At 39.7% G+C, this 144179-nt stretch overlaps 1 protein-coding gene across 1 annotated transcript; it reads right to left on the bottom strand.

Annotated features, from left to right (window-relative positions):
- Nucleotides 1-18898: 18898 nt before the first annotated feature.
- On the bottom strand, nt 18899-90866 carry Znf292 (zinc finger protein 292). The gene is made up of 8 exons (XM_042679509.1): nt 90672-90866; nt 57465-57619; nt 57203-57281; nt 53488-53623; nt 39114-39316; nt 32700-32836; nt 29694-29835; nt 18899-27688 (listed from the first exon to the last, which is right to left on the bottom strand). Exons 1-8 carry the CDS (start codon nt 90837-90839, stop codon nt 20576-20578), a joined length of 8133 nt encoding a protein of 2710 aa, XP_042535443.1. The 5' UTR covers nt 90840-90866; the 3' UTR covers nt 18899-20575.
- Between the last annotated feature and the right edge of the window lie 53313 nt (nt 90867-144179).

Here is a 144179-nt window from a genome sequence, read left to right on the forward strand (position 1 = left end):
ACAGTACATTTGCAGAAAAATACATCGTCCAAGATCTTGCCTTCCTCATCTCTCATCTATCTATTATCTCCATCTAAGAGTCATGATTTTGTTGAGGATGACAATTTATCTAGCTTAAATAAAAGTAGATTTTCAAATATTCTTTGTGTGCAGATGGCTATCTTCTTACCAAAGGGAGAGACTTGGGGGGGTGGGGCTGGAGAAAAGGTTGCACTGGGGAAAAGTTACTTAGAGCATAAAGCTGGCCTACTTACTTGTGTCTTGTTACCCCCTTCATCCTTACATGCCTAGAACGTCATAACTAATAGAGTTATGGACTTCTGTAGTGAATACTTTTCAGGAGATGACTTTGAGGACAGAAGACCCTGTGAAGGAGCAGAAAGATGGGCTCTTGGGACACTGCTGCCATTACTGAATTGCCTACTAACAGGAACTGCCTCTCTTATCTGCTTCTGTGCTGGCCAAAAGCTAATTCATACCTAGGATAAATCATCGTTTGCTAATCTGTTTTTATTAGGGCCCAACCAATTCTTAAATACATTCACATTAGTGGCTAGCATAGAGACATAGAAGGCACACATTTCTACTGGACACAAAAAAATGGCTAGTGTGTGGAATGGCAAAACTGAAAAGTGTTAATCATTTCAGTAGGGTAGAATTTTATTCAGAATAGGTGATGTGATAGGGACAAGTCATTGCATAAATCTTCTGAACAGCACTGATTTTATTTTGCAGCAAAGGTCCTTGGAATTCTAACTGCATACTACCTTAAGATGAGCAAGGTATGAGACTATAAAAATTGTTAACTTAAACCTCTATTAGCAGAATATAGGAAATGACACTTCCAGTACTCAAAGGGGAAACAGTTCATTTTGTATTCCAACTTTGCACTGGCTGAGGACCAGAATCAATGGCAGCAAACCAAAGAGAAAAAGGCCTAATATAGGAAAATGCTATTAGTTTGAGCTTCCTCGATGAAATGATCATTTTATAAAACAGTAAGAACTCAAGACACTGGAAGAGATGTTAAAGAATGCCTCTGAATTTTATGGAGGTGCAACTGGATTTTCTCCAAATTTTCTTTAGCTATGATTCTAGTTCTTAGAATGTGGATTGGGCAAATGGCAAAATGAGACTTTGTATTGGCTCTCTCCCTACATAAACTGAGTACACAGAAATAACTGTGCAGCCGAATTATAAAGAACAAATTTTCATGGACAACAAGCTATTTCTTTATAATAAACTATTTAGGCAGGTTGCATAAAATAGAAAATTAATTTTCTTTACAATTTTGAAATTATAATGACATGCAAAAAGTACTTACTAAATACGTTGTATAATTTCATTCTTCTTTCCTGCACCTTGAAAAAAGTTCTCTTGCAAGCCTTGGACCAAATATTTCTGTCAGAGAACAAAATGTAATATAAAATGGGGATACAAAATAGTACCTGGCAGGGCTATTGCACCAATGAGATGACCCATGAAGGCCACTGGCATATGGTAGCTATTCAAAAACTGTGCCAGGTGCTGCAACGAACCACACATGGTTTTATTTTTTTTTTTTTTTTTTTTTTTTTTTTTTATTTATTTATTTATTTATTTATTATTTTTTTTTTTTTTATTGTAAAGCTACTATACAGAGGGTCACAGTTACATGAGTGAGGTTATGAGTACACTTCCTCTTGAACATTGTTACCCCCTCCATTGTTTTCCCCCTACCATCCCCTCCCTCCCTCCCTTCCCCGAGGTTCTTTTTTTTTTTTTTTTTTTTTTTTTTTGATTGTGATTAAATGATTACATAATTTCAAAGTCACAAGTTCATTCTAACTTCCCTGGAGCAAATTGTCTACCACAGTCTGTAATATATAACAGTGTTCACATGTTATATACCATATTTGTGATCAGCAGCATGAGGATATTTAGTAGTGGTTCAACCAGATGAGCGGGAGTTCTTTGTTTCTTAAGTCCTGTTAGTTTTGTCGTATCACTAACCTTTTGGATTTAGCATCCACTTATGAGGGAGACCATGTACCGTTTGTCTCTTCGTTCTTGGCTTACCTCGCTCAACATGATTCCTTCTAGCTCCATCCATTTCCCTGCAAATGCCATTATTTTGTCATTTCTAATGGCTGCATAATATTCCATTGTGTATAGATACCACAATTTTTGGATCCATTCATCTGTGGTGGGGCACCTAGGTTGTTTCCATATCCTAGCTATTGCGAACAGTGCTGCAATAAACATGGAGGTGCACGTGTCCTTGTATATTGGTTCCTGTTGTTCAGGGTAGATGCCTAGAAGTGGTATGACTGGGTCGTAAGGGAGGTCAATCTTTAGCTTTCTAAGGACCCTCCAGACTGCTTTCCAAAGTGGTTGTATAAGTGTACATTCCCACCAGCAGTGTAATAGGGTTCCTCTTTCTCCACATCCCCTCCAGCATTTGTCGTTGGCTGATTTGTGGATGTGGGACATTCTGACTGGGGTAAGGTGGTATCTCAGGGTTGTCTTTATTTGCATTTCCTTCACCACCAGGGATGATGAACATTTCCTCATGTGTTTCTTTGCCATTTTTATTTCTTCATTTGAGAAGTCCCTCTTTAGTTCTCTTGCCCATTTAGTAATTGGTTTGTTAGGTTTGGGAGGGATTAGTTTCTTGAGTTCCCTGTATATACAGGATGTTAACCCCTTGTCTGATATATTGCTGGTAAATATTTTTTCCCAATTAGTTGGTTGTCTTTCTAGCTTAGTTGCGATAGATTTAGCTGTGCAGAAGCTTTTTATTTTAAGGTAGTCCCATTTGTCGAGTCTCTCTCCAACTTGTTGTGACCCTGGGACTCTGTTCAGGAAGTTCCTTCCTGTGCCTATTAGTTCAAGTGTCTCTCCTACTCTGTCCTGCAGTAGTTTCAGAGATTCAGGTTTAATGTTAAGGTCTTTAATCCATTTTGAGTTGATGTTGGTGCATGGTGATAGGCTGGGGTCCACTTTTAGTTTTCTGCATGTGGCTGCCCAGTTTTCCCAGCACCAGCGGTTGAAAAGGCTGTGTTTCTTCCATTGTATGTCTTTGGCTCCTTTGTCGAATATCAGCTGGCTGTAGGCCTGTGGATTTATATCTGGATCTTCTATTCTGTTCCATTGGTCTTCGGGTCTGTTTTTGTGCCAGTACCATGCTGTCTTTGTGATTATAGCTCTGTAGTAGAGTTTGAAGTTCGGCATGGATAGCCCTCCCATATTGTCTTTATCCCCTAGAATTGTTTTGGCTATTCTAGGTCTTTTGTTGTTCCATATAAATTTTTGGACTGTTTTCTGTATTTCAGTGATGTACGTCATTGGGATTTTAATAGGAATTGCATTGAATTTGTATATTAATTTTGGAAGTATCACCATCTTTACTATATTAAGTCGGCCTATCCAGGAGCATGGGAGGTCTTTCCATTTCCTAGTGTCTTCTGCAATTTCTTTCTTTAACTTTTTATAGTTCTCATTAAATAGTTCTTTTACATCTTTGGTTAGGTTAATTCCTAAATATTTTATTTTTTGGGAGGTTATTGTGAATGGGGTTGCTCCCTTTATTTCCCTCTCTTCCTGTGCGTTATCAGTGTATAGGAAGGCAACTGATTTTTGTGGGTTTATTTTGTATCCTGCTATTTTGCCGAAGTGACTTATGATTTCTAAAAGTTTGGGGATGGAGTTTTTGGGATCGTGGAGGTATAGTATCATGTCGTCTGCAAAAAGGGATAGTTTCACTTCTTCTTTCCCTATGCGGATCCCTTTAATGTCTTTTTCTTGCCTTATTGCCCTGGCTAAGGGTTCTAGGACTATGTTGAAGAGGAGTGGAGACAGTGGACATCCTTGCCTTGTTCCTGTTTTTAGGAGGATTGGTTGTAGCTTTTCCCCATTAAGTATAATATTGGCTATTGGTCTGTCATAAATGGCTTTTATTGTTTTTAGAAATGTTCCTTCTATTCCTATTTTCTCCAGAGCTTTTAGCATGAATGAATGTTGAATTTTATCAAAGGCCTTTTCTGCATCTGTGGCGATAATCATGTGATTCTTGACCTTGGCTCTGTTGATATGCTGGATTACATTTATTGACTTACGTATGTTAAACCATCCCTGTGTCTCTGGGATGAAGCCTACCTGATCATAGTGTATTATTTTTTTTTATGTGTTTCTGGATTCTGTTAGCTAGAATCTTGTTAAGGATCTTTGCATCTGTGTTCATCAAGGAGATTGGCCTGTAATTCTCCTTTTTGGTTGGGTCTTTGCCTGGTTTGGGGATGAGTGTGATATTGGCTTCGTAGAATGAGTTTGGGATAGCTCCCTCCTTCTCTGTTTCTCTGAAGAGCTTGAGGAGTATGGGTATTAGTTCTTCTTTAAAGGTCTTATAGAATTCTGCTGTGAATCCATCTGGTCCTGGGCTTTTTTTTGTTGGAAGACTTTTGATAGCTTCCTGTATCTCATTATAGGATATTGGCTTATTTAATTGGTTAACTTCTTCTTTGCTCAGTTTGGGTAACTTGTATTTCTCTAAAAATGCATCCATTTCCGCCAGATTTTCTTCCTTTAGAGAGTATAGCTTTTGAAAGTAGTCTGTTAGAATTGTTTGGATATCTTGGGTACGTGTTGTGATGTTTCCCGTGGCATCCCTAATCCTACTAATATGGGTTTCCTCTCTTCTTTTTTTAATTAATCTTGCCAACGGGCCATCAATTTTGTTTATTTTTTCAAAGAACCAGCTTTTTGTTTGGTTTATTTTGGTTATGGTTTTCTGATTTTCTAATTGGTTAATCTCTGCTCTCAATTTGGTTATCTGGCTTCGTCTAGTAGCTTTAGGTCCCATTTTTTCTTGTTTTTCTAGCTGTTTTAGTTGCAACATGAGATTATTTACTTGGTCTGTCTCCATTCTCTTGATGTGGGCACTGAGGGCAATAAATTTGCCCCTCAGGACTGCTTTTGCTGTGTCCCACAAGTTTCTTTGTGAGGTGTTTTCATTTTCATTGAGTTCTAGGAAATGCTTTATTTCTTCTCTGATCTCTTCTGTTACCCAGGCCTTGTTAAGGAGTGTGCTGTTCAATTTCCATGTATTAGAGAAATTTCTGCGGTATGCTTTGTTATTGAGAGCTAGCTTGATTCCACTGTGGTCAGATAGGATACAGGGGATTATGTCGATCCCTTTGTATTTGCTTAAGTTCCTTGAATGAACTATGATATGGTCTATTTTGGAGAAAGTTCCATGAGCTGCTGAGAAGAATGTGTACTGTGTTGTTTTAGGGTGAAATACTCGGTAGATGTCAGTTAATTCCGCTTGAAGTATGGCCTCACTTAATTCGGTAGCTTCTTTGCCAATCCTCTGGTTGGTAGACCTGTCCTTTGGTGAGAGTGGCGTGTTAAAGTCTCCTAGTATTATCGTATTGGGATCTATTTTATTCTGTAAGTTTGAGAGCATTTGTTTAACATATCTGGGTGCACCGATATTTGGGGCATATAAGTTGATGATGGTTATATCCTCCTCTTGGATTGTTCCCTTTATTAATATGTAATGTCCGTCCTTGTCTTTCTGTACTGATTTTAATGAAAAGTTTATTTTGTCAGATATCAGGATAGCTACACCTGCTTTCTTATTGGGGGAATTTGATTGGTAGATCCTTTTCCACCCCTTCACTCTGAGTTTGTTTGTATGTTTGGCTGAGAGGTGGGTCTCCTGAAGGCAACAGATGGATGGGTCTTGTTTTCTGATCCAGTCCTCAGTTCGTTTTCTTTTAATTGGCGAATTCAGCCCATTTATATTAAGAGAAAGTATAGAGAGATGCATTGTTGTCCCTGCCATTCCGTTTTCCTAAGTTTTTCTTCTTTCCTTTCCTCCTGTGCTTGCTCAGTTAGACTTTGAGTAATGCCTGTTTGGGGCAGGTCCCAGTTCCTGGTTGCTTTCTTCAGGTTGTGTCCCCCCTCTTAGAATTCTTTGTAATGCTGGCTTAATGTTTATGTATTCATTTAGTTTTTCTTTGCTATTAAAAGTTTTCAGTTCTCCATCGAATGTGAATGCTAGCTTTGCCGGGTATATCAGTCTGGGTTGGCAGTTATTGGCTCTCAGGGCTCGTATGGTGCTTTCCCAGGCTTTTCTTGCATTCATTGTTTGTGTGGAGAGATCTGCAGTGATTCTAATTTTTTTCCCGTTGTAGTATAGCTCCTTCTTCATTTTTGCTGCATGCAGGATTGTTTCCTTATTATTCAGATCCATCATTGTTACTATTATGTGCCTAGAAGTGTTTCTCCTGGGATCTTGCTTGTTGGGTGTTCGATAAGCTTTTGTGATGTAGTTAAGATGGTCGTTTTTGAGGTGGGGAAAATTTTCATTGACTATCTTGTTAAATAGGTGTTGCATTCCCTTGCTCTGGAATTCCTCACCTTCGTCCACTCCGATTATGCGAAGGTTAAATTTTTTAGCATTATCTGCTTGCTCTTGAATTTCCCTTTGGTTTAATTTGAGTGATTTTTCCATATCTGTCACTTTTTGGTCCAGTTGGTGTATTCTGTCTTCTGTATCTGACACTCTACCTTCCATTTCATTCACTCTGTTGACCGTGGCTTCTATTGTGGTTTGCATGATGGAAATGGATCCCTTTATGGATTCAATGTTGGTTCTCAGAGTACTGATCTCACCTCTCAATGAGGTGATATCAGTATGCATTACCTCTAATTTGGCGTTTATCTCACTTCTTACTGAGGTTTGTGCAGCTTCTATTTTTGCATCCAATTTTTGTTTGATATCCTGTATATCTTTTGATAGTTCATCCTTGTGCTCTTTCAATTTCTGATCCATTTCTCGCTTTATTTCTTGAGTCATTGCCTCCAGCAACCCTTGGATGTAGTTTTTGTCTTCCATTCCTGCTTTGCTCCCACTGGGGCTCTCCCCTGCGTGGCTGCTGGCTTTTGAGGTGAGCTTGCTGTCCTGGGTAGTGGTAAACCTTGTGATTTTTCTCTGTGATTTTCGCATGGGGGTTCAGGAGACTGCTCTTCAATCTTGTTTTGGTGTGTCTGTCTTTGCTTGGTTGCTGATTCTCTATTGGTAGAGAGAGTCTGTGTCTGATCTGGATTCTGTTGGGAGCCTATTTCCAGCTGCTATTCACTTAGGATTCTCAGCTCTCTGCTGTAGCAATTCCCGCCTTTGGAAGGGTTGAGCAGCCTAGACTGCTTGTGTTTGCTCCTGCGGGTGCTCTTGGGAAGATCAGATGCTCTGGATGCCCTCTCCCAAATACTGGAGTCTGCTATGGGCTCCTGATGTGTTTTTGTTTGTTTTGGGCTGGTTGTGGGCTTGAACTCTAGGTTTGGGTGCTGTCCCTCAGCTCTTCAGCTCAGGGCTGGCACCCTACCATTTGAGCCACAGCCCCACTTCTGACCCTTTTTGCTTTGTTCAGGCGCCGGTCCCCTGGCCTGGTTCCGGCCCCAGCCTGGAGCGCGCTCGTTAGGCCTGTGCTAATGTGTATACCACCTTGGTTATGCAGCCTGGAGGACACAGTTCAAATTTCTTCTACTGTTGGTAGTCTTGACCCAGGGGCACTGTTCCTGGCTTGAGCATTTAAGCTCCCTTCCCGGGGCGCTCTTGCTCTGGCCTGGCCAGCAGAGTGTGCTCCACCGGCTGGTGGGGCTCTCGAACAGTTCCCAGTTTTAGTGGGTCCTGTGGTCCGGGTGTTGGGGTAGGGAGTCTAGGTCAGGGTCTGGGGATTCCCTCCAGCTCTGGTCTCCCTTGATGGATTCCCTGTCCCCTGATGGGTACTCACCCTGTAGGTCGTCAGTTGTTGTTGCAGTCCGTCAGTTGTTGTTGCAGTCCGAGTTCAGTTGGGGTGGTTGCGGGCTGGGTTGGGCGGCCCCCCGCCGGGTCGTTGCGATCGCGACAGGTCCCTTTGTGGCGCTGCTGGTGCCGGGCGGCTTTGGCGGGATGGAGCCTCTCCGCTCCGGTGGAGAGTGATGGGTGGGGTGGGATCCTCCTGGAGACTCCCGGCTGGTAGGTTTCTCTGTTCCTGGCGATCCGCTGTTCTGCAATCCGGTACCTGGTGATCTGCAAGCAGCCCCCTGTGTCTCTGTGGCTCCGGCAGCCCCCGCCGGGCCGGCTGGCCGGCGGCTTGGCGCACTGCCGCGCGGCCAGTAAAGGTTGGGGGAGGGGTCTTCGCTCTTCTCTGTTCTGAAATTCTTCTTTTCCTCTCTTTCTTTTTTTGTTATTTTCCACCTCTGGTTTTTCTCTGAGTGTTCGTCTTTTTGTTGTTGTCGGTCTCTTGGGGAGATTAAAGGTTGGAACTCGAACTCTCTTTTTGGTTGGAGAGAGCTGTGGCGTTTCCCTACTGCCCCGTCGCCATCTTGAGAGCTCCCCCCCACACATGGTTTTATCACTTATATTTGCTTACATATATCCTTTTCTTTTTATTGTAGTACTGGGGCTTGAACTCAGAGCCTGCCACTTGCTAGGCAAATGCTTTACCATTTGAGCTATGGCTCCAGCCCTCTGAATTGCCAGCATCTCAAATGCAAGAGATAATGATGCTCTCCATCATTTTTACTTTCAAGGTTTAATCCACAGCAGTTTGGTATCAATGAACATATTTTAAAAGCTTACAGTGTAACTATGCTATAAAAAGTTAAATTAGTATATTAACAATCTGAATCAAACTCCTGCAGCAGAAAACAATCAAGTGATTTGCCTGATGTTTCATGAAGTGACACAGCAGGTATCCAGTTTAAAAAAATCCAAATCTGGTGTTGGAGAAATTTATTGGAATTGTTTCAAAGAGCTTTGCAATATTGGCACCTCCATGTGACACTCAGCTCCCAATTGTATTATCACTTCTTTATTTTATTAAAAAGCTAAACACATACAATCAATATTGTCTCCAGTCTGTTCCCATATTCATTCTAAAGTAATGGCAATTGTCCTAATTTTTAAAAACTGTGCTTGTGTAACTGTTTAACTTACAATAATTATCCCAAATTGTATATACATTTCTAATGTTAGTCTGCCATCTTGTGGCCTTACACTCCTGTGCAACTTACTACCCAGCCACTGTAAGGGGTCAGGCTTGTTACATATGCATGTAAGTTAAGTACAACTTCTTTCAGAGAGTAACTTCATTCCAGCAAAAGCTAGAAAATTGTAATGGAGGAAGACATGCTGGGAGCTACAAGGAAAGCAAATCACCTAATTACAAAAAATATGCTGTGACAGGTACTAAAAACACCAGAATATTTATTGAATAAATATGAATACACATCTACTAAAAATGACTGTACAGATAGGCTTGCTGGACCATGGCAGCAGGAGGACCCTGCATTCAAAGCCAGCCTGAGATACACTGCAAACCAGTCAAAAATTATAATAAAAGTATAATCTAAAAATGTAGCATTTTTAATTAGGCCAATCTGAACATGACCTCTTATAAAGGTGGAAAAGATAAGATTTGAATGTAGATTTTGCCAAAGGTAACAGGATTATAAAACCTGTTTGATTTGTTGAAGCAGAGAGTATGTGTACATATATGTATATAATACTGGCTACCATGTTACTTTTCCTTCAAATAATGTTCAACAAGTATATCTAAGTCTCTTAAGGGAGATGTGTCAGGCAGTGCCTATGAATAAAAACTGTTACCACCTATGCTAACTCCTCACATTGGTAATTAAATGAGTTGATGTGTAAGAAGTCGGAATAGGATGTGGCACCTAGCTGCTTATTATCATCTGCTGTTCCTACTATCTAGAGCCAGTTCCCAAGCTACTTGAAATCTTTTGAGTTGAATTCTCTTAACTGTGGCAGTGCTAAGTTCTGGGTCGGAAAAGACTTGAATTTTGCTAAGCATGTTTGTCTTTTGCTTCCATCTAGTACTTCTGAGAAAAACGAGTTTAGTAAAAAAGGAGAGGGGCAGGGGATGGGGGGAGATGTAGGTATTCATAGGGACTCTGGTTTCTAGGCTATGGTTTTGTGTTTGAGCAGTGCATGGGTAGCAAACACAGGGTTTTGCAAATTCTAGGCAAGTATTTGATCACTTAGCTATTTCTCTAGCCCCTAGTGAATTTCAAATTTTCTTTTGTCAAAGGTATCATCTCTGAGAGGTGGAGGTTGAGAAAATCCAGCCATACCTAAAGCTCAAAATCTTAACACAATCATTTCATCATGTGGTAAAGGAGCATATCACTTCCACAGAACCAACTGGGGTGTCCTGGTCTTTCATTTTTGGCAGAGCAGCTGCCCAGTCTACTACTTGTTCATTTACTTTGTGTGGGAGGTGATGTGTAGTTACAAATTTGTTAAAGTCGGGAGCTGTTGGCTCATGCCTATAATCCTAGTTATTCAGAAGGCTGAAATCTGAGGATCACATGGTTCAAAGCCAGCCCACACAGCAAAGTTTTGAGAGTATTGTTGTTGTTGTTGTTGGTCGTGGGGGCTTGAAATCTGGGCCTGAGCACTGTCCCTCAGCTCTTCAGCTCAAGGCTAGAGCTCTACCACTTGAGCCACAGTGCCACTTCTGGCTTTTTCTGTTTTTGTGGTGCTGAGGAATTGAACCCAAGGCCTCATGCACACAAGGCAAGCACTATACCACTGAGCCACCTTCCCAGCCCCTTGTAAGAATCTTTATCTCCAATAATCAGGAAAAAGCCAGAAGTGGAGCTATGGGTCAAGTGTACTGAGTGCTAGTCTTGAGCAAAAAACTCAGGGACAGTGCATAGGCTCTGAGTTCAAGCCCCAGAACTTGCACACCACATCACACCCACACTGTTGGAAAAACAGACCTGGTTTTTTTTTTTTTTTTTCATTTTACACTGGTGGTAAGCAGATGAAAACTTTGAACTTTTACATTTAAGAAATCAATTTTACTTTACTCAATAGAGAGCAGGTTGCACTCTATTCATATCATTATGTGATCCTGACACTTTCCACCAACATAATACCACTGGGAAATGGAAACTACATCACCAAGCAACACAGTAGAAAGCAGTCTTAGCCAGGCATAGGAGATCTGCTTTGTAGGGTACGGTTAAATTTCTCTATGCCACTGTTTTCATAAAGTCAGAATGCTAATTTTCCTATTCTTCCCACAGATGGGGCTTTCATGAGAAGCATGGCGTAAGTAAATACTTAGCTGCCACAATGCCATTTGAAAAAAATCTACTTTGCAAAAATGTATTTGCAAAAATATTCTGTACTATGGCAGTAGACACAGTTGTGTCTAAGTAGGTTTAGTACATACCTTGTTTTCCCAGTAAAAGTGAGCTAAGAACTCTTCCAAGGAGTTAAATTCATTGTTTTTAAAGATGACTGTATTTTATGTAACAAGTTTACCAGATCCTGAGGACTGGAGGTAGCTATCTAGGACTATCAAGAATGACTTGTTTGGACATTTGGATTGCATGATTACAAGAGTATTTGCATACCCACCATCCCAATCTTAAGAATTCAAGTGTTGCTACCTTAATGCCTCTGTATAAAAGGGGCCAATTTGGCTCAGCAAGAAATGGGCACTCTCCTTAAGAGGATGCCTCACAGACAGCTTTCTAATGAAAAATATCCTGGCACAATCTGTTCCTGTGCAGTTTGTACCTATTGTGTGTCCTGAAAAGCACAGGGGCTTCTTGAATATCTCATGCTATAAAGGGATTTTGGCACACAAGGCTCATTATAATCATTCACTGTTCTTAAACCCAACCTTGCTACTCTTGGCAGAGGGTATAACAGTACTTAAATTTAAGAGCTGTGTACAAGCAACCTGCAAATTGAAAATTAATTTCCACCCTGCTATTTGGGGGAACAAAAATCACTCAGCTCCTCAATTAAGGCAAATGAAACCTCTTGCTGTACAACTTACAATCCTCTCTATATATATCAACTACAACTAGGAGCTGGGAAGAACCCACTCACTGCACATTGGCTCTTTCCCATTTGTCTTAGCTTCTCTGATTCAGGAATGAAGGTGCAGCACAGCTTATCTAGTATTTTATATTTAGAAACTTTTCCAAACTTATTAAAAGAAAAAAAACAATGGTAGTAAATCTGTGAACCATAGGCAATTTCCTGCCATTTCTTCTTTGGAAATGTGACATTTGATTCTCAAGCATATGCTGGATGTGTACCAGGTACCCAATTGTTCTAAGCAGGTAATAAGTTGAAACCCTTGGGGCTGGGAAGGTGGCTCAGTGGTAGAGCACTTGCCTTGCATGCCTGAGGCCCTGGGTTCGATTCCTCAGCACCACATAAGCAAAAAGAAAAAAGTCACAAGTGGCGCTGTGGCTCAAGTGGTGGAGCACTAGCCTTGAGCTGAAGAGCTGAGGGACAGCGCCCAGGCCCAGAGTTCAGGCCCCACGACCGGATCCCACCCCCCACCCCCCCACAAAGAAGTTAAAACCCTGAGACTTTCTGAGATGTTCATCTTCAGGTGTTCCCTTGCCTGTGGTTTGTCTTTGGATCAGCATTAGTTGCCTGAACAGCTACTATGGCTTCATTAATTTTTGTCTGTAGCTCCCTAAAGCTCTTTTACATGCAGCAATAGCAGAATTTGAGCAGCTCCATTAAGAACTACACCTCTTATAGCCAGGTGCTAGTGGCTCACGCCTGTAATCCTAGCTATTCAGAAGCCTGAGATCTGAGGATGGCAGTTCAAAGCCTGCTGGAGCAGGAAAGTCTGTGAGGCTCTTATCGCCAATAAATCACTAGAAAACCGGAAGTGGTGCTGTGGTCAAGCGGTAGAGTGCTCACCTTGAGCTGAAGAGTGACAGTGCCCAGGCCCAAAGTTCAAGCCCCACGACTGACAAAAAGAAAAAAAACAACTGCACCTCTTGTGTCAAAACCAAGAATGTATGTCTAAAGCAACAGGCAAGCCCTGTTTTTGTTTGGTTCACTTTAGGCAAATGAGAACTCTCTTATACCTTACCAGGTAATAAGTGCAGTAGCCCCTCTGCTCCTCCCCATTCCCTAACTTACCTTATGGGTGCAGACTGGGTTCCAGAAGTTCTTTTTAACCCTTTGGTGTATTAACCAAATGACAAAAATGCACATAAAAATAAAGAGCCCATGCCAGACTCTGGTGGCTCATGCCTGTAATTCCATCTCCTAGGAACTTGAGATCTGAGGTTTAGCTTGAAGCCAGTCCAACTAGGAAAAATGTGTGGGATTCTTCATCTCCAATTAATTAACAAAAAGCCAGAAGTGGAGCATTACAAGTGGTACAACACTAGCCTTGAGCAAAAAAAAAAAAAACTTAAGTCAGCACCCAGGATCTGAGTTAAAAACCCCAGAACACATGCGCACACACACAAAGATAGCCCTTAAGAGAATATTGCAGTGTACATCAGTTCCTAATAGTTTCCTTATCCATAGAACATTTTTCAATTTTTTTTACTTCTAGCTAAAAACACCCTTCTATTACTTAAAACTTCCACTACAAATATTCTATTTGCCTCCCTTCTGTTCATAATGCTCTTCCTAGAAAGGATAATGGAACTTCTTGTATTTTTGCTTCAAAAAGTTATACACTACAATGTCCCCATCTTTGGGGGGGGGGGGGGAGCAGTTGTGGGCCTAACTCTGGGCCTGGGCACTGTCCGTACCTCAGCTCTTCAGCTCAAGGCTAGCACTCTACCACTTGAGCAACAGTGCCACTTCCGGCTTTTTTCTGCTTATGTGGTGCTGAGGAATCTAACCCAGGGCCTCACGCATGCAAGTGCTCTACCACTGAGCCACCTTCCCAGCCCCATGTCCCCATCTTTTTGAAATGAGATCTGAGGCCCAGCCTTGCCTCAAACTCATGATAGCTGGGTTTACACATCTGGCCACTACAACTCAACTGAACTTGGATCTCCCTGGATGGCTAGGTCAAGAGAACATTCTTCCAAACTCTTTAAATGTACCAAATACTCTGGAAGCACTTTGTTATAATCTGGGACTTCAATACATGGTCCAATCTTCTCACACTAGTTCCAAGTACATTTTCTTGTAGAGCTCATCAAATAAATACTCAAAATTCCTTCCTCTCCATTCTAATTTAGTAGCCTAACTCTATGGCTACTTCCAGACTAACAATTTCATTACTCTTAAAATCTTGTCTCTGTCCCAGTCTAAAGAGTGGAGTGGAAGGGATATGAAGTCTTAATAGGGTGGAAGAAAGGATATCATCTCTTCTTAAGTCCTCTTGGCTTTATTTTCTGTCTATTCAGTCCGAGTTCACTGATGTATTACTTCTACCAGAACTGAAAAAAAAATCCCCCCCCCCTCCCACATAACAAAAAACCCTGAAGACCACTATTAGGAAAACCATATAACCTCAATGCCACTCCATTTTGCCTTCAAAGCTAGAAGCTGCATACATTACCCAATCAGTTGTTTTTGTATGTTACCTATACTTGGCTCCTCACATTCACCTCAAACTTTCACCATTCTAATCTTCACTTCCTACTTTTCCAAGTCTAGCTGTTGAGTAGTTTTCTTCTTTTTTTCCTTTCTTTCTGACAAGGAGCTCAATAGTTTTTATTTACCTGATAGTCTAAACTATCAACTTCACTTCTGGGTCCAGGTTCCATCTTCTATACAACTTCTACCTTCTGAGGCAGAAATATGTTCAAATATTAGTATCTGCTAAAACTTTTCTGAAGATCAGACCACCAGGAGTTAATCTGACTAGTGCTTTATTAGTACTGACCTCCCAATGGCCTTGAAATGATCACCCACCTTCATCTTAATCTGTCAGTTTCAGTAATACTTGTACTTCACCCCCTTCTGATTCTAGCCTGACCTCCTTCCTCAGTATTAACTTGTCTTCATCCTTTTCTGCTTCTTTCTCAACTCCAACAAAGGTTACCAAGTACCAACCATGACCCTGACTCTGGGCAGAATGTCCAGAACTTAGAAGACAGGGTGCTTGCTTTCAAGATTTTTAAATTCCAGAGCTGCTTCAGACACTTGTTAGAACTTAACTCTACACCAATCTGCAGTTGGAGATTTAAACTTTATACCATTTCCTCAAAATCAGCACTTTTTGTACTGGCCTGGAGTTTTTTCATTTCTCTCCTTTGATGATTTTCATATTACTATTATTTCTCATATTTTGGAGGGGATGGGGAAGATTAGGAGTATGTGGCCCAGTTTGGCCCTTGTGAGCGCTGATACTAGAGGTGTGTGACACACCTAATGTCTCATATTTTAGGGAAGAGAAGTAGTTCCTTTCCCTCACCAGACGATAGGGGTATCACAGGTTCATTATATATAAAAAATGTATATAAATATTACAAACATAAATTTATATAAAATATATAATTCTAATAACCCACAAAATGCTTATACTAGGATAATAGCTCTATAACCCAACTGAGTCAGAATCTGATATTTTAAGCACTGAATATTCTCTACTGCACATTACTTTAACCATAGTTAAAAAGAACAAATATTCTATTAAAATGCAATGTGACTATGAGATTTACAGCTCCCTTCAAAAGAAAAAAAAATCAACTTAGCTGTTTGATGGGGGAATATACCAGAATACACAATACAGGGAGTCTGCAAGGGAAGGGGTGACATTGAGAAAAAGGTACTCTTTACCTGATTTACATAACTGTAACCCCTTTGTACATTACCTTCATAATAAATCTTTTTCCCCCCCTCCATCAGTCATGGGGCTTGAACTTTGGGCCTGGGCACTGTACCTGAGCTCTTCAGCTCAAGGATAACACTCTACCACTTGAGCCAAAGCACCACTTCTGGCTTTCTGTTTATGTGGTACTGAGGAATCGAACCCAGGGCCTCATGCATGCAAGGCAAGCACTTTGCCTCTGAGCAACCTCCCTAGCCCCATAATAAAAATTTTTAAAGGCAATACAGTGTGGCTCTGGCAGTCTAAGCAAGAAACAATTGTGATTTAGTTATGGCATGGACAGCAACCATGACTGAATATAGGGAAGTGATGGATCGGTTATTAGGATAACATCAATGAATCTTCAAGCAGACTTCACTTTCCAAAATATGCAATCCTGGTAGAGGGATAGAGGATGGTGGAGATGGAAAAATTAGATTTGGATATAATAAGACAATTCAGTTACTTGTACATATCATTAGAATAATTAGAATAATGGGCAAGTTTGGTATTAGAAGTACACTGATAATATAAATACACTAAACACTACAGAACAGACCAAATCATCCAAAATAGAGAGCTCTAATGACTGAAGGTCAGGTTCTGGGAGATGAACTAGGGGTGAAGTCAGAGATAAAGCAATCAAGAAAGAATGAACAAACAAAGGGTCAAGAAAAACATGAAGAATATTTCAAGCAGAGCCATTAACCCCCTACTGAATGCTTCTGTCAAAGGAAATAAAGGCTCAAAAACCACCAGTAGATATGATAGCATAAGAGGCTGGTTATCCTGGTTTTTAGGAGGGATATAGATTGGAGGTCAAAAGCTGAAATAGGTAATGCTCAACTTTAAATTTTCATCAGGAAAAGTATGTCATTTTCGCTTGTGGAAGCAAGTTAAAGGTACTTGCTAGCCTGTTTTGGGGAACATTTATTTTTATCATGCTGGTCCTGGGGCTTGAACTCAGGGCTTAGGTGCTGTCTCTCAGCTTTTGCTCAAAGCTAGCACTCTACTACTTGTGCCCCAGGCCCACTTATGGCTTTTTCTGAGGACTTCCTTGCCTGGGCTGGCTTTGAATCACAATCCTCAGATCTCAGCCTCCTGAATAGCTAGAATTACAGCCATGAGTCATCAGTGCCTGGTGGTAATATTTAAAGTTTTGAGATGATCAAGTTCTTGGAATAATTTTCTTCCATTCAATGGCTCAAGTAGACAAAAGGTTTTTGGATTCTTCCAGGAAATTATGACCGGGGTGGGGTGGGGACATTTTTAGAGTTTATGCAAAGTAAGGTATAGAATAATGGAATTAAGTCTCTAAGCTCAACAATCTGAGGACAAGAGATGATGAATAGTTAGCAAATGGTAGTGTGATCATGCAGAAATGTTTTTCAGTGGATATAGTTTGAGCAGGAGACTAGTAGTATCACTTACTTTATCAAAAGGTATTGACAGAAGGCAAAGTGAGTGAACAAGTAACAAATATACAAGCATAAAAGATTGCAAGACTAGCTAAAAGCCAAGCTGGAGGCATGTCTTAAGTGGTAGAGCACTGGTCATGAGCAAGCAAGCCTAGCACAGTGTTCAGGACACAGAGTTCAAACCTGGGGGTGGGGGTAATTGACAGTAGGAAGATACAAGATACAAGATCTAGAGAGGTTGGCAGAAGCTTTGAGGAACAAGGAAGGAAACTGGATGTTTTTTGTTGCACCAGTCCTTGGGCTTGAACTTACAAATATGAACCACGGGTGCCTGGCAGGAGACTGAATTTTAAAGCACATTTGGCTATTATTGAATATATTCAATAACAAGTGTTATTGAATATAGGTTATTCAAGTCATTAACAACCAATACAGTAGAAGAACCAACTGGAATGGATAGAGAGAGCAATAATAATCACCCTTTATAAATAGCTAACACACCTGACTTGGTACACAACTAAATGACAAGTCATTTTAGATGAATCAGCATTTCTTAGTTTGTTCCCTAGAGTACTAATCCAGTAGGATATAATTATTAACTTCAAAAGAGAACAAATGTACTCAGTCAATTTAGTGTAGAAAATTTCCACTGAAACAGCTGAGACAGAAGTTTTCAATCTTCAATATGCTAATGGACATTAGATTCTTTAAGAGGAAGCTATTACAACTTTTATCATAACTCAATTCCATGACTGATATAAAAAATTCTAAGGCTGCTTCAGAGTGCATTGCCTTCTGGCACCTCCCATAAACATGAACTTTGTTTTCCAACTCCATTAACACTTTTTAATTCTGCTTCCATCAGTTTTTTTTTTTTTTGCAAGTTTTTCATGTTTCTTTGCTAATTTCATTTATCCAATTTTCATCCTTCAAACAATGCCAATTAACTCTCTAAAATTAGAGTTAAATTACTGGATAAATTACTCAACCTAAATGCATTCAATGTCACCTTTTCTTATTTAAAATCTGTATCCATCTAGCCTTTTAAAGTAATTAAACTTTACTGAATTTAACACTGACAAAAACTTTAAAAATTAACATAAGATAATGATGTAACTAGCACAATTCTGAACTGTAATGTTAACGTTCTCTGGTTTAAGAGGGAAAAAATTTTAGTGACAAAATTTAGGCTGTGGGAAGATATTCCAAAGACGATAGACTAAGGAAAAGTATACCATGAAAAACATAATTTAGGATGGTTTAATACTTAGGCATTACATTCCATATCAAATTTAATCAACCTGCTATCCTATAAACTCATTATTTTATACCATGATTTTTCTATTCCATGCTTAAAAAAAAAAAAAAGCCCACTTTTCCATAATTACTTTGAGGATACTGTACCCAAACCAAAAAACCAGCACTCAATGTGGGCAAACTCTCTAAAATATAAGAGGAGGAGATTTACAGAAATGTCTAGGGGTCAATTTTCTTCAACCAACAAGGAAAGAAAGGCCCCAACACATTGGTATTTTCACTTACCAGTGGCTCATGATTACAACGATCGGAAGTGCTTGCTGTTTTTTGTGAACTGCCTACCTTTAAAAGCTAGGTCAATTCCTATGAAAACATTCAACTGTTAAAAAAAGACTAAAATTTTGTTACTGTTTAGAAAACGCAAGTATTAATCACCCATTAAAAAATCTTTTTTATTTTAGTAACAGTGGGCCTACCAAAGGAATCTTCATGTGTCAAGTAGTATCCGTATTGAAAATAAACTCTAAGGAGGTAAAACCAACTATTCAACATAACCCATGATGCCTTAAAAATAAAATTATAATACTAAAACTTAAAAACAATTTTCCAAAAGAAAATAGCTCACACCTTGACCATGCTTATTTATTCAGAGTACCAGCAATTTCAGTTAAGTGCTTCATTTGTTCTGCAAATCTGATGCTTCACAGGGAATATACATATTTTTGTACCACAATATCATTAATATCTCAGGCTAATAATATTGTGAATGTGTTTCATAACGCAATGTAAAACAGCAATGCTTCTCTTTGTGGTAAACAAAAAGTAAATATTCAAAGGATGTCTTCTTTTGTTTCCAGTATTAATTTTAGTTGGATATTAGGTGATGGTAATCAATTTTTCTAAAATAACTTCTACTTTTGGCCATAAATCCACAATATAAATATGGTGAATAAAACTAAGCTAGAAGAGCTATATAGTGAATAATCAAAATAATCAATTACAACTAATACTGTTCTTGAAGACTGATCTAATGAAAAATGTATCATTAGATATGCTGAGAAAATACAGACAAATCTGTACAATCTAACATCTATAAACAGTAAAATCAAAACATCCAACTTCCTTATAGAAAGTGTTTCATCAATGTAACTATAAATGTTAAGAATTCTTGCATTTTATAAACACAAGATGGGCTCACTTCGATGATACCAATTTCAAGATTTATAAAAATGTTTAAAAAATTCTTTCCACAAAAGTTTATACAGTTTAAAGCTATACACCAATCTATGAATCTCAGAAAATGGAGGGGGCAAAAACCTTAATAGTTCACGTGTATAAAACAAAAATGAAATGTGATCTTATTTAAGGCAATACTGGGCTACTTCACAAATCACCATCTCAAATATTTACACTGCTCCACATACTAGTTTCTATCACATTCACAAAGGGTTTTTGTTGTTATTGTTAAAATACCAACATTTAAAATCTTCAATGTAGTAAATTCTTTATTCACATTTCTATTAGATTTCATGGACTCATAATAGCTATATCCAATTAGAAGCAATGGGAGAAAAAAAAAAGAAATCTGTAGCTACAGAAAACTAATTATTAGAGTCTGCTTAATTTCACATGCCACCCAAAAATCCTGGATGGCAAATTTACAAAACAGAGCAAAGTGTTGATATAATGTGCCTACTTTGTGAAACAACCTTAAGATCATCTCGAAGATATATTTTTCATGTAAAAAAAAAAAAATCAATGAACTATGGCAGTTTCTATTTTTAGTTCAAAAAAGTTCTTAATTTAAAACAATAAAAGTTTTAAAAACTTGATCACTTAGTTAAAAATTAAAATTGCAAATATAAATGTCTCATTTAATAGTTTAGACTTACAGACTGCTGGTGGCAGCAAATGATTTACAATAATAAATATATACAAAAAAAGATATCTACAAATAAAGAGTATTGTTATACATGAGCAGTGACATGGTGAAACATACCAATCACAGAGAATTCTGGCTAGTTCATCATGAAAAGGGGCACGGATAGAAATCTGAGGTTTAACTCAAATATTTACAATGACTGAAGCATTAATTCTGTTCCTCAAGTCCCATAGGGATAAAAAAAAAGTTCTACATGACAAAGGTCATGGTTTTTTTTTTTTCTTTTTCTTTGGGAAAGGGGCAGGTAAATTTGTATCAACAAAAAAATAAACAAAAACTTTCACAATTTCAGCATGCTTGATGGCTTCCTATTTAAAATAAAACTATAAAATGATATATTTATAGTACATTAGTTATCAGTACTGCCCTCTGCCTGTGGCTTTACCTACACAGATTTCTTTCATGACAGACATATCTAAGTCATTTGAATGAACTTCAAGTTTTTGCAGACTGACAGTAGGTTTCATTTCCTGAAGTTGCTTTAGGACAAGCTCAGTGTAATCTTTTAGAGTCTTGTCTAAAACAATCTTTACATTATCACTGCACTGAAGCTGTGAGGGATTGGCAAACTGTACAAAGATTTCACTTTCTTTACAAGAACACACATGATTTCCACTAGTCACAGCAGTCTTATCAGTGTTTTTCCTTGAATTTGAATGAGAGGTTCTTTTATTTCCACTATTTGGATGGTCTTTGTCAGCATTTTTCTTCTGCTTCACTGCAGACTCTTCAAGAAACTTCAGAAATGATACTTCAAATCCCATTGGTTTAAATGAGCTCCAGTCAAAAGATGCAGGATGCTCCTCAGTGGTCTGAATCCCAACAGCAGTTTCTTCCTCTTTATGCGTGCTACCTAACTCAACTGCTAATTCTGGTTCAGTTTTCTCAATCTTCCTCTTTTTATTTTGTGAAACATTTTTTTCTTTATTAACTCTTTTCAAATGACCTGCTTTTTGTCTTTCTGACTGGCAGGGATTATTTTCCTGAAAATCATGATTTATACTTGAAGAGGTATTAGCTTGTGTCTCCACACTTGTGCTATCTTCATTAATTAATTTTGTAATAAATAACTCTGTCAGCTCATCCATTTCATCTTTTTCATTTTTTTCAAATTCCTTCTGTGGTACAGTAGTTTTTGAGCTATCGCTGGTCTCTGATACACATGTGTCAGACTCTTTCACATCATTCTTATTACCCTCTTGCTCAGAAGTCTCTTTCACTTGTGAGTTGTCACACTTTTTGAAAACAATAAGAAGATTGCGATGTTGTGACGTAAATGCTTTAGATAATTTATGGCATTTGTAATGTCTAATTATATTGCTTTCACTTGTAACAACTGAAGTACATCCCTTTATCATACATGGATACTGGGTTACGAATCTGCTTGTACACTCAGACAAGGCATCATTTCGAGCCTTTATAGAATATACATGCTTTCCACGTTTCAGAGAATAAGGCTTATTTTCTTCAATCTGTACAATCTTTGCATTTTTGTTTTCTAAATTAATTTTTTTCTTTCTCTTGGTCTTAGGCATTTTGATTCCTTCCTTTCCTGATCTGTTATGTTTTGTTCCCCGATATTTAGACTTTGATTTTTCTTGGTTTGCCTTGCTTGACATATTTTCCTGACCAGTTGTTAATTTTCTTGGCCGAATCAAATGAGCTTTATGTTTGTCATTATGCTTATTAAAAATGTGTCGGAGTAGATTAGATCGCGTTGCATATATCCTGTCACAGCCTTCACAGTCACACTTGTATATGCCATCATCTTCTGTTTTACTTGTCCTTGATCCAATTCCATGGTCTGCCTCAAGATGAATCACATAGTTCAAATAGGTTGTAAATGAAGACTTACATTCTAACTGGTCACATGGAAATTTGCCAACATCCACAGAAGCGGTCATACTTTCAATTTCCTCAGGAGTCATTTCGTGAAGTTTCATATAGTGCTGTATCAGGCCAGTGATTGCTTGGAAAATTCGAGAACAGTCACTAACCTGACACCGAAATTCTTTCATGATTTTAGTTTCAGTTTCTTCACTTTCTTTACAAGCTTCACTTTCCTCTTCAACTTCTACAGAAAATGCAGGAAGATCAGATTTGTGTACAGCCTGGTAATGAAGAATCAAGTTTTGCTGTATTGTAAAGGCAGCGAAGCATCCCTGATGAACACAACGGTAGGGTCTGTATGGACTATATCTGGTTGGAAGTTCAAGAGACTGGGATGTTGGCTTCTTGCGTTTTCTCTCTTCCCTTTCTTTTCTATGCCTCCTAATTTTCCGGATTTTGGTTTGTATGTTTGTGAGAGAATTTGGGTTAAATGGTTCAGACATAACTGTAACTAATTGTGAAGAAACTTCTGTTTTGTCAGGACTTTTTTTTTCTGTAAGTTGTTTGTCTGGGACCAATGCAACATTGAGGGCATTTTCTGTCTCTGATCCCAATTCTAAAGCAGGCTGGAATTCCTTTTTAGTGTCCTCTGTTATAGTTGGCTGTTTATTTACTTGTGTAATTCGTGAGGCTGACAAATTTTCATTCTGAGATTTTCTTCCATAAGGCCTTTTTATTTTTAACTTCACCATTTCTTCTGTCGTGAAATGATGTACCAACTGACAGTGTGCTCGGAGATTAGAATTTCTTGTAAATGTTTTTGTACATGTAGGTACTACACATTTAAATGGAGCAAATTTCAACTGATTCTTCTTAATTTCAAGAATCATCTCTGGAGTGTATTGATGGATTTTACCATAGTGCTTAAATAATGCATCTTTTGTCATAGCACTGTAGTTACAGCCTTGGTTTTGACACACAAAAGGTTTATTAGCCCTGTCACTAAACTGAATGTGTATCACTTCAGAAACTGGCTGAACAACTGCCACATTTGGAATTGGTTTAGTAGGAGGAGTCAGTGTTACTGATGTATTTACTAGTATACACTGGGTTGCTGGAGTGGATAGGTCATTTTCTAATTTTAATTTCTGTAAGCCTTCTAAAATTTCCTGCATCTGATCCTCCTTATGCAATACTTCAGATTGTGGAATGTTACTTTTTGTTGGCATGATACTTATGAAAGAAGAAAACTGAGAAGACTCAGGTAATTTGTTATTTTGTACAGGGTTTACTGAAGGAAGTTGGATGCTGTAATTCACTTGAGCATTCTGTGTTGGTTCACCAGCACCTTGAGATCCATTTTTTACCTCAAGTATTTGAGAATTCATAGCAGTTTTAATAATTTCAAGAGTCTTTTCAAAGTTCTGTATAACATTATCTTCAGAAATCTGCAAATCAGAATTCACTGCTGTGCATGAATTCAAAGCCATCATTTGAGAATCACCATTTTCAGTTTTTAATGTCAAAGGGGCTAATGCTGTATGAGTCTCAAGATTTGTTTTGAAATTCTCTTTTACATCAGTCACAAATTGATTGTCAACATTATTTAATTTGTGTGTTATATTTTCCACCAAGCCCTGAGGTTCACAGTTTGAAATTACATTTGAATGAAGGTTAGTAGTAGGGATCTCAGTGCTCTTTGCCATAAGTCCCATTGTTGTTAATTCACTTGGTACCAAGCTTTGGGAAGCATTAGGAGCAATTAGTGGAGGAGTAGCTTTCTTTCTTCTCTTAGATGCACTGTTTCCTTTTTTATTTAAATGACTGCATCTTGCATTTTGAGGACCACTTATAACTGAAACACGTGAACTGTTACTATTAAAGTTTTGTGATGGCACAGTAGAATTAGTGAATGAACTAGAACACAAGCCATTTTCAGCGGTCTTTAGCAGTAAGTCATTTGTAGGAAAAACAGGCAAACTGCTACCTTCCTCGATAGTGGGTGCTTTGGAGTTTGGTGTCCTATTCTGGTTGGTGAGCAAAGTGTTTGGGTGGCATACAGTCGGCAACAAGGTTGGTCCAGCTGGATTTGGCATCACTGTGGCATTTACTTGTGCTGCATCTGAGACACAACTTGTTCCAACAACCTGAGAAAGCATCTCAGCACTCTCAAATGTACTGGGAATGCCAGCAGTTTCCAAAGCCTGCTTAATAATTTCACTTCCTTCTTGACTAACATTAGTATTAAAGTTACTCACACCAGATCGAGGAAATGTATTTGGTAAAAAGGTTGATGAGCGACTTTCAGCAGCAAGTAGCTGCAGAAATGATGGATCTTTAAAACATGCTTCAGGACTGAAGGTAGATTGTTGAGGCTGCTGCAAATTTACTGCACTTGTGGAGAGAATCATGCTGGCAAGAAGAGAAGGCTGTCCATTGTTCTGCAGAAGTTCTTGAGCAATTTCTGCTCCATCCAGTGGTTTACAGTAAGATCTCTTAGATAAGTGTCCACCCAGTGACCTAGGGTTAGTAAAAGCTCTGTAACACCTACTACAGATAAATTTCCCATCTCTGATAATTGCAGGCCATTTAGCCCTTTTGTTGTGCTTGGGTTTTCTTTCCTTTCCATTAGGGCCCCGCCCCCGATCTTGTTTTACTTTCTCAGGTGCAGACTGTTGAGCACTGGTATTACTGAAGTCATTTGTAACAGGAAAAACTGTATTTTCACCACTGCTCCCCTTTAGAAAGGAGGAATTTGTGTTTCCTTCAATCTGTGAAGAATAATGATTTGTATTATTTTCCACTTGGGAAAATACAGAGTTAGTTCCACTATCTGCTGGTGAAGGGAAGAGAGATATTGAGCTACTTTCTGCAGGTAAAGGAAGGAAAGGATCTGAGCCACTGTCAATATTCAATGGCAAAACGGTTTTGGTTAGATCTTCCATTTGTGCTGGCAAGGTAGTATTAGACAAATTTTCCATTTGAGAACATAACACACTACCTTGTTCATTTTTATCCTGAGAAGAAATATTTGGATTCATGACACTTTCCACTGAGGGCAATAATGGAGTTGACACGTTTGCTAAATGAGCTGGAAAAATGGAAGGCGAGACATGCTGGGTGGAACAGGTAGGATTCCCATTGACTTTGGTCTGTGATGTGAAAAATGCATTATTAGAGCTGCTCACCTGTGATGGCAGAAAATAAACAAACTTTCCGTTATTTGGTGTATTTAAGTTGTTGGACTTTTGACCTTTTTTACTTTTGCGCTGCATCTTAAATGCAGCATACTGGTCAGGGTGTGCTGTTTTCATGTGTTTCCCAATACTCTGTGAAGAGTTATAGGTTCGAGTACATCCCTCCACCTGGCAGCTGAATTTCTGAACTGGAGCTTTTGGAGGCACTGATGGAGTTCCTATTGGATTTAGGTTGGACTGGGATGGAACAAATGTGATACTTTCTAATGTCTTAAGAGGTAAATTATAAAGACTGGATGATGTTTTCACATTATCTCCACATTCAAACTTGGAAGGTGGCAAACTGTTTTGAAATCCGGCTTGGTTTTGCACAGAAAAGGTCATCAGACTGTTTACTTGTCTTTCTAAGTTTTCAGGGTTAAGGTCACCTATTTTAAGGGTTTCTGAATTTATTAAAGAATTCTGAGCAATCTGGGTTTCGTTAAAACAATTCTGTTCTTTTCTCTCTTGGAAACCTGGATGACACAGATCATTACAAGTATCTTTAGCTGGTGTACATAAATTCGTGACCAGCAGCTCACCACTGCCTTCCACAGTTGAGTTTTCTTGCTTTCCAAAGTTATCCTCTATTCCTTGATTAAGCGACACCTTGATGGACACAGCTACTTCACTAGCCTGAAGCAGAGGAGTAGCAGTAGGGTTTTCCAAATTATTTGACAATTGTCCATTAGCTTGCCTGAGTTCAGAGGCAGAGATGTGGTCTTTTTTGACAGCTGACTCTGCTTTGCTTTTATCCCAAACATTACTTGTATCTATCGGTAAACTGTTCTCAATGTTATTTTCTGAAGGAAGCATTGATTTTTCTTTCTCACTATTATCGTCTGTGCTCTGATTTACTCTGGAAAGCTGAATGGATTCTCCTGATGAACTAAGTTGATCTTCAGGAGGTAGCACTTTTTCAGGAGTATTATGATCATCCAGGTGCTTTTCTAATTCACTCTGAGAACGATACACTTTACCACAACCTGTGAACTTACAAGTGTAGGTATTATAATGCTGTGCTTCATGATCATACAATAAATAAGCTTCTGAAAAAATTCTGCCACATTTAGGAAACATGCACTTTGCTCTAAAGACTTGATGCTCCTTCCGGTGGGTTAAAAGTTCTGCATAACTATTAAAACCAGCCTTACATTTCATCTGTATACAGATGTATGGTTTACTACCACAGTGCATTTGTAAATGATCATTGAGATGAGTAACGCTCACAAAGTGTCGTCTACAGTACTGGCAAATTACTTTTTTGCTTTGCATTTCAAGAAAGCGCTTGGCATCTTCATTATCTTTATGCCCCTTTACATGCGCAATTAAATTTTTAAAGTACTTAAAGCCTTTTTTGCAAAAAGTTACAGGGCAATTAAATTCATTAACAGGTACTGGCTTCTGGACTGGGATTACTTCTGGCTCATAAGATTTATCTTTGTCATCATTTTCATCATCTGAACCATCATTGTCATTAAATACTATAAAATCTGTTGAATAGAGACTATTCTTTTTTATAGGCCGCTGTTCTTGCTTAGCAACAGTATTAGTCTTCTGGTTCTCATGGGTGGTTGTGATTTTAGGAGGCCTTCCCAATCTTCTTAATGGCTTCATAGCCGCTAGTCTCTCTTTACTAGATTGTTTAACATGCAATGTGACATGAGGGACAAAAGTTTCTTTAGAATTAAAATTCTTTGCACAGATGGGGCAACTGTAAATTCCATCTTTGTAATGTTTCTGAGCATGACGTACTATGCGATGTCCAAGGAATTCTTTGTCACATAGCACACAATACTGCATGTAGGCCTGCCAATTCCTAAACCTAGCAGATATAAATCCTCTCTCTCTTAATTGTTTTATCTCCTTCTTTTTCTGCTTGTCTTCACCAATGTCTTTAAGAAGCCCAGAATTAGCACCAACTCCACCAGAAAGTCCATTCACAGAAGTTCCTTTACTTTCTTCCTGGTAGTCTACTACTTTCTCATAAACTTCGCTATCATTTAATTCATCAATTGAAGACACAATGGATGCTTCCTCTCCCATTAGTGCAAGACACTGTCGTTTTAAGGTTTTCCAATCCCAGAATTCTGGGTCAAAGGGCCATTGAGTTTTCAAAACAAGTAAGAGCTCACAGCGCAGAGAATTTGGTATAGGAAGATTCTCTTCATCATACTTCTGGTCTGGCTGGTTATACAACATTTCCACAGCATAATATGCATCTACTGTGGGCTCAATCAAAAATTCGCTCAGTTGACAAGCACGTTTAACTTCCAAATCATCAGGTAACAAACAGGAAATGGTCTTGCAAATTGATATTTTCACTTCCGTATTTTCTGTAGATTCCAAGCGAAGAGCTTTTACACATAATTCTATACAGGTAGCAAGACCAGCCCCTTCAGTCTGTGAAAAAACAAACAGGAAATGTTAATCTAGAATCAACAGATCAGATTTATTTTTTAATTTGGTATTTAAGATCAAGGTGTTCTTTCCCAAATCTTACCACAGGAATATATGAAAAGACACTCTTTTCTAAAGCACTGAAGCATATTTTGGTGTGTGGTTTGTGTAAAATAAAATGCATAGTACAGCAGACACAAATATAAGTACTAGAAGCTAAGAAAAGATCTAGGTATGAAAAATTCCTTTTAAGTCAAAATAGCACTTAAAACATTGCTGGCTTATAATGAGATCAAATGTATATATTACCAGATAAGAGTTTAATAGAATGTCTCACACATAACCAAATGATCAATAAAAGTCATCTTTAGCATTAAGTTCACTTCCTTGCAATCCTTCCAAAATGTAAGAAAATTGAGAGCCCTCAGGTTCCCCAACTTGTTAGTAATGGAAGAATTTCAAGTGTAGCAAAGTAAATTATTTATTATTTGTGTGTGTGTGTGAAGAAGGGGGGCACAATGTTAAAGCACCTACTTTATGGCTAAGCCTGCTTAAGAATGAAGAAAGCAGGTTTTTTTTTTTTTAAACTGACATTTGGGGCAAAAATGTTAGTGATACGTTTCTCAAAGATTAACAACTTTTTGGTTGTTCATATGTTCATGCCTGGAATCCCAACTAAATGGGAGGCAGAGATAGGAAGATGATTGCAGTGTAGCCCAAGCCTGGCCCCAGGGAAAAGCAAGAGCCTACCTGAAAAATAGCTAAAGCAAAAAGGGCTGATAGGCTATGGGCATGGCTCAAGAAGCTGGACATCTGCCTAGTAAGCCTTGACTTTTAGAAGGGGCGGGGGAAAGGATGGATAATTATGACCTAGTTATTATTATTATTGTTATTATTATTATGGATCTCCACATAGCTATCTCCTATCCCTATCTTAATATTAAAACCTGAGCTACTTAGTTACTGTCCTAATCCCCACCAGGCTAGGCAAGACTGAGAACCTATTACTTTAAGCTTTCTGCTCTATATTTTAGATTCATCTTTACCAAGGAAAACCTGCAGATTTCCCTAATAGTCCTGTAATCTCAGCTGCAAAAATAAGACATTTGTTTTATTTCACAAGTATCTGTGGCTATTTGATAATGCAGATTTTTGTTTTCCTTTGTTTTTCTATGCCAATCCTGAAGCTTGAACTCAGGGCCTACACAGTTCCTGAGCTTTTTTGCTCAAGACTAGCACTCTACCTCTTGAGCTACAGGTCCTCTTCTGGCTTTTCTTTTTCTGGTAGTTAATTGGAGAAAAGAGTCTCACAAACTTTCCTGCCCACACTGGCTTTGAACCAGGATCCTCAGATCTTGGCCTCTTGAATAGCTAGAATTACTGGTATGAGCCACCAGTACCTGACAAATACAGGGAGTTTTAGACTACATAATCTGCCATGCTACTGGAAATGAAACTTACTTTTTATAGTTCTCTTTATTCTTTGTAAATTTCTTTTTCTTTTTCTTTGGTCGGTCATGGGGCTTGAACTCTGGGCCTGAGCGCTGTCCCTCAGCTCTTCAGCTCAAGGCGAGCGCTCTACCACTTGAGCTACAGTGCCACTTCCGGTTTTCTAGTGGTTCATTGGAGATAGGAGTCTCACGGTCTTTCCTGCCCGGGCTGGCTTTGAACTGCGATTCTCAGATCTCAGCTTCCTGAGTAGCTAGGATTACAGGCGTGAGCCACCGGTGCCCGGAATACTTTGTAAATTTCTTAATAGTCAAATTCCCATAGTAATAACAAAACTGAAGAATGAAAATTCGTATTATTTTGTGTACTACTTTCCTAGAAGGTAAAAGCAAGCCCTTCCTTTTCAATTCTGAATCAAATATATCACAGGATTAAAAAAAAAAACAACAACCATTGTCTTAAGCAATTAAAAAAAATCACTTGAAATAGTTCTGAAATAATAGAATTTAAAATCTTTTGTTAATTTTAAATTAAGAAAAGATATCATATTTATTCTTACCTCTGAATTAATAACTTTAATCAGGAAGAAAATGTGATATACAGTCTTTGTTAACAAAGAAAGTTGACGACACCTCTCTAGGTATACTTGTATTGATGGTTCTACCCTTTGTTGTAATTTACTCCAAAAAAGAGTGAGTTCCCTTTAAAAAAAAAAAAAAGGTTAAGAGAGAAGTCAGAATTTAATCATAGACTGTATGCCAGTCTTTTCATTGTATTTGAAAACTGGTTTTAATTCAAATGATACATGTGGAATGCAAGACAACAGATTCTGATCTTCTAAAGAACAAATACTTTATTGATCAGTATTTTTTCAATCCTAGAGTAGCACTTACCTTTTATTAAAAAAGCATTTAACACTTGCACAAGCTATAGAATAGTTTACTTTGAGCTGTGAGTGTGTGTGTGTGTGCAAGTGTACATAAATATCTTAAAGTGAAAAAATTATTTTTAAAAAGCATTTTTCTGGGGTTAGGGGTGGTACAGCATTGAGTAGTGTGTTTGGGACTCTGGCTTCAATCCCACCATCATATAGACACAAAATTAAAAAAATCATTTGTCTTTTAAATTAAAATCAACCAATAAGGTTATTTTTGATGCATACAGGAATCATAGTTGACACAGAACATAGAGGAGACTAATTTGTTACAATAGTACAAGAACATATATATATATATATATTTATATATATATATATTTTTTTGCCAATCCTGGAGCTTGAACTCAGGGCTTGGGCACTGTCCCTGAGCTTTTTCTTTCTTTCTTTTTTTTTTTTTTTTGCTCAAGGCTAGCACTCTACCACTTCCGGCTTTTTCTTTTTATGTAGTACTGAGGAATCAAACCCAAGGCTTCATGCATGCTAGGCAGGCACTCTACCACTAAGCCACATTCTCAGACACAAGAATACTTTTTAAAAGTGGGGGACAGTATTGGGGCTTTACCTAATCTTGCACTTGCTAGGCAGGTGCCTCCAGCTCTTTTTCTGCTCTTGTTACTTCTGAGGTAAGAGACTCATTGCCATGCATGTGACTGGACTATGATCCTCCTAGTTTCCCTTTCCAACATAATGAGGAGGACAGGTTCATGTCACTATGCTCAGCTTCTGTTGAGATAGGACTTTCCTAAGATTTTCCTGCCTGGGCTCAATCTCAGCCTCTCATACAGCTAGGATAACTGACATATGCTACTGAGCCAGCTGGGTTGATGGTTAAGAAGGGGTTTGGCGTGTATACCTGGGCTAGCTATAAACCAAAATCTTTCCGATCTCAGCCTTTCAAGTAGCTAGAAGTACAGGTGCGTGCCTGTCTTAAATATATTGTGAAAACAAAATTAACTTTTTATGTAATGAAATATTTTTTCAGAGAAAATAATCTGACTAGAATAATAAACTTGCCCCACTTTTAGTATCCTATTTCTATGTACCCCATAGTTAATTTTCACCAAAAAAATCTTCCTGTGTCAGCATTTTTCACCAAGTGTATTCTTTAATTTACAGGCCTTTATAACTAACTTTCCTGTTTCTACTTCTGCCAACTTGAAAATTTTGCTCATTTGCTGGATTTTAACCTACACAAGGACTTTCAACAATCTGTTTCTCAAATCCTAACTACTTGCACCTTTTCAGGTTTTTGCAAGCCTTTTCTGATCTCTTCTGAAACCTGATATCTGTAGTAATGCATCCTGTATCCATGTTTTCAGTCATTGGAGCCATGTCAGAGGATGGCCCTAAAGAACCACAAAATCTTGTGATGGCATGCCATTGCAGCCTCTTGCTTTAACTAAATTCTGTAGTATTTGTCTAGTGACTAAAACTGACTCTAACCATGTTTCTCAAAAATGTGTCTTGTTAAACAATATGTGACCATATATGAAAAAGTGACTGCTAGTCTTCTCAATTCACCATCTTTTTAATTTAGTATATCATTATCATTGAGTCTTGTCTTTTTACTATCCTGGAAACCAGAATCTTTGGTATTTCTTTCACTTCATGCCACACACATAATGAGGACTTTATAACTTCCTATAGGATTTATTGGCTTTCTGGTTGGTATTTTTCTCAGTTCTATATGGTTAACTTCCTTCTCCATAAATGCCTATTACTTCTCCAATAGAGTGGTTCTTATACATTAATGTCTACCTTCTATTTAAGAGTGTATAGTAGATTGGTTTTGCTTATTTCCTAAAATTCAGACTTTAATGCCTTTTTAAACCATTAGAGCACACTGATTTCTTATTTTCATACTATTACACCTATAAAGTCTACTTTTCATTAATAAATGACCTGTTATTTATTATCTCCATAATTTTTCTACCTGCCTTTTAAATCAATCCATTTTATAGTGCATATATATTTCTTCCTTCATAACACAAATCAACTGCTCAGCAAACCTTGAAAATTCTCATTTTAATTCCTTTGATTACACAACCGTTTACTGACCTGTCCTATATTCTTTTGTCACATATCACTTGATAAGTCTTTTTAAATGTCAGATTGTTATAAGCCAACTTTTCTTTTTTGTCATCATAAAAACTGTAACATTAAAGATCGTGTGGCTATTACAATAAAGTTTTAAGGCCAAAATATAACTACTAGGTAATTAGTTTTTACAGCACATAATAAAAATATAATGTCTTGGTGAGGTTTAAGAACCTTGGGTTTTTTTTTTGTTTGTTTTTTGTCTTGTAAATTGTGGGTCTTGAACTCTGGGCTTGGGCACTGTCCCTCAGCTCTTCAGCTCAAGGTGAGTGTTCTACCAGTTGAGTCACAGCCCACTTCCAGTTTTCTGGTAGTTAATTGGAGATAAGAGTCTCATGGATATTCCTGCCTGGGCTGGCTTTGAACCGCGATCCTCAGATCTCAGCATCCTCAGTAGTTAGGATTACAGGTGTGAGCTACCGGTGTCTGGCTTAAAAATATTTTAAAAATATTACTAAACAATCTTAATCCTCAAGACCAATTTTGTATTACTATTTAATAACTGTCCCTTGAAAAAGAAAACCAACTCACCAAGCACAGTACATATCCCCTTGCTGGAGCTGACGTGATAAAAATGCAGTACACAAAACAAGAGCACTTTTCTCATCACCTTCAGATTCTAAGTTACAGATCATTTCTAGTGCATCTTTGCAGTCAACTTCTGAAATCTACAGAAAAAGGACACAGAAATGTGCCATAAATAGGCATGTTTTAAATATTAGACTATTCTGTAGTAATAGTTTTAATTTTTCATTACAATAGCTATGAATGTTTTCACCAATAAAATGCCATTAACTCTCACACTATCAAGTTATAATTGGTCATTTACTTATACTTTTAAGAGGTAATCTTTCTTCATAGCCAGTAAAACAGACAAAGAAACAGGGAGACCAACCATGAGAATTTACATAAGTTCACTAAGTAATATTAATTATAAGCACCTATTGTCCATTAAATGAGATTCCTGACACTGAAAAAGAAATATTGCAGTATTTTTCTCACTTTTATCTGATTTAATTCTAGAAATCAGCAGAAAGGCAGGTGTTATAAAGGATAGATTAATAAACTATTTGTTAGAGGAAAAAATATAAAAAAAATTTTACGTAGCTATATATTAAAAAATAGGCTCATCTTAGTTTTCTATAACTCTCTACTATACTGCTTTTCATATAAATTTATTCCACTTCAAAGTTTTTCAACATTCATGAGTATATTCACATAACCTACATGAGGGCAACTTGCTTCATTTAATGATATACTCACATCTACTTTTTTATTAAAGCTTACTTATTACACCTCATTACAGTGATGTACTGTATAAATTTCCCTATCATCTTTGCAGCCATTTGCTCTAAGGGATGTGATAAGCCTCTCAAGGTAATAAATCACTTTGTGTTCCCTAGAAGAGAAAGAGTACTCACCACACAGTACAGTGACATATGGCAAAAAGGAGGAACAAAGATGGAACACAGACCACTAACACCCAAGTACCACAGAACTGACTGGATCTTTCCTAGTTGGTCATCTTTCTCTCCTCATCAAATACTGGGTTAGCAAAAGTGTGCATAGGTATAAAATTTCAAGTGTTTGGAACTGAACAAGTGTTTATACAAATGGATGAGGTGGATAATCTTACAAATTGATCTTTGATAATGATGGTAAGTGTGGTGTGGTAATAGACTCAGGAGCTCCATTATATCGAATTGGGCTACAAAACATTAAAGACTAAAAAAGATCAAACTGTGTAATCAATATCGGTGATTTCTTAAAGAAAGTATAGTTAGCAGCAGAATAAAGACCGAAACTTAAGCTGGATATAGTTGTTCATATCAATATTCTCAGCAAAAGCCTAGGTAGTGAAACACTGTTTCAAAAACAAAGCACCTGCCACTGATGGCTCACACCTGTAATCTTAGCTTCTCAGGAGGTTGAGATCTGAGGATCATGATTCAAAGACAGCCAGGACAGGAAAGTCCGTGAGACTCTTATTTCCAATTAATCACCAAAAAAGCCAGAAGGAGGGCTGTGGCTCAAGTGGTAGAGTGTTTTTATTTTTTGCTTTGAACAAAGAGCTCAGGGATAGTGCTCAGGCCTTAAGTTCAAGCCCCAGGACTGTCACAGAACAAACAAAATCCCCTGCAAAAGAAAAAAGAAAAAAAAAAGGCCCTGGGCAGTGTTTTTCTACAATTCAATTCCTCTGATACTTCCTACCTATAAACAACCTATAACTAACAATTTTTATCTATAAACTACTCTATTTCATGTAAATATTTCATTATCAAACATTTTATATATATTATCATTCAATCATGATTATCAATCAATAATTCAATAGCACTATCATTTTATATATAAATATTATGTTCGAAGATGTTGCTGTCCAATTTATAATGGTTAAGTGGTAGAGCCTCGACTAAAACAACCTGTGACTGATATCAAAAACCCAATCTCTTTCATCACTTTTTTTATAAAGATTATTCTGGTTTTAAGCAATTATTCTGACATACAAACAATAGTAAATCAAACTGATTTTAGTTGTGTTTTTTTGTTTTGTTTTTTTGGTTGGTTGTGGGGCTTGATTACTGATGCCCATGATTTTAGTTGTTTTTTTGGTGTGGGTACTGGGGTTTGAACTCAGGGCCTTAAGTTCTCACTTGGCACTTTTGCTCAAGGCTGGCACTCTCTCCACTTTCAACATTATGGAGACTATTTGGAGGTAAGACTCTCACAGGACTTTTCTGGCATGGTTAGCTTTGAACTTCGATTCTTATATCTCAGCTTCTTGAGTAACTTGGAATACAGGTATGAGCCACTGGTTCTAGCATAACCTGAGTCTTTTTTTAAACATTTTCATAAAATTAATAACAGTAGCTGGGTGCGGGTGGCTCATACTTGTATTCTTACTCAGGAGACTGAGCTCTGAGGATTACAGTTCAAAGCCAGCCAGGGCAGGAAAGTCCCCGAGTCTCTTATCACTAATTAACCACCAGAAAACCAAAGTGGTGCTGTTGCTCAAGTTGGTAGAGTGCTAGCCCTGAGCTAAAGAGCTGAGGGACAACACCCAGGCCCAGAGTTCAAGCCCCACAACTGACCAATAAACAAAAACAAACAAACAAAAAAAATTTAGTGTCAGCTTCTTCAGAGAGAATACTGAAAATCTACACAAGAGCTTGCTGGGTAAATATTACTTTACAGTAAGTGTTTTTAACCCAAATACTTGTGACAAGAAGTATTTCAGAATTTAGATTTTTTTTTTAAAGAGTTGAATATTTGCATATATACAATATTATATCTTGTGGTAGCGACCCACATTTAAACATGAAATTTCTTCATTTTATATCATCTTTTTTTTTCTTTTTTCATATCATCTTATACACCTACCCTGAAGATTACTTTTAGTGCATATATGTTTTGACTGTGACCTGTCACATAAGGTATAGACCCTTCTACTTGTGTCCTTCAACATATTACAGATTGTGGAGCATTTCAGACTTCAGATTTTGTGATTTAGGGGTGCACAAATTTACATACTACTTTTTTTTTAAGAAAAAGTTAAGCTACAAACACTTGGTGTTAGTGTCAAGATTTTAATTCAGGCTTGGCTTCACAGTCTATACTCATTCTAGAATTCCACATGCATAAGTACATAGATAAATAAAAACTCTTCGAAGATTGATTAGTAATCTGACCATATTTGTTTCTTTTAAAACCTTAAAATCCCATTAATGTTGACGTGGAAAAAATTGCATTATTAATGAAGAAAGAGATTTTATTTCCCCAATGAAATTTTCTCTTTAGCCCCCATGTTTTTGGTAGTTCTAGGGTTTAAACTTAGGGCTTTCATGTTTTCTTGGTAGATGTTCTACCATTTGAGCCATGTCCCGATCCCTTATGCTACAGTTTTTATTTCTTTAACAAAGCAGTTTATGCATACAATGTATCTTGTCAGTATCACCCCTTCTGACCACCCTTCCCCTACCTACTCTTTCCCTCACTTCTTAATTTGTGGTACAGGTCAGCTTGGACTGGATCCTATCTTTACTTCTTGCATAGGCAGAATGACAAGTTTATACCACCATGGTTAAGATTTTTCTTTTGAGGTGGGGTCTTGTGAAAGTTTTGCCTTGGCTGGTCTAGAACCACAAATCCTCCGAATTCAACCATCCACACAGCTAGAACAAAGGTTTGTATCACACTGCACCAGGTTTTGGGGCAGATGGGGGCAGGGGGGAGGTCTCACAAACTTTTTGCTAGGTCTAGTTTCAAAATGTGAGCCTCTCAATCTTCATTTTCCAAGCAGCTAAGATTACAGGAGTGAGTCACAGGAGTGAGCTTACTCTAAAACTACATTTTTTATGTATCATTACTCATGTTTATTTACTCACATATATCCAATATATTTCAAGCCTTTGTGATCTAGAAATACTGAAAATTTCCCCCTCTTTTTGGGGGGCAGGGCTTTGCGCATGCTAGGAAGGTGCTTAGTATCAGTTGAGCCACATCTACAGTCACAGAAATACAGATGTTTATGAGATTATAAATTCATCCCTTTGATTTTAAGCTATTAAACCCTATGTTTAGATGACTTCCCACTAGAAAGTATGCTTCTCTAAGACAGAGCCTCGCCTCACTCACCTTTAACATCTCACTACCTACAAAGCACATACTGTGCACTTAACATTACAAATGTTATAAAGGTTATTTCTTTTTTTTCTTTTTGGGTCCGGTCGTGGGGCCTGAACTCTGGGCCTGGGCACTGTCCCTCAGCTCTTCAGCTCAAGGCTATCGCTCTACCACTTGAGCCACAGCGCCACAGCGCCACTTCCAGCTTTTTTTCTTTTTTCTTATGTGGTGCTGGGGAATCGAACCCAGGGCCTCATGCATGCAAGGCAAGCGCTTTACCACTGAGCCACTTTCCCAGCTCCTATAAAGGTTATTTCAAGAAACGTTATACACCATTGTCAATTGTGTAGTTATTACTTGTGAAAACAAAGAGGGAGAAAACCCCCTATAATGGAAAAATGCCTTAGGCTAACAACACTTGTGATTCTACTTGATCCAGTCTAGAAATTGCCTGTAGTCACTCATCCTAATATTGTCAATACTCTCACCGTATTTGACGTGCTCATTTGTTACCTTGGTCTAAACTTATAACCTGTCCTCACTTTCTCAAGAAAAAGCACAAAACCATCATATACTCACGATGTCTAACTTCATGTGGGTAGTTTTTTTCTGGTTTCTAATTACAATCATTCTTTGTCGACTCAAAGGGATTGCAAATCCTCTGTAATTTTTTTTAGTGGGTTTGAATTGAGGTTACAAGCTCTACCACTTAAGCTACACCCCTATCCTTTTTTTTTGTTGTTTTTCGGGTTTTTTTGGTCAGTCTTGGGGCTTGAACTCTGGGCCTGAGCGCTGTCCCTGCACTCTTCAGCTCAAGGCGAGCACTCTACTGCTTGAGCCACAGGGCCACTTCCCGTTTTCCAGTGGTTTATTGGAGATGAGTCTCATGGACTTTCCCGCCTCGGCTGGCTTTGAACCGCAATCCTCAGATCTCAGCCTCCTGAGTAGCTAGGATTATAGGCGTGAGCCACCGGCGCCCGGCACCACTATCCTTTTTTGCCTAGCTATTTTTCAAATAGGATCTGTGAATCTCCTCTTTACACTTCTATCAATATACTGGATGACAGGCTGCACCACAGTGCCCAGCTATCTACTGGTTGAGACAAGGTCTTGTGAACTTCTATGTCTGAGGTGACCTTGACCGTGATCCTGATCTCTATCCTCTTGAATAGCTGGGATTACAGTTATGAGCTGTTGTTCCTGCCTTGTCATTTTTATCTTACATATCAGACTTTCTTTTAATATATCTTCAAGTCTATTCTACAACTCCTTTGCTTTCCTCTCTCTACTGTTTTAGAATCAACATATAGAGATACAAATTTTTTTACTTTATTTTTTTGCTGGTTCCCCAACCACGAATTCAGGGCCTGGGTGGTGTTCCTGAGTCTTTTGCTCAAGGCTAACACTAGCACCACAGCTCCATTTCTGGCTTTTTGGTGGTTAATCCAGAGTGTGGCAGACTTTCCTGTCCAAGCTGGTTTCAATCCATGATCCTGAGATCTCAGCCTCCTGAGCAGTTAGGATTACAGATGTAAATCACCGGAGCCTGGTGAGATACAGATATCAATATGCATTCTGTGTTCAGTGAACACATAGTCAGTGTACTACTAAGGTCTACCTAAATTCCTTAACAAATTGTTACACATTTGTCTTTCAATGCTCCTTCCTTATCTCCAACTTCATTTTGAAACTGATTCTCCGAAATGTAAAATTTCCATTTAGATCATGATTCTACTTTCAGAATTTTGAAGTCATAAAAATAACAATATATAAATACTATGCCAAGTACTATAAAGTTTATGCCAAATTATATGTAATGATAGGCTAATGCTTCATAAAAATAAACTTACATTATGCATATATGCACACAGAACATTTACTCTTAATGTATTTTATGTTTTATATAAAATGCAGGTATTCCTATATATTCTACATATTTAGAGAGAATCTATATGATTCAGTTCTAGGAACACTTTATGTTGTTATTTAAACTAGCCAATTCAAAAGCTCTGCAAGTATCTGAAGTCAGAAAAACTAAAGTACTACCCCAAATAAATATCTTATTGAACTTTTAAACCACCACCATCTGCCCTTATCTTAGTCAATCAATTAAAACATCCATATTATTCAAAACAGAAGGTAAATGAAAAGTTTACTTATAATTCTGATAGCTGCTTAGAATAAAGTTGGACCCTACCCACGAGCATATTAAAACAGGCTGACTGACAAGTCCCTTAACTACTTACAAAATAAAGTCAGGGATTCTAATATAATTAAAAATTCTCTATTTTAAAAATTAATTTCTAACAAAAATATACTCACCTCTTCAATTAGCTTTTCATTTGGTGATGATGTGCAAAGACAGACGAGGTAAGTTTGCTTAAAACTACCTTTTGTACCAATCTCTGGATGATCAGAACACAGCTTTGCTAGAGCAGTTGCTTGACTTAATTGATTTGTTTTGATTAGATGTTTAATCCTCATATCCAACAAGATGGGACCCTCAAAAGCTAAAAATTCATTCACTTTAAAAAACAAGACATAATAGATTATTAACATTTGGTAATACTTCACTTGCAACTCACATATCCATACAAGAAAACAACTTAAACGTAAGAACTAAAACTCATTTTTTCTATTCTCTATTATTGCAATTAAGGCTACCACATAATACTTGAGATTTTCATTGCCATCTTTTTATATTGTTTTTCTTTCTTTTAAAATTCTGAGACAGGGTTTCAAAGCTGGCCTTGTACACCCTATGCAGCTAGTCTAGCCTTTGGCTGGCAAACCTCCTGCCTCAGCTTACTGAGTACTTGGATTCCAGGCATGGAACCATCAGGTCTGGATTGCTGTGTGTGTGTGTGTGTGTGTGTGTGTGTGTGTGTGTGTGTGTGTGTGTGTGTGTGTGTATGTGTGTGTGTGTGTGTGTGTGTGTGTGTGTGTGTGTGTGTGTGTGTGTGTGTGTGTACACATGTTGATCTAGGGTTTAAACTCAGGGCCTAGGTGCTGTCTTTGAGCTTTATCACTCAAGGCTAGCTAACATTCTACCAGTTGAGCCATAGCTCCACTTCTGGCTTTTTTGGTGGTTAATTGAAGGTAAGAGTCTCACAAGCTTTTCTGCCTGGGCTGGCTTTGAACCATGATCCTCAGATCTCAGACTCCTGAATAATTAGGATTACAGGCATGAAACACTGGCACCCGGCTAGTTTGCCAACTTCTTTTTTTTTTGGTCGTGGGGCTTGGGCGCTGTCCCTGTACTCTTTAGCTCAAGACAAGTGTTCTTCCGCTTTAGCCACAGCACCACTTTTGGTTTTCTAGTGGTCTATTGGAGATAAGAATGTCATGGAGTTTCCTGCCATGGCTGGCTTTGAACCATGATCCTCCGATCTCAGCCTCCTGAGTAGCTAGGATTATAGGCGTGAGCCACTGGCGCCTGGCTAGTTTGCCAACTTTTAAAAACTGCATTAAAATAATTTTCCTTATTAGAGCATTATTCAGAATGGGTTCAATAAACTTCTTGTTGATAAAAATGGTTGTACATTTATTCTTGAATCACAGTGGTTAGTATTCCTAAAATTTGTAATGTTGGAGCATTACATAGTTGTTTGGGCAGCCACAAAAGAACATCTGGGTATTCTAAAAAAGAAATTTAACTATTATTTTGCTCATTATTGGCAATGTCATTTTACAAAGATGAAGTATATCTTTTTAAAAATATATCTTTTAGATGAATCAAAACTACGTAGTCTGGGTGCTGATGGCTCACTCCTGTAATCCTAGCTACTCAGATCTAAAGATCATGGCTCAAAGCCAGCCCAGGCAGGAAGTCCCTGAAACTCCTAACTCCAATTAACTACTAAAACAACTGGAAACAGAGCTGTAGTTCAAGCTGCACAGCACTAGCCTTAAGCACCAAAGTTTAAGGACAGTGCTCAGACTTTGAGTTCAAATTCCAAAACCAACATAACACACACATACCCACATACACAAAAGATTTTTTAAAAAGAAAAAGAAAAAGAAATGTAAGCTAGAAGGGGAAAATGTTTTAAGAACAAATCTCTTAATACTTCTGTGGGTTTAAGTTATTTTGTTAAAGTATCAATTGATAAGCTTCAATACATGCCTAAACACACTTATGCATAAGATACTTCTATTTTCATTATTCTCTTTTGGTCATCTACAAATAAGGATTCATATTTTGCACCTATGAAAAGAATTTAAATCTTAGCAGGCTTACATTTAAGATTTTCCCCCCAAAGTTTTCTTTATCACAATGGAAATCTTTTTTGAACATTTATTTGGTGATAGCTAGCCTAAACTTTTGAAAAACTTTTAGCAATTAAATTTAAAATGCTTTATACATAAACTTCATTATTCTCTCTACTTGTGAATATGCTAAAAGATGTAAATACTTTGTGAATTAAAAGATGGAAAATGAGTGATGTTCTTTCTTATTCTGTGTTCCTTTCTATTACCTTTATTTTTACATTTTAACTATACTCTGTTCTACAAGATTTGTCTATATGCTTATGGCTCCTCAGTATTAAAATCATAAATATAGGGGCTGGGGATGTGGCCTAGTGGTAGAGTGCTTGCCTAGCATGCATGAAGCCCTGGGTTTGATTCCTCAGTACCACATAAACAGAAAAAACTGGAAGAGGCACTGTGGCTCAAGAGGTAGAGTGCTAGCTTTGAGTAAATGAAGGTCAGGGATAGTGCCCAGGCCGAGTTCAAGCCCTAGGACTGGCCAAAAATATATATATATATATATATATACATATCTCATAAATATATAACCAGGATAACAGAGGATCCCAAATTTCATACTTTTCTAGACTTCTATACCTACTTTATTCTTTACATTAAACCAAACAAAAAGTATACAGAATACAGATAAATATATGAGTTTGATGCCTCTGACTATCTTACTATGATAAATGACATTAAAAACAAAAGCAAAAATAACATATGAAGAAGGTCAAGTTATTATATTGGAAATATCTTTATATGTAAAATTCAATATCAAAGCACATTCTAAGGGTTTTAAATGAAAGATTTATGAGAAATAAAGTTAATATAAGGCTATCCTGGGCTTACTTAAGTGATTGACATAAAAAAAAAAAAAACCACCACTAACAACCTCAGTTTCCTAATACAACTATCTCAAAAGAAACCCCCAGGGATATAATACCGTCACAAAAACTCATAATCAACAGTGTCTGAAAGATCATGGCAAAACAAATAATTTAAAGACGTCAAGTATCTAACTAAAATAACTGTTCCTAAGAGATCAATTGCAAATCATCCCTGAAAAAAAAAAATCTCGTGGATGACGTATGTCAAAATGCACTAGACTTATAAACTCATTTGTTGAATGATAACTCCTTTGTACAACTACTTATTAACTTTAAAAAGTTTTATAAAGCATCATGCAAAATAATTTCTGTGCCAAATCAGTTTATGAAAAGAATGTTTATTAAAAACTTTCAAAGTCAGAGGTGTTTGTTTTTAATGAGAGACCACTGATGAACTAGGGTAAGATTTCAAAAAAATACAGGAGGAAAAAAAATACAGAATACTAGGACAGAAAGAGTTTTATAGTATCATTCTGTACAGCTCCATCATTTGGCAGATGAGTAAACTAAGGCTCACAGTAGGAAAGTAGCTTCCTAAAATTACAAACCACCCAATGACAAAATCAGGACCAGAGGTAATGGTTCTTCTTCTTCACATAGTCCAAGACCAGGAAGAAAAAAAATTCTTCCATGTGACTACTTCGTTTACTTCTAATCAAAATAGTGCTTTGTAACAGTAAAAAGAAAAAAAAAAGTGAAGTATTATTAGTCTTTAAAGGAAAATAGTTACATATTCTGAAGCTCATGACTCAAAAGAAGAATATACTCAAATGCACTTATTCTCTCTTTTCAACTGTTACATCTTTCATTACTCTCACCAATAAGGACATGATTTTCTTTATAGAAACTGCAACAAAGACTACCTATTTCAGTGCTTGCCAGACTTGTTAAAAAAAAAAAAAAATCAAGGTACTGGGTGCTGGTGGCTTATGCTTGAAAGCCAGTCTGGTCAGGAAAGGCTGTGAGACTCACCAGAAAACTGAAGTGGTAGAGCAGTAGGCTTCAGCAAAAGAACTTAATCCTAAGCAAAGGGGCAGTGCTCAGGCCCAAGTTCAAGCCCCAAGAACAACTAATAAATAAGTAAAATCAAGCTAAATGCATGATATTGAGCCAATTTATCAAAGTAAAACAAAACAAACAAAAAACCTTCTTTCCATAAAATATCACTTTTATAATATTAAACAAGAAAATTAGTACCCACTACATTTCTTTGTTTGTTGGTCGTGGGGACTGAACCTGGGTGCTGTCCCTCAGCTCTTTAGCTCAAGGCAAGTCCTCTACCACTTGAGCCACAGCGCCACTTCTGGTTTTCTGGTGGTTTATTAGAGATAAGAGTCTCACGGACATTTCCTGCCTGGGCTGGCTCTGAACTGCAATCCTCAGATCTCAGCCTCCTGAGTAGCTAGGACTATAGGCATGAGCCATCGGCGGCCCTGCTTACCCACTACATTTTTATGACAAATAAATCACAGCATAAACCTGAGTAGTTTTTTGAATATTATATAACACATATCTCTTACTTTCTCAGATTCCTCTAGAGTAGGGCCAACTTATTTACTGAGTGCACAGTCCCTTACCTAAGTGTGTATACAATGGCCTTTACATCATTTCTTTCTCACAGCTTCTCAAATGTCTCAAATAGCATATAAAAATCTCTACATGAGTGCTAGCCTTGAGCAAAAGAAGCTCAGGAACAGTGCCCAGGCCCTGAGTTCAAGCCCCAGAACTGGAGGAGGGAAAAAAAAAAGATCCTTTTATGGGCTAGGAATGTGGCACAGTGGTAGAGTGCTTGCCTAGCATGCATAAAGCCCAGGGTTTGATTCCTCAGTATCACATAAACATAAAAAGCCGAAAGTGGTGCTTTGGCTCAAGTGCTAGAGTGCTAGCTTTGAGCAAAAGAAGCTCAGGAACAGGGCCTAGGCCCTGAGTTCAGGCCCCAGGACTGGCAAAAAAATAAAAATAAAATAAAATAAATAAAAATCTCTGCACAGTATGTGTCACCAAAACTACTCCACATCTACTCAGGAGGGGTAGGCCAGGGATTTAAGAGTTTATAGATAGATTATAATGACTACATTTCCCAAACATCCAGTCTATTAGCTAGCTATGCCATTCTACTCAGTTCCACCCACTATTTCCTCTCCACCACTGCAACCCCACTCCCAACCCAAATCACAAATCAGACAATCTTGCAGATCTGCTCCTTTTTTGCATCACTCTTACCCCTCATCACTTCTCCTGTAAGTGACCAAGGATACTTAAGAAGTCAGCTTTTAAAGCATATACTTCATTGTCTTCCCTCTTTAAAAAAAAACAAAAAACAAAAAACAACTTTTAGTGGCTTTCCCTTACCTTCCAAGGGTAAAAAAGGATGTTTCCTCTTAGAAGTAATCTAATAATTAGGCAAGAGAAAGAAATAATATGCATTCCAAAGAAGTAAATCATCTCTTTGAGCAAATAACATGGGGATAGAGGTTAAAAATAAACCTTAAAAAAACACTACTAACCGTTTAAGGTTCAAGAATCTAAAAACTGAACAAATGCAGCAGTGCTAGTCACTAGATACAATGTTGAAAATGAACTATACAACTTGTGGGTAGATATGGAAAGGGAAAACTGGGAGAGTGTGAGGAAAGGGATGACATTGTTCAAAAAGAAATGTACTTTACCTGACTTATGTAACTGTAACCTCTCTGTACATCATCTTTATAACAGTAAAAAAAATTAAAAAGGACCTAAGAAGCCAAAAGATAAAATCATTTGCATTTCTGTGCTTACAATTAAAAACTCATAAAGAAAATAAGGAAACAACCATTTAAACAGTATCAAAAATAATAAAAAAAGAAATAAAACTTTAAAAAGGGGGTGGGAAGATTGTACACTGAGGACTATTAAAACATTACTGAAAGAAATTACAGGTAATACAAATAATTGGATTTGAAGAATTATATTAAGAAATCTACAGCTTTAACCCAATCTCTATCAAATATCAATTCAAGTTTTTATAAAGCTAGAAAACTTCGTCCTAACATTCTTAATTGTAAGGATCTACAAACAGGTAAAATAACTTGAAAAGATCTACATACTTTCTGGCTAGAAATCATATTCCTGACCTAGGGCAACCAAAACAATGATACCAACAAAAAAAGACATAAATCATGAATAGAATAGTCAAGAAAGTAGTATTTCATGAAATAAGTTTCAAAAATGATGCTAACACAGCTCAATGAAGAAAAGAGAATCTCTTGAACAAATAGTGCTGGAGAATATATCCACATGTAAAAGAATGAAGTTGAGTCTATATAATGCATAATATACAAAAAATAACTCAAAATGGATTAAAGACCTAACCTTAATACTCAAAACTACAAAACACCTAGAAATTTTATGGTATTAGGCTTAAACAAAAAACCAAAGGCAAGTGAAACATACAATGAGACTGTATCAAACTTAATATTTTGTACAGGAAAATAACTCAATAAGAATAAAAAGACAATTAATTGGATAAAATATTTGCAGATCACCTAATAAAGAAGTATGCTCCAGAGAACTCTTAAGCACTAAAAGAAATAAATAATCTAAAATGTGAGCTATACTTTATAGACTATGATAATGACAATTTGCCTTGTGAAGGATAAAATGTGCTTGTGACTTTAGCTAAGTATCAGTATCCTACAATACTCTGAAATTTATGTAATCATTTAATCTCAATAAAGAAATTAAAAAAGAGGTGGGGGGGCGGGGACTATGTTGCCAGGCACTGGTAGCTCATGCCTGTACTAGCTCACACCTAGCTACTTAGGAGCCTGAGATCTGAGGATCACAGTTTGGAGCCAGCCTAGACAGAAAGTCTATGAGATGTATCTCCAATTAACCAGCAAAAGGCTGGAAAGAGAAGTGTGGTTCAAGTGGCACAGCACCAGACTTGACTGAAAGAGACAAGTGAAAGCTCAAGGCCCTGAGTTCAGGTCCCCAAATCAGCACATAAACACAACCAAAGGGCTATGTATTCATACAGGTATCTCCCAAAAGACGATGTACAAATAACCAAAAAGTACAGAAAACATCAAAAATCCTTACAGAACTGCAAATCAAAATGACAATGAGGTAGCACCAAGCTATTAAGATAGCTCCTATGAAATAAAGTGTTGGTGAAGATATGGAGAAATTGAGAGCTTTGCTCACTGTTAATAAGATTGAAAATAGCACAAACTCTGGAGAAAACAATATAGTAACCTACCAAAGTTAAAAACAGAACTGAGTAAAAAAAGAAAAGCAAACAGAATTGGGTAGAGGTAATGGCTGAAACACTAGATATGGGGAGAATGATATTGGGAGGACTGAAGATCCAGGCCTGCCAATGTAAAGTTTGCAAGACCTTAATTATCAACCAATAAGAAGCTGGAGGGGTTCATACCTGTCATTCCACCAACACAGGAAGCAAGGTTAAGAGGACTGCACTTCAAGCTAGCCAGGGCAAAAAGCAAGACCCTATTCAAAAACTAAGGGAATCTGGCACGGTGCTCGCAGCTCAACGCTTCTAATCCTAGCAACTCAGGAGGCTGAGATCTGAGAATCACAGTTTGAAGCCAGCTCAGGCAGGAAAGTCTATGAGATTCTCAATTCCAATTAACTACAAAAAAAGCTGGAAGTACAACTGTGGCTCAAGTTGTAGAGCACCAGCTTTGAACAAAAAAAGCTCAGGGACAATTCTGAGCTCAAGCACCAGGACCAGCATCAAAAACAAAATGGAAAAGAAAAAAGAAAAAGAAAATTTAAAAAAGTGGTAGAAAACTTATCTAGAAAGTGCAAGGGAAGGGGCTGGGAAGGTGGCTCAGTTGGTAGAGCGCATGCCTTGCATGCCTGAGGCCCTGGGTTCGATTCCTCAGCATCAAATAAGCAAAAAGAAAAAAGCCGGAAGTGGTGCTGTGGCTCAAGTGGTAGAGCGCTAGCCTTGAGCTGAAGAGCTGAGGGACAGCGCCTAGGCCCAGAGTTCAGGCCCCACGACTGGACCCCCCCCACAAAAAAAAAAAGAATAAAAAAGGAAGTGCAAGGGAAGAGTATCAGTCCAAATGTGCCCCTTCAAAAACATTACTTAAAAACAGAACCACTCAGTTGGCACCAGTGGCTCACACCTGTAATCCTAGCTACTCAGAAGGCTGAGATCTGAGGATCCCAGTTCAAAGCCAGCCTGGGCAGGAAAGTCCATGAAACTCTAATCTCCAATAAACCACCAGAAAACTGGAAGTGCGCTGTGACTCAAGTGGTAGAGCACTTGCCTTGAGCTGAAGACCTCAGGACAGCACCCAGGCCCAAGAGTTCAAACACTACAACCGACAAAAACAAAACAGAAAAAAATAAAACCAGCCACTATATGACCCACCCATATCATTTCTGAGTATATGCTCACAAAGCAAAAAGATACTTATATTTTCCTATTTACAGTAGTATTACTCATGACAAGAAAGAAATGGGAGCAATATCTTAAACATCTAGAGTTGAATTCAAATCCCAGTACCAAACACAAACAAAACAAACAACAATACCCAATATCCAACAAAATCCCTAATATATAAAGATGCCTTGCATGCATGAGGCCCTAGGTTTGATTCCTCAGCACCACATAAGGAGAAAAAGCCAGAAGTAGCGCTGTGGCTCAAGTGGTAGAGGGCTAGCCTTGAGCTGAAGAGCCAAATGACAGCGACCAGGCCCAGAGCCCAGGCTCCATGACCACCAAAAAAAAAAAAAAAAAAAAGTTATATATATATAAACCAGCCAGGTGCTGGTTGCTCATGTCTGTAATCTTAGCTACTCAGAAGGCTAAGATCTGAGGATTGAAGTTTGAAGCCAATCAAGTTAGGCAGGAAAGTATATGAGATTCTTTTTTTTTTTTTTGGTCAGTCGTGGGGCCTGAATTCTGGGCCTTGGCGCTGTCCCTTAACTCTTCAGCTCAAGGCTAGCATTCTACCACTTGAGCCACAGAGCCATTTCCAACTTTTTTTTGCTTTTGTGGTGCTGCGGAATCAAACCTAGGGCCTCATGCATGCAAGGCAAGAACTCTACTACTGAGCCACCTTCACTGCCCCCATGAGATTCTTATATCCAGAAAATGGGAAGTGGTGCTGTGGCTCAAAGTGGTGCTAGTCTTGAATATAAAAGTTCAAGGAGGGGCTAGGAAGGTGGCTCAGTGGTAGAACCTTGCCTTGCATGCATGAGGCCCTGGGTTCGATTCCTCAGCACCACATAGGCAAAAGGAAAAAAGTCAGAAGTGGCACTGTGGCTCAAGTGGTAGAGCACTAGCCTTGAGCTGAAGAGCTGAGGGACAGCACCCAGGCCCAGAGTTCAGGCCCCACAACCAGACCAAAAGAAAAAAGTTCAAGGACAGTGCTTAAACCCTGAGTTCAAGCCCCTGGACCGACACCAAAAAAACAAAACAAACCCCCCCCCCCCCCCCCGCCGCCCCGAAGAAACAGAAGAATGCTAGTTTGACATGCTAGTTAGTATACTAAAAAATCTAAAGAATGAATAAATGCAATCCTGGATAAGAATGTAGAATTTCTAAGCTGCTATGGACTTACACTTTGCTTGCCAAAGTTCTTGTTTTTCTTTTCTTCCACATCAAATATGATAGAGTTTAGAAACCTATTTTTAAATCATTAAAATAAAACTATTATCACATATTACCTTTTAAAGCCTAATATCTTTTTTAATTTAAAAATATTATAACCTCGGGGAAGGTAGGGAGGGAAGGGATGGTAAGGGGAAAACAATGGAGGGGGTAAACTGCTCAATAGGAAGTGTACTCATTACCTTACTCATGTAACTGTAACCCTCTGTATAGTATCTTTACAATAAAAAATAAAAACAATATTATAAAGATATGAGTACACTTGGGATTTCTTCCCTGTATCATTAAAAGTTATTGATGGTTTCATTCATAAACACTAAATTCTGTCATCTGTCATTTCTTACTCATTCAAGCATGTCTTTTCTTATGTATATTATACAAATGTATTTTATGACCTCTTACCTAAATAAATAATTGTAAATAGATTTTAAAAAATGTAGATTTTTTTTTTTTTTTTTGTCATTTGTAGGGCTTGAACTCTGGCCTGAGCACTGTCCCTTGAGCTCTTCAGCTCAAGGCTAGACCTCTACCACTTGAGCCACAGTACCACTTCTGCTTTTTTTCTGTGTATGTAGTATACTGAGGAATCGAACCTGGGGCTTCATGCATGCTAGGCAACATATTCTAGAAATAGTATTTTTAAAAGGCATGATTGTTTATGGAAAAAAATGACTAAGAGCTAAAACAGATTCATAAAACATAAATCAGACTTTTTATACACCTAAATATAAATTGCAAAACTATAAAACATCAAGAACACAAAAGAAAAATCTATACGACACTGAATTTGGTGATGAGATTTTAGGTAAAACAAATCATAGTCCATTTAAGAAAGTGAGAAAAATAGTGAGAATTGTGGAATTTATGCTCTGTTAAGTCAAGTCACTGTTAAAAAAAAAGGACAAGCCAAATGTAAAGAAAAAAAAACTGACAGAGGACTAATATTCCAAATGTATTTTTAAAAACTGATAATTCAATAAGAAAACCACCTAAAAAAACCTCAACAAAAACCCCAAACAGGTACAAAATCTGAACAGATAATCATAGATAATATAGATGACAAATACTCTGAAGAGAAAATCTTCAATATCATTTTCACTACTGAAATGCAAATTAAAACAGTAATTTGATAGCACTGTATGCCAATTAGAATAGCAAAAAGACTAAAAATACAATACCAACTGCAAGTGAAAGTGTAGTAAAAGAGAATTGCAATTCATTGCTGACAAGAATCTCAAACTGCTTAAGTCCTTTAGATATCCTTGACACTTTGCAAGTCTCAGTTACAAAGTCAAATATAGTTTTCTCACATAGAGCAACATTCTCCTAAGTATTTACCCAACGAATATGAAAATGTCTATCTACACAAAAACCTAATACTTATCCAATACTTTATCCAAATTATCAAACATGGTAGCAATCAAGATGTCCTTTAATTGAGCTAGATAAACGCACGGGGGAATATTAGACAAATACTGTTAAATAGAAGAAACTAGAAAAGGCAAAACTATATATAGAAACAGTGAATAGATTGTCAGGTGTTTGGGAGAGGTTGAATAGATAAAACAACTAATATTGTTCTACGAAGTAAATCCTAATATTGTACAGGTGTCTGTATATATAGAACTTTACAACACAAAGAGGGAATCTTGCCAGGTGTGGGTGGCTCACGCCTGTAATCCTAGCTACTCAGGAAGCTGAGATCTGAGGATCACGGTTCAAAGCCAGCCCGGGCAGAAAAGCCCATGAGACTCTTATCTCCAATAAAACACTCAGAAAACCAGAAATGGTGCTGTGGCTCAAGTGGTAGAGTGCTAGTTTTGAACTGAAGAGCTGAGGGACAGTGCCCAGGCCCAGAGTTCAAGCCCTATGACCAACAACAACAACAAAAAAGAGGGAATCTTAAAGGATCAAAAATACATTTGTGGTTTATGATTATTCATCAAAGTAGCACTCTAAGTAATAGAAGACTAACAAAAGAAGTTGGGTGCCGGTGGCTCATGCCTGTAATCCTAGCTACTCAGGAGGCTTTAATCTCCAATAAACTACCAGAAAACCAGAAGTGGTGCTGTGGCTCAAGTGGTAGAGCGCTCGCCTTGAGCTGAAGAGCTGAGGGACAGCACCCAGGCCCAGAGTTCAAACTCCATGACTGACACACACACACAAAAGACGACTAAGAATATGGTTGCAAACTCACATCATATGAATTCCCCAGTTGCTTCATGTGTTGTATTAGAATTAGACTACATATAACCCATCTGCTTTGTAGAAACACCTGGCTACCCAGTCCCAATTACTTCAGTGGCTAGATCAGGTGAAGATCAAGAAATAAAGCAACCAAAAGAGACTGGCAGATAGGTATCAGTCAATACAGACAATGTTAGGCACAAATAAATACTCAGGGCATGGGTGTTGTCCCTGAACTTTTTCATTCAAGGCTACCACTCTACCTTTTGAGCCACAGCTCCACTCCTGGTTTATTGGTGGTTAACTGAAGATTAGAGTCTCGTGGACTTCCGTACCTAGGCTGGCTCTAACTGCAATCCTGGGAGCTCAGACTCCTGAGTAGCCTTGATTATAGATGTGAGCCAGCAGTGCCTAGCAAGTACACTATTTAAATTGAAGTTTAAACTTCTGTTAAGGTAAGGACTCCTTTATACATATATATAATGTGCAGATTTGTCAAAACTCTATTTAGGTATCAGCAATGGGAAAAAGAAAAGTTAATCCTTTATTTTGATTAGCAATTTATTTATGTCGGTTGTGGGTGTGGGTCTTGAACTTGGGGCTGGGAGCGGTCCCTGAGCTCTTCAACTCAAGGTAAGAGCTCTACTACTTGAGTCACAGCATCATTTCCTGGTGCTGTTTTCTAGTGGTTAATGGGAGAGAAGAATCTCCTGGATTTTCCTCCCCAGACTGGCTTTGAACCATGATTCTCAGATCTCAGCCTCCTGAGTAGCTAGGATTATGGGGGTGAGCCAATGGCGCCCAGCTTGTAATTTTATTTTATTAGCCCAAATTCAAGAAAATATTAGAAGAGGATGTAATACTGAAGCTCTGATTTTAATTCCTTGCTCTGCCTCTTAACACGAGCAATGTGAAATGGAAACTACACCTCATCTTTTTGTGCCTCCATTTACTCATCTGTAAAAGATCTTGTCGTTATATCAGGATCATTTTGAGTGTTAAATTAAATCTGTGTATAAATAAATACTTTCCATACTGTTAGAAACTATATAAAATAACTTGATACTACTATTAACACAGCATCATCCAGTATTCCAAAAGTTAGTATCACGAAGCATAATTTGATACCAGAAACAAATCAGGGATAAATCAGTCAATGGCAAAAAAAAAAAAAAGATTCTCTATTTTAAAATTACTATTATTTTAAATAATTAGGGTTTACTGTTTTCCATATTTCCAAGGTTTTATAAATACTTCAGTAATTCTGAGGAAAAGGGATATCAAAACTTCTTGTGCAAACTAAAAACATTACATTACATTCTAGAAAAGCATGGGGAAAATGGCAGAAAGGGAAGACAGGCAGGAACCAGTGGGTTAAAGAAAAGTTTAGAGATGGGCTGTGAAACATTTTAGTAAACATTAAAGTACCAGAGGAGTTTACAAATATTAATAGTCCCTGCTTATGAAATTCAGAACTCGCTGTCAATAGTGAAATTACCTAAAACTTTACTTTGGAGGGGAAATAAAAAAAACAGATATGGTAAATGGTACATACATACTCTTGCCATTGTACATTTTCTTTTTTCTTTTTATTTATTGCACCAGTTAAACACCTTAAGTAAGGGTAAGAAGAAATCTGGGAAACATTTTTTCTTTTCTTTTTTTCTTTTCTTTTCCTTATTTTTGCCAGTCCTGGAGGCTTAAACTCAGAGCCTGGGAACTGTCTCTGAGCTTGTTTTTTTTTTTCTTGCTCAAGGCTAGCACTCTACCACTTGAGCCACAGTGCCACTTGCAGCTTTTTCTGTTTATGTGGTACTGAAAAATGGAACCCAAGGCTTCATATGCAAGCTGGACAAGCACTCTACCACTAAGCCATATTCCCAACCCTAGGAAACATTTTCTAAGGTACTCTCAAGAAAAGTATAAGGGGCTGGGAAGGTGGCTCAGTGGTAGAGTGCTTGCCTTGCATACATGAGGCCCTGGGTTCCATTCCTCAGCACTACACAAGCAGAAAAAGCTGGAAGTGGCGCTGTGGCTCAAGTGATAGAGTGCTAGCCTTAAGGTGAAGAGCTCAAGGACAGTGCCCAGGCCCAGAGTTCAGGCACCACAACAACAAAAAAAAGGAAAAAAAAAGAAGACAACTAGGCTTTTCATCACAGTGTATGTAACTTGAAACACTCAATATGATTTTATATAGTAGTTAGCCATCTATTTCCAATAGGATGTCTGCCAGTTTCACTGTCACTTTTATTGCCTGAGCTCATATTACACCAAAGCAAAGTAAAATAATGTTTGAGAAAGTACTAATTTTCTTTTTGTCTTTTTTCTGTTTGGTACTGGGGACTGAAACCAGGATACTACACTTGCTGGGCAAGTGTTTTGCCACTCTCCTACATCCTAGCCCATAATCTTACAGACAGAAGATTTGAAGAGTTATAGCACTGATTTCTAATTCTATTTTAAGGAAAACCTGTCATATTTCTATTCTCCATCTGTCAAATAATCATCAAACATAACCTATATTGCCACTTGCCAGGACACTATAGGGAATGCCTCTGTTGAGAAACATAGAAAAAGTTTTGTTTCCATAAAATAAAGGACCTCAAGTACCTCAGATAAAATTTAATTAAGTGGACTTCTTTGGAAGATGAGCTTATGTCTGAGTAACTTTAAATACTTGTGTTTTGAAGCCTAATCCTCGCCCCACCCCCACCTCTTCTCTTTCTCTCTCTAGAAAATTTACCTTTATCCTTATCCAACGGATCCTGGGAAAGAATAGTGCGCAGTACCGGGTTTTTCCACACCCCAGTCTCTTGAGCTAGAGTAGCTAAAAATTGCAATTCACAGCTGCCATTCTCCATCAGTTTTTCATGAGCTACCTATAAATATTAAATAAACATCCAAAGAATTACAACAGATTTTAAAACAAGATTAACAGATTTTAAATATAACTATACACTTTTGAAAAACAGAATTTTATCTTAAAATTTTTATATCACAATATCAACTGCTGAATTCCTGCATTGACATTTAAAATTGAATTTCAAAAATAATAATCAATCAATTGCTCTAAAATGAGAGCAAAATTATATGGGAATACTTACAGCTGCATGTTATAGTCAAACAAAATGATGCTTCTCAGAGTCCAAAAAGATAAAATCTTGCCGTTAAAAAGTTCAAATGTTGAGGGGCTGGGAAGGTGGCTCAGTGGTAGAGTGCTTGCCTTGCAAGCCTGAGGCCCTGGGTTCGATTCCCTAGCACCACATAAGCAAAAAGAAAAAAAGCTGAAGTGGCGCTGTGGCTCAAGTGGTAGAGCGCTAGCCTTGAGCTGAAGAGCTGAGGGACAGCACCCAGGCCCAGAGTTCAGGCCCCATGACCGGACCTCCCAAAAAAAAAAAGGTCAAATGTTGGGTGGGAAGGTGGCTCAGTGGTAGAGCATTTGCCTTGCATGCCTGAGGCCCTGGGTTCGATTCCTCAGCACCACATAAGCAAAAAGAAAAAAGCCAGAAGTGGCGCTGTGGCTCAAGTGGTAGAGCGCTTAGCCTTGAGCTGAAGAGGTGAGGGACAGCGCCCAGGCCCAGAGTTCAGGCCCCACCATTGAACCCCCCCTCCCCCACAAAAAAAGTTCAAATGTTGGGCTAGAAAGGTGGCTCAGTGGTAGAGCGGTTGCCTTGAATGCATGAGGCCCTGGGTTCAATTCCTTAGCACCACATAAGCAAAAAGAAAAAAGCCGGAAGTGGCGCTGTGGCTCAAGTGGTAGAGTGCTAGCCTTGAGCTGAAGGGCTGAGGAACAGCACCTAGGCCCAGAGTTCAGGCCCCACAACCGGACCCAAAAAAAAAACCAAAATGTTTTAAGACATTTTCTTTGAGCAGCAGCTGAATGAACACACAAGGATTTAAGCAACAACCTGTGCTGGGGATGCACTTAGTGTTAAGGTGCTTACCGAATACCTCCCCAGTACCTCTCCTTCCACTCCTGCAATAGTCTTCTTATTAACCTACATGAAAACGGATCAACCAGTGCTTTTTATCTCAAAAGAGAAAGCGTGAAAGTTTATCAAATGTTAGGAAACAAACTCAGAAGTGTAAGTTGTTCAGTATTCTTTGTGAATAAAAATGATTTAACTTGAAAAAATATTTAATTTGGTGTTATGATCTATCTGAATGCTAAACAAAGAAAATTCTAAAATATTTACCTGAAAATAAAACACTTGCTGGGGGAGAAAAATAACTTCTAAGAAACAAGTTACTACTATGCTAATGTAGAAAATTTATGATCAAGAATTTGATGTGAAGGGACAAACGGCTGGTAAAAAACATATATTTCAAAAATATTTAGGCATCTTCTATGTGTAAGAGAGTGTGAAACCTTTTGGTATTCAATAAGACGGGAGACTTCCCTTGCAAGGGTTGAGCATTGAGTATAGACTTTAATGTTTAATATTAACATAGAAAAATTCCTTTCCTTGCCTAGCTATACCTTGCTTTACATGCTTATTTAAGGCTAACCCTCTTTAAAATATTGGTTGCAGGGAAATATGAGGCCAATTTTAAGAATGCTTGAGAGTGGGGGGAGAAAGAGAGAGCAGGGAAAGGGAGGGGAGAGGAAAAGAGAAGGAGAAAGAAGTCAAGTGGTAGGGAGGGAAGGGAGGGGAGGGAAAGGAAAGAGGAACATATTATTAAAAATTAATGAAAATTCACTTGAAGCAGTAATACAGTCAGCATAATCTAGTGCTTGAATTTTTGAAAATGCTCTAAAAGCAGCCACACAATAAATTCTGTATTACTGTCCACAAGTAGAAAAATAGCATTAAATAAGCAAGAAAAGCAGTCACTTTCAGATACAGAAAGAAAAGCTTGGGCTTTGAATCTTGGCTCAAATAACTGTCCTGTGATATTAGTTTTATTGAATTTGAACGTGTGTGTGTGTGTGTGTGTGTGTGTGTGTGTGTGTGTGTGTGTGTGTGTGTGTGTGTGTGTGTGTGTGTGTGTGTGTAATTTTGTGAGGGGGGCCTAGTTCTGGGGCTTAAACTCTGGGCCTGGGTGTTGTCTCTGAGCTCCTTTGGATCAAGGCTAGCACTCTACTACTTGAGCCTCAGCACCACTTCCAGCTTTTTCTGTGGTTAATTGCAGATAAGAGACTCACAGACTTTTCTGCGTAGGCTGGCTTCCAACCATGATCCTCAGATCTCAGCCTCCTGAATAACTAGGTGGCTGGCTCAGATAAATATTTTAAGAGTTCTTGACTAAGTTTCCTCATCTTCCAAATTGGAGAAATGCATCTCCCATAACTAACTTTATCATAAGAATTAAGTGAAAAATTGAATTCTTACAAAGTGTATCACAAATCATTAGCAATTACACTGTCTCTAAATATAAATGAAAGTATTTTGTCTTCTCTTATAGCTCTGGTAAATCCTTGATTATTTTGTCTTAAAGAATTGTGCAAGCCCGGCACCGGTGGCTCAAGCCTATAATCCTAGCTACTCAGAAGGCTGAGATCTGAGGATGGTGGTTCAAAGCCAGCCCCGCCAGGAAAGTCCGTGAGACTCTTATCTCCAATAAAACCACAGAAAACTGGAAGTGGCACTGTGGCTCAAGCGGTAGAGCGCTTGCCTTGAGCTGAAGAGTGCAGGGACAGCGCCCAAGCCCAGAGTTCAAGCCCCACGACCAACAAAAAAAAAAGGAATTGTGTAATATTTAAGCCACCTATCCAAATGTGCATGCCAAATTAGCAAACATTTATGTATTATATGCAAAGTAGCAATTGATATTTGTCATTCCTTCAATGTGTTCAAGTTTAGTCTTTTTTTTCTTTAAGTGCCAGTCCTGGGGACTGAACTAAGGGCCTTGGCCATTGTTCCTGAGCTTTTTTTTCCCCTCAAGGCTAGTGTTCTACCACTTGAACCACAGCTCCATTTCCAACTTTTTGGTGGCTTGTTGGACATAAAAGAGTCCCATGAGGGCTGGGAATGTGGCTTAGTGGTAGAGTGCTTGTCTAGCATGCATGAAGCAGGGTTCGATTCCTCAGTGCCACCATAAACAGAAAAATCTGAAAGTGGCACTGTGGTAGAGAACTAATTAGCCTTGAGCAAAAGAAGCCGAGGGACAGTGCTCAGGCCCTGAGTTCAAGCCCTAGGACTGGGGGGGTGGGGGGAGGAAGGGGTAAGAAGAAGAGTCCCATGAACATTCTTGCCAAAGCTGGCTTCAAGCCACAATCCTTAGATCTCAGCTTCTTCAGTAACTAAAATTACAGGCACCTGGCTTAGCCAATTTTTTTAAAATACCCAAAACTGGTAAGATATACCCATATTAAATCTAAGAAAGGTGGGGGAGGATGACAGAAAGGGTGACACTGACCAAGATGTAGTCATAACCTGACTTCTGGAATTGAAACCCCTTTGTACAACTATTTAATAAAAATATTTTTTTAAAATCTAATAGGTAAACATCCTCACCTGTACCAGCGTCTGAAACTGTTGCCACTGTTTATCTGATAACTCAACAGGCAGACACAATAAAAGTTCAACACAGCTTCTAAAAACAAAAGTTGGTAAGGATACAATTATTAAAATTCATAATAAAATAAATCCAATAATTCTAATATCAGTAGATTCCCAATAAATCTATTTTAAGTTAAATTATGAAAAGGCCTGAAATATAATGCTTAAAAAAAAAGGCTAAATGTTTTCTGAATTTACTTTTTAAAGGTTTACTCACAATGCCAAGCGTTCCAGAACCAATGCTACATTTTCACATTCAGAGGTAAGATAAGGTCGAGCTTTAACATAACTTTGGATAGCCACTGTGTATACCTCCAATAAAGGTAAGGGATCTTCTGAAGTTTTCCATTTCTCTGCATATTCAAGGAGTGTCTGTTTTGGAAGAAATAATAAACTTATTCAAAATGTGAATCAAAATATACTGACTAATCAACTTTTTCTTCCTGTACAAAAATGTTATTTTTGCTTTGTTCTTTTGTTCTGTTTGGGTTTTTGTTTGTTTGTTTTTGTTTTTTGCTGGTCTTGGGGCTTGAACTCAACTCAGGCCCCAGGTGCTCTCCCTGAGCCTATTTGTGTTCAAGGCTAACGCTCTATCACTTGAGCCAGAGTGCCACTTCTGGCTTTTCCTGAGAAGTTTGTTGGAGGTAAGTTTCACAGACTTTCCTGCTTGGGCTGGCTTTCAACTATAATCTTCAGATTTCAACCTCCTGCGTAGCTAGGATTAGGTGTAAGCCACCAAGCACCTGGTGCTTTGGTTGTTTTTTCAAGGTAGGTTCTCTCATGATTATGTTTGGGCCCAACCTCCAACCATGATCCTCCTACTTAATAGCCTTCCCACTTAGCACTGAGATCACTGGCTCAGACCATTATGCCTGGCTTATTGATCGAGATGAGGGTTTCACTAACATTTTGTCCTGAATAGCCTCAAATCACGATCCTTCCAATTCCACCTCTGAGGTAGCTGGGATTATAGTAATAAGCCACTGAACCCAACAAGGCTGGATTGACTGACTGATTGATGACACTAGGAAGTCAACCCTGGGTCTTCCACTTGCTAGGCAGGTACTTTACCACTCAAATCCTTCCTCTAGCCCCCTCTTGCACTTTATTTTTTCAGGCACGGGGCTTAAACTCAGGGCCTGGGCGCTATCCCTGAGCTCTTTTCACTAAAAGCTAGTGCTCTACCACTTTAAGCCACTTCTCCACTTCTGGTTTTCTAGTGGCTAATTGGAGAGATAAGAGTTTCACAGACTCTCCTGCCCAGGCTGGCCTTAAACTGTGATCCTCATATCTCAGCCTCCTGAGTATCTAGAATTACAGGTGTGAGCTACTAGCGCCTGGCTGCACTTTATTTTTGAGGTAGGGTCTCACTCTATGCCCAAGCCAGCCTGGGCTGTAATCTTCTGTGTGTTTCCAAAGTCACTCGAGATAATAGCACAAGTATTGTAGTGGGATAACAAGTATGAACCACTTCACCCAGCCATTGGTTGAGATGGAAATCCCACTAACTTCTATGCCCAGGATGACCTCAAATGATGATCCCAATTTCTGCTTCTCAAGTAGCTAAAATTATAGAGAAGCTAGCTTTAAATAGCACAAGTATTACCTGTTTTCTTCTCTAGTCATAAATGCACGCTCTTTCCAAATAATTACTAAGGTTTCAAAGTTATTTTAAAAAGAAGACACCTGGTAAAGCAATAGTTGACCAAATATACAGAGAGAAATACTTAAATTATGTTTGCTATTGTTTATAGAGCAGAAAATGTGAAATGAATCACATCTGACCAGCAAACACATGTACTTTCTCAGTTCATAAAAGAAAATAAATAATATATAACAAAGTTTTCTTTTTGGGTGGTAGTTGGGTTTGAACTCAGGGCCTCACACTTGCTACTCAGGTGCTCTGTTTCTAAGCCATACATCTATCCCTCTCCCCAACAGCTTTTGTATCAGTTATCTTGAAATAGGATTTCTTTCCCTTTTTGCCTAGGCCTGTGCCTGCCCTGCCAATCCTATCTTATACTTCCATCTGTAGCTGGCATGACAAGTGCACACTACCTTGTCCAGCTTCTTCTATTGAGATGAAAGTCTCACATTTTGCGCAGGCTGGCCTAAAATCATGATACCCCCAATATGAGCCTTGAATAGCTAGGAATACATATAAACTATTGGGCCCAGCCATAACAAATTATTTAACACTAAAAATATCTTACTCTGTCTAGTAATCTCCAAATAACAGTAAGTAATCGGAATAAGAAAGAATTGAAAAATCTGGTAAATTAAAGGGCAACATAATAACTCACTTTTTAAATAGCCATACAACTCACAGACTCTCACTCAACACCCACCTTTTCTTTTTCTTTCACTTTAAGTAGTGAAGGAAAACACTGGCCTCTGGGATAACTAGAGAAATGACAAAATAACTACAATGTTGAGTGGGGTGGCAGGGGTATTTCACTAGATGTAAGTAAAAACCAACTCCAACAATAAGAACACCAAAAAGGGCTAGGAATGTAGCTTAGTGGTACAGTGCTTGCCTAGCATTTATGAAGCCCTGGGTTCCTCAGTATAACACAGAAAAAGCTGAAAGTGGCACTGTAGCTCAAGTGGTAGAGTACTAGTCTTGAGCAAAAGAAGCTCAGGGATAGCACCCAGGCCCCGAGTTCAAGCCCCAGAACTGGCAAAAAAAAAAAAAAAAAAAAATATATATATATATATATATATTTCAGGCAAAGTGGAAACAAATCTTTCTCATTTATCCATGAAAAAAATTCAAATATTTCCCAGATGATTCCTGAAATCAACTTGCTTTTCAGATCTTAACATTGACCTCACTTCATAGTCCCATTATATTTATAATTGTTATGGTACAGAATACAATCTGTGAGGATAAAAAGAATCAGAGGTAAGTTCTCTAGTCCTAACCAAGTGGAAATACTCAGAAATCCAGAGGTAAAACTATTTCTGAACTTTCAACGAAGGGTAGAGGTAGTAGTACTAAGAAGGAAAATTGGAATTTCTATATAAATGTATTCAATGTATTCTCTAATGAGTTAGAGGATGAATGGCACTGTAGTGCCATGGAAAATGAGTTGAGGCTGACTTCCGCAAGATTCAGAACTAACTGTAAATAGAGAAATTAAATAATTTTTTCCTGCCAAGTCATATCACTATTGTATACATTATCCTAAAGTGGACTCACTCTTGCACAATTCTCACTTTTTAAAAATACCTACAATAAAGAATAATTTTACATTTCTCATGATCTGAAATGGTTATACTTTCCGATCTTTTAACCAGTAACATTACATCATTTCAATGACAATGACAAATATGTGGAAAATGAAAAAATTATCTTGCATGTTGACTTTGATTATCATGGTTATAAAATTAAGTGAATCAAACTCTTCATTGAGCTAATATTAAATAAAAAGACTATATAAGAAAACATAGATGTCAAAGATGCATCTATTTGGTGAAAGGGAAAGTAAATTTCACTATCAGTCTTTCAAGTTTGTGCCATGTGCATAAAGGTGTGGTACAAGAAAAAAATGTGTTTTTTTTTTTCAAAATTCAGTTTCTGGCACAGACCTAAAATCCTTGAAATAAACTAAATGTGATCAGTGTACTACATGTTACTAAGATAATTTCTGACCGGGGCACCTACATAACTTCAGGGTGGGATGTTATTGGCAGAAAGATCAAATCATGACTAGGCTGAGACTTTCAGCCCTAGCCTCTGGAAGAAGGAGCTAAGGGATTGAGTTCAGTCTCTAATAATGAACATTAATGAATTATATCTATGTAATAAAAACTGTATATAAACTCCAGAAGTACAGAGAACCTGGGGTCCTAGTACTCTCAATTTGACAAAGAGAGGTTGCTTTGTGAAAGTGAGCCCTTAAGCCTGCAAAGTCCCACTAACAGCAAAAAATGAGTGTCAGAATTGAACAGAACTGTGGAACGCTGGTTTGCGATTGATGAGTTAGAGAAAGTCTGTGAAAACACTATGAAAAACAAAACTCAACAGAATATAAAACTGAATTAGCTGAATGCAGTGGCATGTACCATGGTTTAAAATCCTAGCTATGAGGTGGCTGACCCCAGAGGATCTCATGAGCTGGGAGTTCAAGACTGGCCAGTTCAACATTGTAAGACTGAACTTCAAAAAAGTTAAATTAGGGCTGAGATGTAGCTCAGTGGCAAAGCGCTTGCCTAGCAAGTGCAACGTCCTGGGTTCGATCCCCAGTACCAAAAAAGAAAAGACAAAAAAAAAAAAAGTTAAATTAGTTGGGTGTCTGTGGCTCACACCTGTAATCCTAGCTACTCAGGAGGCTGAGATCTGAGGATCATGGTTCAAAGCCAGACCAAGCGGGAAAATCCTGAGACTCTTATCTCCAATAAACCATCACAAAACCAGAAGTAGTGCTGTGGCTCAAGTGGTAGAGGACTACCACTGGGACAGTGCCCAGGCCCAGAGTTCAAGCCCCATGACTGACAAAAAAATTAATTAATTAAAAAACATAAAAGGATTATTTCAGGGGCTGAGGGTGTGGTGGAAAAGTGTTTACTCAGCATGTAAGAGGTCCTAGGCCCAATGATATGTGTGTGTGTGTGTGTGTGTGTGTGTGTGTATGAGAGAGAGAGAGAGAGAGAGAAGAGAGAGAGAGGAGAGAGAGAAATTAAAAAGCAGATAAAGCTGGGAGCAGGTATTTCATGCCATCCTAGCTACTCAGGAAGATGTTCTGAGGACTGAGGACTGAGGTTCAAATCCAGCCTGGGCAGGGCAGGGATGTCCATGAGACTCTTATCACCAATTAACCATCAGAAAACCAAAAGTGGTGGTGTGGCTCAAAGTGGTAGAGCAGAAAAAGCTCAGGGACAGTATCAGGCCCTGAGTTCAAGCCCTACAACCAAGGAGGGTGGGAGGCGGGGAGAGAACAGGTAATGAACTGATGATGGTTGATTTTAAAGCTAATATGAATCAATTCTCCAAAGCTGAAGAATCAATCCAGAGACCCAGGGCCTTTTTTCTCAAAAGTGCAAAGCCAGGTAGAAGAAAGAAAAAAAATATGAAATAAAATCTGAATTTTATTTACAAAGGAGGACCCAAAGCCTTACATTTTTCCTATTAATATTTTATTCCCATACCCTTTCAAAGAAATAAATTTCTCTACCTCTCTGTATATTTACACACACACACAGAGAGAGAGAGAGATGAAAGTCATGGTTTAAAGTATTATTTAAAGAGGGGATGTAGGGGGGGAGATAGTAAGGGGAAACAAAAGAGGAGGCAACAATACTTGATAAGAAATGTACTTATTACCTTGCTCATGTATTGTAACAATTAAAAAAATACAAGTGTAAAAAAAAAAAGAGGGGATGTGGGAGAAATGGTAGAGAGGACAGAAGAACAGACCCTCAAGTGACCCTATCATGTATATTAATTAGGGGACAAACCTGGAATGGGCAAAAGAAAAACAAGCATAAGGTAGGTTATAGTGGGTTGATCCATCCCTAATAATAGTTTCTCCACATTTTTTTCTTACAATTCCCCTGAATCATTCCCTATCCCAAATAAAATTTGATATTAAAGATAAACCAAATATAGATGTATGGTCCACAAACAATTGAACTAAGTTTTTTTCTCTCTAAAAGCCAGGTTTTACCACACTGGGAAGAAAAATGCACGCTTTTAATAGTTGAGCTTGTAAGATGCCTTCTCACAACTTAAATCAGTAGAGACTAAAGGATTCTCTGGTGGAAAAGATAGTACAGATTGACTTTCAGTAGCTTCCTTCATTTCCCTCAAGGATTATCAGAAGAGAAAACAAAACAGAAATGAAGCCACAGAGGTGTTTAATTTAATGAACACAAGGATTAAGTTACTTATTGTCCTATGTAAATGTAAGACTAGTGGAGTGTAGGATACGTTTAGTGTTATACTCATGTTCCAACTTACATCTAGGATTCTCCAGACTGTAGGTTAGGTTCATCTGGAGTGCAGGTTCTCAAATATTTTGGTCTCATGACTCTATACTTCCTAAGAATGCCACCACAAATAGACATTCTTAATTAAAGCTGTATTTTCTTTTTCATTTTTTTGTGCCATTCATTCCTGGAGCTTGAACTCAGGGTCTGGGCTCTATCCCTGAGCTACTTTTTGTTCAAGGCTAGTGCTCTACTACTTGAGCCACAGGTCCACTGGAGATAGGAATCTCATGGATTTTTCTGCCTGAGCTGGCTACAAACTGTGATCCTCAGATCTCAACCTCCTGAATTGCTAGGGTTATAGGTGTGAGCCACCAGCATGCCCACCAAAAGCTGTATCTTCTAAGACACAATTAGTGAGAATTATGACACTGCTTTACATTTCTCTTTGCATTTCTCAAATCTCTATAATCACTTAACAGAAAATAAGTATTTTCTTCAAAATTCTATTCTATACCAATTAAAGAAGGCAAATAATATCTTATAGCTTTGACCTTTACTCCAAACCTCTGGCTCATGCATAAATTATTTACATTCATTTTGTTGGGTGTGAGGGCACATGGCTGTAATCCTGGCATGTAGGGGGCTGAGGCAGGAGGGTGATGAGCTCATGAACTAAGTGAGACTGGGTTGGAGACATAGCTCCAGGGTAGAGCACTTGCAACTCTGGGTATAATATCCAGTGTTATAAAAACAGAAATCATTTTCTAGTTTTCTGTAAGATTAATACAATGGACACATACATTTGATACCGTGCATTTTCCAGACTTCATTAAAACTACAGTAATTCAATACAGTCAAAAGAAACAGGAAAACAGGATTGCAGGGAAGAGAAATAAAAGATTTTAAATTGGAAAGCAGGGAGATAATGGTACTCAGGGGTAAAAAGTGTGCTTGGTATATGTAAGTCCCTGATTTCAATCCTCCAGAGTCCCTTAGAATAACAAGAAAGAAACAAACAAAAAGGCCCCCAACCTGAAAAGTAATATGATTACCACTCTATGAACACTAACTCCTAAGTAGGTTGTATTTTTAAAGAAGGTGGGCAACTCTTCAAAAATACCAGAGGATTCAAGAATTAGGAGCACTAGGTCCCTCTAAAATGAGGGAGAAGATGGGGACAAAATGAGAGGATCAGGTCAGGCACCAACGGTTCGTGACAATAATCCTGGCTGCTCAGGAGGCTGAGATCTGAGGATCACAGTTCAAAGCCAGCCAGAGCAGGAACCTCCATGAGACCCTAATCTCCAATTATTTATCGAAAAAGCCAGAAGTGCAGTGGTACTCACTAGACACTATGCTGAAAATGAACTAAACAACTTGTGGGTGGGGATGGGAGGGAAAAACTGGGAGAGAGCAAGGCAAGGGATGACACTGTCCAAAAAGAAATGTATACTTTACCTGACTTAGGTTAACTGTAACCTCATTGTACATGACCTTTACAATAACAATAAAAAGTTAAATTAACGAAGAAAGCCAGAAGTGGAGCTGTGGCTCAAGTGGTTGAACACTAGCCTTGAGTAAAAGAAAACCTTTAGAGGCTGGGAATGTGGCTTAGTGGTAGAGTGCTTGCCTAGCATGTATGAAGCCCTGGGTTCAATTCCTAAGTACCAAATAAACAGAAAAGGCCGAAAGTGGTGCTGTGGCTAAAATGGTAGAGTGCTAGTCTTGAGCAAAAGCTCAGGGACAGTGCCCAGGCCCTGAGTTCAAGTCTCAGGGCTGGAAAAAAAAAGAGAAAGAAAGAAAAACAAGAAAAGCTTTAGGGACAGAACCCATGCCAAGTTTAAGCCCCAGACTAACAGGAGAGAGGAGAGAGAAGAGAGGAAAGGAAAGAGAAGAGGAGAGGAGAGGAGAGAGGAGAGTAGACAGGAGAGGGGAGGGGGAGAAAAAAGTGGGGGCATTAAGTAAACTTTATATCTCAACTAGGTCCCTCCCTCAAGCTCTTTGCTCCAATGTTTTAGTTGAATGCTTTTTGGAAAACTCAAAGAGGGAAAAACCCTGTGAGATTCTGATACCCATAAAACCTGCTAGACTCTCTTAATATAGATTGTAATAAATGCAAAATATGGCCTTGGAGTTCTCACTCAGCAATTTTAGTGGCATACGTTTAAGTATGTATGTCAAGGGTAGTGAGACACGAAGAAACTTTCTAACAATGTGAGATGGAAATAAAAAGGGGATACTGGAGGGGAGAAAATAACTTCAGTGTGCAGAGATGATGCAGGGATAAGACAAAGACGTTAAGAAACTATTTCAGCCTGGCACTGGTAGCTCATGCCTGTACTCAGGAGACTGAGATCTGAGAATTAAAGTTTGAAGCCAGCTGGGGGAAGAAAGTCCATGAGATGAACCACCAAAAAAAAGAATAAAGTGGAGCTGTGGGTCAAATGATAGAGAGGTAGCCTTGAGGAAAAAAGCCCAGGGACAGCATCTAGGCCCTGAGCTCAAATGCTAGCTGTAGGGGGATAGAGGGGGACCTGGGGGGGGGGGGGGGAGGAGATTGAGTCCTCAGCACAATTACTGGAAGTGGGCTTATACCAAGGTACTTTCCCCCACCCCACCCCAAATATGCCAGAACTCAGCTGAATGCTAGGGGCTCATGCCTGTATTCTTAGCTACTCAGGGGACTGAAATCTGAGGATTGTGGTTTGAAGCCAGCCTGGTCAGGAAAGTCTACAAGACTCTTATCTCCAATTAATAACACACACACACACACACACACACACACACACACACATACACACACACACACACACACATGGAGCTATGGCTCAAGTGGTAGAAGTCTACAAGACTCTTATCTCCAATTAACACACACACACACACACACGTGGAGAGCTATGGCTCAAGTGGTAGAAGTCTACAAGACTCTTATCTCCAATTAACACACACACACACACACACACACACACACACACACACACACGTGGAGCTATGGCTCAAGTGGTAGAAGTCTACAAGACTCTTATCTCCAATTAATAACACACACACACACACACACACACACACACACACACATGTGGAGCTATGGCTCAAGTGGTAGAAGTCTACAAGACTCTTATCTCCAATTAATAACACACACAGACACATACGTGGAGCTATGGCTCAAGTGGTAGAAGTCTACAAGACTCTTATCTCCAATTAACACACACACACACACACACACACACACACACACGTGGAGCTATGGCTCAAGTGGTAGAAGTCTACAAGACTCTTATCTCCAATTAATGACACACACACACACACACACACACACACACACACACACACACACACACACACACACACGTGGAGCTATGGCTCAAGTGGTAGACCACTAGCCTCAAGCTGAAAAGGCTCAAGGATAGTGCCCAGGCCCTAAGGTCAATTCCAGGACCATTTAAAAAAAAAAAAATTCAAGCAGAAATTAACAAGTAACTTTGATGGAAAGTGGGTAGCAGCCTTCTCAACATCAATACTGGAACAAAAGGAAAATCTAGCACTGTATTAAAAACTAAGGGGAAATTACATCTGTCTAACCATCATAAATATGAAGATAGAAACTCATTTTGAGAAATCCAAGTACTCAAAAAATTCACCCTCTAGGCACATTTTTTTCCCCCAGGAGGCTACTGAAGGAGGAATTTCACAAAAATAGTAAGCCAGGAAAAATGTGGAATACTACCCAGAAAAAAAGGAATACTATCCCAGGAAAAGGGAATCTAACATACAAGAAAGGTGGGATTCTAAGATCCCAGGAAAGTACCTCAGCAACGGTCTGAAGAACATCACATCAGATAGCTTTAGGAAAAATGTCTTCAAGGTTAAGGTGATAAGATTACCTAGGTGCTTGAATAGGCTGAGATTTGTGCTTGAATAAGCTGAGATTTATACCATAGAGGACGCATTTTAATTAAATTAGTGCTGGCAGTGGTACTCACTAGACACTATGCTGAAAATAAACTAGACAATTTGTGGGTAGGGATGGGAGGGAAAAACTTGGGAAAGAGTGAAAGAAGGGGTAAAACTGTTAAAAAAAAATTGCACTATGTCTGATTTAGAACTGTAACCCCTTGTACATTACCTTTACAGTAACAATAAAATATGCATTATTTTACATTATTAACATTACTTACATTATTTACATTATTAATGCATTATTAACAATAAAAATGCATTAATAAAAATAAATTAGTTTAAGCTAGGTGCTGGTGGCTTACACCTATAATCCTAGCAACTCAGGAGGCTGAGATCTGAGGAGCATGGTTCAAAGTCAGCCGGAGCAGAAAACTCTGTGAGAATCTTATCTCTAATTAACCATCAGAAAAGTAGAAGTGGAGCTGTGGCTCAAAGAGGTAGAGTGCTAGCCTTGAGCAAAAGAGTTCAGGGACAGCACCCAGGCCCTGAGTTCAAGCCCTATGACTGACAAATAATGCTAAATATAAAGAAAATTAAACTAAGGAATTATTCCTTAACTGTCTTTAAGACCATTCAAGTCTAGAGAAACTTGCACTCATTATTTTTTTTTTACAAATACAAATAAAACATTTACACAAACTGACTACAAACCAGGTCATAGACACAACAGAAAACAATATATATTTCAAATTCTTCAACACAGTGCAATAAAGTTAGACACTATTAACAAAAAGAATATCCTTAACAAAGACAAGCATCACTTGAAATTTTTAGATGTGCTCAGTCATAACAGGAGAAATCATAAACCAGAATATTCAGACCCAAACTTCAGGATAAACCCAAAATACCAAAATTTGTATGCTGCAGCTAAAATCATCTTAAGAGAGAAATATAAACATGTAAATGCTTTTACTGTTGTTTCTCCTGTAATTTTAAGACACACACATATATGTGTATGTGCACATAAGTTGTTCCAATACTAGATGAGACATGAATTCCCTGGTTGCTTATATGTTTGGGGGGAGAAGAGAATAAGAAATATTAGGTAAAAGCGAAAAACTAGCCAACTGAACAGAGCTATGTCAGAATATAAAAAATGTACATTCAATTTAAAATGTACTGACCACCTCAGTTCACCAAGTTTTATTAGCAATACTCTTCCGTGTCTGGTGTTACAATTTTCTGTCCAATTTCAGAAGTCTCCTTCTACAATTTCACAGTAACTCACAAACTGCATCCCTTCTATCAGTCACACACTTTCTATGTCTACTTCCACAAATTTCCCATCTTTTCCAAAATCTTTTTCAAGCTATCCTATTTCCTGCAGTGCTTATATATTCCATAGTCACTTAATGTTTCTTTTCAATGTCATTAGTGCAAACAATGCATACAAAAGAAGTCCATGAGAAGTCACTGGAGAAACTGCATTTGGATCCAAACTCAGTATTAACTGTAATTCTACTCAAATGTAAGGGTTAAAAAGTGTAATTTGAGCCAGGCACTAATAGATCAGACCTGTAATCCTAGCTACTCAAGAGGCTGAGATCTGAGCAAAACACCTGGGCAGAAAAGTATTATGAAAGTCTTATCTCCAGTTAAGCACCATTGCCCTGCAAAAAGAAAAGGGGAGAAAAGATGGAGAATACAAAGAAAGCCAGAAATGGAGCTGTGGCTCAAGTGGTAGAGAGTCAGCCATTGTGGTTTGAAGCCAACCATGCAGTAAAGTCTATGAGACCCTTATCTACAATAAACTAGCAAAAAAAAAAGCCGGGGGGGGGGGGCGGGGGGGGGGGGGGGAAGCCTTAAGAAAAAAGTTCAAGCACAGCGATAGTGGCTCACACTTGTAATCCTAGCTACTCGGGAGCCTGAGATCTGAGGATTGTGGTTCAAACCCAGGCCAGGCAGGAAAGTCCATGAGACTCTTACCTACAATTAACCAACAGAAAACCAGAAATGAGCTGTAGCTCAAGTGGTAGAATGCTAGCCTTGAACTGAAGAGCTCAGGTACAGTACCCAGGCTGAGTTCAAGCCCCATGACCGACAAAATAAATAAATAAATAAAATTTTTAAAAAAGCAAGCAAGCAAGCTGGGGAGAAGGGGGAGGGGCATGGTCACTGGTGGCCCATGCCTGTAATCCTAGCTATTCAGAAAGCTGAGATCTGAGGATCACGGTTTGAGGCCAGCCCAGGCAGGAAAGACCTAGACTCTTACCTCCAATAAGCTACTCAGAAAAAGCTGGAAGTGGCACTGTAGGTTAAGTGGTAGAATGCTAGCCTGAGCACAGAGAGGCTCAGGTGACAGCACCCAGGCTCTGAGTTCAAGCCCCAGACCTGACCAAAAAAAAATAGAAAGAAAAGAAAAGAAAGTTCAGGGTTAGCACCCAGGCCCAGAATTCAAGATGCCAGGACTGGCATTATGGAAAAAGAAAGTATAATTTGTCTTTTGTGTCTTTTCTCCTAACCCTGCAAACCTAGATTCTAAGCAGGCTGAGCAGGCTCTCTACCACCCAGTTATATCCCTAGACCACAAAAAGCATAATAAGCATTCATACTAAAAAAAAAAACATAAAGTACCTAAGAATAAATTTAACAAAATGTATTCTGAAGCTGGGCATCCATGCATCACCCTTGCAAACCTAGCTATTCAGGAGGCTGAGATCTGAGGATCACAGTTTGAAACCAGACTAGGTAGAGAAGTCCTGGAGATTCTTATCTCCAATGAACCACTACCAACAAAACAAAAGCTCTAAGTTGAGCTGTGGCTTAAGTGGTACAGTGCAAGCCGTGGGCAAAAAAGTTCAAGGACAGTGCCCAGACCCTATATAGTTTTATATTTTTTTAATTTTAATTTTTTTTGTAAAGGTGATGTACAGAGGAGTTACAAATACATAAGTAAGGTGATGAGTACATTTCTTTTTGAACAGTGTTACGCCCTTCCTCATTTTCTTCCACTCCCCCCAATTCCTTCCCCCCAAGTTATAAAGTTCATTTCCAACATAGTGTCTACTGAGTATCACTATTGAATTGGTTCCTTTGTCCCGCTGTTTCTGATTCCCCTTTCTTTTCCCCAGGTCAAATAAACTTATATACAAGAAAAAGGGTACAGAAATTTTTTTTTAAATGGTGACAAGGGAATAAATTAAAATTTAGAAAAGAAAAGAAAAAATAAATGACTGCAAACATCATTTAAAAAACTGCTATTGTTTCTAACATATTTATAAGATGATTTCTTTGTTGCTTTGTATGTCCCTCGCCCAGGGTATAACCCCTGTTTTCACTGTATTTGATGTTGGTATAATTTGTGGAGGGGAAGGGAAAAAACAAATTGTTTAAATAGGGATACAGGTGGACCCACTGCAACAATGAGATGTACAAGATGTTATGTAGAAAAAGGAACTTTACAACTTTGGCATGGGAAGGGGAGGGGCAGGGGGGGGGCAGGGGAGGGATGGTAAGGGGAAACAAAGGAGGAGGCAACAATGCTTGATAAGAAATGTACTCATTACCTTGCTCATGTAATTGTAACCCCTTTGTACAGTATTTTCACAATAAAAACAAAACAAAACCTTCTTGGGCTGGGAATGTGGCTCAGTTGTAGAGTGCTTGCCTTGCATGCATGAAGCCCTGGGTTCGATTCTTCACTATCACATAAACAGAAAAGGCTGGAAGTGGTGCTGTGGTTCAAGTGGTAGAGTGTTAGCCTTGAGCAAAAAGCAGCTCAGAGACAGTGCCCAGGCCCAGAGTTCAAGCCCCAGGACAGGGGGAAAAAAAAAAACAAAAACCAACCAACCAACCAACCAACCCACCCTTTCTTGTTTCTATTTCTTGGAGTTCATTTCAATAAGCATCATTTTATATGGTCATATGCACATAGCTATTGAGCCATTGTGAGTCTCTCCTAGATTATCCTCCTTTGTTCTCACTATGCGATTCTTAAAAGTGCTGTTTAATTAATCATTTAATTATTTCCAAATGTAAGTATTTGTCTTTTACTATCCACTGGATTAACTTGTAGATTTATAGACATATTCTAATTATTACAAATGATGGAAACCATGCAGCCTATGTTTCTTTGAGCCTGGCTTACTTCACTTAATATAATTTGTTCCAAGTCTTTCCATTTCCTTATGAATGGGGGAATGCTATTCTTTCTAATAGAAGCATAGAATTCCACTGTGTATGTATAGCACATTCTCTGGGTTTAAGCCCCACCACTGACCAAAACAACAACAACAAAAAGCCAGGCACCAGTGGCTCATGCCTGTAATCTTGGCTACTCAGGAGGCTAAGATATGAGGACCATAGTTCAAAGCCAGCCCGGGCAGGAAAGTCCATGAAAACTTTCACCACCAGAAAACCAGAAATGCATTGTGGTTCAAGTAACAGAGCACTAGCTTTGAGCTGAAGAGTACAGGGCCGGCGTCCACAAACAAAACAAAACAAAAAAACAAAGAAAAACCTAATCTTTGTAAAATAGTTATTGTCATCTCTAAGAATGAATGGTAGTCTAGTCTTGGTATCTCATGACTGTAACCTTACTCAGGAGGGCTGAAATCTGATTATTATGGCTAAAGGCCAGCCCATGAAGGAAAGCCTGTCAGACTTTCTCCATATAACCACCAAAAGTGGAGCAGTGGCTCAAGTGATAGAGTGCTTCAGCTTTGAGCAAACAAGCTCAGAACTCAATACCCAAGCTCTGAGTCAAGCCCCAGGACAAGGAGAAAAAGAAAGAAAAAAGAATAAACTGTAGACTATAGTCAAAATCTAATTAAATGGCTGATATTTTCTTTTATTCCTCCTCTATTAGTCACTTATCTTCTTTTTCTTTATTATTCCATCAAGTTTATTTTTGTTTTCCATACATCAGAGGCTCAAAGTTTTTGCCTGTGAATATTTTGCCTGTGAATACTGTTTAGTTTGCCACATTGACTTTCCCACGTTCCATTTCTCCCTATTTAACCCTCCTACTGGTTCCCATCCCCCAATAAAGGATAAGATCTTTAGATTCTAAGGGGGACTATTCCATTTTCCTACACTTATTCTCCTTTCTCCATTAGATCTCTGAGATGTTTCATCCCCCTTTCTGATGTCCTCATTTCAGCTCCCTTTATGGCTTTCTATCATGCCTCAAATTTCCAAAGTTATGGAGTATCATTAATTCCTTAGGATAAAAAAATACTAAATTTGTGTATACATGTATAGAAAAAAGTTCTGCTAAAACAAATTATTCTATTTAATGTCTCCTATTTAAAAAATCTTTAGAACTCACTCTTGGTAAATGCATTTATTTTTAATCTATTTAAAGAATCTTGGGAAACTAAGGTCCTCGCTCAAGTGGTAGAGCTTTATTTTTTCTTGTCTACCATGTGTGAGGCCCTGGGTTCAATCACTAGACACATACTTACATAACAAAAGAAAGCCATCCATATTACCAAAAGCAATCTTCAGATTGAATGCAGTATTTATCCAAATTCTACTAACATTGTTCGCAGAATAAGAAAAAAAATCCAAAAATTCACATGGAAGCATAGAAGAATTGCAAAAGCAATTCTAAGTCAACTAGATCACTGCTGGAAATACCACAAAAAGTACATTATAAAGCCAAAGTAACAAAAGCAAACAGCTTGGTACTAACACAAAAACAGCCTTAAAGACTAATAGAACAGTATAAAATACTCAGAAATATAACACAGCTACAGCCAGCATAATAATATTTGGCAAAGAAGCCAAAACCATCTATTAGAGAAAAGATAGTCTCTTCAACAAATGATGCTGGGATAACTGGTTATCCACTTGCAGGAGACTGAAATTGGACCTCTATCTTCCACACTGTATCAAAATCAAGTGCAAATGGACCAAAGAGTCCAAACTAAGACCTGAAACCTTAAATTTATTACAGGAAAATGTGGAGGAAACTCTAGAAGCTATCAGTAGTACAGGTGAACATTTTCTGAGTAGGACTCCAGGGTGAGAACTGATAAATGATACTGACTATATCAAATTAAAGAGTTTCTGCAGAGCAAAAGAAACAGTCTCTAGACCCTAGAGACAATTCACAGAATGGGAGATTATCTTTGCCAGCTATTCAACAGATAAAGGATTAATATCCAGAAATACAAAAAAACTAAAACATCAAGTGAAACAAGTCAATAAATGGGCAACTGAACAGTTCTCATAAGAAGAAATACGATTGGCTAGCAAATACGTAATGATCAACATCGTTAGCTATAAAAACTACATTAAGATCCATCTTCTCAGCCAGGTGCCGGTGGCTCACGCCTGTAATCCTATCTACTCAGGAGTCTGAAATCTAAGAATAGAGGTTTGAAAGCAGCCCAGGCAGGAAAGTCTATGGGACTTATCTCCAATTAACCATTAGAAAACTGGAAGTGGAGCTGTGGCTCAAAGTGATAGAACACTAGCCTTGAACAGAAAAGCTCAGGGAGAGCAACAAGGCCCTGAGTTCAAGCCCCAGACTGACCTCCCCCCCCCCCCAAAAAAAAAAGTCTCAATGAAATCTGTTAATCAATAGGGGGTGGGAAGAGGCAAGGAATGTGAAAACAGATGGCAGGTAGGGAGGTGTACTTTAGGCTAACAAGGAGTATAAAAATGATGAATATGGTCAAAGTTGATTTTATCTATAAAAACCAGAACTTAGCTGTTGAAAAAGCTGGAGAAAGTGATAGAAGGGATAAAATGGATTGACTGGAATATATTGTAAGCATCCGTGGAAATTTGATGCTAGTCCTGGGTCTTGAGCTCCAAGCTGGGTGCTATCCCTGAGCTTTTATGCTCAATGCTAGTGCTCTACTACTTGAGCCACAGCTTCACTTTTGGCTTTTTGGTGGGTAATTGGAGATGAGAGTCTTATGGACTTTCTTGCCCAGTTGGCTTCAAACCATGAGCCTCAGATCTTAGCCTCCTGACTTGCTAGGATGACAGGTATGAGCCACTAGCCCTTGACTTGCTTTTTATAACTTTTTAATATAAATGGGCCTCTACCAACCATAACTTCATTGGTCCCTGGTCTACCAAAACTCTACAGGCAGAATATGTATTTGAAGTCCAATTAGAAATTATATATATATATATGTGTATGTATATGTGTGTATATATATATGTATATGTGTAAATATGTGTATGTATGTGTGTGTATATATATATACATATCTATATACATACATATACATACACACATATATATATACCTTTGAGCCACAGCACCATTTCTGACTTTTTGGTAGTTAACTGGAGATAAGTCTTACAGACTTTCCTGCTATAGGCTGGCTTTGAACTGTGAGCCTCAGATCTCAGCCTCCTGAGTAGTTAGAGTTACAAGTGAGAGCAACTGACACTTGGTTTAAAACAAACTCTTTTTTTTTTTAAATTTTTTTAAACCAGGGCTGAGAACCGAATCTACGGCCTTGGCGCGCCAGGCGGGCGCCCTTCTGCTGGGCTAAACCCCCAGCCCCTAAAACAAACTCTTAAATATACTGTTTTCTTTATAGTGGTGAATAGCGGAATTCAAGAGGCAGTGGAAGATAAAGAAATAGGCAATAAATATATGTTGTACCTTTCCAAGAAATCTGGCAATGAAAATTAGAAAAGAAGAGTTAAAACTTTCTTCAGGATAGAAGTTTCAACAAATGTGAACAAAAGAAGACAAAGGGAAGGTGAGATCTGAAGATACTCAAATCAAGTAAAAAGAGGAGACATGCATGTTACCTAATCTAAAGACAAGAGTAATAGAAAGAAGATACAGGAAAGTAGAAAGGTTGGAGGTGATTAACAAGTAACAAGCAGAATAGCTCAATAGCTATGTACATGTGACCATATACGATGACGCTAAGCGACACAAGAGGTTTTTCTTTGTTGTTGTTTTTAATGTACTATGTGATTTTTTTTTTGTTTCCTTTGTATGTTCTTCCCCTATGGTATATTCCCTGTTGTCACTGTATTTGCTTCTGGTACCCTGGTATAGTACATGTTTATTTGAATTAGGAAAGGGAAGGGGAACAACAGAATGGTGAGACAAAAGACAAGGGAGAACCAACACAACAATGATATACACAAGACAATATGCTGAAAATGATCTGTACAACTTGGGGGGTGAGGGAGTGGGGGAAGGGAAAGGAGAAAAATGAGGGAAAGGCTAACAAGTCTGACAAGAAATGTACTTATTACCTTACTTATGTAACTGTAAGCCCTCTGTATATCACCTTGACAATAAAAAAAAAAGTATGGGGTTGGGAAGGTGGCTCAGTGGTAGTGTGCTTGCCTCGCATGCATAAGGCCCTGGGTTTGATTCCTTAGCACCACATAAACAAAAAAAGCCTGAAGTGGCACTGTGGCTCAAGTGGTAAGAGAGCTAGCCTTCAGCTGAAGAGCTGAGGGACAGTGCCTAGGCCAAGTTCAAGTCCCATAACCAACAACAACAAAAAAAGACCCACTTGGAAACTGAACACCATTTCTTCCAAAGAAAGACAATGAAACCTGGAGATAAAAAGATGAGGAGGGGCTGGGAATGTGGCTTAGTGGTAGAGTGCTGGCCTAGCATTCATGAAGCCCTGGGGTTCCATTCCTCAGTATCACATAAATGGAAAAAGCTGGAAGTGGTGCTGTGGCTCAAGTGGTAGAGTGCTAGTCTTAAGCAAAAGCTGCTCCAGGACAGTGCCCAGGACCTGAGTTCAAGCAAATAATTAAAAATTTAAAAAGTTTAAGAAAAAAGCATGAGGAAATGTATTAGCCTGCCTAAAGTCTTCAATAATAGCAGAGAGTATTTTTTGTGGAACTATTTATGCATAAATTTCACTATTGTCTAATATTTGCTATTCCACTGATAAAGCACCATGTCTATATTTACTCTATACATACCAGCAGTATCATGCTTTCAGACATAAAGCCTTAGATACCAAAAAGTAAACATTTAGTGTAGTTTATTGTGTAAGAAAATAGCACAAATATATCTTTAAAATATATGAAAATATATGAAAGTCTTGAGTAGGCTTTTCTAAGACAGTAAACATTTGTTATCTTTGGTAGAACACAGAAAAGGAGGTAGAAGGACAGAGAAACTTAAGGAGAATAAACACCTGTTTAGGAAAAGAATTATGCTTGAACTCCAGAATTTCTGCCAGCATTACTATAAAGTTTTAGATCAGTATTTGTTCACCTGAAGAGTTTAAGGTATTAGACAAGACTTTGATAGGGTGGTTTTTCTGTTTGATTCTATGAGAATGATCTTGCTATATTTCTCAGTCTAACCTGGAACTTAATTATGTAACTCAATCTAGCCATACACTCAAGATTCTCCTTGTCGGGGCTGGGAAGGTGGCTCAGTGGTAGAGCGCTTGCCTTGCATGCCTGAGGCCCTGGGTTCGATTCCTCAGCACCACATAAGCAAAAAGAAAAAAGCCAGAAGTGGTGCTGTGGCTCAAGTGGTAGAGCGCTAGCCTTGAGCTGAAGAGCTGAAGGACAGTGCCCAGGCCCAGAGTTCAGGCCCCACGACCGGACCCTCCCCCCCCCCCAGAAAAGATTCTCCTTGTCTTCTGCAAATGCAGGGATAACAAGTGTTTACCCCATATCTGTCTCTGCCTTCTGCTCTCTATCTTCTGCCGCTGTCCCTGTCATTCCTACTTGAAAAAGCACTATTCAGACAAGAAACTGACTATTTCACTATGATTAATGTTCTTTTATGAAGGGAAATCTCACATGAGCTCCTCATAACTGCATTAGTTGCTAATATTTACTCTAATTTCAGTATAATAAGCAAAGAGCTCAGTTGTGCTTTATAGTTGTTTGGGATATTTTGTTTATATGTGCTGGTCCTGGGGCTTGAGCTCAGGGCCTGGGTGCAGTCCCTGGGCTTTTTGTGCTTAAGGGTAGAGTTCTATCACTTGAGCCATAACTATACTTCCATCACTTCATCATTTCCATCACTTTCATCATAGCTCCACTTCTGGCCTTTTGGTGGTTAACTGGAATAAAGTCTCACACAGACTTTCCTGTCTTGTACTGGTTTTGAACAGAGATCCTTAGGTCTCAACCTCTGGAGTAGATTGGATTATAGGCATGAGCTACCAGAGCCCAGCAAGCTTTATAGCTTTAAAGTAGATGTAATTTTAACTTCAGGACTTACATGAGAAGAGAGGCAAAACAAAGCAAAACAGTCCTGACATCCTATCAGAAGTAATGAAGTTGGGATACAAACCATAGTTATCTATCTGTCTATCTATCTATCTATTTTTTTTTTTGGTCAGTTGTGGGTCTTGAACTATGGCCCTGGGCACTGTCCCTCAGCTCTTCAGATCAAGGCTAGCACTCTACCACTTAAGCCACAGTACCACTTCCGGTTTTCTGGTGGTTAACTAGAGATAAGAGTGTCTCAAGGACCTTACTGCCCAGGCTGGCTTTGAACCACGATCCTCAGAGCTCAGCCTCCTGAGTAGCTAGGATTACAGGTGTAAGCCACTGGCACCTAGCTCATAATTCATATTCTTAGTAACTATGTAATCCTATATTTCTTATTTCCAGCCACTCAATTCTACATTTAAGTGTTTGTTTTTGTCTTTTGGACAAAGGAAAGCTCTGAATTATAATGCCAGCAATCTTCTACTGGCATATCCATATTCATCAATAGAAACTTACCTCATGCTGGAAAAAGCACCCTTAATGGATTATTATTATTATAAAATCCAATTCTCTAAATTAAGTTTCAAAGAAGCTGCCACTGAGGTAGGAAGACAAAGACTTTAGGAAATTTTACAAACCAAAGTTAACAGCAAGTTCACATCAGTTAAGAAAAAAAGAAGCCCCAAGACTAGGACTAATAGGTGCTATTATTAGACTGAAAACTAATCACAAAATTCAGACCAGATTTAATATTAAGGTCAAGAACTATGGTAAAATAAAGAGGTCATTCCAAAAATTTTCAAAGTCATAGTGTTGGGATAGGTCATTTTTCCCTCTTTTAAAGACTGAGATTAGGGCTGGGAATGTGGCTTAGTGGTAGAGTGCTTGCCTACCATGCATGAAGCTCTAGGTTCAATTTCTCAGTACCACATAGACAGAAAAAGCCAGAAGTGGCGCTGTGGCTCAAGTGGTAGCCTTGAGCACAGAGAGGCTTGAGCACAGGGACAGAACCAGGGCTCTGAATTCAAGCCCCAGGACTGGCAAAAAAAAAGACTAAGATTAGAAAGCAGGAACAGAAATAGCTTTGCCAATCTAAGAGAAAAAGTGTACTTGGATTACAAAAGTGAGAGGGGTCAAGAAATAAAGTAATACTCGAGGGAAAATGTAAATATGTTTATAAAAGTGTCCAGAATTACAGTGGGGAATAAATGGTCTTCCCCACAGAGACTAGGTTTGACTATGCAACTTATGGTAGCCATTAATAATGTGAATGGCTTACATAGGAAAGCACCAGGGCAAATGGGACTTACACTCTTCCTGCTTGAAAGAAAGAAACTCTGGCTACCTAAATAAAGGACAAAGATAAGAGTGACAAATAGCCTAACTGAAGAATGACAAATAGCCCAACTGAGTGCGGTTGCCCAATTCCCCTAACAACACACATGTAAGGAAGATCATTCAGCCCACAATGTGCCAGTGTAACTGTAGATATGTGTACAGGTACAGTGTACCTGTAGTACTGAGGTTTGAACTCAGGGACTATGGCTTGCTTGGAGGCATGCACTCTACCATTTGAACCACACCTCTACCTTTATGCTTCTTTCTCTTTTGTTGGCCACAGGGCCTGAACTCAGGTCCTAGGTGCTGTCCCTGCTAGCTCAAGGCTAACACTCTACCACTTGAGCCATAGCATCACTTCTGGTTTTCTGGTGGTTAATTGGTAAGAGTCTTAGGGACTTTCCTGCCTGGGCTGGCTCTGAACTGCAATCCTCAGATCTCAGCCTCCTGAGTAGCTAGGATTACAGGTGTGAGCCACCAGTACCAGCTAGTGCTCTACCACTTTGAGCCACAGCTCTACTTCCAATTTTCTGGTGGCTATCTGGAGATAAGATTCTAAGAACTTTCCTGCCTGCAGTCCTCAGATCTCTGCTACTTTCCTGAGTTGCTAGGATAATAGGCGTGTGCCACTAGTACCCATATTCTATGTTTCTTTAAGTGCTGGCAGTGGGGCTACATGCACTCAGTGGGCTTTTTCAATCACGGCTGATTCTCTACTACTCAGTTCCAGCTGATACTTGTCTGTCAGTAGAAGCTTCAAAACTTTTTAGATCTCAGCCTCCTGAAAGGCAAGGATTATAGGTATGAGCCACCAGCACCAGACCCCTCATCTCCCCCCAAAAGACTTTTAAGTTACTAAGTTTTGTAGTCAAGCAAAGCTTGGTGAAATTTAGCCTTTGTTAAAACTGGCATAAGCATACGCTGGAAAGTGGAATTTAATATTTCTAGTATGCAATCATACTAATTATCAACATTTTAGAAAATATTTCCCATGAGCATTATCTAAACTTTTAAAGTTTAAATGACTTATTATTCCCTCAATACCTAAAGTAATTATCACTAATTAACAAGCAAGTCATCTTTTCTTCTGATTTAATGTGTCCTACAAATTAAGATAGACTCTAATATTAAAAAAAGAAAAAAGTCTAGCTTCAAACATTTCCCCCCATTACTAAATCTAAACAAAATATGGATACAAAAAAAATCAACTTGAATCAAACTAATGAAACAAATATGAACAAGATGTTGGAATAAAAACCAGTAACAAATTCTACAATACAAACCAACAGATTTATATTACTAAAATATATTTGAAGCCAAGATCCACTTGTAATTACAGGCTCACATGTGTAATCCTAGCTACTCACCAAGCTTAGATCTGAAGATCATGGTTTGAAGCCAGTATGGACAAGAAAGACTGTGAGACTCCTGTCTCTAACCACCAAAAAGCAGAATGTGGAGCTAAAGCTCAAGTAGCAGAGTGCTAGTTTTGAGCATAAGAGCTCAAGGACAACACTCAGGCTCCAAGTTCAAGACCCAGGACAGAAACACAAAATCAAACAAACATAACCTGAAAACTGCGTAGCACTCAACAGTTTTAGAAGGCACTATCAATGTTTAATAAGGTAATGAAATCTAGTTCAAATCTTAACTCCTCAATAAAGCCTTCTCTGCTATCCCAGTATAACTATTTTGAATTCTAGAAATTAAAATTCTTTTTTTTTTTTTTTTTTTGGGGGTCCAGTCGTGGGGCCTGAACTCTGGGCCTGGGCGCTGTCCCTCAGCTCTTCAGCTCAAGGCTAGCGCTCTACCACTTGAGCCACAGCACCACTTCTGGCTTTTTTCTTTTTGCTTATGTGGTGCTGAGGAATCGAACCCAGGGCCTCAGGCATGCAAGGCAAGCGCTCTACCACTGAGCCACCTTCCCAGCCTTGAAATTAAAATTCTTAAAAATTAGCTCATTCTCCTAAATATCCAACAGTAATTAACTTACTAGACATAGCTACAGACTACAATTATCATGTAGTTACCTAAGCAGCTATGAAATGATCTTAGAAGTACATTTTTAGGTTAAAAAAGTAAACAAGATGGAGGTAGGGATATAGCTCAGAGTAAAATGCTTACCCTGGATTTGACTTCTCCAATACCCCAAGACAGCAAAGCAAAATGCAGTGTAGAGTATCTTGCCATCAATCATTTTTTTTTAAAGGAGGAACAAGTTATTTTTCAAGATGCAGAAAAACCTACTCATGAATTGCCTTACAGAAGACTTGAGGTCTAAGATGTGGAGATAAGTAAGTTTTCATTGTATGCCCTTTCTTTGAGTATATTTTAATTTTATTGTCAAGGTGATGTATAGAAGGGTTACAATTACATAAGTAAGGTAGTGAGTGTATTTTTTTTTTGTCGGTCATGGGGCTTGAACTCTGGGCTTGGGCGCTATCTCTCAGCTCTTCAGCTTTGAGACCCAGCACCACTTCTCATTTACTAGTGGTTTATTGGAGTTAAGAGTCTCACGGACTTTCCTCCCCCGGCTGACTTTGAACCCCAATTCTCAGATCTCAGCCTCCTGAGTAGCTATTACAGGTGTGAGCCACCAGCACCTGGCTGTGAGTACATTTCTTGTTGAACTTGTTACCCACCTTCCCTCATTTTTCTCCCATTTTCCTCCCCCATCCCCCTTTTTTTTTTTTTTAACTATGTATAGTTATCCTTTGGCTTAACATCAGAAATACATCACTAGGTAATTTTGGTATTATTATTTTGTAACTACTTGAGTGTAGTTAAGTATTATAGCTCACTCTCCTCCCTTGACCCCAGGTGCTATAATTGTATATATACCATTGGCATATAACTACATTTTCAATGAAAAGCTTAAAAATAAAGCATAACTAACTCATAAGTTAATGATATACTACTACCTTTGTCATCTCTTCAATTGTCTTCATGAAGTGCTATTTAAATCTTACCTTATTAATTTATATCCCACTGGAGACTCCTTTATCTTACATCTCCTGTAATATCTAAAAGACAGGCTGTCAATTATATCAAAAGGCAAAATCCTTGCCTTTTGGTTTTATTCAGCTGATTTTTCTTGGGGGGGGAGAGCAAAAGGGGAGAAAGACTGCTTATTTTTGTGGAGACAGAATCTCACCATATAGTCCACGACGTCTTGGGATTCGCTAACTGCCTGAAGTCTCCCTAGTGCTGGTACCATCTGGCTTATATCCTTGGGTTAGTCAACACAATTAAATATGCTGAATTTTTTAGTAAAGGTAACAAATGTCAGTTCAAATTCAATCTTTTCAGGTATATTAGTCTGAAGAGCTTATTACCTATTTTGAAGCGTGTGTGTATGGTAATAGGGTCTGACCTCAGGACCTTGCACTAGCTAGGCACATGCTCTTGCACTGTGACCATACCCCCAAGGCTTATTTTGAACTCTTTATTGAAATTATACTATTCACAAAATTGGCTTTTTCTCCCTAAATACCTACCTTGATTAAACCTAGTAAAATAATTTTTGTTGTTGTTGTTGACTGGTTCATTGTTTTTGTTTTTGTGTTGTTGAGGCTGAATCCAGAACTAGTGCATGCTAAGCTGACCTACACTCCTGGCCTGCAAGTTGTTTTAAACAGCAGTTAACATAATTGGTTGTTGGGTGCTGATGGCTGATGCTTGTTGATATCTGGAGATTGCGGTTCAGAGCCAGGCCAGGCAAGAAAGTTGGTGAGACTCTCATCTCCAAGTTACCAGCAAAAAGGTATGGAGCTGTGGTTCAAGTGGTAGGGCACTACCCTTGGGCAAAAAAGCTCAAGGACAATGTCCAGGCCCTGAGTTCAAGCCTCAGAAGCAGTAGCAGCATAATAATAACTGGCTATAGCCAGTATTGCTGGCTTACACCCGTAAAACCTAGCTACTCCGGAAGCTGAGATCTGAGGATCGCAGTTCAAAGCCAGTGAATTAATCACAGAAAAAGTCAGAAGTGGTGCCGTGGCTCAAGTAGTAGTAGAGTTCAGGGAGAACACCCTCAGGCCCCTTTGGGGGGAAAAGGGAGGTAGAAATAGAGTTTTGGCTCAGTGGTAAAATGCTAGCCTTGAGTGACAAAGCTAAGGGATAGTACACACACACACACACACAGAGAGAGAGAGAGAGAGAGAGAGAGAGAGAGGGGCTGGAATTCTGCTAAGAAAGCAGAAAGTTTCTTCTCATGTTCAGTATATTTAGGTTTTAAGAGCTTTTACTTGGACCTGTTCCAAACTATTTCTGGAGCTTAGTTACCCTAATATAAGAATGCAACAACTAGAAAATAATTTCTGAATATACTACTTTCTTTTTGGTTTATAGTGTTTTTCAAAGGGGTATTGTATTTAGGCAGGAAGATAAATTTCCATGGGCAGGACTGTCCATGGGTGCTAAGAGCCACTATCCATAGCTATAGCATAATGTAAATTTCTCTATAAAAGAGAATTACATGCCAATTGAGAAGCACTGGTTATATGAACTGAGAAATTATAAGCCATGTGCATACACACACACACATATATATACACATACTTATATATTTATATTTATATATAACATACATATTTCTACAACATATTTCCATAAATGCAATTCAACTAATTAAAACATAAGCTGTACTTTAGGTGTAGTTCAGTGGTAGAACACTTGCTTAGCATGCAGAAGATCCTAGGGTTCATTTTAAGCATCAACAGAGCCTGTACTCCTAGCTACTCAAGAGGCTGGGATCTCAGCATCACAGTTCAAAGCCAGCCTGGGCAGGAAAGTCTGTGATTCTTATCTCCAATAAACCACTCAGAAAATCAGAAGTGGTGCTGTGGCTCAAGTGGTAGAGCGCTAGCCTTGAACTGACCAAAAAAACAAAACATTTACAGTCACTCTACCTAGTATTATAGATGTCATAAACATGACATCCTAACAAATCACTGTTTAATTCTTTTCAATGAATGATTATTATCTAAAATCCTGCAGGAACAATTCTGCTGTTGGAATATTTCTGTTTAAATTTCCAAATAAATAACTTTTCTTTGCCATATTCATCCCTGATATAAACAATCTAATTCATATTTTTCCTAAAATTATTTATCCACGTTCTTCTAGACATGGCAAGTTACTTGAAGCCAGAAATTGTGGTTCAACTGCTTGCTCAAAAATAGTAGGTAGTTGAGCTGGGAATGTGGCTCAGTGGTAGAGTACTTGCCTAGCATGCATGAAGCTCTGGGTTCGATTCCTCAGTACCACATAAACAGAAAAGGCTAGAAGTGACACTGTGGCTCAAGTGGTGGAGTGCTAGCCTTGAGTAAAAAAGAAGCTCAGGAACAGTGCCTAGGGTCTGAGTTTAAGCCCCAGGATTGGCAAAGAAAAAAAAGAAAAAGAAAAAAAAATAGGTACTAAACCGAAGTACTGTGTCAATAATTACTGGCCCCACATAATAGTCCAAGAGGCTCCAACTATAACCACTTTTTACATATAATAAATATAGTAATGACTCTAAAGCAAATAAGTGCAAGAAGTGATTTCTGGGTATCCTATAATCAAATTAGAAGTAAATTTTAAGAAAGTGTAAATGTATATTATCCTTATAAATGCTAACTTTCAAAAGACAGGATATTTAAGATTTATTACTCTTATAGACATGTTTTATCTATCCTTCACACTTAAGTTTTAATTTTGTATGTGCGCGCCCATGCATGTGCACTAAGGATGCATGGTAGGGCTAGTACATGCTAGGCCAGAACTCTTTCACTAAGCAGTTTCTACAGCCTTACTACAAATGCTCATTTAAATAACGAACAGTGGAACTTGTTTCCAGGAAGGAACACAAAATGAGGAGCAAAACAAGTTGTTAACAATAAGAAAAACATTTGCCTTTCTATTCTATTTCTCTGAACTCAAGAAATGTTATTTTTCATCCTACATAATTAAAGAAAATCTATAAATTAAGGCTCATAAATAATTTCTGTATTTGTGGATTTCACTATGTCCTCCAACACACCTTTTATTAAGGTAAAAATTCAAAATACAAACAAACTAATTTTTAATTCATAAAATGATATTCAACTGATACCTAGGTAGGAAGAATATACACTGTGGAAGGAAAAATCTCTAAAAAAAATGGAAAAAATAGATAACCACATGTAGAGAAATGAAACTGGACTTCTCTCATCATCTTATATATATTATATTATATAAAAGGTATTGAAGACTTAAATATAAAACCTAACTCTACAAGCCTACAAGAAAACAGGGAAAACAGCATAAAACATTGAACTGGACAAGGACTTTTTGGATAGAAAATGGGATTGATTAATTACAGCAAACTAAAAAAGGTTCTTTATAGAGTTCTGCATAACATAGGAAAAGGAAGGCAAACAGACAATATACTGACCAGAAGAAAATGTTTACAATCTACATATCTAACAAAGAGTTAATACCCAGACTATCTAAGAAACACAACTTAAAGTTTTAAAAAAATGGGCAAAGCCGGGCAGCTGGTGGCTTAGGCCTGTAATCCTAGCTACTCAGGAGGCTGAGATCTGAGGATTGCAGTTCAAAGCCAGCCTGGGCAGGAATGTCTGTGAGACTCTTATCTCCAATTAACTACCAGAAAATCAGATTGGCACTGTGGCTCAAGTGGTAGGGTGCTAGCCTTGAGCTGAAGGGCTCAGGGACAGCACCTAGGCCCAGAGTTCAAGGCCCATGACCACTGACAAAAAAAAAAAAAAGACAAAAAGACTTCAATAGAATTTTCTCAGAAGCTCTATAAATGGCCAAAATGTATATGAAATACTTTTGTATCTCAAAAGTTTCTCAACTGCACTAACACATCAGGAAAATTCAAATCAATGCTGGAGCTGTCATCTTAGTGGTAGAGTAGTGCTTAAGAGTATACAATCTCCCTATCAGAAAAAAGTGGGGGAGAACCCCACAAAGAAGAGTGTCCCTTCCCTTCAGTTAGTAATATTATCAAAAAGACAAAACAACTACCATATGATCCAACAATCCTACCACTCAATATATAGCCAAAAGAACTGCAGTTTTATATATTTCATGTGGCACTATTCATAATAACCAAGATATACAATTAAATTATGTTATCTGTATCTATCAACTGACAAAAAAAATAATACTTCACCCAGGCACAGTTGGCTCATGGCCTGTAATCCTAGCTACTCAGGAAGCTGAGATCTGAGGATCATGGTTCAAAGCCAGCCCAGGCAGGAAAGCCCATGAGACTCTTATTTCAAATTAACCACCAAAAAACCAGAGGTGGCACTGTGGCTCAAGTGGTAGAGCCCTGGCCTTGAGCTGAGGAACAGTGCCCAGGCCCAGAGTTCAAACCCCACGACTGACAAAATAATAATAATAATACTTCACACACACAATGGAATATCATTTAGTCATTAAACAGGATGCATTCTTTTATTTATGCCAATACGGACAGAACTGGAGGACATATTCAGTGAAATCAGCTAGGCACAGGAAAACAAATGCCTTCATTCATGGAAGTAATAAGAAAGGTTATTACAAGTGACTTGGAAAGGGAAGAAAAATCAAAGGAGACTTGTCAATAATATAGTTACAATCAAATGAAAGGAATAAGATGTCCTATTACAAAGAAGGGTAACACAGTTAGCAATAATGTTACATATATTTCAAAATAGCTAAACAAGGAATGGTCTCACCACAAAGATAATCAATGTTTTAAGGTGCCAATTACCATGACTCAATCATTGCATAATATACACAGGTACTAAATAACATACTGTGCCCATAACTATGTATTTTCTAGCAATAAAAAATAAAAAATTAAATTCACTAAATGCAAGTTAGGACTACAAAAGCACTGAGTATCTTCCTTGAGAGAATATTAACCATGGGGCCTATTAACTCTTAACAAAAGGTTGTGCATCTTGACATTCTTGAAGTATGTCAATATCCCAATAGGAAAAACTTAGAAAAAATTAAATGATAATCTCAAGGTTGAAAAAGAAATAATTTCTTTTTCTTTTTTTGTCAGTTGTGGGGCTTGAACTCTGGGCCAGGGTCTGGGCCCTGTCCCTGAGCTCTTCAGCTCAAGGCTAGCACTCTACTGCTCTGAGCCACAGTGCCACTTCCAGTTTTCTGGTGGTTAATTGAAGATAAGAGTCTCACGGAGCCAGGTGCCGGCAGCTCACAGCTGTAATCCTAGCTACTCAGGAGGCTGAGATCTTAGGATCGAGGTTCAAAGCCAGCCCGGGCAGGAAAGTCCGTGAGACTCTGATCTCCAATAAACCAAAACCGGAACTGGCACTGTGGCTCAAGCGGTAGAGTGCTCGCTTTGAGCTGAAGAGTGCGGGACAGCGCCCAAGCCCAGAGTTCAAGCCCCACGACCAACCAAAAACAACAACAAAAAAGAGTCTCACAGTCTCATGGACTTTTGGGCTGGCTTTGAACCATGATCCTCAGATCTCAGTCTCCTGAGTAGCTACAGTTATAACCATGAGCCACCAGTACCCAATAATTTCTGACTCTCAGTATTCTTAACACTATATTTACATCGCTCTTAATAAACCATATATATATAACCATATATATATATATATATATATATATAGCTTATATATACATAACCTAACCACTGCTTTGCTCCACTTCCTATCAAAATTCTACATAATGGTCTAGAGGCATGGCTCAAATGGTAGAGTGCCTGCTTAGCAAATTAAGGCACTGAGTTCAAACATCAATATAAAAGAAAAATCCAGCTGGGTGCCAGTGGCTCACGCTTGTAATCCTAGCTACTCAGGAGGCTGAGATCTGAGAATCACAGTTCAAAGCCAGCCCAGGCAAGAAACTCCGCGAGACTCTTATTTCCAATAAACCACTAGAAAACCAGAAGTGGTGCTGTGGTTCAAGTGGTAGATCGCTTGCCTTGAGCTGAAGAGTGCATGGAAAGAGACCAGGCCCAGAGATCAAGTCCCATGACCCATGAAAAAAAAAAGAAAGAAAGAAAGAAAAGAAAAATCCCTCCACCCAGAAAAACAAACCCAGTTAAGATACAATTGTACAATAATGTTCCATTATCTCCCATTGGATAGGATCACTAAATATGCTATTAAAAAAATATATTCTCGTGAGAATCAAACACCTAATACACCCTCTTCAAATAATAGAGATCACATCTAAGTGCATGTCTATTGTGGAATTGAAGTGCAAGAAATAATTTGTAGGGCTGGGAAGGTGGCTCAGTGGTAGAGTGCTTGCCTTGCATGCATGAGGCCCTGGGTTTGATTCCTCAGCACCACATAAGAAGAAAAAGCTGGAAATGTTGCTGTGGCTCAAGTGGTAGAGAACTAGCCTTGAGCTGAAGAGCTGAGGGACACTGCCCAGGCCCAGAGTTCAAGCCCCACAACTGACAAAAAAAAAAAAAGAAAAGAAAGAATTTGTAATTCTTGAAATCCATTTCATTTGTTTGATGTTTTCTGTCAGCACTAGTCAATAAAAGCAATTCATGTGTGGTACAATCAATCACTTTCTGATTTTTATAATACCATTTTATTCATTAAAAATAACTTTAAAGTGATAAATTCACATACATGTAATGGAACCAGTACTGGGGTTTGAACTCAGGACCTAATGCTGGCTCTACCATATGAGCTATATCCCCAACTCTTTTTGCTTTCCTTAATTTTCAAATAGGCTCTCAGATTTATGTGGGGGACCATGAATCTATCTACATTTCCTACACAGCTGGGATGATAGATCACATACCAGACCCAGCTTTTTTACTGGTTGAGAAAGGGTCTTGTAAACTTTTTGCTTGGGCTGACCTCCAACAATGATCCTTCCAATCTCAACCTTAGGAGTAAGTAGGGTTCAGGAGAGATGGTTCAAGCCTATAATCTTGGCTACTTAGGAGGTAGAGATTAGGAGACTCAGGCTCTTGAGAAGAGGCCAGCCTGCACAAGGAGTTCAAAAGGCACAGTGGTATCATAGGAGCATCATAGCTCAAGTAGGCCAGGGCATAAAGAGAGACCCTGCCCAGATAACCAACATTAAAAAGGGCTGAAGGCATAGTTCAAGTGGTAGAGTGCCTCTAAATGTGAGGGCCTGAGTTCAACCCCCAGTACTACCAAAGGGGTGGGGGGTGGGGGTAGGGGGGTGGTGCTAAGATTACACATATGAGCAACTAGGCCCAGCTGAAAGTAATAATTTAGTATCACATACTTCAAAGATTCCATATTCCAAGAATTATTAACCTCACGTATAAATGCTACTGGTTAAGAATATAATAATTGTAATAATTAGCCTTGAAGCCATTAGTAGACACTACCAAGGGAATAAACAGCAAAGCTACACTTTTTATACTTTTCACTGGTTAAAAAGGCGAGTCTGTGGGACTGGAGGTGTGGCTCAGGTGGTAGAGGAAGAGCAGCTGCCTATGAGCAAAAGCATCAGACATGGAGTTCGAGTTCTAGTCGCACAACAACAACAAAAAAATGCTGAATCTATTTGTAAATAAAAGACTTCCTAACTCTTTACATCTAAAAACCAAGTAAGTGTAAGCAGAGAAATCTGCAAATTTCAACAATTCTTTCATGCTTAGAGATTCAAAGAAATGACAGATCGTTTAGTTTTGCCTCCAGACTTACATTACCTTAAAGTGGGGGAACCTAGACAGTCCCTGCTTGATCTCATTAAGTTCTCCTTAAAATAATGAATCGATTCCTGACAATAATGCATACACAGCAATGGAGATTCTTTTGTATGTGATCAAGTATTCCTGTTTTTATGAAGAGATTGCAGAATCTGGAGGCTAAAACCTAAGTGAAATCATAACCTACTACAACATGCTAAATTGGTCCACCCATTGTCCAACCTTAAGTTCGGCATGTCCAAAGTAAATTATTACTGGGTACGTTCACAAGTTAACTCTTAATGTTAACTCTGCGAAAATTGTTTGGTTTTATTCCCCCTTCCCCACCTCAATTAGAGAATTTATGATCTTCATTAAAGCCAGAAGCAATCTTGATGGAATATCAAACGTACTGGAGGGCCTAAATTCCGGGTTCTCTCTAGAGCAAAGACTGTTTAAAAAATAACAAAAAAAACACTCTAAACCTGCTTAGAACGCAGTTACTGGTAAGCAATGTCCTTGGTCAAGCAAAGGATGGAAAGACCCTCTCACAATTCGCCAAGAGACCAACCAGGGATGACTCCGAGAAACGTGGGGTGGGGACAGGGTGCAAAGAAGGGTAGAAATCGTTACTCCTCGAAGGAGGAAGGCAAAGGAAGAAACGACTCTGGACAAGCCGCCCCCCCCCCCCAGAAGACAAGCGATCCTCTTAGAATGGATGGAGAGACAGCTCCTCTCCATGGAGGAAGGCTACCTCTCCCGTGGAGGCGCGTCTAGCTAGCCAAGGCAGCAGTGGACAACCTCCGCCCCCCTCTGCACATCGCCTGGTCCAGCTTGGAGGGGTCGGCAGGGACTGCCCCCACGGAACATCAACAAAGACCCCTTCAGTGGCAGGGCGAGAAACTCCAACAACAAAGGCCCGGGAGGGACACAGGGAGGACCGCGCCGGGGGCGGGACGGCTGGAAGCAGGCAAAGGAGTCCCCAGCCGTGGAGGCGGAGGCCCGCTGGAGTGGGAAGCCGAGGCTCAGGGGCAGGGTAATCCCCCGCGCACAATGAGGAGGAGAAGAAGAGGAAGAGGCCCCGGCCTCCGGCCTCCCCTCGTCCGCTCCCCAGGCTCGCCATCTCCACTGTGGCCCCCGGGACCGCGCAGCCCCGACTTCTGGGAGGGGGAAAGGGAGGGAGAATTTTCCGCCCTGACCACAACTCCCTTCCCCCCTTGAAGCCCAGCGCTGCGGACGACAACAACCGCCACCGCGGCGGCCACACAAAGGCGCCATCCTCGTCCTCCCCGCTCCCGCGCCCGGGCGGCGGCGCCGACGAGGCCGAAGGCGGCGGCGGCGACCCCCGCGCGGCCGCCGGGCGCCCGCGCGCCCCGGTTCCCCCGCCAAGCTGGGGAAAGGGGGAGGGGACCCCGGCGCCCTCACCTGGCAGAGCTGCTGACAGTACTCGGTGGCCGCTTCCACGGCCGGCACCCGGCTCTCCCGCAGCTGTCGTTCCAGCTCCTGGAGCCGCTCGCCCAGGCGCTGCAGCTCGACGACGCAGCCGCCACGGCCGCCACTCAACCTCTCCTGCTCGGCCTCGTCGTCCGCCATCTTCACACCCCGCTCCGTCGCGTACGCACCTGGGTCACGTGATAACACAATGCCACGTTCGGCGGGGTCACGTGCCGGGCGCGCTCGCTCGCCGCCGAGCACGTACAAAGGGCCGCGGGAGGGGGGCGGGCGCGGGGTGCGGGGAGGGTGGGGGGGTGGGAGCGGGAGGGGAGGGCGGGGACAGTGGCGCGCCGAGCGCGCTGGAGGTGCTGGCCTGGGGGAGGCCGCAGGGATGGGGGGGGGGGGGGGGACGGAGAAGGGCGGGGTGGAGGCGGGGCGGGAAGCCGCGGGTTACTTACCCCAGCGGGAAGTGGGCAGCCGCGGCCGAGCGGGGCGGGCCCGTGGAGGCCTGCTCTCGGTCACGTGGGGGCCGAGACTGGAAAAAGCCTGGGGAGGGGCTGCCCTCGGCGGCGCCCGGCGCCCCGGCGCGGCCGCCCCGAGCCCTCCGGCGGCAGTGCCCTGGCAAGTCTCGGTGGCCTGGGGCCACGGCCGCATTTGCCACGGGCCTGTAAGCAGGCCCGAGAGGAGGGCTGAGGGGAGCCGGTGAACTCCATCCGCGGACCGCGAACGTGAGTCGGAGCTAGAGGACGAGCTGTCAGAACTGACGGGAGGAGGGACCCAGCGCCGAGGCCCCCCGGCCTCGTCCCACTGGACTCTGCTCTCCGGCCCAAGACAGCCTCTCCCCTGGAAACTCCTTCCCTAGAGGGGCAGGAGGCAACAAAGGAAAGTCACTGAACGAGGTTTACTCCTTGGTGTGCAGAATGGAGCAAACGCGTGGAAAGTCGTTTTAAAAGAATTCAGACTACGGAATTAGGAACGCTGTAACCAGATCCTTTTAAAATCACACTTTTTTTTTTTTCTACAGTAAATGATAACCAGCTAATCTGCTTCACCACAGACATCACCCACATTGAAAGCCTGTATGAAAGCTCTTGAAAGTAGGTCGAGAAAGAAAGAAAAAGAAAAACGGCAATAAACATTCTACTTAAATCATAATGGAAGAGTAAATTGAGGCCAAAAAAACCAAAAACACCCAAGGTTGTCAAAAATGATCAAAAATAGCATTCTTTTCCCTGGTGCTACACGTAGAGATGGCATTCTGAACCATATTTTATTTAAACAGAAAGGAATGAAGACCTGGTATTAAAAGAAGAGTTAGTACATAAAAATTAAAGTCCTAAAGCCCATAACGAAACATCTTTGTTAATATTAGCACCAAGGGGCCTATTTTTCTTTTGATGCAAAGGAATTAAACAATGATGTAGGTGCACCTAGGCTTTCCACTATTGTATTTGGACTGAAGTATATCTTCTAACACAAACATCTTAAAAAAAAAATTCTGTCTGGAGAGATGGTGCACACCTGAAATCACAGCCCTAGAGAGACTGAGACAGAAGGATTCAGGATTGGAAGCCACATACAAATACTGTGTCAAAAGAAAAAAGAAGTCTATTGTGCAGGATTCTGTTCCAAAATTTTCTAGTGGAAAATGTCCCACATAATATGCTATTCTGAAGGAATGTTTTGTACAATTAGTGGGTTGTCTGTTTTAAAAGCAATGTGGTATATGGTGAACAGACACAAAGCCCTTGGACAAACAGTATCAGTTACTACATTACAAATTAACAAGTTAGAATCTTCAAATGCTTATTTGTACAAGAGGCTAGAGAACATTTGAAAAGCTGAGAAAAGGGATACAACAGTATCATTGAGAGTTGAAATGCAACAATTAAGGTTTTTTGTTTTTATTTTTGTTTTTAATTTTTAACCTGGTGAGAAACCCTAAGCTTGAACTGCTAGTGATTTTGTTTTTGTTTTTGTTTTGGGGCTTAAAGTCAGGACCTGAGTGCTGTTCTTGAGCTTTTTTGCTCAAGGCTAATGCTCTACCAAGAGAACCACAGCTCTACTTCCAGCTTTTTGATGGTTAGTTGGAGATAAATCTCATAGACTCTCCTGCCCAGGCTGGCTTTGAAGCATGTAAGCGAACAGTGCCCAATTGATTTTTAGTATTTACAACTTCCCTTATATTCCCTTCTTAGGTAATTTAAATATAAAATGAAGTTTGAAATGAAACATGTTCAGTGTTATCTTAATTGCAGTGAAAAATCCAAAATGAAAAAGGAGTTTAACCAAACGCACCAGGAAAACTAAGGACATTTAAGTAATCAAAGGTTACCTCATTTTCAGTTTCCTAGCAATGACGTATACTACACATAATCTACAGTAAGGAAGAAAATGGGGAGGAGATAAATATCCACAGAGAAATATACCAAAAAAGACTAATTTTGTTTTAAAGGATTGCCTACGATTGTAGCTCTGTGATAAAGCAAGGTGCTAAACCCTGGCTTGGATAGGCAGGATGCTAAGGAAATGGGGGAGGGACAGGGAATTGCCTGAAAATGTAAATGTGTAGGTCATTCCACATCATGCCCATGATAATTGTATAGCTAAGGAGTCTTGGTTATCAAATTGATTCTTATCACTGCTACAGCCATATCCTTCACTTTCAGTTAGTGTCTGTTGACCCTACTTTCTTTTCCTATACTATTTCTTCTTTGCATTTATGTAGAAATATGTAAAGCTCCCTGGAAATGTAAGGACTGAGGATGAGAGCCGTCAATACTTAGGAGGTACTTAATATTCATAAGTACTATTTGGTTTTGGAAAATTAGAAGTGAATAAAAACTACTCCTTCTTACAATGTTGGGAGAAAGGTGACCTGCAATCCCAATATAAGCTTGTGACAAGCGTTTTTATGAAAATGTAGTCTCTGAACATTAAAATAGCCTAAGGGGCTATTTAGTGAGACTAGATGGCCTAGGAATCTCTACAGAAGTGTGAGCTTTTGTTTTTAATGAAAAGAATTGGAAATCGTATCCCTTCACAAGTCGATCTTGGAGACTTCAGAAATCTCATTATCTAAAGAAACGATGCAACAGCAAGTACACAGGACTGTGTGCCTGAGTGCACTTGTTCTTTTAAGTATTAAACTGTGTCTGTGTCTGTCTGTCTCTCTCTCTGTGTCTGTGTCTGTCTGTCTGTCTGTCTGTCTCTCTCTCTCTCTCTCTCTCTCTCTGTCTCTCTCTCTCACACACACACACACACACACACACACACGCACAGAGTTCCTAGAGGAAATCCTAGACCCGTTCCATAAAGCAAAAATAGGCCCTAGGACCAAGAGCTCCGAGTCTCTAAGGAAGTACACATTCACACAGAGCAACCACCCATTTTGAACACTGAGCGACTGTTATGGGCGTGGTATAAACATACAGGCCTTCTTACTCGGTTTCAGTGTAAATCTGGGAGGCAGATGGAGAAGGCTCCCCCACCTCTGCGATCAGTACTGCTGGGGGCCCTGGGGGTGGACGTCGCTTCCGGGGCCGCGCGTGCTTGTTCGGTGCGTTCGCCTAGCCGCACTCCGGGGCTGCACAGGGCCGCCGCCGCCGAATGCCTTCTCTTTCTGGGATTCTTGAAATAAGGGCAGGGAAGGAGCTGGGTTGTGCGGGTTACATGCAGGCAATGCAGAGCCAGAGGGGCGCCCCAGGAACGCAGCGATCCTGGCAAGAAGCCCCCATTAGCTCTTGCTGTCTCCAGACCCGAGGCGCCCGGCCGCCGGGCCGGGGAAAGCGAGACCCTCCCTGCAGAGAGAGGAGAGCGCGCGTCACCCTGGGCCCCGGGGAGCCGAAGCCGGAACGGGCACCGGCTCTCGCTCCAGTCCGCTGCAGTACCCCTGTCTGCACCTCCCCAGCCGGCCGGAGCCTAGCTCTGCTCCCCCGGCCGCAGCCGCGCCCAAGAAGATCTCGCCCTGCTCCCGCTCGGGGTCCGCCCGGCGCCGGCGCCCAGCGTTCGGTCGGAGCTTCGACTTTTGCAGCTGCGGATCAAACCCGCAGCTGGACGGCGGCTCCGGGCTTGGATACAGAGAGGCCTCCGGGGGCCCTCCAGCTCGACCGACTGAGGCGCCTCTCCAGGGCGTTAGCTGGGTGCTGGAGGGGCTGCGCCAGAATGCTGCGGAGGCCGCGCAGCGGACACTGCTGCTCCGTCTCCAGCGCGCTCCGTCTGCCTCCTTCCAAAGGGCCGGGCCGCCAGGCCCACGCCGCACCGTAGGGCTGGAGTCTGGAATTGGGTCCAATAGAAAGTCCCTGAGAGAGTCTGGGAATCGGCCGTGCCCACGGACTCTGAGCGAGCAGGAGCTTCACGAAGCGCTATTTGCATCTGTTAGAAACACACAACACGTTTCCAGGGAAGACATTTTCCCTGAGAGGAAGAGCAGAGGAGTCACAGTGTTGAAAACATAAAGCAGGTGCTGTGCTGCATGTGGAAATGATCCCCAAACTACAAACGTTAAGCTCACATTTGAGAGGATGATTTTCAGTCCTTGGATTTCTCCCTCTCCCTGCCAGAAGTCTGGCATATAAACTTACATGAACAGATCATGAGGGAGACATTTCTTTCTCTTTTTCCTTTTTCCTTTCTTTCTTTCTTTTTGCCTGTCCTGGGGCTTGAACTCAAGACTAAAGGCCTGGGCACTGTCTTTGAGCTGCTTTTGCTCAAGGCCATCGCTCTACCACTTGAGCCACAGGGCCACTTCCAGCCTTTTCTGTTTATGTGTTACTGAGGAATTGAACCCAGGGCATCATGAATGCTAGGCAAGCACTCTGCCACTAAGCCACATACCCAGCCAAGGAGATAATTCTTTAAAATTTATTTGAATGTTTTTTGCTTTCTATATGAGGAAAAGCAAAATGCAAAATGAGGCCAGGCACCTATGGTGCATGTCTATAATCTTAGCTATTGCAGAAACTGAGATCTGAAAATCATTGTTCAAAGCCAACACCGTCAGGAAAGTCTGTGAGATTCCTAACTCCAATTAACCACTGCAAAGCCTGAGGTGGAGCTGTGGTACCTCAAGAGAGAGAGGGACAGCCTTGAGCACAAAAGCTAAAGGACAGTCCCAGTAGAACCAGACTCACAGACAGACAGACAGACAGACAGACAGACACACACACACACACACACACACACACACACAGAGGATCAAAAGAAAATGTTTTAATGAGAACCTCAATTATTCAAACTTCTGTCCCTGAGCTCATCTGCCAAAGCCAGTGTTCTACCACTTTGAGCCATACCTCCACTTCCAGTTTTCTGGTGCTTAATTGGAGATAAGAGTCTTTTGGGGATTTTTCTGCCAGTCCTGGTGCTTGAACTCAGGGCCTGGGCACTGTCCCTGTGCTGCTTTTGCTGCTTTGCTCTTTATGTGGTACTGAGGAATGGAATCCAGGGCTTCATGGGCAATGCTAGGCAAGCACTCTACCAGTAAACTCCAATCCCAGCCCCCAAACTTCTAATATACCAAGATGAAAATAATCCTGTGGGCTGTTTGGGAATGTGGCTTAGTGGTAGAGTGCTTGCCTAGCATGCAAGAAGCCCTGGGTCTCAGTACCACATATACAGAAAAAGCCGGAAGTGGAGCTGTGGCTCAAGTGGTAGAGTGCTATCCTTGAGCAAAAGAAGCTCAGGGACAGTGCCCAGGCCCTGAGTTCAAGCCCCAGGACTGGCAAAAAAAGAAAGAAAGAAAGAAAGAAAGGAGAAAGGAAGGAAGCAAGGAAGGAAGAAAGAAAGAAAGAAAGAAAGTGGCTGGGAAGGTGGCTCAGTGGTAGAGCACTTGCTTTGCATGCATGAGGCCCTGGGTTCGATTCCTCAGCACCACATAAACAAAAAGAAAAAAGCTGGAAGTGGCGCTGTGGCTCAAGTGGTAGAGCGCTAGCCTTGAGCTGAAGAGGTGAGGGACAGCACCCAGGCCCAGAGTTCAGGCCCCATGACCGGACCAAAAAAAAAAAAAAAAAGAAAAAGAAAAGAAAAAGAAAGAAAGACAGACAAAGGATAATGTGGTACACAATCTCTATGGAAAATCTGACAATTTGTTCCTAGCCCTTCTCCAATAAGTGAAGAGAAAAACATAGACCTTTCACTTATTAATTCTTCTGATTTATTTTATTTGTTGTGGTGGTGGGGAATGAAACTAGGGCCTTGAACTGGAGCATGCATTACACAACTGAGTTGCCTTATATTTCTAAATTTTAATCATTGTATATCATTTACTTCATCAGAAATCTAATGTTAGTTAAAAATCTGAATATCACTATTCACATGGCATTTTAGTTTTAAAATACAAGGCTGTTGTAATAAACTTGGATATATATAGGACTCTCATCCCCTTTTAGATAGCAACTTTACAACTTTTTAGGATTCATGATTTCCATGAATCTTTTGTTGCTGTTAGTGGTGGTGGTGGTTGTGGAACTTGAAATTAGGGTCCTTGTGCTATCAGCTCTTTTTCCAAGGCTAGTGTTCTACCACTTTGAGCCATAGCTCCACTTCCAGTTTTCTGGTGGTTAATTGGAGATAAGAGTCTATCTGGGATTTTTCTAACAGGGCTGGCTTTGAACTGTGATCCTCAGATTTCAGCCTCCTGAGTAGTAGGTTACAGATGTGAGACACCAGTGCCTTGCTCCATGAATCTTATACACATACTTTTCAATGTAATAACAATAGTAATTTAATCACTGAGTATTTAGTGTCTGTTCATTTATTGAACAAGGATTATTCCCAACAAATACTCTCTATCACATTTTTACAGAAATATTCTCTTACTGTTCCTCTGCTTAAATCCTCAACCTTTTTTGTTCCTTTGTAACCAAGGTTGCTCTATGGCACTTTCCTTGATCTGCCCTGGTAAAATAAAATCTAGATTCAATATCTGTAACCAATGTAGATATGACTTATTTGTTCTGTTTCCTTATAGATTCCTCCTTCATACAATCATTCTCCAAAGAGGCTATAATTTTATTAGTAATTGTGTGTATGTGTGTGTATGAGAGAGAGAAAGAGAGAGAGAGTGGTCCTGGGGCTTGAACTTAAGGCCTAGGCATTGTCCCTGAGCTTTTTGGCTCAAGACTAGTGTCCTACCACTTGAGCCTTAGCTTCACTTCTGGATTTTTGGTGATTAATCAGAGGTAAGAGGTCTGCCAAGGAAAGTCATCATCCTGTTCTCAGATCTCAGCTTCTTGAGTAGCTAAGATTACATGCATGAGCCACTGGCACCCAGCTCTGACTGTAATTTTATCTGGAAATTGTCTTTTACTTTTTATTATTCTTTCTATAGATATGCCTTACTCAGAGACTAATCTCTTTGAGGGTAGAGATAGTCATATTTTGTTTTTTATCCTGCAATACCCTTTGGCAAGTAGCAAAGCAATAAGTATCAGTATGTGTCCTCTGAAGTAAGTTCAATTGTTTATAGTTGATAGTTGTATGTAGCAATTTATACTGAACATTATTTAAAATATCCTAGAGTCTATAGGGAGAATTTATGCCCTTTAAACTTTGAAGACTTTACTGCTGCCTTCAAAATATTTCAAGAGCTCCTGTTTTATCAGCAAAATTATCTATTAAAAAATAAGAGAGATAGGAGTTGGTGGCTCACATCTGTATTCTTAGCTACTCAGGGGGTTGAAGTCCCAGGATCATGGTTTGAAGCCAGCTAAGGCAGGAAAGTCCCTGAGACTCTAATCTCTAGTTAATCAGCAGAGCAGAAGTGAAGATGTGAAGTAGTACAGAAGTAGTAGAGTACCAGTCTTGAGCAACAGAGCTAAAGGACTGTGCCCAGGCTCTGAGTTCAAACACCAGTACTAACCAAAAAAAAATTCTAAAACTAGGGATATTTCTCATGAGCAGGTTCATTAACATGTACAGACTCTGTACTCACATGTACAGACTGTATTTTCAATCCTGTGCAAAAAAACAAAAATTGAGCTCAACAACTAAAATGAAAAGAAAACAAGAGCTGGGTGCTGGTAGCTCATGCTTGTAATCCTAGCTACTCATGATGTTGGGATCTGATGATTATGATTCAAAGCCAACCAGGCAAGAAAGTCTGTGAAACTCTTATTTCCAATTAACACCCTCCCCCCAAAAAACCAACCATAAGTGAGCTGTGGCTCAAGTGGTGAAGCACTAACCTTGAGTACAGAGTTCAGGGTACAAAACACAAGCCATGGGTTCAAGCCCCTGGACCAGCACCTTAAAAAAATGAAAAAAATATGATACATGTTCAAGCCTTACATATAACAGATAAGCTGGACTCTAACTTTCTATATAGCTTATTCTGTGCTTGAGGACTGATTTAGTTTTGCCTTTGCTTTTTTATGTTGTCACAGTATTGATGATGTTTTATTTCATTTCTGCAAGAGATTTTTACATTCACACTCGAGTTTCTTTTTGGTGCTGGTCCTGAAGCCTGAACTCATGGCCTGGAGGCTGTCTCTGAACTTTTTTTTACTCCAGGCTAGGAATCTACCACCTGAGTCAATCCTCCTCTTACTGCTTTTTGCTGGTTAATTGGAGATAAGAGTCTTAACAGTCTTTCCTGCTCTGGCTGGCTTTGAAGCTTAATCCTCAGCTTCTTGAGTAAATTGGATTACTGGTATGAACCATTAATGCCAGAAGGGCACAGCTTCTTGAATTGCCATGTCTATAAGAAGTACTCAATTTGATCAATATGCAGATTATCAGACCATAACTCTAGAATATTTGATTTAGTTGACTGAGATTGGCTCTGGAAACTTGCATTCCAATCTCTTGTGGATCAAACTGTTCTAGACCTTTGGCTATCTAATTCTGCCTTAATCTTCCCCTTGAACTCATTTCATCAATTTTACTTTAAAAAAAAAGCCTGAACATACACTTACTTCACACCCACCCCACTACCTCTACCCCTGCACAGAAACTACTTTAAAACTGCTTGAATTTCACTACTATCTAACCTTGTCATAAAGAGTTGGTAAGGATAGGAACGTATTCTTTGTGCCTTATCTGATCCCCAGCACAGAAAACAAAACTATTCTGTATTTGTCTGCTACAATGAAAGTCATTTTTCATTTTGCATATATGAGAAGGGAGAGTAGAAGTATGTTATAAGTATAATTTATATTTGTGGTAAAGTTTTCAAGCAGTAAAGAGACAAAATGAAAAATAAAAATCACATCAGCTGCTGGTGGCTCAAGTCTATAATCCTGGCTATTCAGATTGAGATCTAAGGATTACTGTTTGAAGCCAGCCAAAGCAAGAAAGTCCTTGAGACTTTTATCTTAAATTAACCAGCAAAAAGCCAAAAGTAAAAGTGTGGCTTAAGTGGTAGAGTACCAGAAAACTCATGTGAGAGCTTGAGGCCCTGAGTTTCAGCCACAGTACCTGCATGCACATACGTGCACACACACACACACACACACACACACACACACACACACACACACACACACTGATTTAAAAGCATTTCTGAGTATAATACCATCTGATTTTCTTGTTGTTGTTGTTGTTGGTTGTGAGGCTTGCACTCAAGGCCTGGGCACTGTCCTTGAGCTTCTTTGGCTCAAGGCTAGCACTCTACCACTTGAGCCACAGCGCCACTTTGGCTTTTTCTGTTTATGTAGTGCTGAGGAATCAAACCCAGGACCTCATGCATGTGAGGCAAGCACTCAACCACTGAGCCACTTTCCCAGCCTGCATCTGACTTTCTTAAATCTTAAATAGCAGCTCATCTGGACTATCCTCTGCCTTAATTTTGTTTTTTCAGTGCTAAGTATCAAATCAGGATTTTACACTTGTTAGATCAGTGTCTTACCATTAAACCACATCCCCACCCCAACCTTACATTTTCTTAGAAATTATTACATATTAACATTATTTTAATGGCCACATGATATTCCATTGTATAAATAAAGAATAACAATTGATGACTAGATTATTTGTGGGGCTTTTTTTTTTCCTCCACTAAAAGACCTTTTTTAAAAGGTAGAAATGGTAGCTTACATCTATAATCCTGGATACTTCAGATGCTGAGATCAGGATTGTGGTTCAGTTCCAGCCTGGACAAAAAACTATGAAAACGCTGTCAACATAAAAACCTAGTCATAATAGTATGCACCTGTCACCTCCTGCTAGAGGAACAAGTATAAATAGAAGGATTACTGTCCAGGCCCATCTAGGCACAAAAGCATGGCCCTAACTCAATGAATGAATGAACGAATGAATGACCATAGCAAATGGAGTTGTAAAATGTTGGTGCATGTCTCAAGTGATAGATTATCTGCCTAGTAACTGTGAAGCCCTGATCTCAAGCCTCAATTCCACATCACAAAGATAAAAACAGGAAGCCTTCAGTGTATTCCTTGTGCATATATCTGTCTATTTGAGTAAGTAGATCTCCATGGGGTAAATTTCATTTAAAGCTAATCTTTTTTGTGGAAATCTTTTATTCTATCAATAATAAGGCTGGGTTGTGTTTTGGTGGTAAAGAGCAGGCCTAGCATGCTAAAGATACTGAGTTTGATCCCCAACATAGAAGTGTAAGGTCTGCACAGGCCATACGGGCCCTGTGCAGATACCTCCCAACCTCTTGGCTAAGTTTCCACCCAGTATCTGTTACCTAGGTAACTGGCACACCTGGAAGCAGTCACCTTCCCCTCTAGCTAGATCACATTCTGGGCTTCCTCTGGTCACACGCCTCTCATCTGACCTTAGGAGGATCCCAGACCCTAAGGTCACATCTGAATCCATTGTGGCACACCTTTCCCCCACACCTCTTCCTGTTTCTGGCCTAGATAAGTCCTGGCCCAGGAGTGGGTCACCCCCTTTTTTCAGCCATGCCTCTCTACCATGCACAGTGGGGGCAGCAGTTCTGTAAATTAACTTCTTTTCCTGCCTGAATAGCGCATGGTGCTCTCTTCACCTGCTACCTAATGAAACCTACCTACTTAATACACCTTACAAGAAGAAATTAAACAAATGAACAAATAAAATTTAAAACAACTTAATTGTTAGACTATCAAAGTGCCCTTCTATAATGTTGACCAAGTTATACTTCCATCAGTATTGGAGAAGAAAGTCTGTTGTCCAGGAACTAGATGCACTAAGCTTTGTACCATGGAACTATGTTCTAAACCTCAGAATTTCTTTCTCTCTGTCTCTCTGTCTCTCTTTCTATCTCTCTTTTTCTCACTTTCTCTCTCTCTCTCACACACACACACACGTGTGTGTGTGTGTGTGTGTGTGTGTGTGTGTGTGTGTGTGTGTGTGTGTGTGTGTGTGTGTGTGGTCCTGGGGCTTGAACCCAGGAGCCTTCCATTCTGACTTGGCTTTTTCACTAAGGCCTGTGCTCTAGCACTTAAGCCACACCTCCATTTCTGGCTCTTTGTTTGGGCTAGCTTTGAACTTCAATCTTCATATCTCAGCCTCCTAAGTAGCTAGGACAATGGGTAGTAGGGCAGTTCCCCCACCCCCCCTCCCACCGTCATGGGTCTTGCACTCTGGGCCTGAGCACAGTCCCTGAGTTTTTCAGCTCAAGGCTAGTGCTCTACTATTTGAGCCACAGTACCACTTTTGGTTTTCTGGTGGTTAATTGGAGATGAGCCTTTCAGGCTTTCCTGCCTGGGCTGGCTTTAAAGGCGATTCTTAGAGCTCAGCCTCCTGAGTAGCTAGCAAGTATGGGTCACTGGTGTCTGGCTCAGGCAGTAATTCTTAATTAAACTGTGACTTGCTTGACTTTTTAAAAAATCTTTAGAATTTTAAATAATTCTTTCTCTCTCTCTCTCCCTCCCCCCCTCTCTCTGCCAGTCCTGGTGCTTGAACTAAGAGCCTGGCACTGTCCCTGAGCTTCTTTTGCTCAAAGCTAGTGCTCTATCATTTTAGCCACAGCACCACTTCTGGCTTTTTCTGTTTATGTGGTACTGAGTAATCGAACCCAGGGCTTCATGCATACTTGGCAAGCAATCTACCACTAAGCCACATTCCCAGCCTAATACCTCATTTTGATAAATGTAGTTTTGGGTCCATTTAACTTAATCATGGTTACTAGTAATTTTAAGGATATGATTAATACTGGGACTATCTCAAGCAATTATTCACTATATTTTGCATTAACATGAAATTTCATAAATATAGTAGGCTTGAAACAAATTGTTTACTAAGGAAATATTGAAATGTACCATAAAGAGGGCCACTTTCTCTCTTAAATCAATAGAGGATAGAAATACATAGCTAATCTTTCTTCTTTGAAATTTCTGCCATTCGAATAGTGTTTGGTGTATAATTCTCCTTTTGAATTAGTGACATAAGAGAGAGGTTTGATTCCTAGTTAGTTACTTTTTTTTTTTTTTTTTTTTATGTGGGTCATAGTGTTTGAACTCAGGGCCTGGACACTATCACAGCTTTCTGCTTAAGGCTAGCATTCTACCACTTGAACCACAGCATTTTTTTTTTTTTTGGTGGTTAATTGGGATGGCTTTGAACTGTGATCTTCAGATCTCAGCCTCCTATTAAGTAGTTCGGATTGCAGGTGTGAGCCAGCACCAGGCTAGTTACTTATTTTGTACAGAACACATGTGAGGAAGCAAGGAGGCACTTCTTCACCTTTGCTTCAGGGTGTCTGCGTTTTGCTGTCATTTCTGTCCACTGTAGGATTTCCTTCATCGGTGCACTGCCCTACTTCCTGTTTAGAAAGTAAAAGCACACAACTGTCTGCAGTACTGGATCATCATTTAGAAGGCAAGGATCATTTCTTGTGAAGCACTGACTGGCAAACACAGCAGGAGCACAAAGCTGAAAGGAGAAGCCATAAGAAATTTATGTTTTCTTTCCCCATCAAATACATAAAACCAGGACTTCAAAATGAATCAAACGCACTTCTAATGAACTTTTAAAGTCAAAATGCTATTTTTTTTAAACTTCCAAAGAATCAGTATGTGTTGCTCCTTACAGAATTATTAGATGCTGCTGGGTATGTATCTGTTTGAAGTTATAAGGCTTTAACTAAGAAAACTAGTTTTATGATAAACTCAGCATTTTGGAGGATTTTACATTTTTATATACTTGAGCTATTTGTAAACTATTTATTATTTATTAATTTTATTGCCATTAAACAGTTGTACAAAGGGGTTTCAATTCAACATATCTGTTTATGATATCAATGTCATTCCTTTCATCATTTCCCCCTTTTCCCCAACCTCATCCATCCCTATAAGCTACTTGGTTTTATTTTCACATATGTGTATTAAGTATTATGACACACCCATACATCCTTCTCTCCAGTTGTCTGACTCCTACCTCCCTCCTTTCCTCCCTCGCTTGCTTGCTTGCTTGCCTGCCTTCCTTCCTTCCTTCCTTCCTTCCTCCTTTCCTTCCTTTTTTAGTTTTGTCAGTCACGGAGTGTGAACTCAGAGCCTGAGCACTGTCCTTGAGCATTTTTGCTCAAGGCTAGAGCTCTACCATTTGAGTCACAGCTTTACTTCCAGCTTTTTGCTGGTTAATTGGAGATAAGAATCACACAGACTTGCCTACCAAGGTCAGCTTCCAGCTGCAATCTTCAGATCTTAGCCTGCTGATAGCTAGAATTACAGGCTGAACCACCATAATGCATAGCAACTTATTTATTTATTTATTTTTGAACTCTTCAGCTCAAGGCAAGCATTGTACCACTTGAGCCACAATGCCACTTCTGGTTTTCTGGTGGTTAATTGAAGTCTTGTGGACCTTTCTGCCTGGACTGGGTTTGAACCTCAAACCTCAGATCTCAGCCTCCTGATTAGCTAGGATTATAAGCACAAGTTACCAGCACCGGGCACAGCAACTGGTTTTTTTTTTCCATAATTTTTTTATTGTAAAAATACTGTACAGAGGGGTTACAGTTACATGAATATGGTAATGAGTACATTTTCTATTGAGCATTGTTACCTCCTCCTTTGTTTTTACCTTACCATCCCTTCCCTTCCCACCTCCCCAACTCCTCCCTCCCCCCCAAATTGTAAAGTTCGTTTTCAACATAGTGTCTTGTACATCTCATTGTTACAATGAATCAACCTGTATCCTTATTTAAGCATTTTGTTATATCCCTTCCCCTCCTCAAATTATAAAAATGTATATACAAGACGCAGGACACCGGAATCAGATATAGTGAAAACAGGGATTATACTGTGGGGGAAGAACATACAAAAGGAACAAAAGAATCACACAGTGTGTTATAAGTATGTTAAAAACAATAGCAAGAAAGAAAAAACCACTTATGTTCCTGTCTTGGGGTTCATTTTACTTAACAGCATCTTATATGGTCATATGTACATAGCTTTTGACCTTTTCTGCTTGTCCTAGACATGTATTACTTATTGCAAATAAGGGAAACCATGGGGCCTATGTTTCTTTGGGCCTGGCTTACTTCACTTAATATAATTTTTCAATAAAAGACCCCAAATAGTATAAAAAATTCTTAGTAGAAAGAACAGCGTTGGAGGAATATCAATTCCAAATTTCAAATTCTACTACAAACCCATAGTAATCAAAACAGTTTGGTACTGGCATAAGAACAGACCTCAGGACCAATAGAATAGGACTGAAGACCTAGAAATGAACCCACAGACCTATAGCCACCTAATCTTTGACAAGGAACTAAAAAAATAGAATGGAAGAAAGACAGCCTTTTCAGTAAATGGTGCTGGCAAAACTGGTTAACTACTTGTAGAAAACTAAAGCTAGATCCTTATATATCACCCTGCACCAGAATCAACTCCAAATGAATCAAAGACCTCGGAGTCAAAACAGACACTCTGAAAACATTACGGGATGGAATAGGAGAAACCCTAGATCTCCTTGGCACAGGCTGATATTTTCTTAATAGAGATCCAGAAACACAACAAATCAAAGAAAGGTTGGACAAATGGGATTGCATGAAATTGCAGAGCTTCTGCAAAGTAAAGGACATAGCTAGCAAGATCAATAGAAAGCCCATGACTGGGGGCTGGGAAGGTGGCTCAGTGGTAGAACGCTTGCCTTGCATGCATGAGGCCCTGGGTTCGATTGCTCGGCACCACATAAACAAAAAGAAAAAAGCCAGAAGTGGCGCTGTGGTTCAAGTGGTAGAGCACTAGCCTTGAGCTAAAGAGCTGAGGGACAGCGCCCAGACCCAGAGTTCAGGCCCCACGACCGGACCCCACCCCCCCAAAAAATAAAAAAAAATATAGTTAGACTCAAAAAACTAAATCCCTCAACAACAAATCCTCAAAGAAATAACTGCCTGATTAATAAGTGGGCTAAGGACTTAAAGAGAGACTTCTCTGAAGAGGAAATAAGAATGGCCAATAGACTACCTGAAGAAATGCTCATCTTCTCTAGCCATAAAAGAAATGCAAATCGGGGCTGGGAAGGTGGCTCAGTGGTAGAGCGCTTGCCTTGCATACCTAAGGCCCTGGGTTCGATTCCTCAGCACCACATAAGCAAAAAGAAAAAAGCCAGAAGTGGTGCTGTGGCTCAAGTGGTAGAGCACTAGCCTTGAGCTGAAGAGCTGAGGGACAGCGCTCAGGCCCAGAGTTCAGGCCCCACGACCGGACCCCCATCCCCAAAAAAAGAAATGCAAATCAAGACAACATTAATAAAAACAGATGCTGGAAGGGACGTGGCCATTGTCGGTGGGAGTGTAAACTTGTTCAACCACTTTGGAAATCAGTATGGAGGTTCCTTAAAAGACTCCACATAGAGCTCTTCTCTGACTCAGCAAGTCCACTTTTGGGCATTTACCCAAAGGATCACAAACAAGGTCATACCAAAGCTACCAGCACAACAATGTTTATTGCAGCATTATTCACAATAACTAAGATATGGAACCAACCCCAATGCCCCTCAGTAGATGAATGGATCAAGAAAATGTTTTATATATATATATATGTATATATATATATGAATTCTATGCCTCCATCAGAAAGAATGACACCACCTCGTTTGTTGGGAAATGGAAAGACAACAACTGTTTATTTTTATTTTTTTTAATTTTAATTTTTTTTTAGCAACTGTTTTTTAAAGAAGATAGATAGCTGATCAATATTATTTTCCTGTATGAGCTGTATGCATTTGATACTTTTGGTTACTTCAAATACTGTTTTATAAAGCCCAGCAAAAGAAAAGCATCTTGGGGCTAGGAAGGTGGCTCAGTGGTAGAGATCGAACCCCCCTCCCCCACCAAAAAAAAAAAACCAACCCACAAAGCATCTTATTCTGGTTAAGATGATTGCAGGATCATACATGCACTTTGCAATGTGCAATGTAGAATACTCAGAAAATCTGTAGTGAGGACCTTCATGAATTAAAGCTCAAACTTATAATTTCTAACTTTGGTGTCATAAAACCATTTTCCGTCCAACTGTGGTATCATAAAAGATAACTTCCCTTCCTTGTAACACATTTAGTACTGTTTTGTACAAAGCTGCTGAGTTTCTTTTTTTGGGGTCCGGTCGTGGGGCCTGAACTCTGGGCCTGGGCGCTGTCCCTCAGCTCTTCAGCTCAAGGCTAGTGCTCTACAACTTGAACCACAGCACCACTTCCGGCTTTTTTTCTTTTTGCTTATGTGGTACTGAGGAATCAAACGCAGGGCCTCAGGCATGCAAGGCAAGCGCTCTACCACTGAGCCACCCTCCCGGCCCCATTTTTTTGGGGGGGAGGGGTCTGGTGGTGGGGCCTGAACTCTGGGCCTGGGCGCTGTCCCTCAGCTCTTCAGCTCAAGGCTAGCGCTCTACCACTTGAACCATAGCGCCACTTCCGGCTTTTTTTTCTTTTTGCTTATGTGGTGCTGAGGAATCAAACCCAGGGCCTCATGCATGCAAGGCAAGTGCTCTACCACTGAGCCACCTTCCCAGCCCTTAAAATTTTATTTTATTAGCATATTGTCAATCCGACTTTTTCCTGAGCTACAACTTGATTATCTACTTTGCTTGTTCGATAGATAGCTCCCTTAGAATGTGTTACAAGTATTTCAAGCCCAAAATGAGTTTGTCAAAGTTTCCTTCCATACTTTCCCTAACCCAGGCTAAGCTTGTTTGTTTATTTGTTTATTTGTTTGTGCTGGCCTGGGTACTGACTCTGAGATTTTTTTTCCCATTTTTTTATTGTGAAAATACTGTACAGAGGAGTTATAGTTACATGAGCAAGGTAATGAGTACATTTCTTTTTTTTTGGGGGGGGGGGTCCGGTAGTGACCTGAACTCTGGGCCTGGGCGCTGTCCCTCAGCTCTTTAGCTCAAGGCTAGCGCTCTACCACCTGAGCTACAGCGCCACTTCCAGCTTTTTTCTTTTTGCTTATGTGGTGCTGAGGAATCGAACCCAGGGCCTCAAGCATGCAAGGCAAGTGCTCTACCACTGAGCCACCTTCCCAGCCCTGAGTACATTTCTTATCAAGCATTGTTGTCTCCTTCTTTGTTTCTACTTACCATCCCTTCCCATCTTCCCCCCCACCCCACCTGATCCTGAGATTTTGCTCAGGGCTGACACTCTACCGTTTGAGCCACAGCTCACTTTTGGCTTTTTTTGGTGGTTAACTGGAAATAAGTGTCACACAGACTTTCCTGCCTGGTCTGGTTACCAACCATGGTCCTCAGATCCCAGCCTCCTGAATAGCTAGAATTACATTTGTAAGCCACCAGTGCACAGCTTCTAAGCTTGTTTTTGGTTCTCCTATTTCTTTTTCAGGGAAATGATATTGTTCCAAGCTTTAAATTCCAGACTTTGAATTGAGTTTTGACTTTTCTGTTTCCCTAATGTGCCATTCATGGTCAGACTTTGCAATAAATCTTTGTATCACTTCTCTCCACCACTCCAATGTCATTTCCCAGTGGTTTTCGTGATAAATCTCTACTAAGGAAACGTTTCTTTCTCTTTTTTTTCTTTTTTTGCCAGTCATGGGGCCTGAACTCTGGGTCTGGGCGCTGTCCTTCAGCTCTTCAGCTCAAGGCTAGTGCTCTACCAACTTGAGCCACAGCGCCACATCCAGCTTCTTCTGCGTATGTGGTGCTGAGGAATCAAACTCAGTGTCTCATGCCTGCAAGGCAAGCATTCTACCACTGAGCCACATTCCCAGCCCCAAGGAAAGGTTTCTTAATTGTTACTTACTTCAGGTATTTTCTTACCTGTAGTTTGTTTTATATCTATTTATTTAATTTCCCCCATCTTGGTCAATATTTTATTGGTTATAAATGACTTGCACTCCCTGAATAGTAAGTTAAGAAAATAAAAAGCTGGAAATCATTACCTCATAGTTGTAAGGGTTAACCAGTGACTGGAAATATATCAGAAACAATAGAAGACCCTGACTCTGTTACATTCATTCTGGAGACACATAGACTTCATTGCTTTCTGTACATTTGTTTTCTCTGCTTCTCCTTGTGCTCAGAAGTGATTCACCTCTTGGACTTTTATTGCTTTATTTTCATTCACTTAGTTCTACATACCAACCAAAGAACCTTTGACCCCAATTCCAAATTCCTGAGGAGGATAATCAGATGGGACCCAGTCTAATCCACTCAGTTTTAGCTGGAAGAGAATGTCTTATTGTGTAGATAGAGCTGTCAGGGTTCTACCTGTGTGTGCCAGGAAGTCTTCAAAGAAAGTCCACTCAGGATAACATGTTCCCAAGATGCTTTCCATGTCAGGAGACAAGGTCATTACAGTGCGTGGAGTGTTTACATCATCTTCACCTTTTTCTTATCACTCTTGGATCTGTGTCTTATATCCACATTTTTTTTTTATTTGCCAGTCCTGGGGCTTGAACTCAGGGCCTGGGCACTGTCCCTGAGCTTCTTCTTCTTTTTCTTTTGCTCAAGGCTAGCACTCAAAGCTAGCACTCTAACCACTTGAGCCACAGTGCCACTTCTGTTTTTTTCTGTTATTTTTTTTTGGGGGGGGTTCTGGTCGTGGGGGCTGAACTCTGGGCCTGGGCGCTGTCCCTCAGCTCTTCAGCTCAAGGCTAGTGCTCTACCACTTGAGCCACAGCACCACTTCCGGCTTTTTTCTTTTTGCTTATGTGGTGCTGAGGAATCGAACCCAGGGCCTCATGCATGCAAGGCAAGCACTCTACCACTGAGCCACCTTCCCAGCCTCACTTCTGGTTTTTTCTGTGTATATGATACTGAGGAATCAAACCTAAGGCTTCATGTATGCTAAGCAAGCACTCTACCCCTAAGCCACATTCCTAGCCCTTGTTTCCACTTCTTTAACACACTATTATAGAAGAAAAGAATATATTTATCCTGATTTTAAATCACCACCAATATCAAAAGTGAAGTCAAATTTATAATTTACATAGCACACAGAGAACACCATAGCCTTGAATAGATACTACAGGTCTTTGTAATGCAATGGGAAATTTTGATAAAAAATGAAAAATAAGAACCCCCTTGACCACTGCTAAACAAAGGAGCTTTGAAGAAATACAGAAAGCCAATGCCACTCATCTTTGGTAAATCTCCATTTTTTTCTTTTTTCTTTTTTTGGTAGGTCATGGGGCTTGAGCTTTGGGCCTGAGCACTGTCCTTCAGCTTTTCAGCTCAAGGCTAGGGCTCTACGATTTGAGCCACAGCGCCACTTCCAGTTTTTGGTGGTTTCTTGAAGATAAGAGTTTTGCAGACTTTTCCTGGCTTGGGCTGGCTTTGAACCGTGATTCTCAGATCTCAGCCTCCTGAGTAGCTAGGATTACAGGTGGTGTGAGCCACCAGTGCCTGGCTAAATCTCCATTTTATGTAAAGCTTTGCATACTCTGGAATCCATTAAGATAAAAAAATCACAGCTGGATGCTAGAGGCTCATGCCTGTAATCCTAGCTACTCAGAAGGCTGAGATCTGAGGATCACAGTTCAAAGCCAGCCCCAGCAGGAAAGGCCGTGAAACTATTATCTCCAATATACCACCAGAAAACCAGAAGTCGCACTGTAGCTCAAGTGGTAGGGTGCTCGCCTTGAGCTGAAGAGCTGAGGGACAGCGCCCAGGCCCAGAGCTCAAGCCCCATGACCGACAAAAAAAAAAGTCACTGCTAGAATAGAACGTATCTCGGTCAGTAACTGCAATAAGAATACAGGAGACCACGCATGAATGTCTTTGGGCTTCTGTAACAAAGTAGCACAAAACTCTGTCTCTTAAAACAATAGAAATGTATTTGTTACCATTTTGGAGGCTAGAAATGTGAAAGTAAGATTTGGCAAGGTATGTTTCCTCATAGGGGAGAATTGTTCCTTGCTTCTTCCCAGCTTCTAGTGGTGGTAAGAGTCCTTGACACTCCTTAGTTGGCACCTGCAAAACTCCACTTTCTTCCTCTGTTGCCAATAAGCACAATAGTCAAATTACCTCATCTTAATCTAAGAACTTCTGCAGAGACCCTATTTCTGCCACGTGTTGGTGTTTCTCGCCTGTAATCCTAGCTACTCAGAAGGTTAAGATCTGAGGGTTGTAGTTCAAAGTCAGTCCAGACAGATAGTTCAGGAGACTCTTATCTCTAATCAACCAGCAAAAGCCAGAGCTCAAGTGGTACAGCACCAGCCTTGAGTGGAAAAAGCAGAAGGCAAGCACAAGACTAAGAGTTCAAGCCCCAGTACTGTTGCGCACGTGCGTGCACAAACACACACACACATAACACTTTCCAAATAAGAACACGTGTATTATTACTGGTGCTCAACACACACACACACACACACACACACACACACACACACACACACACACACACACATCCTAGCTTACAATTTATTTATTTATATATTTATTTATTTATTCTTGCCAGTCTCGGGGCTTGAACTCAGGGCCTGGGCACTGTCCCTGAGCTTTTTTGCTCAAAGCTATCACTCTACCACTTGAACTACAGCACCACTTTCAGCATTTTCTGTTTATGTGGCACTGAGGAATCAAACCTAGGGCTTCATGCATGCTAGGCAAGCACCCTACTAAGCCTCATTCCCAGCCTGCAACATATTTTTTAAGAACATCTTTGAGCCAGGCACTGGTGGCTCATGCCTGTAATCCTAGCTACTCAGGAGGCTGAGAGCTGAGGATTGTGGTTCGAAGCCAGCTCTGGCAGAAAAAGTCCCTGTGAGACTCTTATCTCCAATTAACTGCACAAAAACTGGAAGTGGAGCTGTGGCTCAGGGTGGTTGAATACCAGCCTTGAGCAAAAAGAGCTGAGGAACAGCATACAGGTCCTGAGTTCAAGCCCTACAACTGACAAAAAAAAAAAAAAAGGATAGAATATCATTGAACCCATAACAGATTTTCACCTACAAAATCTACAAACGAGTCTGGGTAGACATGATAAATTGCAATAAAACTAAAGTACTCCAGTGGTCAAAATAGTGGTCTTCCAAAAGTGTCTATATCCTGGTCCCCAGAATTTGCAAATGCTTTAGGATACATGGCAAGAAAAAAAGTTAAAATTGCAGATAAAACTAGGATTACTAATCAAAGGTAGCTAGCTATTCAGGAGTATCTGGGTAGACACATAGTGTGATCACAGGATCCTTTTAATGTGGAAGAGATAGGCTGTAGCCGAGGTCAGAGTGGTCCTATCTGAGAGAGACAGACATTGCTGGCTCCAAAGATGAAAGGGGCCACAAGCCAGACTGTAGCTGCCTCCAGCAATGAAATATACAAATGTACACACTCTCCTAGACCTTGCAGAGGGACTTTAGCACTGCTATCTCCTTGATTTCAGCACAATGAGACCCATTTGGGGCTTTCCTTTCTTTTTTTCAGTTCTGAAGTGTGAACCCAAGACCTTGCACTTGCTCCCAGCTGAGAAAGTGCACGTGAGCCACACATCTCTCAGTCCCTTTTGCTTTCGTTATTCTTTTGAATAGGATTTCATTTATGCCCTGGTCAGCCTGCATTGTCATCTTTCTGTTTACATTTCTCACATAGAAGGAATGAGAGATAAGTATTACTGGGCCCAGATTTTTATCAGTTGATGTGAGGTTCTTAAAAACATTCTGCCTAGGCTGGCCTCCAAATGTGGTTCTCCCCCTCTCGGCCTCCAGAGTAGCTATGATTAAAGATGAGATCCATTGTGCCTGGCTCCATTCATCACATCTGGCTCTCAAACTAAAAGAGAAATATATATATACATATATATATGTATACCACTGAGCCACCTTCCCAGCCTCAAATTTATATTGTTTTAAGTCATAACACTTACAGACATTTGGTAAAGCCATCATAGGAAACTAGAAGAAGTGTTGTGATATCAGAAAAGGGAGTACGATACTCCTTAAATTAACTTCAGAAACAACAAATTGAAAACAAACATATTTAAAGCAGTTGTTAGAAAAATAAGAGTAGGGGCTGGGAAGATGGCTCAGTGGTAGAGTGCTTGCCTTGCATGCATGAGGCCCTGGGTTCGATTCCTCAGCACCACATAAGCAAAAAGAAAAAAGCCGCAAGTGGTGCTGTAGCTCAAGTGATAGAGTGCTAGCCTTGAGCTGAAGAGCTGAGGGACAGTGCCCAGGCCCAGAGTTCAAGCCCCACGACTGGACCCAAAAAAGAAAAAGAAAAAGTAAAATAAGAGTAATATGAGACATCTAATAATTTATCCAAACAGCTGCCAATATGTTACTCCTGGCAGTGAAGGATGGAACACTAAGAAGACGAATGACTCGTGATACATAGGTCATGTCTACATTTGTTTAGTGGCATATACTTGAAGTCAAGTTAGTCTTTCAATCATACTGTTTGTGCTTTTTTTGTCTTTACTAAAATAAAATTTGCTGGAGTGATGGACATGCCCATTGAAGTTTGTTTCACTTATCCAACATAGCTGGATTTTGAATTTCAATTTGACCAGTGGTAGCAGAATGTTCACATGTGTAAGCAGTTTCCTCTAGGGAAGATTGCCTTTCTGTGTAATTTGATTTTCCTTAGTTACATAAAATGAGAACCCGGCCCCTTGAAAACAAGGTATTGATCTGGTAAGAATCTACCTTATTCTTATTTATAAAAAGCTATCTTTTGTTGTATGCATGTAAAGTTCTGAAAAAGCACCCTATTCTAAAGGAACACTAATTAAACATTTGAGTGACAATTGTTACTCTAATTCAGATTCTAACTTTGGATGGAATCCATTTATGGGAGTTGTAGCATATTCTACAAAACACATTAGCCACAAGGAAGTAAGTTTCTGCTTAGCCAGGCACCAAGGCTCCTGCCTGTAATCTTAGTTACTCAGGAGGCTGAGATCTGAGGACAATATGAGGATCTGGCCAGCCTGGAAAGACAAATCTGAAAAACTCTTACTTACAATTAACCAGAAAAAGGCTGGAATTGTATGTGTGTATCAAGTGATATAACACCAGCTTAAGCAGAAAAAAACTAAGCAAGAGGGCAAGGTTCTGAATTCAAGCCCCCTTCAAAAAAGAAGAGGAGGGGGAGGAGGGGGAGGAGGGGAGGGAGAGGTGGAGGAGGAGGAGGAGGGGGGAGGGGGAGGAGGAGGAGGAGGAGGGGGAGGAGGAGGGGGAGGGGAGGAGGAGGAGGAGAGGGAGGAGGAGGAGGAGGAGGAGGAGGAGGAGGAGGAGGGGGAGGAGGAGGCAAATGGTGAACAAATGCAGCAGTAGTACTCACTAGACACTATGTAGAAAATGACCTATATAATTGGGTGGAGACAGGAGAGGAAAACTGGAAGAGAGCAGAGTGACATTGCCCCAGAAGAAATGTATTCTTTTTTTTGGGTCCGGTCATGGGGCCTGAACTCTGGGCCTGGGCGCTGTCCCTCAGCTCTTCAGCTCAAGGCTAGTGCTCTACCACTTGAGCCATAGCGCCACTTCCGGCTTTTTTCTTATTGCTTATGTGGTGCTGGGGAATCGAACCCAGGGCCTCAGGCATGCAAGGCAAGCGCTCTACCACTGAGCCACCTTCCCAGCCCCAAGAAATGTATTTTTTACCTGACTTATGTAACAATAATTTTTTTAAAAGAGAGGAGGAGATGGAGGAGGAGAAAGAGGAGGAGGAGGAAGAAGAGGAGATGGGGGAGAGGGGAGAGAGAGGAGAAGGAGGAGAAGGAGGAGGGGGAGAAGGTCTCTGTCTCTGACCTCAGGCTCTGACTTCTCATAAGTTGTAAATCTTAAGTGACCTTTATCCCCCACCCTCCCCGCTGCTTTTTGGTCTTTTTAAAAACTCTTATTTATATATGAAAGATCAGGATGAAGGAGAAGATACCTTTCTGAAAGTTAATGTCATTAACATGATCAAAAAAGGAGATTTTGAGCCCAGAGAGTTTATAGTTAATTTTATACAATTCCCAACTGCTTGTAGAAATTTATTTTTGGTTGTCACACTTTTATTTACATAAAAATTTTAAGCATTAAGGGCATGGCTTGCTGAAGAAGTTGAGCACCATATTAGATAGTATGAAACCCTGAATTCAAACCCAGTATTATAAAAAAAAAATTAGTCTGTACTTTTTTTTACTCCTTTATTATCAAAGCATTCCTTGGGAAGCTTTCTTTATATATGCATATGCATACCAAACAACATTGACTTAATTCAGTGAGGGTAGTGTGTGAAAATAATTACAGTGAGGGGTTTTTAAAAGCTAAATGCACATGCTTCTATTCTTATTAATGGAGTGCCATGTCAATATATATGAATACTATTCTTAGGTAAATTCAATTATGAAATTCCTCCTGGCAGGTAAGAGAAACCTGCAGGTGGTTTACAGAACCCAAATAAGTAGGACAGGCTGGATTATTTATGGCCCATCTTATAAGGATGACCCCATACATGGAGAGCAGGAATTCCCAGGCATCTTCACACAAGCAAACTAATGGAGGAAAGTTTGGCTCCTGGCATGGTAGTAGCTCATTTCTAACAACTCTAAACATTCCAAACCTGCAGTGGTCTGGTTTTCTTTACCAAGACCTCTTAATTATTAGCTAGACTCTTGGATTTATGGGCTTATTCTCAGCCATATTTTCTAGTTTTCTTAATTTTTTTTACTATTTTGCTTTTTTTTACTTTTTTACTATTTTGCTTCTAATATTGATTAATAATATTCTAATTCAGATGTTGCAATTTCTTTAATAACTTTAACTACAAGTTTCAACTTATCTCATTTTAGTTTTTGGACTTGGATGTATTCATTTAATTTTTTTAATTTTAATTTTTTAGAAGCAGATTTAAGCAGAATTTTATTGTTATTATAAAGGTGATGTACAGAGGGGTTACAGTTACCTAAGTCAGGTAATAAGTGCATTTCTTTTTGGACAATGTCATCCTTTCCTCCCTCTTTCTCAGTTTTTCTTTCCCATCTCCATCTACAGGTTATATAGTTCATTTTCAACATAGGATCTATGTTCATTTCTGTGCCTCCTTTTACCTTCCTAAAGACAGATAAATAAACATGACAAAAAGAAAAAAACAGCAACAAAGAAAATAACCTTGTTTCCATTTTCTGTAATTCACTTTGATCACTATTTCTTTTTTTTTTTTTTTAAATTTTATTTTATTGTAAAGCTACTATACAGAGGGTTACAGTTACATGAGTGAGGTAATGAGTACACTTCCTCTTGAACATTGTTACCCCCCTCCATTGTTTTCCCCCTACCATCCCCTCCCTCCCTCCCTTCCCCGAGGTTCTTTTTTTTTTTGATTGTGATTAAATGATTACATAATTTCAAAGTCACAAGTTCATTCTAACTTCCCTGGAGCAAATTGTCTACCACAGTCTGTAATATATAACAGTGTTCACATGTTATATACCATGTTTGTGATCAGCAGCATGGGGATATTTAGTAGTGGTTCAACCAGATGAGCGGGAGTTCTTTGTTTCTTAAGTCCTGTTAGTTTTGTCGTATCACCTAACCTTTTGGATTTAGCATCCACTTATCAGGGAGACCATGTACCGTTTGTCTCTTCGTTCTTGGCTTACCTCGCTCAACATGATTCCTTCTAGCTCCATCCATTTCCCTGTGATCACTATTTCTTTTACATGATCAGGTGCACATAGGCATTGAGCCTTTGTGTTCCTCTCCTAAGAGTATTCTCCTTTAGTCTTGGATGCCTAGAGTCTTGGATGCATTTATTACAATCAGCTTGCCAAATGCAAAAACTAGAAGAGGAGGAAGTGGAGGAGAAAAAGGAGGAAGAACAAGAGGAAGAGGAGAAAAGAGGGTGAGGAGAGGTGAAAGGAGGAGAGGAGAAAGGAAGATAAGGAGAGGAGAGAGGATACTTTTACATTTTGTAGCCTTTTCTGACTGAATCAGTCTGATACTGCTTTCTTAGAAGGAAAACTGTCCCATCTAGCCCTTTTTCTTTTTAGTGAAAGTCAATGTAAAAAAGCACACAAATAAAAGTTATCTCAAAAGCCAGGCACTGGTGGCTCACATCTGTAATCCTAGCTACTCAGGAGGCTGAGATCTGAGGACTGAGGTTCAAAGCCAGCCCCAGAAGCAAAGTCCATGAGACTGTTATTCCAATAAACTACTCAGAAAAGGCTGGAAGTGGAGCTGTGGATCAAGTAGTAAGTAGAGCACTAGCCTTGAGCACAAAGAGGCTCAGGGACAGCATCAAGGTCCTAAATTCAAATACTAGGACTGGCAAAAAAAAAAAAAAAAAAAAAGGAAAAGTTGTCTCAATACCCTACTGTAGCCAGGCACCGGTGGATCACACCAGTAATCCTAGCTACTCAAAAGACAGAGATCTGAGAATTGAAGTTCAAAGCCTGGACAGGCAGGAAAGCTCAGGAGACTCTTATCTCTAATTAACCACATAAATAAATAAAGAAATAGCTGGAAGTAGAGCTGTAGCTCAGTTGGTAAAACACTAGCCTTGAGCAAAAAAGCTCAGGATCAGCATCTAGCCCTTAGACAAGTACCTCAAACAAACAACTAAACAAAACTCTTGCTGTAATATATCAGAGGTGGAGGCATGTGGAAGAAAAGGGTTATAAACATGTGTGTTCTAGCTATGTGCAGCACATGAATTTTTTCTGAATTATACCTCCTTAAATCTTTTAGACAATAAATATTGAGTACTGTATTATTTTCTTAGTAAAATAAGCCAAACTTTATAATAAGAACTTTTACAAAATAAAACAATAAAAATAAATGTGAAGTCAATTTCATTGTACTCTCTGTTAGGTCCTTGGGGGCTTTGACTGATGATAAACTATGTTTATTACTTGTTAAATGTGTATTGATTCCAGCCTTAAGGTAAGAATCATTGCTTAGTGGAAAACAATAGCTGTGAGATGATGAAATGAAAAAGCAACACAATACTAATTTTTAAAAAGAATTAATGGGACACAATATATGGAATAAATTCCTCTTGTAATATAGTTGATTCAACATGATAAGAATGTAGAAAATATTGGAAGAATGTAGGCTAAACCACTTCTGAACAAAAAGCCTGGTAACATGTCTTTCCCTAAATTTGCTTTCCTCCAGCCCTGCATATATATAGAAAATTTCCATTCATACAAATCTTTCTTTTATTTACCACTAGTTCATAGTATTACAGTGATGAAGAATTAGCAAGGAAATATTAACTGGCTCCTTGAAGTCACCCTTTTCATCATTGACAGCAAATACAATCTTTGTCAAAGATGTATGGTTTCTGTTTTTCAACACCAAGATACCAGCTCCTTCCACACTCTTAATTAGGGGCAAAATGTCACATTCGCTGAAAGCAAAGCATGGCTTTTCACAGCAACCAAAGGATCAAAATTTCACTTAACAGAAAAAAATTGCTGATGGATTTTTTTTCTTTAAAAAAAGCAAATTGGGCTGATTGTGGCTTAGTGGTAGAGTGCTTGCTTAGCATGCACGAAACCTTGGATTTGATTCCTCAATACCACATAAACAGAAAAATCCAGAGGTACTGCTACTACTCAAGTAGTAGAGCGCTAGTCCTGAGCAAAAAGAGCTCAGGGACAGTGCGCAGGCCCTGAGTTCAAGCCCCAGGACTGGCAAAATAAAATAAGTTAAAAAAGCAAATTAAGCTGGGCACTGGTGGCTCACACCAGTAATCCTAGTTACTCAGGAGGCTGAGATTTGAGGATGGTGTTTCAAAGCCAACCCCAGCAAGAAAGTCTGTGAGTCTCTTATATCCAATTAACTACCAAAAGAGCTGAAGTAGAATCATGGCTCAAGTGGTAGAGTGCTAGCTTTGAGCAAAAAAGCTCAGGAATGGTGCTCAGACCCTGAGTTCAAGCCCCAGAACCAGCACAAACAAAACAAAACAACAAAAAACAAGAACAGCTAGCTGCCTGTAGTGCATTCCTGTAATCCTAGCTATTCAGGGAACTGAGGTCTTGTGGACTGAGGTTTGAAGTCAGCCTAGACAGAGAAACCTATTGAGACTTAATTTCCAAAATAACTAGTAGAAAGCCTGGCTGGAGGTGCGGCTCAAATAGTAGAGTATCAGGCAAATAAGTGCAAGATCCTGAGTTCAAATTTTAGTTTGAACAAAAAAAAAAGGTTGAAGTTTGGGAGAACCTGAAGGAATATCGAATATACCTTCATTTTATGATTCATTTATCAACAATTATTTAACTGTATTGCTAAATGCTATTTCTCACAAGTATTATTTTAATAACCCCATCAATAATTATTAGGTTTCTGTTGACACTGAATTATTAATGGCTGTGGTTTCCTTCTATTTTTCTTTTGTCCCCTTAATTCTTCCCCAGTAGACCTAAGGATTAACTAAGCCACCATCCTCACATGGATAAAACCATCGTAGTAGAACTAGGGGATCAAGACAGCAACTTCCTGTTTTTGTTTGCCTTCTTGCCTTATAAGTTCAGAATTTTATATACAAAAACAAAGTTGAGGGACTGGGAATGTAGCTTAGTGGTAGAGCACTTGCCTAGCATGAATGAAACCCTGGGTTTGATTCCTCAGTACCACATAAACAAAAAAATCTCAAACTGGCACTGGCTCAAGTGGTAGAGTGCTATCTTTGAGCAAAAGAAGCTCAGGGACAGTGCCCAGACCCTGAGTTCAAGCCCCAGGACTGGCAAAAAAAAAAGACAAAACTGAAAGATTGGGAAGAAAATTTGTTACAATGGGTTCAACATTCCCCTCCCATCTCTCTATATTCTTTGTTTTATCTTTTTGCTGGACTTGGGGCTTAAACTCAGGGCCTGGGTGCTGTCTTTGAGCTCCTTTTGCTCAAGGCTAATATGCTACAACTTGAAGCACAACATCATTTCCAGCTTTTTCTGAGTAGTTTATTGGAGCTAAATGCCTCACAGACTTTCTTGCCTTGGCTGGCTTCAAACCTTGATCCTCAGATCTCAGTCTCCTGAGTAGTTAGGATTACGGTTGTGAGCCACAGCACCCAGCTCCATCTCCCTTCATTCTGTTAAAGAAAAATTATTCCCTTGTCTGGCACTAGTAGCTCACATTTGTAATTCTAGCTACTCAGTAGGCTGAGATCTGAGAATTACAGTTAACAGCCAGCCTAGACAGAAAAGTTCATGAGACTCTTCTTATCTCTAATTAAACATCAAAAAGCTCAAAGCAGAGCTGTGGCTCAAATGATAGAGCACTAGCCTTGAGCACAAGAGCTAAGGGACAGCACATAGACCCTGAGTTCAAGCCCCAGCACCACAACACACAAAAAAGCTATTCCCCAGAAAAACTCTTCCCACCATTGCAATTATTCAATCAAGCTTATTAATGAGCGGTAAAGAAATGCTTATTCAGGATCAGAATCATCAGGATCCATATAACAAATACTAAAATGGGATTCTGCAGTGGAGGAAAGAGTTTGGACTCAATTTCAAATATAGGGTAGCCAAATGGTAATTTATAGGCACAAAGAAGGGTATGTGTAGATAATGGATGGGAAATTACTAAGAGGAAATATCAGGTATAGAAGGATTCTAGAAAAATAGACATACCATGACTTTTGCTAGAGGCAGGCCAGGGGGATTAGACCTCCCCCGGAAGTGTGGTAAGGTATTACAAACTTTATCAGAGAAGAGAGATTGCTCAGATATCATATAGGGGGGAATTCTGTCTTAGCAGGTTTTTTTTACAAAACTATACTTCACAAGGAAATCCATAGATGGGTTGTCAAGAGGCTGCCTACATACAGTTTAGTCTCCAGAGAGCAAAGCAAGCAAACAAACAAACATCTCTTCCTGTGTGCTGGAAGAGGAGGAAGAGAATACTGGAAAGAAAACAAGATATCAATCTTAGTGATTGGTCCCCAGAAAAGAACTCTGAACTTCTCTAAATGAAAATGTGGGTTGGTAGGGTAATGATGTTGGTAGATTCTAGATAAATTTTGGCATCCAACTATGGTTGGGGGTGATGTCCTACTTCTTATTAGTCGCCCTATGGAATAGATGAGATGATGTAGCCTTGTTTCATTTTAATGGTTCTGGGATTGAAAGCAGGATCTCAAGCATGCTAAGCATGTGTTAATAGCACTTTACAGAGTTTGGGATACAAAAAGTGCTTTAGGTAGCGCGAACAATAAAGGGACATCCAAGAATCAGTTCAATTGCATACAACTTGCTCTCTCAACTTCTCGTTTTACAGACTATACATAACTGATACATAGTTAATAAACTGGAGCTATTTATAAAGAATATCTCTGAATCAAATATTTACGGAATGGTATATAAAGCAAGTTTAGAGAACTATAGGAGTTATTGCATAGCTGTATAATCAGTCTGTTTTATTTTATTTTGTTTTGCAATGATGGAGATCAAACTCAGATCTTTGTGCATGTTAGGTAAGGACTCTACCTGAGCTCCATCCACATCCTGCCATCAGTGTATTAAGAGTTATAGAGCTGGCTGGGTGCCAATGGCTCAGGCCTGTAATCCTAGCTACTCAGGAGGCTGGTATTTGAGGATTGCAGTTCAAAGCCAGCCGGGGCAGGAAAGTGCGTTATCTCCAATGAACCACAGAAAACTGGAAATGGCACTGTAGAGTGCTAGCCTTCAGCCGAAGATCTGAGGGACATCACCCAGGCCCAGAGTTCAAGCCCCACAATCAGAAAAAAAAGTCATAGAGCTGGATACTAGAGGCTCACATCAGTAACCCTAACTATCAGGAGGCTGAAATAATAAGGATCACAATTTGAAGCCAACCTGGGCATACATATGTGACTCCTTCTCAACCAGTAGATGGGCATTGAAGTCCTCACTTGTTCTCATAATTATGACAGAAAGCCTCAAATAGGTGGATCAAAGTCCAGGCAAAGGCCTGCATTAAAAGTGAGACTCCCCTCTCAAAATTAAGTGCAAAAAGGCCTGGAAGCAGGGTTCAGTGGTAGAATGTCTGCCCTGAATCAAGCATGAGATCCTGAGTTCAAACCAGTACTACAAAAAAAAGTCATAAAAGGAAAAATTTAGACCAGAATGAAGTAAGAAGGTTAATGGTTGGAAGATAAACACACACTTGGTCATTAGTACAAATGAACCCCAAACCTCCACAAAAATCAGCCAAGGAAATAATAGGTCTTTGAAAGAATAACCTTTTAGTTCTGGGATCCCCTCTAGGTCAAGCTCAATCTTGCAAATATAAAAGTGTAGAAGCAGAAAGGCTGGGAAGGTGGCTCAGTGGTAGAGTGCTTGCTTTGCATGCATGAGGCCCTGGCTTCAATTCCTCAACACCACATAAGCAGAAAAAGCTGGAAGTGGTGCTGTGGCTCAAGTGGTAGAACACTAGCCTTGAGCTGAAGAGCTGAGGGACAGCATCCAAGCCCAGAGTTCAGGCCCACAACCAACAACAACAACCAAAAAGAGTGTAGAAGTAGAAGAGTTAAACATGACAAATTGCAATTGCTTTTCTTTTTAACTGGTTATAGGCAAGGAGTGTTTCTTGTTAAGGCCCCTTTGTGAGTATGGAATGACTTCAGAAGGCCAAAGATCTGGGGAGAGTTACACCCCTAGGTTCTGCTTTTTTCATTCATCTACAGATAGCTTTAAAAAAAATCTGCTCTAAGGGCTGGGAATGTGGCTTAGTCATAGAGTGCTTGCCTAGCATGCATGAAACCCTGGGTCCGAACCCTCAGCATCGCGTACACAGAAATAGCTGTGGTTCAAGTGGTAGAGTGCTAGCTGTGAGCTCAGAGAGGCTCAGAGACAGTGCCCAGGCTCTGAGTTCAAGCCCCAGGACTGACAAAGACAAAAACAAAACAAAAAAAAAACCCACTCTGAAATATAAATTTCCCTGTGAGAATCAACCATCAGGCTTGTGCTCTACCACTTGAGCCACAGCTCCACTTCTGGGTTATTTGGTGGTTAATTGGAGATAAAAATCTCACAGATTTTCCTTCCCAGACTAGCTGTGAACCAGGATCATTGTATCTCAGCCTCCTGAGTAGCTAGGATCACAGGCGTGAACCACCTGGCCCTGGCTTGTTTTGTTTTGTAGTGCTGGAGATAGAACCCAGAGCTGTAACATTGAGCTAAACCCCCAGCTTGATAAGGACAAAACCCCACAAATTAGAGGAATTTCTCAAATGCCATGCCAAGAAGTCACTGTATGAGTGCGGAGAGGAAGGGTAGACAAACACAGTTATAATTGTCAATGTACATAGGTGGCAATGGAACCAGACAACTTGAGGGCATGATGGAAAGGATGACATTGATCAAGATGTGTTGTACTCATAAACGGACGTGTTGAGTTGAAAATACAAAGCTCCAGTGCTGGATAAGGAATGTACTCATTACCTCGTTCATGTAACTGTAACCCCTCTGTACAGTATTTTCACAATAAAAAAACATTAAAAAAGAAAATGCAAATCTGTGTGTGTGTGTGTGCGTGTGTGCATGTGCACATGCACGTGTGCACATAAGCATATGCAGGTACAAATATATGCAGGTCACCATGAAGTCTCTTCACCTTTACCTCTTGGCTAAGACTCTTGATTCATCACGCCTTCTAAGTGCCTTGCAAAACTCAGCTTCTGAAGCATAAATATCTTGCTTGTTACTAAGTAATTTTGTTATAAAGACTGCTGTTAGGAGAACACCTAATATGATGGGGTTTGGAGACAGAACTTTCAGGAAGTAATTAGGTATCAATGAGGTTATGAATAGGGCTTGCATGATGTAATTAGAAGAGATGCCAGAATGTGACCTCTCTCTCTCTCTCACTGTCTCACAGCCTCTCATTGTCTGACTGCCTCTCTTTGCCAGGACAGTATAATGTTGGCACCTTGACCTTGGACCTCCAGCCTCTAGAACGTTTCTGTTGTTTCAGCCTGTGATAGTCTGAGCTGACAGAGACAAACAAGTTGCACTTGTGAGCATGAAGATGTTTTCTGAATGTCAAGTGGTTATTGACCTGTAGTGTACTAGAATGCTTTATGACTACCATAAGCTACTACTTCTAACCCCTTAGATATTCTCATGTTAGTACTAAAGCTGGGTATAGTCACAAAGAGACACTCATCATTATTGTTTATGAAGGTACGGCTTAGAAAAGACCTGGGGCTTTTGATGGTCAGGTTTTACAACACTGAGGTGGAGCTACTCTTTTTCATATGGCTCTCAATGGGAGAGCTTGGATAAATCCTGCTTTTCTTCTCTCTGCAAATGCTCGCTCAACTCACAAGGCCCAACTCAAAAGTCCCTTCCCTGTGAGGCCTTTCCTGTGTGTCCTCTGTTGTTACAGTTTGGACCTTGAGGGTTTCCTGAAGGCCCATGTTTCACAGGATGGCCCCAGGAGATGGTTCTGTCCAGAGATGGTGAAACCTAGGCAGGGACCAAGAGAAGGAATGAACAGTGTAGGAGGGCTCTAGAAGGGGATATGGGGACTCTGTCTACTTCTTTCTCTCTGTTTCCTGGCTGCTATGAGGTATAAAACTGTATTAATTTACAATATGATCCCCATCGTGATTCTCTGATTCCTGGCCTAAAGTGACAGGACCAACCAACCATAGAGAGAAACCTCTGAAACCATGGACCCACATGAATCTTTCCTCCTTGGGATCATTATTAAGACAAATCAAACTAAAAATAATAAATAAATAAAAACAAGCATCACATGTTTTCACTTATGTGGAACCTAGGTCTGAAATGATAGTGATGGCTGAGGATGATAATGAAATCTGAATGTAAAACAAGGATTGCCTGTTGGTATCAGGGGGAGAGGAAGGGGAGAGGGTACTTGGGGGGTGAAAAGGATAGAAATACAGACATACATCTATGATTATAGTTACATTACATATATATATATAATATGTGTATCTAAATTCTTATTCAAAGCACACTGTACCCATCTATAAAAATCTCACAGTGCAGCTGGGCACCTCTGGCTCATGCCTGTAATCTTAGCTATTCAGGAGGCTGAGATCTGAGGATTGCTGTTCAAAGCCAGCCAGAGCAGGAAAGTCTGTGAGACTCTTATCTCCAATAAACCACCAGAAAACTGGAAGTGGCGCTGTGGCTCAAGTGTTAGCCTTGAACTGAAGAGGTGAGAGATAGTGCCCAGGCCCAGATTTCAAGCCCCACGACCGACAAAAACAAACAAACAAACAAACAAGACTCACAGTGCAACTCCCTTGTTATTAATATAACACATTTTTTTTTTTTTGGTCATGGGACTTGAACACAGTTTTTCTTGCCCAGGCTGGCTTTGAACCATGATCCTCAGATCTCAGCCCCCAGTAGCTAGGATTACAGGTGTGAATCACCAGCACCCGGTTACATCTTTTAACATTAATGAAAATAAAAAGAATCTTTCCTTTTTTAAGTTAATTTTTTCCTCAGGTATATTTCCCATAGCAATGAAAAGCTAACACACATCCTTTATTCTCCTCCTTCTCTATCACCTTCCTCTTTTGGACAATTAATTACTCCATGTGTGTACTCACATAGTACTTTAAGCATCATTCTATTAGGGTCTTTAACATATAATATGTGTTTTGCTTGGAGAACAACATTTGGTGAATTCTTCGAGAACATGACATGCATGCTTTGAAGCATGTGACACAAAGAATATATAATAGTCTTGATCCCAAAGGACCTAACAATCCAATAGGAGAGAAGCAGTAAATCCTAGCTGTGTGGTCCAGCCTACGGTTGGGGCATGGGTAATACTTGAAGAACACATGAGATACTTCACCTAGTAGTAGGTGAACTAGATGTGATTTCTATAAAAAGTGTTTGAGCTGCATCTTTGATGATAATTGGAGTTTTTCAACTGTCAAGGGAAAGGATATCTCTCAGTCCCAGAGGCATAAAGGAATATGGTCGATTCAGTGCACCATGAACAAGCTGTATATTATAGGAACAAGAAATGTGTAGGAGGGAAGTTGCATCGGTGGCTCCCAATTATGATATTTGCTACTCAGGAGACTGACATCTAAGAATGAATGTTGAAAGCCAGCCTGAGCAGGAATGTTTGTGAGACTCTTCTGTCTGACGAATCAGAAAAAAACCAGAAGTAGAAGTGTGGCTCAAGTGGTAGAGTGCCAGCCTTGCGTAAATAAGGGATAGCACGTAGGCCCTAAGTCCAAGCTCTAGTATTGGCAAATGCACACAAAAATATGTAGGAAGGAGATGAGAGATGAGGATAGAGAGAGAAACTGGGAAAAAATGGGAAAGGTCTCAAGAGGCATGCTAAATCATTTTCCAAGAGCATTTGTGCAGTGCCTGACATCGCACTCTGACTGTCACATGGTTGTTTGCTCTCAGGCAGAGACTGTTCACAATTGATTCAGAAATCAAAAGGCACACTCAGAATTGTTTGGCATTAGGCTTGTTACATTGACAACTCTGCTTTGAGACAGAAAAATCAATGTTGAAGGCCGAAATTTTCTGTTTTTAAGTTCAAAGATCAATGACATGAATAGGAATGGCAGATGAAAGGAAAGATAAGTAAGATTGTATAGCTTGGACATAATATTCCTTATTACTTTTCTGAGATCTTCTATATTTTTAGAATACTAATTGCTAGTAATGGATTTCTTAGTCTGGGACTTAGTCTTTTTTTTTTCTTTTGTCTGGAGCTTGAACTCTGGGCCTGGGTGCTGTCTCTCAGCTCTTCAGCTCAAGGCTAGCACTCTACCACTTGAGCTACAGCACCACTTTCAGTTTTCTGGTGGTTAATTGGAGATAGGAGTCTCACGGATTTTCCTGCCCTGGCTGGCTTTGAACTGCTATCTTCAGATCTCAGCCTCCTGAGTAGCTAGGATTACAGTCATGAGCCACTGGTGCCCAGCACAAGTAAGATTTTAAAAATTAATTAATTGTTAAAGCTCTTGTTTGCTTGTTTTGTTTTGTTTTCAATCAAAGCAGTTCTCTACCATATGAGCTATACCTCAATTTCTAGCTTTTTGCTAGATAATTGGTGATATGAGTCTTATGAATTTTTCTGCGGTAGCTGGCTTTGAACTGAGATCCTGAGATCTCAGCCTCCTACGTAGCTAAGACTACAGGCCTGAGATGACAGCTCCCAGCAGGACTTTTTAAAAATCACAACCTCAAGAATTCTCTGTTTCATCCACATTCTCAAAGATGATCACCTACCCCATTTATAATTCTGATGGAAAAGAAGATTAGGCCCTGAGACTTGAACATGAAGACATTTTCTCCTTGATATTAATTTATGCATTGAAGAGAGCCAACAGTAACAGTCTTTTGAGGCTGAGTGTATTTTGTTGTCAAATAAGATTTACTTTCTGCTTTCGTTCTGATAAGCTTCTTCTAAAGCATTAGTCCAAGAGCTCATTAATTCAAAGTACAGAAGCAGTCAATTCCAGAGCAGGCGGATGCAAAGATCAAGTTATGTAGATCATCTAAGAACTGGAGCATATTAAAATGCTACTTTTTTGAGAGACATTTTCAAGTAACTACTTTAATCATATAGAATTTTGCTAATTAAACAGCCAATTTAAATGCCAACTCTACTAACTGGGTTTAGAGTTACATTTAGTTGTAATTGTTTCTGTTCTCTAAAAATATGCATAAGAGCTTTTTAATTTTAATTCCCTATTTTACACAGCAGTTAACTCTCCCACGCAGTCATGTCCAACTAATGCAGAAGCAGAAATAGGTGCATGTTGAGGGTACCATTTCTGTTTTTAGTTTAAAAAATTTTTTAATCTGATAAACTGTTTAGATCAAATTCTACTTTAATGTACCTGACCAGTCTCACAAAAGCCATGTAGATAATATGTTCTATAAAATGAATATAATTGTAATTATATTTTGATCTTAAATAGCTTCTGCCAGAATTAGTGGTTCTTGCCTGCAGTACTAGGTACTCAAGATGCTGACATCAGAGGATTGCAGTTCAAAGCCAGCCTGTGCAGAAAAATCTGTTAGGCCCTTATCTCCAATTAACAAGCAAAAAGCAATCAATGGAGGTATGGCTTGAGTGGTAGATCACTAACCTAAATGAAAAAGCCATGTGAGTGTGTGAAGTCTGAGTTCAAGCACTAGCACGGGCATATATACACTCACAAGAAAAGCTCTCTTTTAAAAAGTCTCATCTCTTCCTCTGAAATGCTATGTCAATTTATTGTCTGTCTCTGACTTCATTATATGTGTGTGTGTGTGTGTGTGTGTGTGTGTGTGTGTGTGTGTGTGTGTGTCCTTCATTTTCAAACCGTATGGAAAACTGATGACTTAGCTGGGTGACAGTAGGCCAACCACTGTACATCATAGAGCTTCAATTATTGGCAAATTGACACTGAAATGTTCTGACCTGTGACACTGAACTGTTTGTGGTATTTTAAGTTCACCTCGGCATTCTTCAAAGCTCTTCTCTTGCTGTTCCTTCTGACTAGAATGCCTTTCCTGCCTTCCTTCTTTCCTTCCTTCTCTTACCCTCTTTCTCTCTCTTCTTTCTTTTCTATTGTTGTTAGGATCATAACGCTGGGATTGGACTCAGAGCTTTGCACATGCTGAGTACCTGCTTTGCAATTGAGATCCATCCCTAGCCACCCACTTCCTCCACTCCGAAATGTCCAGTCTAATTATATAGCCCTACCTGGCCTCAGACTCATGATCCTTCTATCTCAGCCCTCCCAAGTACATGGATTACAGGTGTGAATCACCATGCTTGGCTCTTTTTAATTTTATTTTCAAAGTCAGGTCTGCTGATATATAATTTACATACAACATATTCTTTCTTTCTTTATTGTAAAGGATATATACAGAGGGGTTACAGTTACATAAGTAAGGAAATGAGTACAACAACCTATTCTTCCTAGACATAGATATGGGTATGATTATTGACAAAGGTATGTAATCACCACTTACTACAGATAAAGGAAAGTTTCCTTGTATCCCCGTGTAATCCCCCATCGTAGTCTGTCTAGTTATCCTATTCTCAGCCACTGATCTGATCTCAATGTGTATGGTTTTGCCCTTCCCAGAATGTCATATAAACGGAATTGTACTCTTACCCTCTTGTGTCTGGCTTCTTTCACTTAGCACATGATTTTTGAGAGATAGTCAGGGTGTTTCATAGATCAGTAGCATGTTTCTTTTTTATTATTTAGTAATTACTTTACATGGATATGCTATGTGCTATATATACATTCACTCGTTTGAGAAAAATTGAATTATTTTCATATTTTATTTTATGCATATATATACATATGTCAGTCCTGGGGCTTGAACTCAGGGCCTGGGCACTGTCCCTGAGCCTCTCTGTGCTCAAGGCTAGTGCTCTACCACTTGAGCCATAGCACCACTTCTAGCTTTTTCTGTTTATGTGGTACTGAATAATAGAACCCAGCCTTTCATGCATGCTAGGTAAGCACTCTACCACTAAGCCACATTCCCAGCCTTACATATTTATGTATAAATATTTGTATGGACATATATTTTTGTTTCTCTTGGAAAAATTCCTAACAGAGAGATTGCTGGATCATAACATAAATATATGTGTGTGCTGGGTGCCAATGGCTCACACCTGTATTCCTAGCTACTCAGGAGGCTGAGATCTGAGGATTGTGGTTCAAAGCCAGCCCAGGCAGGAAAGTCTGTGAGACTCTTATCTTGAATAAACCACTCAGAAAATGGGAAGTGGTGCTATGGCTCAAGTGGTAGAGTGCTAGCCTTGAGCTGAAGGGCTGAGTGTTTGTTACAGGTAACTTTATAACTCATATTCTTTTTCAGAGTGCTTCACTATTAATACTCCCACCAATACTGTTGAAATAGTAGCTATATAATGTATGTGAGTCCAGTTTCTCTGTAACCTTGCCAGTTGTTTGCAGTCATACAGAGAGATCTACATAGTTATGTAGTAAAGCTCCTGTCCAAGAGAGCCTGGGAGGAACTGTGGCTGACCCAAACCCCTGGGACTGAGCTTAGAAGTTGATTCTTCAGCCTCTGATGTGCTTTGAGATGAGTACGGCCCCTATGACCATATGGCTGCCACCTCCTGAGCCATCTTGATTCCAAATCATTGAACTAAGATGTTCTTAGAATTCTGACTTCAGAAAGTTAGTGTGATGAAAGGGACATGAGACTCAAAGGAGGTGTCAGGTCTACATAGAGAGTTTTGTGTGCCATGTACTTTAGGACAGAGATTCTAGCTCTGTTTCTGCACCTGTATTCAGAATGTCTCTGTCTCAAACGATAGAAATTCTCATAACAGGATTGATTTTAAAAGCATAGTATTTGGAAGGTTGTGAGAAGGGACTCTATACTGAAGTAACAATGGTATTGATTTCTTTCCCTGTTGTTATTGATGACAGTCCTTCTATCTTTTATGCTATCCTGTTTCCTTGGTGATCCTTTGTTATACACAAGTTTTATGTCTTTTTCCTCTTGGAATCCAACTTTAGTGTTTCAATGCATGAATGACTCAAGTTAAAAACAACTGCAAGGAAGAATGAGCTGGGAGAGCTAAATATGGCACAGGTGACCTTTGAATCTGATCAGATGCAAAGAAGAGAAAGTGGGGCAACCTTTGCTCCCTGTTCCCATCTGTCCCCATCTCCTTCCCACTCAGCCATAGCTCAGCAGTGAGAATGATTATAGTGGAAGATTGAACACTTGTTGGCATAATGTTTGTGACTAACATGACTCAGTCTCCCTCCCTCTTTCTTCGTGTGTGTGTGTGTATGTGTGTGTGTGTGTGTGTGTGTGTGTGTGTGTGTGTGTGTGTGTGTGTGTGTGTTGGTACTTGGACTTGTACTCAGGATCTGAGTGCTGTCCCTTAATTTTTTTTGGTCTGTTGTGGGGCTTGAACTCTGGGCTTGGGTGCTATCCCTCAGCTCTTCAGCTCAAGGTGAGTGCTCTACTGCTTGAGCCACAGCGCCATTTCTGGTTTTCTAGTGGTTTATTGGTGATAAGAGTCTCACGGCCTTTCCTGCCCAGGCTGGCTTTGAACTGTGATCCTCAGATCTCAGCCTCCTGAGTAGCTAGGATTACAGGCGTGAGCCTCCAGCACCTGGCTAGTCCCTTAACTTTTTTGCTCAAGGCTGGCACTATAATACTGGAGCCATACCTCCACTTATGGCTTTTTGCTGGTTAATTAAAGAATCTCACAGACTTTTCTACCTGGGCTAATTTTGAACCTTGATCTTTAGATCTCAGCCTCCTGAGTAGCTAAGATTATAGGTGTGAGCCACTGGTGCTCAGCTCCCTCTTTCCTCTTAAAACATATTTTCCATTCTCTTCCCTGACGTAACCGCACACCCCCCCCAAACCTGGAATCCTGAGGCTTGAACCTCTGGGCCTGTGCACTGTTCCTGAGTTCCTTTTGCTCAAGGAACCACCTTGTTGCTTTGGGCTTTTTCTGTGATTTAATTGGAGAAAAGAGTCTCAAAGACTTTCCTGCCTGGGCTGGTTTTGAACTACAGTCCTTAGATCCCAGCCTCCTGAATAGCTAAGATTACAAGTGTGAGCCATTGCTGTCTGGCATATTTTCCATTTTTTTAATAGCTGAGATTTTTAGGCCAGTCCTTCTTTCTCATTGGAAACATGAAGTTCTGGATACCCACACCAAAAGCATCATCCATCAGAAGCCTACTCCCCTTAATAAAAGGGCACTGACTTTTTCCTACCAAGCTCTTCCCTGTCTTCAAAACTATACTTAGCTATTGATGTGAACAAAGAGGAGAATGGGCAGGGTTCTGAGTGCACCCTTACCTTTCACCAGCCTTTTAGGATGTAGGTCTGTAGGCAATGCTCTGCAATATCCAATGTCTCCTAAGGTTTGGCCTTAAAATCAGAGTAAGTCTTTTTGGGATTCATTCCTTCCAGCTATGTTGCATGATAAACATAAGTGAAGCACTCTAACAATACAATTGCTTTTTTTTCTTTTTCTTTTTCTTTTTGCACAATACCCACTTCTTTGGTGAAGCCTTTCATTGATAGTCCATTACTGACGGGTTTCCAAAATAGAAGTGGGAGGAGACATGTACAAAGCGAAAAAGAATGGGAAAGTATTCAACAAATTATTTTTCACCTGTGAGATTTTTCTTCCCTTTCTCCACAGCATAATATGTCTAGTCTATTGACAGTTCTGTCCGGAGGAAGATTATGTATAATTGTACCAGCAGCTTCTTTATCTCTGAGGGTTCGAATGACAGAGGGTGTTAGCCTGAGACACAGGATGTTTGCATTATTGATCAGGTCACACTGTTCTGACGGAATCAGTAGAGAACATGTTAGGCTTCTTTGCATGTGTCAAGTGAACCTGCCTGCTGTCTGTCAGTTCTGGGGAGATCTGCACTATATGTGTTGGACATCACGTTTCAGGTTATTCTTTCTGACTGTCAATCAATCACCTTCCCTTCTGCTGCTCTGATTAAAAACCTTATCTCAACCAAGAAAATGCTGCCCGTTTCTGCGTTTGTGACCAGAGGAAAGTTGTTTCTGTGCTTAGGGCTATGTTGATCATGGATTTCTACTGTTGTATGTGGTTCATCTATTTGTGGGCAGTGAGGCTCACGTAGCTGAACAAATGACTTTACCATTTTCAATTTAGTTATGCCACAGGGGCCGTTGAAGATGAAAACAAATCATACTGCTCTCTACCTACATTTCTGGCATACTGAGACAATACAATCATGGTTCTCAAGCTTTGGCAGATAAAATATAAATTTCCAGCTCAACTAAGATTTCCACCCTGGGTCCACAAGAGACCCAGGAATCTGTATGTTAAACTAAGCGCTGGTAATTGTGTGTTAAGCTGAATCAGGGAACTCACTCTCTTTCCTTTTTTTAAAAATTTTGTCAGTCACGGGGTTTGAACTCAAGGCTTGTGTGCTGTCCTTGAGCTCTTTTGCTCAAGGCTAGAGCTCTACCACTTTGAGCCATAGTGCCACTTCCAATGTCCTGGTGGTTAGTTAGAGTCTCTCGGACTTTCCTGCCCTGGCTAGCTCCAGACCATGATCCTCAGATCTCAGCCTCTTGAGTAGCTAGGATTATAGATGTAGGCCACTGGCTTCTGGCCATGGATCTCACTTTTCTTTCTTCCTTCCTTCCTTCCTTCCTTCCTTCCTTTCTTTCTTTCTTTCTTTCTTTCTTTCTTTCTTTCTTTCTTTCTTTCTTTCTTTCTTTCTTTCTTTCTTTCTTTCTTTCTTTCTTTCTTTCTTTCTTCCTTCCTCCCTTTCTTCTTCCTCCCTCCCTCCCTCCCTCTCTTTCTCTCTCTCTCTCTTTCTTTCTTTCCTTCCTTCCTTCCTTCCTCTCTCTCTCTCTCTCTCTCTCTCTTTCTTTCCTTCCTTCCTCTCTCTCTCTCTCTCTCTCTCTCTCTTTCTTTCTTTCTGTACATCATGGGGCTTGAACTCTGGGCCTAGGTACTGTCCCTCAGCTCAAGGCAAACACTCTACCACTTGAGCCATAGCACCACTTCTGGTTTTCTGGTGGTTTATTGGAGTCTCACGGATTTTTCCTGCCTGGGCTGGCTTTGAACCGGATCCTCTGATCTCAGCCTCCTGAGTAGTTAGGATTACATGCATGAGCCACAAGCATCTGGCAGATCTCACTTTCTTTTTTTTTTTTTTTTTTTTTACATTGGAGATAGGTGTTTAATTAGTTCTTCCTTCTCTTGAGAGTTTAGTTCATGTTTGTTGATAATAAAAATGACAACATAGGACATGGAATTCTCTTGGAAGATAATTGGAGTTTTTAATCAAAAACCTCTGCTTTATAAGTTTAAACAAATATTTATAGCCACAACACATATCAAGTTTTCAGCAAGGTAGTCAGTTAAAAAAGTTCCTCTACCAAACTATTTTGACCAAAAATGACATTTAAATGACTTCACCTAAATTTATTCAATTATAAAAGATGAACTCACACATTCTTTTTTTTCAGAAAAAGAGTAATTCCAGTTTTAAGCACCTTATAAAATATTTCTTTCTTCTAATGTGTTGCTTGAAGCAAGTGAATACTGGATGGCTAGCTCGATCTATGGGCTACAGTGGTGAGCACAGAAATACAGCCTTTGAAATACTTCTGAGTTATATTTTCCAATGCATATTAATCAAAGCAATAACTCAGAATAGTTTCAATTGCATTCTAAATACACGCTTTTCAAAAGATGCCATTGTTATAGAAAAGGGATTATCATACAAGCATTAGTAGTCATCATCCTTAGTTGTTGATAGATGATGATCTTCTGAGGGCCATGTTCTGTGGCTTATATCTATAATCTCAGCTATTGGAGAGATGGAAATTGGGATGCTTTTAATTTTACAGTGGTCACACCAGGTAAAAAGTTAGCAAGAACCCCATTTTAACAAACAAGCTAGTCATAATGAAGGCATACTTGTAATTCCAGGGGTAGGTAAGAGGATCATGGTCCAGGCTTGTCCAGGTAAAAAATATTCCTTACCTGAAAAATAGCTATAGCAATATAGGGCCAGGGCATGGATCAAATTTTAGAGTTCACCTGCCTAGCAAGCTCGAGGATATGAGTTCAAAACTCTAATGCAACCAAGAACAACAAAGATCTTTTAAGAATACCTTGAAGTTGTAGAGGTTTGACTGTCTTACAAACCATGACTACTTGAGAAAGTAGTCACTGGGTAGATTGTAAACAGCAAACATTGGGTTGATTCCTCATTTTCTCCATCTTGATTATTTGGCATATATCAATTTTACTTGTAGTAAATTACAGGGCTCCAAATACCTGTTTAGATCTCACTTTCTTAAAAAATTTTTTTTTTTGCCAGTCCTGAGGCTTGAACTCAGGGCTTGGGCACTGTCCTTCTTTTGCTCAAGGCTAACACCCTACCACTTGAGCCACAGTGTCACTTCCAGCTTTTTCTGTTTATGTGATACTGAAGAATCGAACCCAGTGCTTCATTCATGCTAGGCAAGCACTCTACCACTAAGACACGTTCCCAGCCCAGAACTCACTTTTGAGAGACACAGCTGTATGATATTAGTCAAGTGAATATTAGGAGATATGGGTTTTAGTAGCTTCTGAGAAGCAAAAGGGACCGTAAATGTTGACCGTAAATCCCCATCCCAGTGTTTCAGACTGTTAATGACATATAAATATACTTTATGCCTTTGATTATGCAGTTTGGTTATTATACCTGACAGAGAGAAAATATATAGTGAAATCTAATAAGCATCTTAACAAATGAAAAGCATTTCATACAGCTATTAATATGGACCCCTATAGATAGTAATATGGATCCCCAGATTATTAACAAGTAGATCTCCAAGTATTGTATTTGGGAGTGTAATAATATTTCCAAATTAGTGAAGAAAAAAGGATTGTCTATACATAATGCTACAGATATGGGCTTGCCATTTTGATTTAGAGAAACAAGATTTTCCTCCTTCTCCTTCTCCTCTTCCTCCTTTTTTCTCCTCCTTCCTTTTCTTTGTGCTATTCTTCAGCTTTCTTGCTCAAAGCTGCCACTCTACCACTTGAACTACAACTCTCTATTCAGTTTTTTGGTGATTAATTGGAATTTCTGGCCTGGGCTGCCTATGAATGGGATCCTTAGATCTTAACCTCCTGAGTAGCTAGAGTTACAGGCATGAGTCCTTGGTACTTGGCTTCTCTATTTCTTATGTTACCCAACACAGGGCCAGTAGCACATCCCATGGAAGAAAGAATGTCTGAGAGATAAGTGTTGGGGATAAAGAGTTTTATTCAGTGGCTAAGAAGGAAGAAGAGGAAGCTTTCAACTACAGGGGTATTGAGGCATTGTAATAGGTATAGAATAGGAATAGTGAGGGGTAGAGATAGGCAAAAAAAAAAAAAAAAAGAGGGAAGGGGGAGAAATGTTCACATTCTTTCCTGGAATAAGTAGCCAGGGACTCAGGTGCCACCTCTTTTCCTTCCTTTCATGGTCTGGTGGCTGGGAGATATCTTTAGTTTTCAAGGGTGAGGGTATAGATTAGGTGGGTCTAGGTCAAGTTAACCTTGCACTAAGGTTCTAGACAAAACATTTCTCAAATGACCAACGTGTCTACATGCAGAACTGAACTGAATTTGAGCCAAAGACAACAAAGGGACAGCCACATTATGAAGTCTGAAACACTAAGCCTTCTTCTTGTTCTATTCCAGCCAGCCATCAGATATCTTCTGGTCCAAAGGAAGAATCAGTCAGCAAAATTAAACTTCAGGTCCTTGAGAAGTATCAATCAATCTCATAACCCATGTGGCAGAGGTAGTAGAAAATTAACAAGGTATTACATAGTTGTGTGACTTCCAAATTCAGTGAGTTTTTGAAATCAATTACGAACAAATGAAACTAAAGGGTTATTAAGGATTTTCCGCTGTAAGATCCAGGGAGAGAAATTCCTTAGGAAAAGATTGTGATTTCTCCTTTGACAGACTGCCTGACATCTGAGTTGATTCTGAGGTCTTACCAAGAGTGTTTTATAAGACATAGCTTTTACTTTTGTAACACTTATGCTTCAGATAAATTGTATATGATATAAACCAAAGATAAAATCATACACCTTCTAAGATCAAGTATGGATAGTTTTTTTTAATGTCATTGTATTCAATACAACTTGCAAGTCAAAAAGAAAAATTCAGATGAATTTGACTATATAAAGATACTGTAAAAAGTCCGATAGGAGTCAAAAGCCAAAATTAAAGATCAAAATTTTAAAACTTGAGAGTTTTGAACAGCCCACAGGAAAAAAATTTGAAGTGCTTTGTAATTTGTGAGGTGATGTCCAGCCTTACTCAAAATTGAATAAATGTAACTAAAAATAAGACACTCTTTTTCATCTAATAACTTCATAAAATATTAACATATCTCATGAGACCAGCTTTGGGAAAGGGTAGAAAAGAGCACTTGAACAATCTTTATTCAAGTTTAAAATATTCATATTCTTTGATCCAGCAATTCCATTTTTAAAAACTTATTGTAGGGCTGATGATATGGCTCAGTGGTAGAGCTCATGTTTAGCAACTAGGAGATCTTGGGTTCAGTTTTTACACACAAATCAGTAAGTCAATAAATAGAAAAATGACATTCTAGAAATATAATTGTGCACATAATCAGAGTAAGGTAGTAATTTTAGTGTGTGTGCACATGCACGCACGTGCACATGTGTGTGTGTATACCATTTTTGGGGCTTGAACTCAGGACCTGGGAGCTGTACCTGAGCTTTTTTTTTTTTTTTTTGCTCAAGGCTCTCATGCTACATTCAAGCCACTGCTCTACTTCTGGCTTTTTTCCCTGCCCAGGCTGTTTTTGAGTTCTCAGATCTCATCCTCCTGAATAGCTAGGATTACAGGCATGCATTGTTTTTGACAGTAAGAAGCTGGCTATGATGCCAGTGATCTATGTGAAGGCAAGTCTCCTTAAAGAGACATGGGGAGAAGAGCACAATATTGAGAATGAGATAAAATGAGGAAGTGAGAGCCCCATTCTGGAAACATTTTCTCGCAAGGGGAATTCAAAACATGGAATGAGGAAACAGCCTTAAGCTTGCAAAGTGTTCCCATGAACAAAGTCACACTATGATCCGGGAAAGGAGAAACTAATCAGCAAGGCCCATGACATGGATGTCAGCCAATCAAATAACAAGTAGCTCAAACCAAGGTATAAAAAAATCTATATTCAAGCTGGTGCTTGCAATCCTAGCTAAAGGTATAAAAATCCATATTCAAGCTGGTGCTTGCAATCCTAGCTACTCATGAGGATGAGATCTGGAACTGCAATGTTCATAAACAACTGGGTTAGAAAAGTCCATGAGAGGGCTGGGAAGTTGGCTCAGTGGTAGAGCGCTTGCCTTGTATGCCTGAGGTCCTGGGTTCGACTCCTCAGCACCACATAAGCAAAAAGAAAAAAAGCCGGAAGTGGCACTGTGGCTCAAGTGGTAGAGTGCTAGCCTTGAGCTGAAGAGCTGAGGGACAGCACCCAGGCCCAGAGTTCAGACCCCACAACCGGACCCCTCCCCCCAAAAAAGTCCGTGAGACTCCATCTCCAAAATCACCAGTAAAAAGCAGTGCTGGAAGTGTGGCTCAAATTGTAGAACACTAGCCAAGCAAACAGGTCAAGTGCACAAAGACTCTTGAGTTCAAACTCTGGCACAAACAAACACCCTACACAGAATCTTGCCTTGACACAGCTGTACTCCCTGTCTAGCTGTTTACTATTTCCTCTAATGATTGTAGAGTCTCCCACTGTGGCAAATTCTTCGACTAACCCTCAGCTCCAAAATTCTTGACTCTCTCCCACCAAGCTGTGTGATCAATAATAGAGAGCTGGTTCAGTGAGTATTTTTGATAAATGAATGAGTCAAACTCAGTACATCCCATATTATATGCAGACGTTCTCACATTGAACTACACATTAGCCTTTAGTTTAATTAATTGTCCATAATAACTTTGTGCTATTAAAAAGTGTGGGTTAAGCTGGGTACAGGTAACTCATACCTGTAATCCTAGATACTTAGGAGGTTAAGATGTGAGAATTATGGTTCAAAGCCAGCCCCAGGCAGGAAAGTCTATGTGACTCTTATCTCCAATAAGCTACCAAAATAGCCAGAAGTCAAGCTGTGGCTCAAGTTGTAGAACACTAGCCTTGCAAAAGAAGCTCAGGGAGGGCTGGGAAGGTGGTTCAGTGGTAGAGCGCTTGCCTTGCATGCATGAGGCCCTGCCTGGGTTCGATTCCTCAGCACCACATAAGCAAAAAGAAAAAAGCCGGAAGTGGCGCTGTGGTAGAGTGCTAGCCTTGAGCTGAAGAGCTGAGGGACAGCACCCAGGCCCAGAGTTCAGGCCCACGATCAGACTCCCCCCACCAAAAAAAAAAAAAACAGAGTCTCTTAGATTTGTCTGTCCTGCCTGGCTTTGAACCTCAATCCTCAGATGTCAGCCTCCTGGTAGTTCTCTCTTTCCCATTTGGATATCAGTGGGATTGGTGAAGGAAAGATACAAACACTATTTTTCAGTCCTTTGTAATTACCCCCAAGAAGCTAAAATTTGAAGTGTCCATTACAAAGAAAGTAAACCAGCTAAAAATTGACTCAAGGCAACTCACAACCTTTTCTAGATGAAGTTCTAGAATCATACAATGCTACAGAGAAAAAGTCAGCACCTGCCTCGCAAAGTACTATGACACAAGACATGATTAAGTATGCAAAACCTGTGCTAAATGCAAGAATTTTTCCTAATGAAGAGTCATCATTTACTCACTGAATTTTTTAAATAACCACATTTGTAAGTGTTTTGTGTTTATTTTATTTGGTTTATTAACATAATTTGATCTTCCTAATAGCAAAGTATAATTATCACAAACATGTTGTAATCAGAATGGCTGAGATACAAAAAATTGTTGCTGTATCCAATAGTTTTTTTCTTCAATAATTACAAAGATATGTTATACAATTTTTGGAGTTTCAAGCAATAGAAAAGCAGACAATGAAAAAAGAAGTCTTCTTCTACTCTAAAATCTTCAGTTCCATTTTGAAAGGTATTTTTTTTTTAATGCCAATACTGGGGCCTAAACTTGGGATCTAGGCTCTGTTTCGTTTCTTTTTTTACTCAAGGTTGGCATGCTACCACTTAAGCTATCAGTTGCATTCATTTTTAACACATTCCTAATGTTTTCAGAAATGTTCTATGTGTGGACAGACATGTGCTCTGGACTTTTGCTGCATACACAGGAAAGTCCAAGAAACAAATACATTGTTCAGTGCCTTTCTTTCTTTTTCTTAAGCCTAGAAATATTTCAGTGTGCTTTTCTTCTTTATATATAAATGTGTGAGTCTAACCCACATTTTTTTTCTTTTGGTGCTGGTCCTAGGGCTTGAACTCAGGGCCTGGGCACTGTCCCTGAGCTTCTTTTTTTTGTTGGTTTTTTTTGTTGGTTTTTTGTTCGGGGTTTTTTTTTGTTTTGTTTTTTTGTTTTTTTGGGGGGGTCCGGTCATGGGGCCTGAACTCTGGGCCTGGGTGCTGTCCCTCAGCCCTTCAGCTCAAGGCTAGCGCTCTACCACTTGAGCCACAGCGCCACTTCCGGCTTTTTTCTTTTTGCTTATGTGGTGCTGAGGAATCAAACCCAGGGCCTCAGGCGTACAAGGCGAGTGCTCTACCACTGAGCCACCTTCCCAGCCCCCTAAGAGACTCTTATATTTAATTAGCCAGCAAAAAAGCTGGAGGTGGAAGTGTGGTTCAAGTGGTAGAGCACCAGCCTTAAGCAAACAAGCTGAAGGACAGTGTTTAGGCTCTGAGTTCAAGTCCTAGTACCAGTGCTCACACCACACAAAAAACACTAAAAGGTAAAAACAAATTTTTGTTAAGTATTTCCCTCAACTATAAAAGTAATACGTGCAGGGCTGGCAAGGTGGCTCAGTGGTAGAGCGCTTGCCTTGCATGCATGAGGCCCTGGGTTCGATTCCTCAGCACCACATAAGAAAAAAGCTGAAGTGGTGCTGTGGCTCAAGTGGTACAGTGCTAGCCTTGAGCTGAAGAGCTGAGGGACAGCGCCCAGGCCCAGAGTTCAGGCCCCATGACCGGACCACCCCCTCAAAAAAAAGTAATACGTGCAGATTGTAGGAAGTACAGAGTATAATTTATATTACATTATATTATCAGAAAGAAACTCTCTAAACTATGAGTACAAATAGTAAGCTTCCTCCAATTTTTGTATTTGTCCATTATTTTCAGAAGACTTTGGATGGAGATAAAGATTTATATATAATTGCCATATATTTAGAGTATCTTCATATATATGTATACATATACATTCGTATATGTATATTTACATATGTGTATCTACAACTAAAATCATTACTCATGAGTTGGAGGAATATGAGATTTGAGGAAGTGAGATCAAATTTGAAGAGATTGTTTGACAACACTTTGATATTATTCATATAGCTTTTTTTTTTTTTTTGCCAGTCTTGGGTCTTGAACCCAGGGCTTTTGTACTGTCCCAGAGCAGTTTTGCTCAAGGCTAGCATTCTATCATTTGAGCCATGGCTCCACTTCTGGCTTTTTGGTGATTAAGTGGAGATAAGAGTTTCACAGATGTATCTGCCTTAGCTGACTTCATGATCCTCAGATCTCAGTCTCTTGAATAGCTAGATTACAGGTGTTAGCCATCAGTCAGCACCCAGATTTGCTTGTTTTTGACCACGTGAATCTCCTAAGATCTTTCGTATTTCTTTTTTCTTTTTGGTCCGGTCCTGGGGCCTGAACTCTGGGCCTGGGCGCTGTCCCTCAGTTCTTCAGCTCAAGGCTACCGCTCTACCACTTGAGCCACAGTGCCACTTCCGGCTTTTTTTTCTTTTTGCTTATGTGGTGCTGAGGAATCGAACCCAGGGCCTCAGGCATGCAAGTCAAGTGCTCTACCACTGAGCCACCTTCCCAGCCTCTCTTTCCTATTTCTTTCCTGTTTGAATTTAAGCCAGTCACTACAGAGCTGATGGAAACGGGAATCTTTGAAAGCTCAAGATCTGTATGTGGAAATGGTAGCCACAGCTGTGGCCCGGGGAAGCACATAAATTTTAGCGAGACAGTGAACTTAGTGGATCCTAGGAGTTGGGTGTTCTAGGCTTGGCAAGTCATACCTCATATAATTCCTGTTCAGCAGAGACTGAACGTTATAAAAATGAGGAAAACCTGCAGTCCTTAGTAGAACTTCCTTGTGCCTCTTTATGCAGCTTTATTAAATCCAGGTGCACATTAATTTTGTGTGTGTGTGTGTGTGTGTGTGTGTGTGTGTGTGTGTGTGTGTTGGGTGTGGTGCCTGAACTCTGGGCCTGAACACTGTCCCTTAACCCGTCAGCTCAAGGCTAATGCTCTACCACTTGAGCCACAGCGCCACTTCCACCTTTTTCTGTTTATGTGGTGCTGAGGAATCGAACTCAGGGCCTCATGCATGCAAGGCAAGCACTCTACCATTGAGCCACCTTCCACGCCCAAATATTCATTTTTAAAAGTCTAAATAGTTATCTTTTGTGTTTCTATTTCCTACTGGAAAATTATTGTTAGCCCGGAAGGGCTCCATATCTATTATCTGGAGTTGTGGCTCTTCTTGTTTTATGAAAACATCAGGTACTTAGCTAATTAACTGTGATACTCTTAGAGTCTTGTTTATAGGAAAGTGTCAACTTTCAGGATGTTATGTGTAGACCTGGATAAAATTACATAGAAAATGACTGAATCTTCTTCTTTTCATAAGCTGACCTTTCAGGCACCACCACCCGAAGATGGCTCAAAACAAAAAATGATCTTAGGATTGAAACAAGATAAGATCAAATTGAAGTCATGGCAATTACACCAAGTACCATTCAATCATTGGATGGAATTACTGTTGATCCGTGGGCTTAGCTGCAAGGGGGAGTGTGCAGTATTTATTACTCTGCTGGTATAAAAGACAGACGAGGACTTTATTAACTGCAGTTACTGGGAAATCGCAAGAAGAAATTAAAATTCCTCTTCAGATCCACAATCAACTGCCCTGAATACATCCTGCACAAAGGTCCAGAGAAAGGTAATACAAATAAAATAATATGAGTAAAATATTTGAGAAGAAGTGGGGGGGATGGGAATGTTTAAAGTTTGTGCAGAAAGGTTAGTTAAAAAAAAGAGAGAGAGTGAGAAAGTCAGATATTCTTTCCAGCTCTCATGATGGAAGTAGGAGGAAGTCTGAAAAATTGTGATCTGTTATCATAAACCCAAATGTTATCTAACAGAAGTCAGAAATCCAATGTCTCCTGCTGAGGTGCCAAGTGCCTGTCTGCCTCTAATTTTTTTTTCTTGAGAATTACTGTATGCAACTTGAATGACATTGTTGTAACGAGCTCCAAAGGGCTTCAAGTAACTTCAAGTTGGCCAGCAGTACAGTAGCCTACTTGGTCATATATTCTGATTACATTTTGGATAAATGCACCCACGAAGACATTGAATAGTAACACTAGGATTTCTTGAATAATGTTTCCATTTTCTTCTTTCATAAAATATGACAAAAATAATGGCGGGTAGTGTTTCTCTAACTATTGCTGATGACCTTGCAGTGATAAGTTACTTGCCCAAGTCTGATGGGGGTAATTCTGATGAATTTCTGGAAACATTTTCCCCACTTAAAAAAATCAATTACAGTTTTTTTTTTTGTATCCATAGGTCCCACAACCTTGGATTCAACAAATTTCAAATTAAAATATTTTAAAAAATTGCACATACAGACATTTTTTTCTTGACATTATTTTCAAAACAAAGTATAACAAATGTTTGTATTACATTTTTTTCCAGTCCTAGGGTTTGAACTCAGAGCCTGGGCACTGTCCCTGGGCTTCTTTTGCTCAAAGCTAGCACTCTACCACTTGAGCCATAGCGCCACTTCTGGGTTTTTCTGTTTATATTTTACTGAGGAATTGAACCCAGGCCTTCGTGCATGCCAAGCACGCACTCTACCACTAAGTCACATTCCCAGCCCTATATTATATTTAAATTACATTATAAATTGTAAGCAATCTGGAGATAACTTAAGTGCACAGGAGGATGTGTCTAGGTCATAAGTAAACATAACATGTTATGTAACAGATGAGCACTGACTATCTTAGCAAAACAAAAAATCCACAAAAAAAATCCACAGATACTGAGGGATTGTTGTAGTTTTAGTTATATTAGCTGTAGCTGAAATGGTGACTGGTTTAGAAACTGAGATTAGAAAGCCAAAGTATATTTTTTCCCCTCTGTATTGGTGTTGAAGGATAAGAGCATGTAAAGTTTTAGGCTTAGTCAGGTACCCGTGGCTCACATCTGTAATCCTAGCTATTCAGGAGGCTGGGATCTGGGGATCATGGTTTGAAGCCAGTCCAGGCCGGAAAGCCTATGAGACTCTTATCCAATAAACTCCAATAAACTACTCAGAAAAAGCAGGAAGTGGTGCTGTAGCTCAAGTGTAGACATGGACAGCACCCAGGCCTTGAGTTCAAGCCCCAGGACTAGAAAAAAAAACAAAGTTTTAGGCTTAATCCAGAGTATCCACTGGCCATATAGAAGCTCATTCATACACACACACACACACACACACACACACACACACACACACACACACACACACACACACACACGTCCATACTGAGGCCTAAACTCAGAACCTTGTTCTCTCAGGTTTTTTTCCCTCAAGG

The sequence above is a fragment of the Dipodomys spectabilis genome, unplaced genomic scaffold (assembly GCF_019054845.1).
Source record: "Dipodomys spectabilis isolate Male_0828 unplaced genomic scaffold, ASM1905484v1 ptg000053l, whole genome shotgun sequence".
NCBI classification, from domain to species: domain Eukaryota; kingdom Metazoa; phylum Chordata; class Mammalia; order Rodentia; family Heteromyidae; genus Dipodomys; species Dipodomys spectabilis.

What these genes read in the sequence shown, in the direction of transcription:
- Znf292 (XM_042679509.1), bottom strand. Translation starts at nt 90,839, where the DNA reads ATGGCGGACGACGAGGCCGAGCAGGAGAGGTTGAGTGGCGGCCGTGGC. An exon ending in TCCGTTGGATAAGGATAAAG is followed by an intron (nt 39,317 to 53,487) that starts GTAAATTTTCTA and finishes TGTTTTTTAAAG; the next exon opens with TGAATGAATTTTTAGCTTTT. An exon ending in TTAAAGTTATTAATTCAGAG is followed by an intron (nt 27,689 to 29,693) that starts GTAAGAATAAAT and finishes GTTTTTTCACAG; the next exon opens with ACTGAAGGGGCTGGTCTTGC.